Source organism: Lepisosteus platostomus, chromosome 14 (assembly GCF_059453375.1).
Source record: "Lepisosteus platostomus isolate fLepPlt1 chromosome 14, fLepPlt1.hap1, whole genome shotgun sequence".
NCBI lineage: Eukaryota > Metazoa > Chordata > Actinopteri > Semionotiformes > Lepisosteidae > Lepisosteus > Lepisosteus platostomus.
Window position 1 is genome coordinate 12,373,799 of NC_142624.1, and position 144,179 is coordinate 12,517,977.

At 39.4% G+C, this 144,179-nt stretch overlaps 2 protein-coding genes across 3 annotated transcripts; one reads left to right on the forward strand and one right to left on the reverse strand.

Annotated features, from left to right (window-relative positions):
• The first annotated feature begins 13,679 nt into the window (after positions 1-13,679).
• Positions 13,680-79,274, forward strand: gypc (glycophorin C (Gerbich blood group)). Of its 2 annotated transcripts, XM_088607192.1 has the most exons (5): positions 15,164-15,302; positions 48,805-48,870; positions 49,582-49,736; positions 75,376-75,447; positions 77,577-79,274. In XM_088607192.1, the coding sequence occupies exons 2-5, from the start codon at positions 48,830-48,832 to the stop codon at positions 77,771-77,773; spliced, it is 465 nt and encodes a 154-aa protein (XP_088463318.1). In that variant the 5' UTR covers positions 15,164-15,302; positions 48,805-48,829; the 3' UTR covers positions 77,774-79,274. The 2 variants fall into 2 exon arrangements, with proteins under 2 accessions (XP_088463319.1, XP_088463318.1); XM_088607193.1 differs by lacking the exons at positions 48,805-48,870; positions 49,582-49,736 and adding an exon at positions 13,680-13,954 and having other exon boundaries at positions 15,154-15,302.
• Positions 79,275-106,184: 26,910 nt separating this feature from the next.
• Positions 106,185-111,366, reverse strand: LOC148648872 (uncharacterized). Its single transcript, XM_088606649.1, has 2 exons — positions 110,725-111,366; positions 106,185-106,256 (listed from the first exon to the last, which is right to left on the reverse strand). Exons 1-2 carry the CDS (start codon positions 111,364-111,366, stop codon positions 106,185-106,187), a joined length of 714 nt encoding a protein of 237 aa, XP_088462775.1.
• Positions 111,367-144,179: the final 32,813 nt, after the last annotated feature.

The following is a 144,179-nucleotide window of genomic DNA, read 5'->3' on the forward strand; positions in this document are numbered from 1 at the left end:
GAGAACTTCTGCAGGTGGCATGACTTTGAGTTGTACTTAAAGTCAGAAGTATAGAGGGTGAAGAGGAATGGAGAAAGAACTGTCGCTTGAGGTGCCCCTGTGTTACTCACTACCTGTTCAGACACACAGTTCTGAAGTCTCACTTCAGTGTCGCAGTGAAATTATTTAAACTGCAGTGTCGCAGTTTAAATAATTTACGTAGTTAGAAATTATGAAACACTCTGTTAAAAGCAAGGGAGTTTTTATGTCCGTTGCAGTAAAAGAAAATGCCTGACAAAGTAGGGCTTTTTTGCAATTTACGTTGCATTGTCCATTGTGCTGCTGTAATACAGTTTAAAATAAGTCTAAACTGTATAAGCTTTATTTATGGGTTGCAATTTAGAAAAAGTAAAAAACCACACTCAAAATGCAATTTAGAGCTTTCTGGCAAGAGGAGACACCCAAATTAATAATGTAATATGCCACTGTTTGTGCATGAACAAAGTTATACTGCTATTTTCCTTAGATACGCGATAAAAAAAAAAATTTTGAATCCCCGGCGGAACACATTCCATAAGAATCAGCGCTTTTATATATCGCCTTTAAAGGTGGCTTCTCAAAACGCTTTACAGGATAAAAACAACAATAACAGCAACAACAACAATATTGTATTTCATTGCACTTTGAAAACCAAGTAATAACTTTTCTATATATGCCAACGTTTTATGATATGTCGCTGTTGTGAATGTCTGTGGAGTGTATCTTATTTGCCTGTCTGTCCTGGCTCTCTCGCTAGCCCTCCCCCCCTCTCTCCCTCAATTCAATTCAATTCAAGGTCCTTTATTAGCATGACAGATGGGTACAATCAGTGTTGGGTATTTACTTTGCTTTGAGATTCCACTTTTAAAGGTGATATATAAAATCAAGGCTTTAACATGCTTTAACTCCGCAAGTCTGAGTAATTGTGTCTGTCCTATCTGAACCCAAAAGTATTACAATATGTATCTTTATAGCAGGTGGTGTACAACTTTTTAGCATAGAATACACTTTTATAAAATGTATTTAAAAAATAAAAAACGATTACAAATCTTTCCACGTTTGATCCCAAGATCCCAAGAAAAATAAATCTAAACGTGAAAGTTATGCTGAAAGGTTATTAAGATACTTAGAAGACAAAGATATCAATTTATGTTGCATTTGTCTGATCATCATTTGTCTGAGAATCAAAAAACACATATTTAAACATGCATTTACGATTTAAATCAAAACGCGATTCAAATCAATATAAATGTTTATATTGTAACGCATAAGTGACTATTCATTGTTATTAAAATGACTTAAATTCGATCATGTTGTGAAATTTAGGAATATAAATTTGTTTGGTGCTATTTAATCTCTGACCAAGGGAAACATTTCATTTTTTCTAAGAAATGTTTGTTAAAAAAAGAAGTCATGGCTCCAGTAGGATTCGATCACAGACCGTGTGATGTGGAAGTCAGGAAACTAACCCACAGCTGAAAAAGCACTACAGAAACATTATCAACAGACAATGTACAGCTTGTACTATTCTTTTGTTGCGGTACATGAATATAATTATATCGTTATTAATTTCTTTAGATATGCAATTCCATATTATATTCCCTTTTAATCAAATTCTAAAAGTATGCTTGTTGACTCCAGTATCTCGTTAGTTAAAGACTTCTTTTTATGACTTTCTTTTAATGCTCAGCTACTAAGATTTCCCTTCAGTGGTAAAATTCCATATAAATATTCAATACTACAACGGGCACAGTAAAGACATTTACTGTAAATCTTTCTACGACAGACCAACAGACCACGTGTGCCCCTGTTGGTCAACCAATCACATACCGCGGTACCGCGCATCATCGTGCGTCACAATGCGCGACGCCGTAGCCAATTACCTCCGGTACGTTTCTGTACCGCGCACTTTGAATGGCTGCATCTGTACATATATGGTTAAAGGTCTATTATACATCAAAGATAGGTTTTATAGGTGTAGAAACTAGTAAATCAAGCCAATGATTTGGTTTAGAAATTTATTCTGAAAATATACACCTGAAAAATATCTAGTTCAAATTATACATTACATACAATATTGTAATCAACATATGGCTAATTAGTCATAAAAAACACAACTAGTAAACTTCAGCTACAAATTTAAGTAACATGGCAATATATATATAGTAATGACAAACACAAACTAATTGTGGTCACTCGGACTGTTTGATGTGCAGGAGAGCTATTAGTCCAGGAATGGCACATGTCGTTATTGGGTGTAACATTACGATCCTGTTTGCTCAGGTGGACCGATTCCTTGCAGTAGTTTATCCTTATACATAAAATCGTTATATAACTGGGGCTAGTTATAGCAGCCTGTGCTTTCTGATGGTTTTACAATAATTTTTTCTTAACGATTAGAACCTTATCGTATCGTCTTTTGTCACTCCAGGCAATATTTGCGAGAGTGCTGATGAATGTGAAACTAAACTTCATCGCAAATACCAGATTGCTCGTCATTATCTTCTATCAAGAAGCACTTATTAATGGAATAGTTGCGAGATTTCATTTAGGTATCTGCAACTTAATTCTCTGTTTCAACCGAAATATCACCACCCCCCTCAGAATTTCAAACGTCCCCCTAAAGACTGATGGGGGACGGGTGACCAGGAAATAGTATAAACTTTTCTTAAGAAAATAAAAGTAGAAAATCAAGACCCCCTCCGCAAAACCCCTGTATGCAAAGCTGTGTAAATAAATTACTGCGAAAATAATTTACTTCATACACAATGCAGATTGCGGCACACATGATATTGTAGCTTTTACAGGTTCTTCTCAGGACAAAAGACTGGTGGAGACGTGATAAACAAACCAAGCGATAGCTTTATTCTTTTATCAACCACACAACCAAACACAGGATATACACACACATGAGGAGACTGACGGAACACGTACAAATCTGTAGAGTGGTAATTACTTAACAACAAGCTATACATTTATAAGGCTACACAGGACACTAGAACTACTATGACATTATTTACACATGTAGGGTCAGCTGCTGGTCACCGTGCTGACTGTCAGACTCTCCCCGGCTACAACTCCCAGCCTGCCCAGCGGTACTACGAGTGCCTAGGGGCACTTCTTCCTCACTACCGGGCGGGAGCGTTACACTGCCCCCACCTGAAGCATCTGGAGTCCTGCCGACGTCGAACACCCGCCTCAGGCTGTACTCGTACTTGACTTAAGGCTGTGGAAAGGCCGCTGTGGTGGCTGGCGGCCCGCGGACGCACTATTGTCAGCTGACTCCGGCCCCGGCTGCTCCTCTGGGGCCTTCCCGCAAGGCTCCTCCTCCCAGACCTGGTAGGGGGCCAGGCGGTCTCGGTGCAGGACCACCACTCTCCCCCATGTTCGCAACCGGACCCGGTAGCAGACCCCGCCCACCACCCCGAGGACCTCAGCGGGCCCCTCCCACGACGGCACCAGCTTAGGGCTGAGGCCTTTGTGGCGGCATGGGCTGTACACCCAAACCAAGTCCCCGGGCTGGAAGGCAGGCCCCTGGCAGCGCAGGTCGTAGTGCCGCTTCTGCCGGACTCCCGCCTGAGTCAGGTGGGTCCGTGCAAAGCTGTGCACCCGCCACATCTGCTGCCGCAGGTCCCACTTGTAGTCCGGTCCAGCCGGCGGTGCCGACTCGTCTCCAGCGGGTTCGCATTTCCTGGCCCAGCATGAGCAAGGCCAGGGTGCACCCGTGGATTCCTGGACCGCGGTCCGATACGCCCAGAGCGCAAGGGGGAGGTAGCGTTCCCAGTCCTGTTGGTGCCTGGACACCAGGGTGGCCAGCTGGATGGCGAGCGTCCGGTTAAACCGCTCCACCAACCCATCGCTCTGGGGATGCAGCGGGGTGGTCCATGTCTTAGTGATCCCCAGGTGCTGGTACACTCTGGCGAAGACCTGGGACTCGAAGTTACGCCCCTGGTCAGTGTGTTACTCCTCCGGCACCCCCAGCCTGGTAAATATCCACTCCAGTAGTGCCATCGTGGGGGCACTCTGGTCCGGGAGGGCGTAGGCCTCCGGCTACTTCATAAAATAGTCCTTGGCCACCGGGACATAGCGGTTCCTGGCTTCTGTGCGCTGAAACGGCCCAAAACGTCCACCCCCAACCGCTCCATAGGAGCCACCACCTGGTGTTGTTGGAGGGGGGCCCGAGAGTGCTCAGTGGGACCCTTCTGCGCCACACACTGCACACGTTTGGCAATACCGCTCCTCGTCCCGGTGGCAAAGACCCCATTAAAAATGGCCTCGGAGAAGCAGCATGATTTTTTTACAGCCGAAGTGCCCCACGCCCAGCTCGGAGCACAGGCCCGCGGAGCGACTGTGGCACCACCAGCTGCCACCGTATCTCGCCACTGAAAGGGTGCCCGCCACCCCCGGCACAGCACCCCGTCCTTTACCTCCAAGGCCTCCCACAGGGCGCAGAGGGCCTTGACGGACTTTAGGTGCAGGGCTAAAGCTCCTCGCGCGTAGGTTGTGTTCCTGCTGCCTTCCAGCGGAGCACCTGCTCCACGTCAGGATTACCTGCCTGTCGCTGCGCCAGGTCTGACAGGCCCACCCCCAGCGGCCCCTCCAGGGCCGTGGCCACGGCGCTTGCCTCCGTCACGGTACGGACGGCCCCCTCACGCTGCTCCCGACGGTCACAGTAGGGGCAGTCCACAGCCTCACGGGGGCGCCGCGAGAGAGCATCGGCATTGAGATGGTGAGATCCCGCATGGTGCACGACAGTGAAGTCGTACTCCTGCAGGACCTCTATCCATCGCGCCATCTGCCCCTCCGGCTCCTTAAAGTGGAGCCAGGTGAGGGACGCATGGTCGATCCTCAACCGGAACTGGATCCCGAACAGGTACAGCCTGTAGTGGCGGACCACCGCCATCACCACCAGCAGCTCGCGACAGGTCAAGCAGTAGTTCCGTTCAGCCCTATTCAAAGCCTGATTATAGTAGGCAACTACACGCTCCCCATCTGGCCCCTCCTGCGCCAACCCCGCGCCCACCACCGAATCACTCGCGTCGGTATCTAGGACATACGGTAACTGCGGATCGGGGTAGGCCAGCATGGGGGCCCCCACCAGAGCCTCACGTAACCGGCCGAAAGCTTTCTCACAGCACGAGTCCCAGTTGAAACGGCGGCCCTTGTTGGTGAGGCGGGGCAGCGATGCTGGCAAAGTTCCGGACGAACCTCCGGTAGTACGAGGCCAACCCCAGAAAGCTGCGCAGCTCCGCGACGGTGCGGGGAGTTGGCCAGCCCCTTCTGCGGAGACCTTACGTGGGTCTGTAGCCACCCCTCCCGGTCCAACAACATGTCCCAGGAAGGTCACCTCCCGCCGCAGGAGCTCGCACTTGCGGGGATTGAGCTTCAGGCCAGCACCGCCTGGAGGTTCGTCAAGGCCTGGTCGAAATCCCGGGCATGAACCAGCAGATTGTCCAGATACAACACACACTGGTTCCGCGGGACCGATACCAGCACCCTCTCCATCAGCCTCTCGAACATCGCCAGGGCATTGCACAGGCCAAAAGGCATGACAGTAAACTGCCAGAGACCCTGGCCGATGGAAAAGGCCAGGCGAGCATCGGGAGCGAGCGGTACCTGCCAGTAGCCACAGCAGAGGTTCAGGGAGCTGAACCAGGTTGACCTGGTGATGTAGTCCAAGGCATCGTCTATCCTCTGCAGGGGGTAGGAATCTTTCCGGGTGACCTCGTTCAGCTTGGGATAGTTGATGCAGAATCTCCACGAGCCGTCTTTTTTTCAGACCAGTACAGCTGGCGCCGACCACGGGCACGCAGAGGGCTCAATCACCCCCGCTGCAGCCATCTCCCGGATCTTTTCCTCGGCGGCGGTCTGCTTGGCATGTGCCAGGTGTCCCGGTGGGATGCGGGTGGGCCGAGCGACTGGGAGGCGAGCGGATGGGAGGCGACTGCCACCTCCGCTGCCACTCCCTCTTTTTCCCCCGGCTCCGGCAAGCCCACATACCTCAACCTTCGCCGGGCCTGGCCCCCACTCGCTGCAGTAGGTCTAGCCCCAGGATGCAGTCCTCCTGGATGGGTGCGGGGTAGCAGGGGTGGCGCACCATCGCTGTACCTAGACGGAAGGCAAGCACCTGTTTCCCCCGGACTGCAGCGAGCTGTCCTGTCACAGTCCGTAGCCGCAGGCCAGAGGCCTCCCATCCTTGGGGGGTGGTGCCCTCGGTGTCGTGGAGGACCCCAGGCGGAGTAGGGTTACAGATGAACTGGTGTCGAGCAGGGCCAGGCAGGGTTGGTCCTCGATTCGGCAGTGGAGATACAGGCCCCGGCTACAGCCGACTCGCCCCACGGTGGCGTGAGGGGCGCCGGTCTTCACTGTGCTCTCCAGAGCGGGGATTGAGGTGTTCAAGGGTGGCCGTCCCCACGCTGAGCCACCCCGTTCCCGTTTCCCGACGCCGATCGAGGAGTGTGAGTTTCGGGTGCCCGGCAGTACTGGGCTCGGTGTCCCCTCTTCCCACAGCATTCGCAAAACAGCATGCGGGGCTGTTCCGCGGGGGTCGCTGCACGGGCTCATTCCTCTTCCCCTTCACTGGACTCACTGGTCGAATCCTCGGTCAGCCAGCAGGGCGCACTGCATCTGCAGGTGCTTCCAGCCACCCCACACACGGCCTCAGCCCGTGTAGCAAGGGTGCGGCCAGCTGTACGTGGAGCCGCAGCTCCTTGAGAGCCATCTCCCGCTGCGCCTCCCGGGGAAAAGCATCCCGCATCAGTTCCGGCGCCTCCTCCACACCGAAGCACAGCTGGAGAGCTGCTGCCAGCACCACGTATTCGCCTCGATCTTCCTCCGGGTCGTCCAGGAGCACCTGGCCGCCAGGTGGCCGGCCATCTCTGCCCGGCTCCAACCATTCGTCTGGGCCGCAAGCTGGAACTGCGCCTTATAAGTTTCCCAAGGCGCTTCCCCGTCGTAGTGACCAGGTCGCACCCGTGCCTGCGGGTATGGGAATAGCTGGCCGGCTCCGGCAGGGAGGGTATCTTCTCTCTGGGACATCCGCTGGGCTGGGCGGGAGTAGCGGGCAGTCGCCCCAATTCTACCGGCGGGACCTCCTCTAAGTAGCCCTGGTAAGGGCTCTGGGCACCTGTCGCACCCAGGAGTTCCTCAGGCTCTGTATGCGCACTTCCGGAGCTTGATAGAATCAGCTTATGTCTGCCACGATTTGTCCATCCATCCCACTCTGCCACCAATGTAACGCAATGGGGTTCAGGTGGGCGCCTTTGCCTGTAGCCTACACAGGTTGGCCCCGCACTGTCGGGGACGTGAACCCGGGCCTCCGGCGTCACTCAACAGGGACCCAGCCTGGTGAGGTAAAGAGAGATCTCCCTCCAGCCTAGCGGCTGTGGTCCTGCTATTACAGGGAAGGGCGGTGACATCACCACTCTGGTAAGCCGGCTCTTACACAGCCTCTGTCAGCCGTATACATTACACTCTCCCCCACTTAACTCGCCGTCTTCGGCGAGGGGCTATCCCACCCCGCTTCTAACACCAATGTATCGTTTACAGGTTTTCCTCAGGACAAAAGACTAGTGGAGACGCGATAAACAAACCAAGCGATAGCTTTATGCTTTTATCAACCACACAAAACCTTACACAGGATGAGTGACGCACACATGAGGAGACTGACGGAACACGTACACATCTTAAGGGTGGTAATTACTTAACAACAAGCTATACATTTATAAGGCTACACAGGACACTAGAACTACTATGACATTATTTACACATGTAGGGTCAGCTACTGTGTTAGATATGTTTTCGACTTTATATATATATATATGCGTTTATTAATGTTGTCAGAATTCCTGTTGCAATTCAACGTTGATTATACATCGCGGCAATGTACAGTAAATATACAGTACGTATTTCTGTTCTTTCGCTGTGATAAATACGTATATTGGACGAATCACTGCGCACTGGGTAATAGTAGGTTCTTTCTGAAATGAATTACGAAAGAAAGAGCCCAAAGAACTGTCCCATGTTTGAATATGTATTGCCAGTAAATAATGCAGCAGCACTACATAAAATATTTTCAGCAGGTATATTATTAAGCATTGGCTAAGATTCTCAATATGAGGTTTAATGCTTCTTTAAGCATAGACCTCTAATCCTCACAGAAATTATTACAAAATAAACAACTACATTGATTGTAAGACAAGATAGACAAGACAAAATTGCAAGACACTTGTGGTCTGTGTTGGTGCATCTATTAGCCAGTCCCCCTTGTATTGCATCCCTGTGTAGCTACCATTCTGCATTGTGTCATGTAGAAATCAACACAATCCAGAGACTTCCATTTGACTCATTTTATTCATTCTCACAAATGTGCACTCTGAAGAAAGGGAAATATACAATGCATTGAATACCACTTACTCTGTTCAGCTCCACTTGCACCCGCTTTATCCACCCCAAAAGCAAAAGGAAAGGAAAAAATAATACTTTAAAGTTCCAGTGTCACAGGCAGGCTCTGTAACAGTATGCCAACAGGGAGACTTTCACTCATTTTAAGTACTTATTCATAACAAAAATAAAATAAAATCTTCTCCTTAACCAGGCATACATGTTCTGCTAACATTATTTTATAATACTTAATGCTATACTTTTAACACTCACAATTATTTTTAATGTACCAATCCACAGAACTGGCACACACAGACTGAGAAGGAAAGGTGTGAAACTCTGTGTTTACATAACCAGCACAACAAAAACAAAACAAATGAAAGTTTCCAACAAAAGAAAAACTCTCCAAAACATTTTCCTTCAATTGTTAACATGACTTGCATGAGACATAAAAAAAAATCTAGGGGGTCCAGGTGAAATTAAAAGACTCACAATGTGATTGGAGTAAAGTGACTCCTCACCATCCAAAGACTCTCGACTCTCGTAACGTGTAGACCCATTCAACATCCACACACTTATTCTGTTCTCAGAGCTCTTTCCTCCAAGGAATGTATGAAACTTAGTGACTGTGAAATGCCTTCTGAATCCCCCACAAACTCAGACTCTCCAGCCATAAACTCACAGGGTTTCACAATTCTGACCTGACTGAACATGTAGGAAACTAACATTCAACAGAAGGTTATGATGCACCACTTTAGGACATCCTTTCCCAACCTTTAGCTTATAAGTGAGTTTGGGGGTTTCTGTCAATGACTGTGTACACTGTCTTTCCCACTTGTCTGCAAGTTTTCTCTTTCTTCTCTTGCTTTTATTTTTTAGGAGCACACTGTCACCAATATTGAGACACATAGGGGCAGTTAAGATAAGATGTTGAGGCAAGTTAGGGGTGGTGAGGTGGCACTGTGGCTAAGGATCTGTGCCTGTTGCTAGAAGGATGCCGGTTCATATCGTGTGGCCAGCAGAGGAATCCTACTTTGTTGGGCCCCTGAGCAAGACCCTTAACCTCAACTGCTCCAGTGGTGCTGTATAAATGCCTGACCCTGCACTCTAACCCCAAGCTTCTCTCCCTGTCTATGTGTCTCATGGAGAGCAAGTTTGGGTATGCGAAAAGACAAATTGCTAATACAAGAAATTGTATATGGCCAATAAAGTGATCTTATTTATTTAATCTTATCTTAAAGTACCTTTCACTTTCTGAATGTGCCTATCTGCTTGTTTCTGTTGTTCTTTATCAGTATGCTGCAGGGCTATGCTTCCTGCTTTATGGAGGCTGCACGTGAATGGTTTCACATAACTGCTGTAATCAACTACCACAGGATCGCTAAGTACTTGCTGAAACATCAGATCAAAAGGGAGCCTTGGTACACAGCTAAGATGGAACGGTGCATAATCTAACCTGTTGTTTAATATATACCCATGGAAAAAATAAACACAACATTTTCAAGAAAGAGAATACTATAGTTATAGCTTATGTACTTTAACAAAAAGTTGTCAATTTTTTAAGCCCTTTGACCTGCAACACAGCTTGTGCAGTGAGGCATTGCAACTTCCCAATCACACAAAAGCTCGTGAGGTGCACTTTAACCCAATGAGGTCCAGATGGAACAATGCCTGATCAGGTCACCTTTAAAAAGGCCTTAATTTAAACCTTAGGTCACTGCAAGAAAAAGGCCACACTTATTCAGTTTTCTGTCTATTCCATAAAGCCTCAGATGTCACCAGAAGCAAATGAGAGGGCCATTGGCATGCTTTAGGCAGGCATGTCATGTGCCAGTGTTGCCAGACACTATGTCGTAAGTTGCTCCACTGTGTCCCGACTGCAGAGAAGGTTTCATAAAACTGGCAGGACAGATGAACGTCCAAGATCTGGTCACCCTCGAGTGACCACAGCAGAGCAGGACCGACACATCAGACTGGTCCATCTCAGAGGTCGTTTCAGATCTGCCACAATTGGAGAGTGGAGAGTTTAAGGTTGAAGACGTTAGAAAACATCTCTGTTCCTGGCTGGTGGTTGATGAAAATGATAAAGGTATGTAAAACACATCTGTCTCAGAGGACACTGAAATGCAGAGTGCTAGAAAAGATGTGCACAGTACCATAAACATGCTAGTGAGCATTCATGTGAAAATGTTCTTTGTAAGCATTTAAACATATTTGTTTCTACATAAGAACTTGAGATTTGTCTGACCTTCCTTCTGTAAATGCAAACTGACAAATGAAAACTCATGAAATTTGACAGGATTGGCCTATGGCAAGCTGTGTCAGAGAGAAAATTGCATCAGCATGCATTCTTTTGAAAACTGTTTTTCTCTGAAACCAAACATCATAGAGATCTGTAACTTAGTGGGGTTTTTTATGTAATAAAATTGCTAAATTTGTATGACAAGATGATTTATCATATACTTTGGCTACCTTCTTAGATTTGAAAAATATTTGAACACCACACATACAGTATAAGGAACATTAGAATCTTATAACAAAATCATGCAAATCAAAAGCTTCACTACATGTGGTTTCATTTCCATTTTCCATTAATATTAATTACAGCTCCTTTGCATACCTGTAGTTTAACAGTGGAATATTAGGCCTAATAATGTAAAGTCCTTATTTCTCACACAGCGAAGTCCTTTTTCTTAGTACAGCGATTCCATTCAACACCACTCTCACACTTACAGCATCACTTTTAATTCTTGTTTTTCTTGTTGACATGCTCTTCTTGACCTCCAAGAGATAGTGCTGCACTCGACAAAACTTCTGAATCCAAATCAAGGGACACTATGTGTTTATACCCTGTAAATACTCATCTTGTTCTCCAGTCAAAGTCTGTAATCCACCACCATGCATTCCTTGAAAGTTCCAAAGCGTTCTCTGTATTATTTCACTTCATTACCTCCTCTTTACTCAAAAGATTAGTATATTTCCTCCTGCCAATCCACTCATGATTCTCAGTCGCACTCTGCTTCCATCATCCTAGTTTCCACTCTTATAACTCCTTCTAGATATGATTAATATAGTCGCTGACATCACTCACCTGCGACTCATTAGTTAAATTGTGGGTAGTTTCCTTTTATGGGCCACCTGGTGTAATCTGTTGATCATCTTATCAGGGTCTAGCCATATATCGAGAGATTTAAAGATGATATTTTAGAAATACAGGCTATTATGAATAATTATTTTTTAAACTATTTTTAGATTTATTTGAATGTTCATCCTTTGTAAATAACATTACTTTATGTAAAATATTTAGTATTAATATTGTCTTGAGTTTTCCTGACAAGAATTTGCTGGAATGATTATGTAAATCACTCGATGTGGACATGTCACATGAGGTGTCTAGAATTTTCTAGAAATTATTCTAGATAAAACGGTGGGAAACGACTGAGTGAGAAGAAAGAGAGAGAGAGAGATTCAGCACTCTTTAAGATCACCTCACTTACAGTTAAGATTTATATTTGGATTTACCATTCGTTGAGGGACTTTGGATATTGAACTTTGCCACTTTTTTTCTTTGTTTTGGTGGACACATAAATTGAAAGGAAAATCCAAGGAAAAACATAATCTACAGAACAGTGACGGAAGTGCAACTTTGTGGATAAGGACTTTTAGATAAGTGAACTTTTGTTTTGTTTTTCTTTACACATTACAGGTAATTGTTATAATTATTTATTTTTTGTTACTGTAAATAAATTTGTAAATACAAGAAAGAAATCGCTGGCTACCTTTACCTTTCTGTACCGTAACAATGCCATTAATAACCTGGCCCTGGATGATTTTACAATAGTAATTAAAATCAAACAATGATGTTGTATATTCTGGTTATACAGTATGTGCTTTATTATTGATCTCCCCATCTTCCCTGCTCAAGGTATATGAAAGTCTACTACCCAATTCCACCATTGATATACCTGATCAAAACAGTATGACAAAATGCCTAGCTGAAACAACCATCATCACTAGTGTTTTTAAATTTCTGCCTCATGATCCTAAATTTCAGGTAACTTGTAGTGAGCTCCATTGAAGTATTATTTCACAGTCAATCTTGTTTCTGACTGCCCGAAGATGTTGACACTTTCAGAAACTCTCTGCTGGATCATTCCTCATTTACAAGATCCCATACTGTACATCCTTCATTTCTCTCATTTTCTAGACCTCTTTCATGCTTCACTCACATTTTTCAGATGTCCAAATCCTCTTCGAGTACAGAGAAAGCTTTCCCTCTTTCAGGTCTCTAGGGATTGTCCTTGACCTTTACATTTTTGTGCCTCCTTCAAACAAGTCAGGCCTGGCCACATTAACAACATTTTCACCACTTCCTTCCACTGAAACAACACTATGCACATCATTCCTTGAGCTGAATTGTTTCTTAACATCTCAACCTTGTACCCTCTGTAACATAATGTAAATCACCATGTTATCCTGAATCCATGGTTTGAATTTATTGGAGGACTTAATCATTACTCTTGTTAGTTTTTTTTGTATTTTAGCATATCAAAAGGGAATTTTGGATGACACTGAATAACACTAGGAGTTTGCTTCAAAATAAAACAGAAGCAATATACATTAAGCACTTGCTAAATGCAGTATTGCATTTGAATATAATTAACATGGTAAGGTTTTAAATAGAATAATAGTAAAAAAAAGAATAAAATTTCACTGAATGTATAGCTTCCTTAGAAATACTGTTCAGTTTGATGGGATGAGGTAGAAGCTGTTTCACAGTGAGTGTATAATATTAAATGGGAAAGGAATACTTAACTCAAAGTTTACATTGTTTTCTCCAAATTAACAGATCTTCTTATATTAAATTCATAAACCGTTACCATATTTTTGTGTCTGTGTTTTTTGTGTCTTATCATTTAAAATTTTAATACATATAAAATACTGGTTTGGATTAGATTCAGCACATTATGACACAATTTCACAGAATGACTCCTTTACTGTTTTTGGTATTAAGCTTTACCATTAAAATCAAATAATTAATAACCTCATGTTTAGTTCTTCCAGTCAAAAAGTAGCAGAAGGGGGAGTCAAAACATGAAATAACGTCCATTTTTCACTGGCACCAGGAGTTCTGGAACTTGTGTTTGTGTAAGATGAGATCATTACTATTGGATGTGTTACTTGTACAAACAACTCTCCAAAGATTTTTTTTTGCTTGAGTTCCTAGGCCTGCTTACACCCCTCCTACTTCCAGTCCCTCCCTAGAGCTTCCTGAGACAGCAGCTGTGGCAGTTTTACATGGACAGGAGGGGCACACTGAGCTTTTGGTCAACAAGTACAAATAACTAACATGGGAATAAGCAAAAAATAGTTAATAGGGAAAAGACATGGCACCACCCACATTAAAACACAAAAAAAAGCCCTTAACAGGAGACAACACTCTCACCTAAATTAACAGATGAAGTACGTATTAGAAATGTATGTAAATTTCTAACGTGGACCAAAAGGCTCATAAACACAAGAACAAAATAATTATTTAAGTCTGGAAAATTTGGTAAGTAATTTTTCATATTTCATTGACTTCAGAAGATGTTAAGGGTATGGGAAGCATTCATGCAAATGACCTACCCTGGAAGGATAGCTAGAAAAGAAAATATACATATATATACAATATATACAATATACATAGTGTGGTTACCCTTAATTTCCAAATTACTGGCAAGTGGATTGATTGAGAATACCATAATACTTTAATCATGTATTTCACTATAATTGTATTAATTTTTTAAAAATCGCTATTAGTTTAAAATAGTAAGAAACGTTTTCTCAGTGCATGCATTTGAAAGACATTACTATTTGTTTTATTGACTTATGGAAGATAGTCAAAAATTTATGGAAGAGAATTAAATAGTAACAGGTATACTGCTTGCACTGGATAGATATAATAAGACATTAGTCTTCATGTATTATATATACATCAATTTTGAAACTACACATCAATTTTATGTTTTGCTGCCAGATTTTGAGCTTGCAATTTTTCTCAGTGAGAGTTGCATCACTCCTTCTACTGTCACAGCATGAAAATTGTCAAATAGCCTTAAGTATCACATTGTAAAGAAATTGTTTATGGTCTTTTATAAAAAATGTGATTCAAAATCTTTTTACTGTAGTGATAGAAGGATCGTAGAGGTCAGATACATAAATTGCTAATGAGGAATTTGAAACTGAGGGGGTGAATAAGTGAATAATTGGAAGTTCCAAACAAACATACAAAAGTAGCTAATTTTTTGCTTGTTAACTTTTGCTTCTGAACTGATTATGGTTTCCATGTTATATTATTGATTTAAATTAAGGGAGCATCTTGAAATAAATGTAACTACAATATATTTGAATTCTCTGAAATTAAAACCCACAAATGAAGATAAACAAACCAGATTTGGAATCCTGTATCTGAAAGAAGGCTAGCAATTTAATTACTATTATTTAAAACAGTATTTCATGCTGTTTGTCAATCATTAATATAATATAAAATATAATAATAATAATTATATTTAATAATATAGAAAAGAGTTAAAGATATATAGAGTTAACAATGGTTTGTGAAAGGTTAGACACTCCTTTTATTTGAACTTCTATGATCTTGGTGTGTGCAAGACCAAAGAAGAAAATGACATGTGCTGCTTCCTTTTCCACTTGCAGATATTTGAAACCAGAGTATAGCACAGTGTTCTCATTGCAAATATCTCTCCTTAGAGTCTCTCTGCAGCAGTCACAGACCAGCTGTCCATCTCAATCTGCACACACCCAGCTACACACTATGGCTGACAATACTAGCACACCAACCCTGTTAGACTCCACCATAACTTTCTCAGAGCCAACTTCTCCTTCTTCGAAGTTCTTTGGTGAGTACAGTTTATAATTGTATATGTATTGTATGTGTGTATTATATGTCTGTATCTACTCTCTATATTATCCTTTCTGGAGCTTTTAATATATTTGCAGACGTTTGTCTGTTTACCTGCATTTTTCAATATTGAGGATTTCTTTTTATATTCAACAAAGTTAGTGCAGAGCTGATTTCCTGCAGGAAATATCCAAATAGCATATGGCAGAATTAGCTGTTAATGCTAAAAGAACAAAATGTGATAAGTTCACATAAATACTGTGCATTATAATAAATGAAATAATATTTTTAAAAAGCTAATTAAAGAGTTACTACTACTTACAAAATATTGACTTTAAAATCTACAACTAATGTGAGGTATTTTTTTCATACAATGCTTTATTTATCCAGTTCACTATGGGAGAAATATGAAGACTTGCCTGTAGTATTATTCTATTTTTATTAGCATTTACAAATATCATGGATGTCTTTCACAAAAATGGTGCAAACTGAAACATGGAGAATATGATGTTAGATTTGAAATGTGAACATCATTAATTATACTGAATTGAACAACATGAAGTGTAGTGTAAACGTTTTTTAATTTACTAAAAGATATTAAACTTCCTAACGTGTAGAAAATATTGCCTTTCTCAATCTGTTGAAGAAGTTTTGAAACTTTTAAAGAAGTGTTTTGTATTTGTTTATAGAGACAAACAGTGTATTAGTTTCTACCAGCTGTTAAAACAAAGCAGGGCCAAAAACTGCATCCTGTTCTCTAAAATCTAGGCCAAACTAAAACAATTGTTCCTGGAACAACTTATCGTTTACTTAACACATAGTTCACTAACTAAAGTAAGCTGGATTGACAGGACAAAAAAAAAGTTATTATTTTTAGAAATATTTTAATAGGCAAATAACTTTGTTTTGTTTTATACAAAGGCTGTACTAGAAAGGCAGCTGCACCTTTTTAAAATGATTTCTTAATGAGAAAAGGTATTGTCAAATAAATTGTCTTCATGGTTTCTGCAAATAACTTGCCTTCCAAATTCATGAAAAATGTATGACATATGCTTAAAAAAAAGATTACGAAACCCCCTGTGTTAGCCAAAATGTCAATTTATGAAGTGCTGCAGAAAAAGAGCAACAACCCCCCCTGACAGCTGTAAGTGTCTCCATTGTCAGTTCTGGCAGCTAAATGTGACCGTCATTGGGGTGTCAGCTGAGGGAATGAACAGTGGAAATCTGCAGATGTTTGCATTGAGTAACTGGAATTTACTTAAAAGGCTACAACTATTTGTGAAAGAAAGGTCACAAGCAGCTTTACTTGTTTCTCTCAAAGCATTATGAGACCCTTTTCCAAAACAAAATCCCAAAGACTAGATTTCTTGACATTTCAAGTCTAAAACACTAAGCACTAATGCTTGTTCATCCTTTCATTAATAATAACTGCACATCATTGCTTCACAAGCATGAATATTGTGCCATGGTATAATACTGAATTATAACAGAATTTAGATCTGTACAATGCCTGGCCGCAGTCGCTGCATTTTGATCTTTTTTATTTGTGAAACACTTTTACATATTCAGTAAATGACAATATTATATATATATATATTTCACATTTTTATATAGAATAAATGTGCTTTAAATGACACAATTAACATTTTGGAACGTCAGAAAGTATTATGATTGAGAAAAGAAAAGTCTTTCATGTAAATGTGCAGGCAGTTAATTTCATTTATTTAATAATTATTAGGAAAAAAATACATTTTTATGAACTGGGGTCTGGGTGTCTCATTAACGCAGTTTGTATCGCACCTGCTCTTTATGTCAATACAGCTGATTAATTGCTCAGAAGTTTATGTTTCCCTAAAGCATTATTTGTCTTTAACTTTGCAGATTATTTATATACGGATACATCATTGAATCCTTTTATACCTCAAGTAGTATTGTTGCACTCTACTACAGCTTTTGGTACATAGTGCGTTCATTTCCTCAGCACTGCTAAAGTAACCTACTGTACAACCTGTGCTTAAATGTAAGACACATCCTTGCTCTGCCGTGGGACTACAGTTTATCTAACATACACTGAATTTCTGAAGTTCTAGAACAGTTAAAGAGAAAACAATCTACAGTATGTCAGGGATGAAACCTAGATCACCACTGCTGTTTATTACTGAAAACTCTAGTAACATGTTACTATACGTAATTTTGAAATTAAACCAGAACGTCTGTGAATTTCACTGCCCTACTCTTGTATGTATTCCTCAATGAGCAACACACAGATGGCTAAACATGAACCTCCTTGTCTCTCTCTGACACAGTGAAATCAAGTTCAAGTGAAAGTTTATTTGTCAATCCAGCCATATACAAATATACAGAGGATCGAGATATCGTTCGCTGGTGTGAATACAGACAAAACAATGACAAGACAATGTTATAGACAATGTAGACATAGACATTTCTGTCAGGGTATAGGTTACATAAAGTGCAATGTGCATAGTGCAATTTACTTTACAGGATTGTGCAAAGAATTGAGCAAATAATACATCAGAAAGTATGCCTGACATTAGGCAAAAAAGAACAAGGTTTCCAGATTTGGAGTAGGTGCAGTAGGTACCAGGATGTTGAGGAGCCTGACAGCCTGTGACAAAAAGCTGTTAGGTAGTTTGGTGGAGCTGGCCTGTACACTGCGATACCATTTACCAGATGGTAGGAGGGCAAAGAGGTTGCAGGAAAGGTGGGAGGGATCATCCACAATACTGGAGGCTTTGTGTGTGCAGCATTTGTGGTATATGTCCTGAATGGACAGAAGGGAGGTTCCATTGATGTTTCCTGCTGTATTGACAATTCATTGCAGGGACTTGCGGTCTGAGACCTTACAATTCCCAAACCAAACAATGATACAGTTTGTCAAGATGCTCTTGATGGTACCTCCATAGAATGTGGATAGTATGGGGGGGAAGGTTTGCCCTTCTCAGTCGCCACAGGAAGTGGAGACATTATTGTGCTTTTTTAGCTAGGGAGGTGTTGATGGTCCGAGTGAGGTCATATGTGATATGCACAACAAGAAACGTAGTACTTCTAGCTGTCTCCACACCGAAGCATTTGATGTGCAGTGGGGAGTGATCAGTGCGGGCCCTCCTGAAGTCAATTATCATCTGTTTTGTCTTATCAACATTGTTGTTTAAGCACCAGTCCACTAGTTTCTCCACCTCCTCTCAGTATGGTGCCTCATCGTTGTTATTAATGAGGCCCACCACTGTTGAGTCATCAGCAAACTTGATTATGTAATTTGCACTGTGCTTAGCAGTGCAGTCATGAGTCATCAGCGTGAACAGAAGTGGGCTGAGTACACAGCCCTGGGGGATTCTGGTGTTCAGTATCGTGGTACTAGAGACTTTGTTTCCAATCCAGACTGTCTGAGGTCTCTCGGTCAGAAAGTCCAGGATCTAGTTACAGAGTGAGGTTTTAAGGTCCAGCAGTTTCTGGGGGATGATTGTGTTGAATACAGAAACTGAAGTTAATGAACAGCATTCTTACATAAGTGTCCCTCATATCCAGAGGGGACAGGGAAAGGTGAAGGGCGAGAGATACAGCATCATCGGTAGGACGTTTGGGACGATACGTAAACTGGAAGGGGTACAGAGAGGTGGGGAGTCTGGACTTAATGTGACCCATGACTAGCCTTTCGAAGCACTACATGACAATTGGTGTGAATGCCACGGGGCGATAGTCATTGAGACAGGACACAATAGACTTCTTCAGCACTGGTATAATCATGGTGGTCTTGAAACATACAGGGATGACCACCTGGCACAGGGAGATATTAAAAATGTCTGTAAGAACATCAGCTAACTGTGCTGCACATTCCTTGAGCACGCGACCAGGTATATTGTCAGGTCCAGCAGGCTTACATGGGTTAACTTTTGCTAGTGTCTTCCTCACATCAGCTGCGAACAGGCAAAGCACCTGATCATTGGGAGGAGGCATGGTCTTTCTCGCAGGCAGTGTATTTAGTGCTTCTAATTGCGCATAAAAGTCAATCAGCACATCCAGAAGGGAGGCATCTCCGTCACTGGCACGTGGAGTAGTTAGAGGAAATGTTAGAAGAAAGTTATTTTATCCATTCATGGTAAGAGAGGGAACCTAGATAAAGACTGTAGGCCACCACTTCACTAATAGGAAAAGATATCCTGTGAAAGTGGTTATTGATTACTATTGAAAAATGAGCTGCAGGGAAAACAATAAAAATTGTGTTTTTGTCAAGGACAAGATCTATACAGATAAATCAATTAATTAATTTACACATTAAGTTCAACAGGCATTACAGAATTTGTCAATTCAGCAGCTTCCTGATGCTCCAGAAAAATCGTTGTACTTTTAAGAGCACACTAATTAACAGCGTCAACGTACGTGGACTACCACCAACCCTGTACTAGATGAAGTGGTTAGAAAATGGATGGATGTAATTCACATTTTCTGAGATCCAAAACAATATGATTTTTTACCCTGTGTTTTGTTTTAAGTACAGGATGTTCACCTTCTCACATTTTTAGTTAATTTAGCACAAACTCACCATTTACATATAAATATAAATAGTTTAAATCAAAATATACAGTACCATGTTCAAATATAGGCAAGTTAAAATGTAATAGGGCTTGAATAAACAAGCCAGCTTCATTGACCGTGTTCCCTGTAACACTTGTAAGTTGAAGCTTGGCAGCTAAATGTTGATAATAAATGCTGGGTTGTTTATTAATTCAGAAAAAAGTATTGGTGTGATTAATCCTTTTATGGTGGTATGTTTCAAAACAACTTTTATTTGAATGTGAATAGAGAACAAAATAAATGTCAGTGACAAAACAGGACAAGCATTAAAACCAAAATAAATAGAAATAGTAAAATAAATGCAAGTTAATATCTAGTTCCACTCTATTTTTTAATTTAGTTTAAATTCTGTGGTCAATGTTTTGTGGACAAATGTGTTTCCTTCCACGTTTTCTTTCTTTTAATACAGTGCAGAAAGACCAAACACTGAAAATAAATTAGGATATAGACACCCATCCTGTAGAGCAGAGTAAGAAGAATGTCTGTTTATCAGACGTTTACAGATTAAGCTGGAAGTAACCCTCAGCGGCCTTATCCTTTTGTATTAAACAAGATAAAATTCCATTTCACCAATCTCTTCACATTGCTAAAGAACCTAATTTTTTAAACAACATTCAACTTTTTCAGATGAACTCTGGATTTTACTTGGCAATTGCGCTTTGCTGTTTTTCCATTCCTCCTTTTTTGTGCTTTTATACCAGTGTTCTAATACTACAGTATTTCAACTCATACATATTAAGTTGTGGTTGATAAGGCCTGATAAGTTATTTTGCTAAAATACACAGACTTTTTGTTAACAAATGAAATATTTCCTTAAAAGTCAGACATATTCTTGAACATATTTTTATGTGGTTAATATCTTGTTATAAAAATAAAACAAAACTCTGTTAAATGTTATATTGCTTTGCACGTTCTTTGAGGTCTAATCTGTTGTAGAAAATGCTGGAATAATGTATTAAACATGCTACGTACTTGAACCATTTTTTTAAAGATCTGATCATTTTCTTGATGGTTATTTGGAAAATTGTACTCATGGAAATATTTTCAAATATCATTTAGAATTCAGGTCAGATTTGTTATTTCAACAATATTCTTTTATTGGAAAACTAAGATAAAGTGATGGTTATTAATTTACGATGGTACTAAAATGTATCCATTATATGTAAATAAAACTTACTGTGAGAGAATAAATATACTGTAATAGCATGTTTTAATAAATAATTCCTATATAGAAAAGAAAGAATGAACCATATTAATAAACTAATGATTTATAAATAAATGAAATTGGTCCTGCTATGACTGTGTGCATGTTTGTGTCTGCATTTGTCCTGCGATGGACTGGCATCCTGTCCAGGGTATATCCTGTCTTGTGCCGTTTGATTGCTGGGATAAGTTCCAGTTCCCCTGTGACCCTGTATTGGATAAAGCAAATAGAAAATGGATGAATAGGATTCCAACATGATCAGTAGCTGTGTATTTTACCCTTTAAAAGAAGGAAATTAAAGCAGATATTTGATCTATGAAATATAAATAACATTTTTATATCTATATTTATAAATAAAATATTTATATAATTTAATATTAAATGCCTATCTTGATCCAGTACTGCAGTGGCAGCTCAAGGGCAATATCTGCAAGGCCAGGAGAGGTCTGTTTTTGCAGAGAATTAGCTAGATGCTTTTATAGCAGTATCTAAAAGCCCTACCTATTCAGCAGTCAATTTAGATAATTGCAGTGGTCTTAATATTGTTTTTAATATTATCCATTCCTATCAAGGCTTCAGCATTATAAAGATGTGAATAAAAGTATTTTCAAAAAACCTTGTTGCTTGTTCAAAAGTACAGAGCACGACATTATTATCATCTTTAGTTGGATCAGTAAAGGCTATGTTTCAGTCTGAGTTCAACATTCAACATGCTTATAAAACCTCTGCCTTGTCTTATACAGGGATTTTAAAACAACAGTTTTAAAATTATGCTTGAAAACAATTAAAACGTATTCTTTAAAAAAGTTTAAAACTCAGTCTTTTAAAAGTTTAATTTTAATTTGCTTTTCCATCTTTTGAATTGCATTTTCTACTGTAATTGAGAGATCTGTCCATTGTCTATTTTCCTCAACTTAGGAACAAAAGCAGTAGAAGAGACCCTATTAACGCACAGTAGTAAAATATGAGGATCATTCCATTTCTGAGAGTCAAATGGATACAAATCACCCTGTCTGAGATAAATTATTAATTACCCCCGATAACCATTGCTCTTTTCCCAAAATAACAGAAAGGTAATTCTATGGTTCAGAAGTATACAAATCCCATTTTTCAGGAAGAAACAAATTTGTGGACCTTACTTCTATGTTATAAAACGATCAAGGTCTGGATGACCTGTTACATACATGTGACCTACCATGTGAAATTAAATACTTTTACATATTTGTAAATCTGTGTATGTAATAAACAAAATGTCTTAAGTGGAAAAGTTTTTTGTATCTATGATTTTCTGTTTGGCATTGTTACATCACAGATTTTATCATCTGCTCAATTATCATATTTGGACAGTTTCAGTTACATATTGACTTTTATTGATTAATATTGATTAACAGTTGCCAGTAATTTTCCATCATTTGTAACATGACAGTACAATATGAATATTATGCTGTTTAATATGATTTGGTTTTCTCAGTGTTTGAATGGGACAGTCTATTTTCATGATTAACTCTCTTTATGATTCACAAGTCCTCATATTGTGGTTTTTAATTACGATATTTATCATTTTTTGTACTTTTCCTAAAATAATGAGAATTATCATAGTTATCATAAAAATAAACCTATTATTATTATTATTATTATTATTATTATTATTATTATTATTTGTTGTCACCCAAAAGAGGCAGCAAAGAGGTGCATGTTTTCTGTCTGATCTGTGCAGGTATCCAAGAGACCGTAGCCTTAAGCCTGTGTCTATGTCTGTGAACCAGCAACCAGCACTATAAATAATGCTGCTAATACAGTAACATGGTCTTCAGCCCAGAGGCTTGTGAAAGAGCTGGAGTGGCTGGAGTCTGCAAACCCATAGTTTATTTGAAGATAAACAGCTTTTGCTGTGTTAGTGTTACTGTTTTGGTATTGGCACAGCACAGCATGCAGGAATGTAATGCAGCAATGATACTGGGAAACTGCAGCTTCTGTTGCTGTATTTGAAAAAATACAACCCGTGCTGTGTTAAAATGGCTGTTGCAGTATAAGGCTGTAATTGTAGCTGGTAAAGCTGGAATCTTTGGCCTGGAGGCTGGTTCAACTTCAGCCTGTGCAGAGGCAGAAGCTGATATTAAGGTCTTGTATCGCTCATGCTCTGATAACTTCTTTATGTTCATCTCTCTCATTTTTTAGTTTGCCATTCTATTTATGTGGGCTGGAGCAGGGTGCACAGCTTGGTTGATGGAATCCAGTCTCTTGTTAGCTGGGTGTCTGGTCTGCCATCTTAGGTAGAGGGAAAGCTTTAACAAAATCTCCTCAGGGACAGTAATGACCCTTGAGGACGTGGCTACTTTCAGTATCACAGGCGCTTCTCGGACATAAAAATTCTGCCTTTTTTATGACATTATTATTTAATATAGAACTTGCATGAGGCATATTGTTGATTTCTTCCTTAGTGTAAACCGGGGTAAAATATAAATCTAATACAGCAGCCATTTTCCGGTCATGATTTAAAACAGAGCATTTTAAACTCACTTGATATTGTGGGCCAGATTTGACCTATATGTGGGTCATACCTATCAGACCATAAATGCACCACAATAATCTAGTATTATTTATTTGCATGGTTTCATGTTTTGTGCTTTATTTTGTGTTTATTTTATAATGACATACTACAGATGCAGCCATTCAAAATGCGCAGGCGATACCGCATTATTTTGCGGTCTACCGCGAGTTACCGTAAATTCTCCTATAATACCGCAATTAAAATAATAGTATCCAGAATTCCCGCAAGGAGGTGCTAGTAAACCTCAACCTCTCATGTTTGAGATGTCGCCATCAAAGTCTTTAACGAAGATATTACTAATAGTATTAATAATGAATGACCTTGGACAAGCTGTAAACAAAGTATTCCCTTTGTCCACGTTCTTTTTTTCATTGACCGTCTTTGTAAAAGTAACACCATAGCATTTCGCAATCACGCATTTGTTTCCAATCATGCAAAGTACAGTAATTTTTGAGAATTGATTCACAATGCCTTTCACATGCTCATAAAAGAGATTGATTTAGGAACATAAACATATTACCGTATGCAAACTGTACTGTATACAGTATGTATATGTATATTTAATGTCTTAACTGTGCCCGTTTAAGTATTGAATATTTATATGGAATTTTACCACTGAAGGGAAATCTTAGTACCTGAGCAGAAAAAGAATAGGAGCATGTGAAGGCCATAAACGATATTAATTTTGGAACTTAAACATACAGTACAGTATATGGCTGGTCTCGGTACTTTATGTAAAGAAAACATACACACCAGTATTCCATTTCTCCCTAAACATTAAGCATCGAAGTCTTTAACTAACGTGATACCGGAGTCAACAAGCATACTTTTAGAATTTGATTAAAAGGGAATATAATATGGAATCGTGTATCTAAAGAAATTAATAATGATATAATTATATTCATGTACCGCAACACAAGAATAGTACACGCTGTACATTGTCTGTCGATAATGTTTCTGTAGTGCTTTTTCAGCACTCTACAGGTGACTTTGCCGGTGGCGCTGCGGGTTAGGTTCCTGACTCCCACGTCACACGGTCTGTGATTGAATCCCACTGGATTTTTTTTAACAAACATTTCTTTGAAAAAATGAAAAGTTTCCTTAGTCAGAGATTAATTAAAACCTCACTCGCACCAAACAAATTTATATTTCTAAATATCACAACATGATCGAATTTAAGTCATTTTAATAACAATGAATAGTCACCTAGGCATTACAATATTAACATTTATATTGATTTAAATCGCGTTTAAATCGCCTTTATTTAAAACCCATAAATAAAGCTGATACTGTTTTGACTTTTAATTATTTAAAACTGTATTACAGCAGCACACTGGACAATGCAACGTAAATCACTATCTTTGTCTTCTGTGTAATAATCTTCACCTCTCTGTCCAGCAAATTAACAATAGTAATAATAATGAACTTTATTGTATATGGCGCCTTTAAAGGTGGCTCCTCAAAGCGCTTTACAGGTTAAAAACAATAACAACAATACTGTTAGGCTGGGCAAACGATTTTTTTTTTTAGAAATACAAAATGAGATATAATGATGTGTTCCGGCTTAGACATTAACGAAGAGCATAACACGTGGGCGGCGTAGAGGTCGGCTCTGGCTTTCCCGTCTACTGTATACACTGCAAGTACAACCCCCTCTCTGCAGGAGTGCTGGCTGTGACGAATTAAACCGGTTTCACAGGTATTTTCAAAGTAGAAGGAGGCGAGATTTCCAGCGAAAGACACCTCCCCCCCTCAAAAACCCAGTAAGTACAGTACTTACTAGTTAAAGGCTAGGCTCCTCAATGAAATCGCTTTAACATGCTAATGCGTTGGTGTAACAGTCCGGGCGTGGCAAGCTTCTAATTTCAACCCGACTACGGCGAAAAGAACCCTTCTTTCATTAGAAGACAATGAACATATTTTAGTCCTGAATGAATTAATAGCAAACATGGTTTACATAAAAGACATTTTTCCAAGAAAGTTTAGGCTTTGTCACTAATGAAACCACTAAATAAAGACATAAATATAAAAATCTTAAGATTTTTAAAATACATGACTTTGCTAAAATTTATTTGAAAATAAAAACGATTAAAAACGCCAGGGGAGAGAGAGAACAGGGGAGGGATGTTGGTTTTGCATAAGGGGCGGGGCTATGGAAATTAGGTCTGTTTGGGAATGTGGAGTTACATGTTCTGGCTGTTTGTGAATTATCGTTGTTGAGTATGGAGTGTTGAGGTATTGATTTTGTGTAATGCTTTATGTTGAAAATTGAGGTGGATTTTGTTTATGATAAAGAGGATAAACTGGGATGGGAGGAGGGTTTGGTTTTGCGTAAGGGGCGGGATTATGATAATTGGAGGAATTTGCGAGAGTATAATGGTTTGATATATTTGATTTTGTATTGTGGTTGTTATCTATGTTTTTGGTTGGTATTATGTTTATATGGTTGTTTTTGTTGGTTGGTTGTTATTATGGTTATTAATAATACGATCTATATTTGAAATCTGAGCCTAAATAAAAAGAAAAAGCAAGTGATTAGGTTTATGAGCAATCTAATTACTTATTCGTTTAAAATGCTATATAAAATAAAGTTTATTATTAATTTGCTGGACAGAGCGGTGAACATTATTATGCATAAGACAAAGATAACGATCCTGATCAGTTTAGAAATTTGTGTACGCTGTAAGGTTTTTACTTCTTAAATTTTTAAAATACACGTTTCGAATAGAAAGAAATCCTCTTCCTGGTACAGTGCTGTATGTATAGCAAACCAGCACATCTTTTTTCTCCAATCAGAGGGGTGTCAGATGGTGTCAGCCAATCACCATTCTGAAGCCTTACCATAATCTCTGGTATGGGGAGACCCCAGAATTCTGTCCCATAGTTTAGACAGATGATAGATACTTTTATTGATCCCGTGAGGGAAATAAAGTAAATCATTTTCATTTTAGGAAATTATTAAACGCTTGGTTAAAAGCAAAGGAGAATGTCTGTTATAGTGGACATAAAAACAAGAGTTCACTGGCATTATATCCTAGAAGACACAGACCGGCGCCAGACCGGTAAAATGCCTGATGAACTAGGGATTGGACAGTTTCCAAGTGCTTGTACAATCAATGGAAATGTTCAAATAAATGTGCAAAAGACATAAACAAAATAATCATTTATTTCTTTATCATATTGGCTAGCTAATGTCCTCTCTTTGCTAGTTAGTGACTGTGTTTCTGCGTTGGGTAGCAACGGGTGACTGTTCTCAGGCGGATGATGTAAACAGCTTAATTTTCGTGTTAAATAATTTTTAAAAATTAAATTTCATTCTATACAGCAATCGCATATTTGGATACCGTTTCATAAAACTTTCATGCTTAAAATGTTTAGGGAGAAATGGAAGACTGGTGTGTATTTTTTCTTTAAACTATCAAGACCAGCCATACACAGTACAGTTTATGTACATACAGTAATGTTTATGTTCCTAAATTAATATCGTTTATGACCTTCAGATGCGTTATGCTCCTCTTCTTTTTATGCTGAGCTACTAAAATTTCCCTTTAGTGGTAAAATTCCATATAAATATTCAAAACTAAGCAGATTAAAATGTGCACAGTAAAGAGATTAAATTATTAAATCTTTTCACTACCAACCAATGCACCATGAGTGCCCCTGTCGGTCATTTTGGCCAGCCAATCACTTACCGCGGTGCCCTCCGGTGCCCTGCGGTGGCTTGTGGGTAGGTTACTGTACCGCGGGTTTTTACCGCGCATTTTGAATGGCTGCATCTGTATGTATTGTGGTGTCTCCGTGGGAATAGATAAATGTTATAAGTACGAAAGTACTCACACCACAAACTCCATTGTTCCATTGTTCTTAGCGAGAGTTCTTACCCAAATCGAGAGAAGGAAAGGAAAAAAAATAAGTCAACTTTTTATTTCCACAAATCATAGTCACGATCAGCGGGTGCCCACATCCTCCACCAATTGTGGTGTCTCCGGGGGAATAGATAAATGTAATAAGTACGAAAGTACTCACACCACAAACTCTTCTTTTATTTTCGTGAGGTTTCCTCCTTTTCTTTCATTCGTCCGTCTTCCAAACCAGTCCGTAATCCGTTTTCTCTGTCCTTGTTCAGTCCGTGTTCCAAAAGTTTGTATAATCCAACAAATCCACGCCAAGTCCTAATCATAAGCCGTATACCATTATCCTTCATTTATTCCGAAAATCCGTCGTCCTAAATTCTTTATTAATTCCAACCAAACTCCACTATCTTCTCCAAAATGCATTCACCTACTGGCTTCCGCGCCGGTTCACTGTTTCCGGGGCATATATATTTTGTTTCCTGATGCGACCCACCTGTGTCTCGTTGTCTTTCAGACTGAGCCCTTTCCATCTGCGGGTCATCTGGTTTCTCTTAGCTGCCATCTTGGTCAGGTCTAAGTCAAGTATAGTGAGCAGATCGTTCCTAAAATACCTGTCCTGGATGATCGTTCCTCTGGTCCTCTTACATACCCTCCCCCTGAGATCAGCCCCTTCCTCGGGCTGTCTGAAAAAGAAGCAATGCATTCGGGAGAGGGCATCGACATTACCTTGTTTTCTTCCAGGTCTATAAACCATTTGGAACTGAAACCTCTGGAGACTAAGGCCCCATCGCATAATCCAATCATTTTTGTCCATGTTCCTTAACAACCAGGTTATTGGCGCATGGTCAGTATACAAGATGAATCGTCTTCCCAAGAAATAATATTTTAAATAGTCCAGGGCCAATTTTATCGCAAGACATTCCTTTTCGATTGTGGAATAATGTTTCTCCGCGGGGCTTAATTTACGGCTAATATACAAAATGGGGTGCTCCAATCCTTCAATTTCCTGTGACAGTATGGCTCCAATACCAGTGTCAGATGCATCAGTTTGTACCATGAATGTTTTGTTAAAATTAGGTACCTGTAAAACCGGCTGAGATGACAAAGTCCTTTTTAGTTCTTGAAAGGCCCTCTCTTCCCTTTCTGTCCATTTTATTTTTTCAGGACAACTCGTCTTTGTTAAGTCGTGCAATGGGGCGGTAATGGAGGCAAATCCTGAAATGAATCGACAATAGTATCTTGCTAATCCCAAAAATGTTCTTATTTGCTTCTTTGTAGAAGGTTTAGGCCAGTTTCTAATTAACTGTACCTTCTGTTCTTGTGGCATGATCATTCCCCTCCCAATCGTATAACCGAGATAATTGGCTTCCTGGGTACCTAGACAACATTTTCTTGGATTAGCAGTTAATCCTGCTTTCCGCAAAGCTCCGGTTACTGCTCCCAAGTGTATTAGGTGTTGTTCCCAAGTCGTGCTATGAATTACGACGTCATCTAGGTAGGCAGCCGCAAAATCTCGATGAGGTCTGAGTATGCGGTCCGTTAATCGCTGAAACGTAGCAGGAGCGCCGTGTAAACCAAACGGAATGACCTGATACTGGTATAGCCCCTCCGGGGTGGCAAACGTGGTCTTGGCTTTAGCTTCTTCGGGTAGGGGTACTTGCCAATATCCCTTCGTAAGGTCTAGCGTACTGATATATCGGGCGTTACCTAATTGCTTGATTAGCTCATCTTTACGACGCATAGGGTATGCGTCAAACAACGAGATCTCATTTAATCTTTTGAAGTTATTACAGAACCTAATAGTTCCGTCTGGCTTTGGTATCAGTACTATGGGACTAGCCCACTCGCTATGGGATTCTTCTATTATCCCCATTCTTAAATTTTTTTCTACTTCTTCCTTAATTAGTTTCCTTTTTGCTTCAGGTACTCGATAGGGGGCCAACCTTACCCTTTTTCCTGGTTCTGTGATAATCTTATGTTGAATGAGGTGGGTTCGACCAGGACTTTGGGAAAAAACATCCTTGTTTTGTGACAGGAACTCTTGTAATTCTTGCTTCTGCGCCGGAGCCAGGTCCCCCACGGTGACGGCACCCATCTATTCTTCCAAAGGATCAGGGGAGAACTGGGTGAGCAAAACTTCTGCACCATGCCATCTCTTTAGTAAATTCAAATGGTATATTTGATGCTGTCGTCGTTTGTCAGGTTGCTTAACTTTATAAGTGTAGCGGTGAGGCTTATTAATAAGGCAGAATTAAGTGTTTCTGAGCTTTCCCAAATTAGGCCTAATTTCTCTGTTCATCTCTGTGGTGCAGCCACAGAGAAAGAATTCATGCAAGCTGATTTAAGATGTTTTCTTGTGATAAGAAACCAGCTCCCAAAGGGAGATGCACTTAGCTAAGCCTGGCTATCATGATCAATGGTCATCCATTGGCGCCTATCTGTCTAGGGAGTGCGAGTTGGACATCTGGATTGCATTCCTAAGTGTCAGGAGTAAGTGACTCATATCTCACCTTGATCAACCAATCAGGGACTGGTAGGGCCGAGTAACCCACGTGGGACTCTGATGCCCATGGAACTTTCAGCCAATCAATGAGCTGAAGTTCCTCCAGGTAAAAACGGGCAGCACAGAGATTCAACAAGATTCAGAAGGGATTCTGGAGAGGATTCTGTGGACTGTTCTAAAGGGAATTCAAAGGAGAATTCCAGGGCAGGACGGCCCAGGAGCAGAAGGCTCCCAAGGGCAGGACATCCTCGCAGCGCGCCTCCTGACCATCCTGAGACTCAGCCCGGACAACCATGGAACGGCCAGTGTGTCCGAGTGCCAGAACTTTCCTTTGTTCTAAGAGTCTAGAGTGGAGGTTGCCAGAGAGTAACCAGCAGCAGGCCTCGTGAACAGGTCGGAATTGTGGACAGCTGAATCACTATTCAGAACTAGCTCTTCATTAGGAACGAACCGGTCCTCTTCCTGACTTGCTGGGACCCACAGTCATCTTTTCTCCTGTGCACAAACTTTGCTAGTTAAAGCCAGCACTAACTAGCCGGTCAGTGAGCATCAGCAGCGCACCGTCGCAAGCCGCACAGCACAGCCTGGCACCGAGCCAGAGAGCGCGGATTGGACAGCAACAGCCTGCAACTGTTTCTTTGTGCCCGCAGGAGATCTGAATCCCCAAAGATTGGATGAGTATTCAACTTCAATGCATTACAGCTCAAGAATTCAATTGTTATCCCAACCAGTTGATATCAATTTAATTCCTAAGAGTTATGTACTTGTTTCGAGTATCTAATGTAGAAGTTATAACCAAGTTCATTTATGAAACGGTCTTAATGAATGATATACTGAACGTATGTCCTCTTGATATATGTAACACTTCGTAACTGATTGAATATATATCTTTTGTATTCAGATAACCCTCTCGATAAGATCTGTTAGTTTAAGGCATATTCTATGTATTAATAAATGTATCCTCGTGTATTAGTACCTGTGTGAGTGCGTTGTTTGAGTTATGTCGCATGGTTGGACTCTAAAGCCATCAAAAGAATCAACTTTGTGATTTACTGCTACAATTAATAATTGTCTCAGTAAATGCCCAAACCCTACAGAACTGGTGCCTTCAGAGAGCCACTAACATTACATATTTGGCGTCCCTGAAACGGCTATGAATCACTACATATTTGGCGTCCCTGGGTGGGCGTGGCAAGACTGAAATGAGTCAGCCAAGCGAATAATTCATATAAAACGCCGCGGGTTTCATACACGACAATACAGTGTGCTGAAAGCCGAAAGAAAAAAAAGTTCCCCTTGCTCTTTAAGCAGTGCTTGATTGTTTTGTGATCTTTTGCGATCTACCGGGTTGATTGCATACTTGATCTTGTGGTTTTCTGTGGTAAAACTGTAATTTCGTACTTAAAAGTAATACTCTTTAAGTTTAACGATGGTTGCAAAAAGGTCTGAATTCGAGTCGCTATTAAGCACTCTCTCTAGCAGCGACAGGTCTGACCACGATCTCTTCCATATCTCCGTCAGCGGAGAAGCTAGAAGGATAAATCTCCATTCTCTGAGAGAGCTAGCGAAGGACATAGAGAGATTTGACCCGGCAGTGTCAGAGAATAATATCGAGAGTTATATTCAGGACCTCAGGTATAACCTGCAGTACCTGCCAAACGCCACAGAACAGGAGAAAGTGTTTCTGGTCAGGAAAACTACCAGCAGAGCTGTACATGAGTGGATGGCTAGGCAGATGAAAGAAGTCTGTAATGATTTTGAGCAGCTGTGTCAAGCACTTATCGAAGAATACAGTGCGTTTATTGACCCGACTGCTGCGATAGCCGCCGCTCTTAACATTAAGCACGAGAGAGCAGAGTCCCCTCGCGAATATTACGAGAGACTTAGACGAACTTATTTTGCAGGGCGAAATGATGAGGGTTGCGAAGAGAACACACATTTCAAGGGTTTATTCATTGTGAATCTCCACCCATCAGTCAGAAAGATGATCTTAATGCATACAGATGCACAGACCATGAAAATGACTGATATTAAGAGATTCGTGCAGAAAGCCTGGGAGTATGATGTCCAAAGTCGCTCTGAGCAAAAAGCTGTTAAAGCGACTGTGTTCGCCGTCAGAGCCAGCAGGGTTAACTCCCTCCTGCTCGAAGGAGCACAGGTTCCTGAGCTGGCTAAGCCCCGTTCCAAAGCACTCACACAGGACCGCACCCAGCGTCCTAAGTGCCATGAGAACACCGGGGGAGGGAAAGGGCTAGATAAAGCTGAACAAAAGCATTCAGTAGCCGCCCGCCTGGCCAGGCTTGAACAAGCTTTATTAGGACAGGGACAACCGCTCCCCAAGGCTGCCGGAAGCGTGAATGAGCTGATACTCTCCACTGGAGGAGGCGGAGACCCGCCCCCTCTCCCTCCCTCAGTCTATCTGATTGAGCGGAAGGGTTCCTGCCTGGATGAATTCAGCCACTCCCAAGTGAGTGCTGACTCCACCCCTGAAGTCACAGAGCAGGCAGTAAAACGCAGAGGAAAAGCAAGAAGCTTTTACCTCAAGGCTGCCATGGGAGATGTCTTACCCAGTGAGACACTGATTGACACTGAGGTTGAAAGGTGTTTGATGTCACACGGCAAGCTCAAACGGGTAGAAAAAGAAAAGGGCATGCGACTCAGAGAGGAACCTTTGGTGGATCACCAGAAAGGCAAAGTGTGGAAACAGGTCAAGGCTCCTAAGTCTTCTGTACAGAAGGAAAGGGGGGCCAAGAGGCAGACTGTGCTCACACAGTGCCCACCGAACACAGAAGCCCATGCGGAGATTCCTTCTGTTCCCTCTGGACAAGAAATAAAAATATTTTCTTGTTCCCCGAATATACAGGGAAGTCGTGTCCCGGCCGAGGTCTCAACAGCCTCCCTGCCACAGGAGCGGTGCTCCAAGCAGCCGCCTGATCCACCAGGTAAAGCACACACCTTTTACATCCCTAAAGAGGAGCAGATCTCCCCACCTGGCGATGAAAAGGAGCTTTCCCTGTGCACCCTGGCACCCAAGAGGGGTCAGGACCACCACCCCGCAGTGGTGGAAAGGATCCAGATGGCAGGAGAGCAGGTTGGTGATGTAGCCCTCACCCTTAGCCCTGAGAGGTCCTCTATTAGTGAGGATCTGCTTGAGCAGCTGTCAAAGGGCCACCGCCAGGTGCCCCTGGTGCAACATTCACAGGTTAGACAGGAGGTCCAGCTGGACGCTGAGACTACTGCGCTGTGGACACACCTGATCCCAGATGCCGATTCCCTCTGCTTTGACCCAGGGAACCTGCAGTCAGGTAACATTATTTCTCACGACTACCAGGTAGTGAGTGAGACTGACCTGATTGTTCCTGCCTCAACGGCAGGGTTTCCAACACACCCAGTCCCCCAGAAGGGACAGGGAATGAAAGCCGAGCCGGTTTTCTTACAGCCACCAGCTCAGTCTGTCAGTCTGAGTCTGACCAACAGTGGTTCAGCCAGACTGGAGCTGGATGGTCAAGTCACCCGCCTGCCAGTGCAGGACATCACAAAGAGAGGTGTCAGAATCCCCGCCTGCACTGACATGGGCCTGGTGAGTGATAGTAAGTTCAAAGACAGTGAACTAGCTATCCCAGTGCTGGGGCAGCTCCCTGAACCCCTAGCGAGGGAAGGGGGGAGCGAGCAGGTGTCCTACACCTACCCCCAGCAAACGATTGGAAACATGCCGATAGAGGGATTCCTCAATCAGGAAGTGTGCAGGGTGGACCTGAACAGTGAGAATAGGATAACAATCCCAGATCACTCAGGTGCTCCAGATGACCACTCAGCCGAGGGTCAGGCATGCTCCACCACTGCACCACCCCCTGCAGGGTTCCTAGAGCACAGGCATGAACAAATCGAAAAAGCAAATGCCCTGGAAAAGGAGGAGCAGCATCAGCAGCTGCGTCAGATCTCCCCAGATTTCCAGGATGTTGGTGCCCAAGATGCCACATGGCATACTGAGAAAGACACCATGTACACGCTGCACCAGCTTAGAAAGGCAACAGTCACTCAGAAGGAGATGACTGGGATCAGCCACCCGAAAAGACTTTTGGGAGGACTGATTGCTGCCGCCACTGTTGCACGTTTGCTTTTTCTGGTAGGTTTGTGTGCTACTGGCACTCTCACCCTGACTGCCCCAAGAAGGCAGGTGTCAGAGAGGCCAGAGGGTAGTGACAGACTGTATCGACAGCAGCAAAAGTTGGAAAGCTTAGGGAAAACCCTACAGGCAACTTCCTATGCAACAGGGTTAAACCTTATTCCCCAAACAGTGGACATGATTGTTGGTGTTATACAGTGGGTTTATGCTTGTGTGCAACAGGCCAGAATGTTGAAACAAGACCTGTTAAGGGAGTTTAGTGCCACTGTGGCCAGTCTAGCCATGGCACAATTCCCAACCCACTTGATTCCACTCTTCTCAGTAGAGGAGTATGTGACATTAACCCCATCGCTCATAGCTCACCCAGAAGGCAATCCAAGATTGAATTCGGTTCCAAATCTTGAGATGGGTATGGCTACCAAAGCTATCCATTGGCTGTGTCTAAACGATTCACCAATGAAGGGTGTAAAGCTACTAACGGGCAGAGGGAGGTTAATGAACCCCATGAAGAGCAGGTGGGAAGTAAATGGCTGGTCAGCACACCACATTTAACTGACACTATGACTTGTGACAGGCATGATACAGCTACCGCAATGCAGCTACCTAATCAAACAGTTTTCCTGCAAGTTCCCGAGGAGGCCACAGTGTTCTTGAACTTAATACTGTACGGTCTGGAACCAGACAATTTAAGACCAAACTTGAGGTCGTGGATGCCTTCAGATGCCACACTAAGGATTTGGATAGAAATCCAAGAAACAGTAAGCCCTGAAGAGGTACAGGTAGTTAGTTTGCTTTAATGGAACAAACCTCCAAACCACCCTAGCAGATACCCAACACAGGTGTTGTGGTTTATCGGGGGGGCTGGGAACAGGAACTGTTGTTATTGTAACACTACTGCCGGGTAGCTGGATCATGACTGACAGTGTACTCTGAATGCTGTATTCTCGCATCAAGATGTACTCTGGGTAGCATGAATGAGTCAAAGGTAGCATGTCAAAAGAAAGGAAGTGACTTCTCCCCAAATATCTACTACAGAGGTATCAGATATTGACAGTGAGCTTCCTGATGTGTAATTCCTAGACTTAGATAATGTCTCCTACCGTGTTTATACATACTCCAGATGTTATTCATCCTGTTTGTATCCAATGCTGGTTCCGGTATGAATTCTCGAGGAGTAATGTAGACATTTAAGGTTAATGTTCTAATGACAAGGGACATCACTTAACTCTGTTTTGTTTTGAAGGCAACAACGCCTCAGGACCTCGTGGCCTTCAAAAAGGGGGGATATGTAGCGGTGAGGCTTATTAATAAGGCAGAATTAAGTGTTTCTGAGCTTTCCCAAATTAGGCCTAATTTCTCTGTTCATCTCTGTGGTGCAGCCACAGAGAAAGAATTCATGCAAGCTGATTTAAGATGTTTTCTTGTGATAAGAAACCAGCTCCCAAAGGGGGATGCACTTAGCTAAGCCTGGCTATCATGATCAATGGTCATCCATTGGCGCCTATCTGTCTAGGGAGTGCGAGTTGGACATCTGGATTGCATTCCTAAGTGTCAGGAGTAAGTGACTCATATCTCACCTTGATCAACCAATCAGGGACTGGTAGGGCCGAGTAACCCACGTGGGACTCTGATGCCCATGGAACTTTCAGCCAATCAATGAGCTGAAGTTCCTCCAGGTAAAAACGGGCAGCACAGAGATTCAACAAGATTCAGAAGGGATTCTGGAGAGGATTCTGTGGACTGTTCTAAAGGGAATTCAAAGGAGAATTCCAGGGCAGGACGGCCCAGGAGCAGAAGGCTCCCAAGGGCAGGACATCCTCGCAGCGCGCCTCCTGACCATCCTGAGACTCAGCCCGGACAACCACGGAACGGCCAGTGTGTCCGAGTGCCAGAACTTTCCTTTGTTCTAAGAGTCTAGAGTGGAGGTTGCCAGAGAGTAACCAGCAGCAGGCCTCGTGAACAGGTCGGAATTGTGGACAGCTGAATCACTATTCAGAACTAGCTCTTCATTAGGAACGAACCGGCCCTTTTCCTGACTTGCTGGGACCCACAGTCATCTTTTCTCCTGTGCACAAACTTTGCTAGTTAAAGCCAGCACTAACTAGCCGGTCAGTGAGCATCAGCAGCGCACCGTCGCAAGCCGCACAGCACAGCCTGGCACCGAGCCAGAGAGCGCGGATTGGACAGCAACAGCCTGCAACTGTTTCTTTGTGCCCGCAGGAGATCTGAATCCCCAAAGATTGGATGAGTATTCAACTTCAATGCATTACAGCTCAAGAATTCAATTGTTATCCCAACCAGTTGATATCAATTTAATTCCTAAGAGTTATGTACTTGTTTCGAGTATCTAATGTAGAAGTTATAACCAAGTTCATTTATGAAACGGTCTTAATGAATGATATACTGAACGTATGTCCTCTTGATATATTTAACACTTCGTAACTGATTGAATATATATCTTTTGTATTCTGATAACCCTCTCGATAAGATCTGTTAGTTTAAGGCATATTCTATGTATTAATAAATGTATCCTCGTGTATTAGTACCTGTGTGAGTGCGTTGTTTGAGTTATGTCGCATGGTTGGACTCTAAAGCCATCAAAAGAATCAACTTTGTGATTTACTGCTACAATTAATAATTGTCTCAGTAAATGCCCAAACCCTACAGAACTGGTGCCTTCAGAGAGCCACTAACATTACATATTTGGCGTCCCTGAAACGGCTATGAATCACTACATAAGTGACCGGACCCATTTTTTCCACCACCTCATAAGGCCCCTGCCAGGAGGCCAGGAATTTACATTCCGAGTCGGGACCAATAGCAATACTTTGTCCCCTGGCTGAAATTCTCGCACTATAGCTCCCCTATCATAAATCTGCTGTTGCTGCGCCTGGGCCTTCTCCAGATTTTCCCTCACAATGGGAACAACAATGTTTAATCTTTCCCTCATTTGTTCCACATGTTCAATGACAGTCTGTAATGGTGAAGGTTGATGCTCCCAGGACTCTTTGACCAGGTCTAATAATCCCTGTGGTCTCCGAGCGTATAATAACTCAAAAGGAGAGAACCCAGTCGAGGCCTGCGGTACTTCTCAGATAGCAAACATTAGATGAGGGAGCAATTGATCTCAATTTTTGCCATTCTTTTGCATGGCCTTCCTCAGCATGCTTTTCAGGGTTTTATTAAAGCACTCCACTAGTCCGTCTGTTTGCGGGTGATAAACAGAGGTTCTGATTTGATGAATACCCAAAAGCTTACTTAGGTCCTGCATGACCTTTGACATAAAAGGAGTCCCTTGATCGGTTAAGATCTCCTTAGGGATTCCCACTCTAGAGAAAATGTGCACTAACTCTCTAGCTATGTTTTTGGCCGTAGCTGCCCTTAGAGGAATGGCTTCGGGGTACCTAGTGGCATAGTCCACTATCACCAGTATATACTGATGTCCCTTTGTAGTTTTAATCAGGGGTCCATACCAATCCGCTCAAAAGGAGTATCTATTATTGGGAGGGGAATCAGAGAGTTTTTATAATAAGGTTGTGGGGCAGTTTTCTGATAGGCTGGGCATTCCCGACAATATCTTTCTATGGCCTTGTATATTCCGGGCCAGAAAAATCTAGAAAGTAGTCTTTCGGCCGTTTTCTTCACACCCAGGTAACCTCCCAAGAGGTGGCTATGGGCCAAGCTAAGGAGTTTCGACTGGTAGGCTCGGAGAATGAGGTTGCTCCACTTCTACTTGTCCTCTCTTCAGGACCTGATAGAGGAGATTGTTTTTTACCATAAAATAAGGGTAATTCAGGGGACTATTATTATAACACAACTCCCCCTCAATTTTTCTCATATGTCCCCATGCATGTCTTAAATTCCCATCTTCCAACTGGGCCGTTCCGAACCTACCTCGATATTCGGATGGCTCCCAGTCTGGTAAATCCATATTTAAGAACTCATCTCCAAGTTCCGAGCCTTCTCCTGGTTGGTCCGCCTCTCCAGGGGAATCTGTGTTATCATCTGAATCTCCTGGACAGGGGAGTGGTTCTTGCCTAGCCAACTGGACAGCATTCAAAATTTGAAGAAAGTGGGGACAGTCACGTCCCAACACCACAGGGTAAGGCAATCGTTCAACCACCCCTACAGTCGAACTATACATTCCCATTTCTGTAGTAATGGAAACTTTCACAGTTGGATACACCTTAGTTTCCCCATGAATGCAAGTAATAGGTATCCCCACCGCTTGCCTGACCTTGGTTCCTTCAGGTAGGGCTGAAGAGGTCACCAGGATCACCTTGACAGGCTTTTCCCCTGTCTTGATTTTAGCGATTTGGGGTGCCTCACAGGACGGGACGCTCGCCGTGAGGTAGTTGCACTTGGCTTCCTCTCTGGTGTCCACTTGCATAGGTTCACCCCAGTTGGGACAATTACTGGCCAAATCTCCCTCTTCGTGGCAGTTAAAACACCTACGGGACTCTTTCCATGGTCGGGGCTTTTGAACCGATCTTTCCTGAAAAGATGTTGTAAATTGAGGAGGATCTCGATGGTCCCGGTACTTCAATGACATTCCCTGAACTCTCAGGTTTCCTCCTCTCCTCTTCCTTAATCAAGGCTTCCGTGGCATGCTGTCACTCCACTAAATCAACGGCCTGGTCTAAGGTCTGGGGATCCCCATCACTCACTTTTCTTTTCAAGTGAACAGGCAGAATCCTCACATCCTCACAATACTACTCTTTCTACCACTTGCCCCGAGTTTGGTTTTTCTGGCTGAAGCCATTTCTTTGCCAGATGTACCAGGTCAAACATCTGAGATCTGGTGGGCTTGTCCATTTGATACTTCCAGTTATGGAACCGGACTGGTCGTATCGCCATGGTTACCCCTAATCTCGCCAAAATCTCTTTTTTTAGAGTTTCATAGTTCTCCACATCCTCTTCTTTTAAATCGTAATAAGCCTTCTGGGCTTCCCCAATTAAATAATGGGCTACTCTCCCTGCCCATTGCTCTCTGGGCCAGGCATTCCTGGCAGCTGTTCTCTCAAAGGTGGTTAAATACGCTTCTACATCATCGAGCTCCGACATCTTTTGAAGCCCAATTTTTTCCATCTTACAGGGTTCTCTCCCTGTTACCGAGTGCCGTCTAATTTCTTCTCCTAATCTTTGCAATTCCTCTCTCACCAAATTCTGCTGTTCTATAATTCGTTGATTCGTCTCCGTTTGAATCTTATTAGCCTCCTGCTGTGCCTGTATGGCTTCTTGTTGTCCCTTTTAAGCCTGGAACTGAGTTAGGGTGGCCTGGGACAATTGTTGTATCAATTGTTCCATTGTTCTTAGCGAGAGTTCTTACCCAAATCGAGAGAAGGAAAGGAAAAAATATAAGTCAACTTTTTATTTCCACAAATCATAGTCACGATCAGCGGGTGCCCACATCCTCCACCAATTGTGGTGTCTCCGGGGGAATAGATAAATGTAATAAGTACGAAAGTACTCACACCACAAACTCTTCTTTTATTTTCGTGAGGTTTCCTCCTTTTCTTTCATTCGTCCGTCTTCCAAACCAGTCCGTAATCCGTTTTCTCTGTCCTTGTTCAGTCCGTGTTCCAAAAGTTCGTATAATCCAACAAATCCGCGCCAAGTCCTAATCATAAGCCGTATACCATTATCCTTCATTTATTCGGAAAATCCGTTGTCCTAAATTCTTTATTAATTCCAACCAAACTCCACTATCTTCTCCAAAATGCATTCACCTACTGGCTTCCGCGCCGGTTCACTGTTTCCGGGGCATATATATTTTGTTTCCTGATGCGACCCACCTGCGTCTCGTTGTCTTTCAGACTGAGCCCTTTCCATCTGCGGGTCATCTGGTTTCTCTTAGCTGCCATCTTGGTCAGGTCTAAGTCAAGTATAGTGAGCAGATCGTTCCTAAAATACCTGTCCTGGATGACCCTTTCTCTGGTCCTCTTACAGTATCTATTAAAATGAAATTAGGACTTTTTCACTAGATTACTGTTATGATGCGACATTGACCTGGAGAAAACCGAGTCAGTTCAACAAGCTAAAGAATCCACTTGCTAGATCTAGTGAAGGTATGCTGGAGCAAGAAATTAACAGGTCTAACTAGCAGAGTTTTACATGCAAGCTGTTTACTGCACGCATTTTTTCATAGGCAAGTAGGAAGCTCAATGACAGAGCATCAGTTTGTGGACAGGGAAGGATTTAAGTAGCCTGGAGCTGATGAGATATTTATCCATTAGGTGAGGGGATATGGTATGGACAGCTGCCCAGTTGGTGTTCTTATGGCACCGGGAGGTGTTTGACTCCCCATGCAAGGCAAGTTGCCATTGTGAAAATCAGAGGCTGTGAGCTCTGGCTCACCCAGGCATAACAATTCCAATACAACAATATGGAACAAGTAATAGTTTTATTCCATGCTGAAAAGAGAACAGAGAAAACACAATGTTTCAGCTGTGAAGCCCTCTTCAGGTGTGAGCTGTACAACAATATAACTCACTCATTAACCTGCTGTCCCCATAGAATCCCCCTCCCTTCCTGGATGCTGACAATAACTGGATGATACAAGCCAGGACATTTACATTCAGTATTTCAACCCCAGAATTGTTATTAGTCCTATATGTCTTTTATTCTTGCTGTTTCATTTATTATTGTTATTTTCTTATTGTTGTTTACTGTGCTCTGTCAGCCATTTATAGCTGTTCACCAATGAGCATTAGTGAGTACTTTCCACCAGGTCTTGCACAATGCTCGCACCGTAATGACTAATGTAATGTGATGTACAAGTAAATAAGTACAGGTTGTGAAGCAGACATTTCACTGCAGAAATGTTCAAACATGCAGTTAACAAGTAGTATTTGTCCATCTCGAAATAGAGATCAATATCTCTATTGGACTAAAAGAGATGAATTCACAAGCATGTTTCTTTACAATGTAGTAAGGCCTGACACCGTCACTGGAAGCTTTCTTACCTTGTTCTGAATCATAGAACATGGTGCTCCACATACTGTTCTTGGACATTTGGTCTATTTTGTGATGTAAATTGGAGGTTTTAAAAGTTACTGTGTACATTTTACTTTTATTGTGGTTTGAAACACACTCATCAATCCTGATTCTTTCTAACCCTGAAATATAAAAATAGAATTGTAATTCCCCTTTAAGTGGTAAACAAAATTGTCAAAAAAAGGAAAAAAGGGCCATTGTATGATATAAAATAAATACTAAAAACGTGAAATACTATTTGCTTTTTATTAGTGATACAAAAATAGTAATTAATCCACTCTACAGAATTGCTATCGGCTATTTGACAATAGCTACCTGTTATGTACAAATCACACGTCATCTTTATTAAGAAATATTCTTTTGAGAAAAACTTTTTTAGCCTCCATTGTGATATTATTTAACTCTTGCTGACTTTCTTATACCTTTATTGTCTGCATATGCAAAAAGAAACAACAATACAATTGTATAAGAAAAGAAAGACAGAGACAACAGACAATGTGCAAAACAACAACAGGCAATGTGCAACACCACAACAGATAATGTGCAAAACAAAAACATGAAAAGGTAATGTGCAAAACAACATCAGTTGTGCAAGATTATACATCAACAGAACACAATAAAGGATAGAAAATTATGGGGAGCGAATGTGAGGTAGAAGTAGATTTTAATGTGTTTGAGTTTTGATAAAGAGAAGGCACTGTAAGGGTTCAGAATGTGGGTGAGGTCATTGCAGTGAATAGCAGTGAATCTATTAAAAAAAAAACCCAAACATATTAGTAACACAGGACACAATAATGGAGTAATACAATAAAGTCCCCAGCCCTATAAGTTGTTTTCAACAACTTTGAACAGCAAAAGCAAAACATATCACAACTATATTGGATAAGATACCAGACAAGGTCTTTTTTAAAATAGTGTATTTCAAATCCCAAATTGACCAATGCAATCATCTTATTGTCACAGTAAGGTGAGCCCTATGGCAAGGAATGTTCCTGCCTTGTGTACGACTACGCCACCTAGCAATACAAATGGGGTGCTAGGGCTCTTCTACATTACCACAGGTTTTGTTTATCTCCCAGAATCACCAATGCACACACAGACCAGCGACAAGCATTAATATTGTATAAGTGCCCTTTATATTTTCTAACTACATTCACATTCACTACCACCCAAAAACACAGCAGGAACTGGAGGAACAGCAGTCTTTCCTGTGAAGTACCGAAGAGAGGCCACTCGAACGTTTCTTCTTAGTACCTGTAGTCTCTGATGGCTCACTTGAAGGAGAAGGGTACCACACAGTCCTATTTCCCCAGTCTCCGTTCAGGTTACACTAGAAATCCTCTGCGGGTTGTATTACTTCTCAGATTGCATCAGCTAGCTGGACTGGTTCCTTTGTTGCTTGCCTTCGGGTATTAAAAGTCTCTGTACAGAACCTCTGTTCCAATGCCAATGTACCCTGTAGTCATCAGTTCCTGAACCAATATGTCCTCGCCTCCGTGGTCTTACACTTTGCAGCTTCCCTTGTGCTGCCTGTGTCGTTTCCAGGGTCCAGTGGGAATTGGGAGCGCACTCTGTTCCGTCTCAGGTGTTTTTATTCCTCCCTTTTGGCTACCCCTCTCGGGGTTTTCCACTGTCCCTGTCAGAATCAGGTTTGCCCAGTATTTTTCCAGGAGGAAGCATGTGTGGTTTGAGGGGTGTGGGAGTGCCGAGCTAGCTGTTATGGGCCCTTATCACTTCTTTGTTCACTCTGGAATTGTTCTGTGTGTTGCCTGTTTTTACCTAGAGGAACTGTAGGTTGTTCATTGGTTGAAAGTTTCATGGGCATCAGAGACCCACGTGGGGTTCACCTGCCCTACCAGTCCCTGATTAGTTGATCAAGGTGAGATATGAGTCACTTACTCCTGACACTTAGGAATGCAGTCCAGATGTCCATCTGGCACTCCCTAGACAGATAGACGCCAATGGATGACCATTGATCATGATAGCCAGGGTTAGCTAAGTGCATCCCCATTTGGGAGCTGTCCCTTATCAAAAGAAAACACCTTAAATCAGCCTGCATGAAAAGCTTCTCTGTGGCTGCACCACAAAGATGAAGAGAGAGATGGGGCCTCATTTGGGAAAGCACAGCAACGCTTAATTCTGTCTTATTAACAAGCATTGCGGCTACAACAGTATATGTAAACCTTTGTGATACAGTTTCTTCTGGTTTCATATCTATTGTAGTTCATTCTAAATCACTTGGTTTATGTAGTGCAAAAAGTTTTTAGGTTGCAAGTAGAAAAATCCTGGCCAGATATTTTTTGCAGATAAGAACAGAGATCCTTTGTTTTCAAAGAAAAAGCCAGCTAACTAGCCTGCCAAAATGGGCCAGAGAGCATCTTTAGTAGAATATAGGAAGCAAGAGAGTCCTTGAGAACTGTATCACTTGCCTTAATGGCAGCTTTATGATTTTTTATGTTTCTGCAGTTAACTATGAAACAAAGTAACAAAAAGAAATGCTTAGATTTGTACTGTATATTTGCAAAATATATTACAGGGCAACTTCAATAAATACGCAGCACTTAAAAGAATTTATGATTCTAGGAAAGCTCTAGACTGAACTACATTCCCCAGGAAACTGTAACCCTCAATCACCAGACTAATTAAGAGAAAACAATATAAAATGACTTTAAAAAAACAGGATGTGGGGGGGATCCATGTTCCTCAACATCAGCTAGCTAGAAACAGAGCACACATCAACTGCAGTGCATGACACCAGGTACTAGATAATTTTTAAATAAAAGCTGTGAAATTTTTCACAAATCGCGATCTTTACACCTGTAGGTTGCAGGCTCTGTGTCATTTGTTCACAAGGTTATTGACATCTGAAACATTGTGTCTCATAAATAAGTATTTTAATAAGCAAAGCTTATGAAAACAGAATAAAAAACTTTATCTGAAAAAGATACAAGAAGCTTGAAATTGTTATTATTAAATTAATACTGTTTACAATGACCAGACACATAATTATTGTTTCAGTGGCATTTTAATACTGCTTTGTTATTCTCGATTCTAATTACAATATATGATTTCGTTTTAAGGCTTGAGGCGTCTGTTAAATTGCCCCACTGAATAAAGTATTTTAAATTAATCCAGTTGAACAGTTGACAGTATTTGCATTTGCTCATTCACATTTTTATTTAATTATGAATATAACTTTACATTGACTATGTTATAATATATATATACAAAAAAACAAAAACATGCTAATTTAGTGTACACGAATAAGTCAAATTAAAAATAAAACGTGTTTACAAAGAAAGTGGATTACAGTAATACTACCAGCTATATAAATACATATATTTAGATTTAATATTGTTATTATTTTCTTTAGATAAGCGATTCCATATTATATTCCCTATTTAGTGGATTCTAAAAAGTATGAGGTTTTTTACTGCGATAAAAAGCACAAGTATTCGTAAAAAAGGTTCAATCATTATAGGTTTTTATGAAGTATATAAACTTAATATAGCCAGAAGGAGCACGTAAAAACGTTTTCAAAAGAACCACAGTATGTAACCGAATGAAAGACTTTGATGCTTAAAATGTTTAGGGAGAAATGGAATACTGGTCAGTAATTTTTATTTAAACTACCAATACCAGCCATATACAGTTTACATAATATGTTTATGTTCCTAAATTAATATTGTTTATTACCTTCAGACACGTTATGCTCCTCTTCTTATTATGGTCAGGTATTAAAATGTTCCTTAGGTTGTAAAATTCCATATTAATATTTAATATTAAGCAGATTAAAACATGCACAGTAAAGAGATTAAATGAAGCAATCGTTTCACTAACAACCAATGCACCACAAGTGCCGCCTTTCGGTCATTTTGGCCAGTGAATCACATACTGTGGTTAACTGTAGATAATTTTGCATGGTTGTACCGTGTATTTTAAATGGCTGCATCTGTACTGAGCAAAGCATTGCTATCAAATTAACATAGAACAGTCCTTAAATATTTTTCTGTTATCTATCACACTTCCTGTGCTTACAAGATTGACAAAATCACACACCACGGAGACACTCAATTGCAATTAATCAAATGAGAACTGCAGTTGCGTGTTGGAAACAGAATGCTACCATATTATTGCAGCTTTAATTTCCTTTGTTTAAAGACAAACAAGTGAACACATCGTTATTGCTAAATCGTTATAAAAGACACCAACTAATGTCCAGTAAATTTAACAGTTTTATTTTTAACAGAACAGGAATTTATACTTAAAAAATTACTTGAGCAAAAAAAAACATTTATTGTTCCTCTGAGCTTCTTAACATTTCTATTTTTGTAAAGGTAATACATTTCTTTAGCACGGTGTGCCTTTTGCTTATTTTTGAGGACTTTCATTTTCTCTTGAAATAACGTTTTCTCTTTCTATTCCTGTGTCAGTAGGAGCTTACGTTTCAAATTAAGTTCTTTTTTAGTCAGTTCCAACATTTTCCTTTCAAAGTGGGGAAGAGCTCGCTGGTATGTTGCTCTGCTAAGTAGTGTTGGCTGATATTCTCCCTTTGCCTGGTTGTCGGTATCTTCTGCACCACTCTCCTCCACATCAGCACTCTCCACTCCACTACACTGGCTTACATGAGTGTCCAGGACAGAGGGACCTTCGCTGTCAGAGTCAGTCTCGTCTTGTGGCTGCAGAGAATGTCCTGTCTGTTGGGATCTTATATCTAAATGTGTTCTATGTTTGAGACAGGACAATCAATGGTTTTGCAATATGTATTGTATGTGCATGTTTTGAAGTGGTGAGAAAATGTGACTGTTGTGATGTATCAGTCCACCTGCTTTTTCATAGCAGCACATCAGTCTGTGTGTGATGTGAAGGATGGACCTGCGGTGTGTGAAGGGAAGCTGACGTCATAGTGGAGGAGAGGGAGGCAGAGTTTCCCATAGAAGCTTGTTAGGCTCCAGCACTGGCTTCCCCACTCCACTGTGCCCCCTAATACAAAATAAAAGAGTAGTAAGAATGTGCACATGCTGAAATACAAAAATAACATTATATGACATACTTACTTGAGCTCCTTTGGAATGAGCTCCATCTTCACTTCCCAGGTCTCTTACAGCACCTGTTTAAAGTACCTAACAGTATTGTTTTAGCATTTTCAAGATAAGATCACTTTATTAGCCATATACAATTTCTTGCATTAGGAATTTGTCTTTTTCCATACCCCACATTGCTCTCCATGAGACACACAGGCACACAGGCAGAGAGAGAGAAGCTTGGGTTCAGAGCGCAGGGTCTGCCATCTCTCTACAGCACCCCTGGAGCAGCTGGGGTTAAGGGCCTTACTCAGGGGCCCAACAGAGTAGTATTTCTCTGCCAACCATAGGATTTGAACCAGCAACTAGCCACAGGCACAGATTCTCAGCCACAGTGCCACCACTCCACCCCAGTGTTTTCAGTCATATTAGAGTGAGCCTGCACAGATAGAAAAATCTGTTTAGTTTCAGTTTTCTAAATTGGTGTCCACATTGAACACAGGGTGGAGTGATCTTGACAACTGAGACATTAAAATTAAAACATCTTGCTTCTCCAAAGAAGCCACCCTAGTATTTAAAGAAATGCACAGTCTGACCTTGTGTATTTATTCCAGTGCTGTCACTGTTAATAGCACCTTCCACTTCTGCAAGAAGATTTGGTACTGTAGCGGCAATGCTTGTTTATAAGACAGAATTAAGCATTGCTGTGCTTTCTTAAATGAGGCCCCATCTCTCTCTTCAACTCTGTGGTGCAGCCACAAAGAAGCTATTCATGCAGGCTGATTTAAGGTGTTTTATTTTGATCAGGAGCAGCTCCCAAATGGGGATGCACGTAGCTAAGCCTGGCTGTCATGATCAATGGTCATCCCTGGCACCTATCTGTCTAGGGAGTGCCAGAAGGACATCTGGACTGCATTCTTTAGTGTCAGGAACAAGTGACTCATATCTCACCTTGATCAACCAATCAGGTACTGGCAGGGCGTGGTAACACCACGTGGGTCTCCAATGCCGGCCAAACTCTCAACCAATCAGCACACATCTGTGTCTTGGTCCAAAAGGTAGCACACGCACAGGTCGGGGCTCTCCTTGGCCATTTTCGCACACCCAGAGACAATCACGTGACAACCGCTGTTGTCTGCACTGGGACTTGGACTTTGTTCTAAGCGCGAGGCTGAGGATCCCGTACGTACTCAGAATTCTACCAACGTGAATCCCCTTGATCAAGGGGAGCCTACAGTTGGACCCTCGTCGACAACCTGAATAGCTTATTCAGAAGCAGCGCTGGACTGGGAACAAACCAGTTTTCTTCCTGTGCAAAAGAGTGACTTGCAAGGACCCGCGGTCACACTCTATACATAGAGACTTTCTAATAGTCAGCCGGACTACTGGTAGACCCCTGGGAGCAACGACTGCCCTGCGCAGCGCAGTTAGATTCCTCCACCCGTCCTACTCCGAGCTGCACCTCTATTGGTTGGCCAGTAGCCAGAGGACGCCGGGACAATGCCTATTGGCGACCGCTGGGACAGAGGTTGCAACAGAGCCTGTCAGCTGGTTTGGTGTTTGTGCCGGGAAATCCGAATCCATGCACAGTGGATAAGTAAACCCCATGTTCTACATTGCGTCTCGAGAATTTAATTGTTACCTCAATTGATATCAATTTAATTCATGAGAAATGTATTTACCTCCGAGTCTAGTGTAATAGTGGGTAATAACACTGATTAGCGATTTGGTATAGCCGAACAATATATATTGAAAAATATTCTCTGTTGTGTATCTCCTTGTGTTTGATTCTCTTCGAGATTATATACCTTGTATATTGATAACCCTCACAGTAAGGTCTGCCGCCTGTATCCAGGCAAACTGGTATATGTTTGGTGCACAATTTATGTTTAATAAATGTATCTCTTGTGTTGAATCCGTGTGTGTGCGTTGTTAGTTGTTCTGACGATTGATTTTCTAAAAGATATAACGAACCACCTTGTGATTACTGCTACAATTAATAATTGTCTCAGTAAAATCACAAAACCCCTACAGTACTATTGACCTTATTTCTGCATACAGCTTGGGCAGAGGTGGTACTGGCCTGTCTGACAACCAAAGGGCATTTTGCTGTGTCATGGCATTTCAGGCCTCGATTTTCAGCCTCTTCCAGAGGCTTTTTAAGTTGGTCATGGTGGACAGCCGTCTATCTGGGAAGCTGGCATTAAAGTTGCTAGTTACTGACTTCCACTCATTGCTTTACCTCAGTATTGTTGTGGGGTCCTTTTTAGTATCCTCCACTGTTTCTACAAAATTATTGATAAGCTCAATGAAATAAAGTTTTTGAGCCAATGTGTAGTTCTGAACTCGAAGAGCCATGGTTGCCGTTCTTTCTCATAAAGCAAAATGAAGCATTTCTAGGCTTTACATTAGTGATATGTTATAGTCAGCTGTGATCTTACACTTAATATTGTTTGCAAAGCTTTTGCACTATATTTGAAGTGTGAATTAATTATAAAACAAAAGTTGAATAGTTGCAGCAAATATTTTCTGATCAATGCAATATTTTAAAACCATTATTAAAGTGTTTCTAAATTACAGATGTAATACATGAACTAGTTTCAATACTCAATGATCTTGGTACCAGTCCTGACCTTCTGCCCTCCACAGTCTGCTGAGCCAGCAGCCAAAGGCAATGAGTGGACAGTTGGAACAATTTACAGTGCTCCACAACAGGTATTCTCGTTGCTTTCTTTTATAAAGTTATTACACCACATTGACAGAGTCACTCAAAATCTGCAAAGATGCTAAGCTACTATGATAGAGTTTTATGTGTACATAAGAGTACAGTACCCAAATTATATCCAGGCAATATCGCAATTTATATAATCTATTCATTGCATTTAGTGAACTGGAGTTTGGTACAGGCTTCCAAAGAACGGTGTCAGAAGACTAATTAAGATACTGCTTCAACTGTGATCCAAGGGAAGAGGAGGGAATCCCTTGGTCCCCACACACCAATGGATCTTTTTTTCGTTGTGTTTGCGTCCCTACATATGACCTACTTTGCTATCCCAAACGAAGAGGAGCAACGGGATATCTGCACAGCTTTTTACACTAAAACTGGATTCCCAGTAACTATGGGTATACTTTGATTAATTGTCAGATGGTATGTGACCATAACCTGAGATTTCTCAAGATGGGCTGGCAGTACACATGATGCTCGAATTTTTGACAGCAGTTATTTGAAATCAAATTTTGAGGAATGATTGTATTGTGATTAACCGTGGTTATCCTTTCCGAAGGTATCTTTTGACTTCTGTGCACAATCCTACAACATTACAAGAGCTGCGCTATAACAGGAGTCATAAAAAGAAGCCACATTGAATGAGGTTTTGAAATTTTAAAACAACTCTTTGCTTGTCTATCATTTGGTTTGTGTAAAAGACCATCAAAAGCCAGCACCATCATTGTCGCATGTGCAGTCCTACACAACCTTGCGATTGACTGGGATGGGCCACCTCTTCCGTCTCCAAGGCATTCAGTACACTCTGGCAGTTTCAACACAGTTATTATTGGACCACAGCCACAAGTAAGAGAAGGTACAGTGTTCCGAAGAACTATCATAAATAATCACCTTTAAGATGCTGAGTTTTTTTCTTTAACTTATGCTTGCATTTTCCTTCAGATATTGTACTATGTACCACCCATTTCCTCATTATCCCTGCTTTCCTCTGCTAGCAACAAATATGGAGACGCATCACAATCACAATAAAATATTTAACAATTCTATTCAGTTGACTCCCAGATTTTCTAGAAAACATTAAAGGCTCACACTCATTTATATAACTGTTTGCTTAAGTTCTGTTTTCTTCACTCCCTTGGATATCTTTAAATTCACAGCTACTAATAATGATTGATATTAAACATAATTATTAGTAAATTACACTTTTGTTAAAACACGCATATTAATTATTATTAACACTATATTAATATTAATAAATGTGGTATGAGTGTTAAGCAATTTTAGTTGAATATGACAATAATTTTCCAAGCGATGGATGCATAAATTCAGTATGTAGAGACGGTATTATTTCCACTATATTCGGGAGCCTTCTAATGAGATCCATTACCACTTTAGTCACCTCTAGAGGGCAGCAGCTATTACTTTGTGTTGCAATTGAGAAAAGGTTTAGTACGTTACTGTGGACTAAGCACAGAGGCAAAGTTCTTTGCAATTGGTCTTAAGATGGAGCACAATTTGGAGCACACGAGTTGAATTAAAATGTTAGTATGCTACTTTCAGTTCATTGCAATTCACCCTTAGAGACACCTCCATTGTCACTTACCTCAGCCTGTAACAATAACATAAATATATTGTTACAAATGTGGGGTTACAAAAATTGTGAAAATCGGGATTTGATTGAGTGGTTTAGTCAAAATGTGAAATAAATATTCATAACCCCCAACTTGTAAATGATTTCTCTAGATTATACCCCAGTGGCTGGTATAAATAGAGACACATAAATTATTTATTCTCTGGCACACCTTGGATGAGAACAGTAATTATCCAGACACTTGGTTAAACCAATATTTATTAATGATGACGAGGCACAAGATACACTACACATGACAACACATACAACACACAAGTTACTCTATGTACAGTATTTACAAACAAGCCGTTTCAGAGGTCTAACATTCTGGTCACCCAGAAAACCCCAGACTGCTACTAAGTATTAAACTCTTAATGCCTACAGAGGGCACAGAGAGATATACTAAGATGACTTTCTAAATAAATGTGATACAACCTGCAGTTAAATGTCTCTCTCTGCACCCGTGAAGCCACAAAATAAATGGGAGCCATTCTTCCTATTCTTAAAATGTACCATAAGCAGGAGTGACATTTCTAACCGAGGTATCTTTTACCCAGAAAGCCCAAGATCCCCCAAAACACAGAACAGCAAGCTCTCTAGTTAGGTTTTGTTTGGATGATCATGAAGTAGAGGCTCTTGCCTGTTGCAAACATCATGTCCCAACTCCTCCAGACTCTTGGCTCTCCTCTTTCTTCTTGTTGTTAATGTGGTCTTATATTATGTGTTTCTGTAGTGCAGTCATTGGCAATCATTAACTCACAATTGAACTAGGTATACCAAGGTAAACGTTACAATTGTTTTCGCTGAAGGGACTCACCAGACCTCAGTAAAGATCCTCTCTGCTTTCGAGCTAGGCGTGTCTACTCTTTCAAGTGTTACAAACTACCTAAAATCCAAGAGACAGTTCTCAGTCACCTAATGCTGTAATAATATAAGAACCATATTATATAATTATAAAATATAAAATATTTGGCTTTTTAATGCATGGATCTTAATGGTTATCTATATGGCCAGATGTGTCTAGTTAATAATTGTTCTTAAACGTAAAAAAATATTTTCATGTGGAGTGCCAATGGCTTGGTAAAACTATATACAGTACAGTATATACAGGATCTTTGTTTAGCCAAAAATCATTTCCCTGGTGAAAGCTTGTTTTGTGAAACACTGACAATTGTTAAATAAAATATGGGTTTGAGTATAGAGGGTGTGTCCAGCCAACTCCACTGTTTGCAATGTCAGAGCAGGGGTTTTAACTTGGGCAATATTATGCAAGTGGAAGAAACATAGCCTTGTGACATTCCTAGCATATTCTTCAAATGAAACACTTCAGTGATGTAATTTATTTATATTGTTTTTTTCTGTTACTATGTCCTGAGCAAGCTATAAGTTAATATTGTCTTAAAAATAAAAATGATGTATCCTAATTAGAGTCCTACATAAACACTTTTAATTTCTACACTAAGCTTTGTACCATTATAAAGCCTATAATGTTGAAAATATGTTTTTCATACTGTTTTGAATTTTCGATCAAAGGGTGTAAAGCTGCAGGCTGTGAAGAATAACTTAATTGCCATTATATTTAAGAAAATAAATTTAAAATAATATTTTCTTAAATATTAAATACAATTCAGGTACTAGCTGGAATATACATCTTGAAACGGTACCAAGGTTGGCTTTTTTCAAAATATTTTAAAAAGTAAATGGGTGTCAGTAAAATTGACTAATTATAAAATAAAATAATTAAAATAAATGTTAAAGATAAAACCGAGTGGTAGGTGTGATTTGAGGTACCTTATTTCTTAAGTCTCTTGCACAGCTCTAGCAAAAGAGTAATACATCAGAAGTTGGGCCAGACAAATATGTGTTAATATAACACAAAACATTAAATATAACACTATATACCAAAACAAGGTGTCTCTATAATCTGTAGACCCCAAAACCCCAGAATGATAACCTAGTAACCTAACTTTCTACACAATACTTTGACAGACCAACAAGAGAGATAAAGCCTATCTCCCAAATAAAAGAATACAACTCATCTAAAGATTAATCACCAAATTAGGAGATAATGTATATAGCCTGAGGATTCTGCAATAAAGGAAATAAGAATTTCCTAAAAAATAATAGAATAATAGGATAGCAAGCTCTCCAAAACAAGGTTGAAATTACTAAGCCAGGATCTGGTCTCCAAGACTAATCAGGAAAAGGTCCTAGTACAAATGTAGAGCAAGAGACGGGTGGTAGTGTTTCTTTGGTCTGTGTGTCTCTCTTCTCCCTTCCATTACTTCCCTGTCTTGTTGTCATCTTCTCTTTTCTACAGATGAAGGCTCTGTTGATATATCTAGAACTTAAATAACTAGAATAAACCAGAAAATTCCCTTTGATCCTCTGTTTACCTGTTTGAAATCTCAGCTGCATCTAGTTAAACAGCTGTTTCTACCCATTGTTTCAGACTATGAACTGCAAATGATTTTTTTGTGATTTATGAATATTCTAGATGTGAATGGTAAATGATAAATTTAACTTATTTAACAATATGAATAATATCTATTTTCTGATTCTGTCTCAATTGCTTAGCTAAAGGTTTTAAAGCCTGTGGTGTTTTTGCTGTCTAGTGAATTAATCGTGAACTTAGTTTAATAGTTTAAACTGTTTTGTTGCTTCCTAAATAATAAGTAAAAACATTGAAAAGTATATAAATAGAAAACTAACATTCCATTCTAACTTTAAAATGAAAGACAAGAATGAATAAGAGCAGAACAACATTATTAAATTAAGAAATGGGATTTTAAGTGAAAATTGAGGAGTTTTCTAAAGAAAAGGTCAATACATCACTTTTCTCTGCAATATGTCTACTTATCAACAATCTTTACAAGAACTCTATTGTTTGTTAATTAACCATAGACATGTTTGACATTACCATTTGTCATAATGCCAATGAAAAGCAAATTTTGGATAAATATTTCCCCCTTCCCCTTAAAAGACAGTCAGGAGTCATCTCAGAAGTTAAAATAAGTTTTTATTTCATGCACATAGGAGGAAAACAAACAGATATGCTCGGTGTATTTTTCTCAAAGTAATTAAAATAGAACAGTCCTTAAATAGTTTTCTATCTATCACGCTTCCCTGTGCTTACAAGATTGGCAGTGTTCCAAAATCACACAAACTTTCCTACCTCCCTATTTGCTAAAGATAACTTATTTTAATACAATTGGTTACTTAGGTTCGTAGCATGCATTCCTGTATAACAGTATAGAATTACATAGTAGCCCTTGTGTCCAGCATTCTCCCAATCCAGTTCAAACCAGTTCTGAATGTCCACCTTATAAAATATTGCACCTTCTGCAGGAAAAGTGTGTACATAGTTCACAGAGACCCTCTCAACACAAATTATATAGAAAGTGCATCTATCTATTGTAAAGAAGCAAATGTGAAGAAATGCACCTCCCTTGACTAGCTGGGATTGAATAGATGTGAAGCATTTTCCTTTACTACACTTACTAACTCCTGAGGGCTTGCTTATAAATTAACAACTGATTTCCTCTCTATGCGTTTTTGCCATTGAAATTCGTTGACAGCACCTCAAGTGACCTGCCAACTTGTCATCACATTTTGTACACTGTTACATTTTTAACTGTTTTTAACTGGTCTTAGTGACAAGCTTTAACACCTTCCAATCCATCAACCTGTTTCCTAAATTATCCATCATTATTATTTTGGGCTAGCGCTGCTGCTTGCCTGTCATAAAAAACAAGTATCAGTAGACCTTATATAACTTAACTTTCTTTGTGATCACAGAATCAGGTTTTTCACATATCAGCACTGTTAATGCCACCCATGTAATGGAGTTGGTAAAAAATTAGACCTACTAATTACCCTGAACCCGAATTCTTATGTCTCTATTCTATTTGCTAGTAACCTCATTAATGAGTTCCTGACATATTATGTTCTCCCAGCAGGCGTAAAGTATCTTGCTATCACACCTGTGTTAAAAAACCTGGTTAGGTCCTCCAAGCGTCCAAGTAATTGTTTTAAATTATTTACATTGCATTTTTTGTTTTTTATTTGCTGAACACTACAATACACGGTAATGTAAAATACAGTTTATTATAAATTCATTAATATAATTATCTTATGTATGTTGCTCTATACTTTTTAAGAGCATATTTGGTTATTATTATTATTTATTATTCAATACAGGGTTTTAAAGCTTTTTTTCATTAATTGTTATTTCATTTCTATGCCCCTATATAAATGGGAGACATTTCTTTTGCTCTTTACCTCATAAATTGCTTACTACTGCTACGTTTTCTTTCTTTCAATGCCCTCCATTATAAACACACAGGTGTTAACTATGTAGTGATTCATAGCCGTTCAGGGACGCCAAATATGTAGTGATTCATAGCCGTTCAGGGACGCCAAATATGTAAGAAAACTGGCTCAGGGACGCCAAATATGTAATCATAGTGGCTCTCTGAAGGCACCAGTTCTGTAGGGTTTGGGCATTTACTGAGACAATTATTAATTGTAGCAGTAAATCACAAAGTTGATTCTTTTGATGGCTTTAGAATCCAACCATGCGACATAACTCAAACAACGCGCACACACAGGTACTAATACACGAGGATACATTTATTAATACATAGAATATGCATGTAAATCTAACCAATCTTATCGTGAGGGTTATCAGAATACAAAAGATATATATTCAATCAGTTACGAAGTGTTACATATATAAAGAGGACATACGTTCAGTATATCATTCATTAAGACCGTTTCATAAATGAACTTGGTTATAACTTCTACATTAGATACTCAAACAAGTACATAACTCTTAGGAATTAAATTGATATCAACTGGTTTGGATAACAATTGAATTCTCGAGCTGTAATGCATTGAAGTTGAATACTCATCCAATCTTTGGGGATTCAGATCTCCTGCGGGCACAAAGAAACAGTTGCAGGCTGTTGCTGTCCAATCCACGCTCTCTGGCTCGGTGCCAGGTTGTGCTGTGCGGCTTGCAACGGTGCGCTGCTGATGCTCACTGTTGGCTTTAACTAGCAAAGTTTGTGCACAGGAGAAAAGATGACTGTGGGTCCCAGCAAGTCAGGAAGAGGACCGGTTCGTTCCTGATGAAGAGCTAGTTCTGAATAGTGATTCAGCTGTCCACAGTTCCGAACTGTTCACGAGGCCTGCTGCTGGTTACTCTCTGGCAACCTCCACTCTAGACTCTTAGAACAAAGGAAAGTTCTGGCACTCGGACACACTGGCCGTTCCGTGGTTGTCCGGGCTGAGTCTCAGGATGGTCAGGAGGCGCGCTGCGAGAATGTCCTGCCCTTGGGAGCCTTCTGCTCCTGGGCCGTCCTGCCCTGGAATTCTCCTTTGAATTCCCTTTAGAACAGTCCACTGAATTCTCCTGAATCCCCTCTGAATCTTACGAACCTGAATCTCACAGGCTCTCTGTGTTGCCTGTTTTTACCTGGAGGAACTTCAGCTCATTGATTGGCTGAAAGTTCCATGGGCATCAGAGTCCCACGTGGGTTACTCGGCCCTACCAGTCCCTGATTGGTTGATCAAGGTGAGATATGAGTCACTTACTCCTGACACTTAGTAATGCAGTCCAGATGTCCAACTGGCACTCCCTAGACAGATAGGCGCCAATGGATGACCATTGATCATGATAGCCAGGCTTAGCTAAGTGCATCCCCCTTTGGGAGCTGTCCTTATCAAAAGAAAACATATTGCATGAATAGTTTCTCTGTGGCTGCACCACAGAGATGAACAGAGAAATGGGGCCTCATTTGGGAAGGCTCAGAACACTTAATTCTGCCTTATTAATAAGCCTCGCCGCTACAACTATTAAAGGAGAATATTCCCTGGTGAGTGAATAGATGTGCTCTCCTATCCCTCTTTCCTCAGTCTCGGCTGCAGGGATGCCAGAGCCCTTTCCAACAAGCAATGGGTACATGGAAGGATACAGCCTGGATGGAATGCCAGTCTGTCACAGGACTCATAAAGACCTAGAAACAGACACACAGATTCACATCAGGTCCAATTTTCCCTTAAAGTACCACAGCTGTCTGTGGTTGTCAGAAAAATCTGTATAGTATTAAATGTTTATTAACACATTAGTGCTTTCCTACACTATGGTATCATATTGTAGTTAGAGTTGGTAGCTGCGTCAGCATGCACAGGCTGCAAAGGTACAAATAAAAGTTTATTCCATGCTGATAAAATAAGAAAAGAAATACATGTTTCGGTTGTGAGAGAGTGAGGAAAATCGGCATGAAGGTTGCGCTGATTACCTAACCTGCCAAACCGTCTTTTTCATAGCCCCTTTGACCTCCCTCAGCAATCATCCACACTAGGCACAGAACTTGCTGCATCACCTGTAAATATATATCCAATACCACACACACTCAGGGCCCATCTGGACAATTCTGGATCATTCAGATGACATCTTGTACCTCCAGCAACCTTTATTACTGCATCGCTTGTAGAAAATGCCTAGCCATCTACATTGGGGAAACAGGAAGGAGACTGGGAGACCGCTTCAGGGAACATGTCAGGGCTGTGAGGATCAAAAATCTCTCAAAGCCCATAGTTTCCCATTTCGTTTCTAACAGCCATGATCATACTGATGCCTCTGTCTGCGTTCTCAAAGAGAGGTTTTGGAACTCCTTTTGCAGAAAGACATTCAAAACCAAAATTATCCTGAAACTAGGATCACACCTTCCCCCTTCTTTCAACAGTAGACCCGTTTCCTTCTAATCCTCTCTATTCATTTGTAGGTTTTGACTTCATTTCTCGAATTCACACCACCTGAGTGCCCACTCTGTTTCCCTTCCACTTCTGTCTCCTCTCCACTCCTGGCTTTTGTTCTCCCATGCTTTATCAGCTGCTGACTTTTCTTTCACACCTGAAGAAGGCTCTACAGCCAAAACGTTGTTTCTTTTTTTTCTCTTTTCAGCATGGAATATACCTTCACGTATTCCTTATCATATTGTATGCATTATTGTAAGGACAATACAAGTGGTTGTAAAGTTCTCCAAAGCCTAATACAGATGCAGCCATTCAAAATGTGCGGGCGATACCGCATTATTTTCCGGTACGCTGTACGCAGTCTACCGCGAGTTACCGGTAAAAAACGCTAGTTACCGTAAATTCTCCTATAATACTGCAAGCAAAATAATAGTATCCGGAATTTCCGCAAGGTGGAGCTAATAAAGCTCAACCTCTCATGTTTGAGCTGTCGCCATCAAAGTCTTTAACAAAGATATTACTAATAGTATTAATAATGAATGACCTTGGACAAGCTGTAAGTGTAAACTCAAAGTATTGCTCTGGTCCACATTCTTTTTTTCATTGACCGTCTTTGTAAAAGTAACACCACAGCATTTCGCAATCACGCATTTGTTTTCAATCATGCAAAGTACAGTAATTTTTGAGAATCGATTCACCATGCCTTTCACATGCTCATAAAAGAGATTGATTTAGGAACATAAACATATTACCGTATGCAAACTGTACTGTATACAGTATGTATATTTAATGTCTTATCTGTGCCTGTTGTAGTATTGAATATTTATATGGAATTTTACCACTGAAGGGAAATCTTAGTGCCTGAGCATAAAATGAATAGGAGCATACTGCAACGCGTGTGAAGGCCATAAACGATATTAATTTTGGAACTTAAACATACAGTATATGGCTGGTCTCGGTACTTTAAAGAAAACATACACACCAGTATTCCATTTCTCCCTAAACATTTTAAGCATTGAAGTCTTTAACTAACGTGATACCGGAGTCAACAAGCATACTTTTAGAATTTGATTAAAAGGGAATGTAATATGGAATCGCGTATCTAAAGAAATTAATAACGATATAATTATATTCATGTACCGCAACACATTCATGTCTGTCGATAATGTTTCTGTAGTGCTTTTTCAGCACTCTGCATGTGACCTTGCCGGTGGCGCTGTGGGTTAGGTTCCTGACTCCCATGTCACACGGTCTGTGATCGAATCCCACTGGAACCATGACTTTTTTTTAACAAACATTTCTTTGAAAAAATGAAACATTTCCCTTGGTCAGAGATTAAATAAAACCTCACTCGCACCAAACAAATTTATATTTCTAAATATCACAACATGATCGAATTTAAGTCTTTTTAATAACAATGAAAAGTCACCTATGCGTTACAAAATAAACATTTATATTGATTTGAATCGCATTTTGATTTAATAGTATTATTTATTTAGTATTAATAAAGAATAGATTTATTAAAGTCGTGCGATGTGTAAGCGGGATATGTAAAATAATGTAAAATAAAGTTTTTTATTATTGTTATAGAGAAACATGATCAGATTTTCCCTGGTTTGTAACGCATAGGTGACTATTCATTGTTATTAAAAAGACTTAAATTCGATCATGTTGTGATATTTAGAAATATAAATTTGTTTGGTGCGCGACGCCGTAGCCAATTACTTCCGGTACATGTCTGTACCGCGCACTTTGAATGGCTGCATCTGTATTGCTCTGGTCCACATTCTTTTTTTCATTGACCGTCTTTGTAAAAGTAACACCACAGCATTTCGCAATCACGCATTTGTTTTCAATCATGCAAAGTACAGTAATTTTTGAGAATCGATTCACCATGCCTTTCACATGCTCATAAAAGAGATTGATTTAGGAACATAAACATATTACCGTATGCAAACTGTACTGTATACAGTATGTATATTTAATGTCTTATCTGTGCCTGTTGTAGTATTGAATATTTATATGGAATTTTACCACTGAAGGGAAATCTTAGTGCCTGAGCATAAAATGAATAGGAGCATACTGCAACGCGTGTGAAGGCCATAAACGATATTAATTTTGGAACTTAAACATACAGTATATGGCTGGTCTCGGTACTTTAAAGAAAACATACACACCAGTATTCCATTTCTCCCTAAACATTTTAAGCATTGAAGTCTTTAACTAACGTGATACCGGAGTCAACAAGCATACTTTTAGAATTTGATTAAAAGGGAATGTAATATGGAATCGCGTATCTAAAGAAATTAATAACGATATAATTATATTCATGTACCGCAACACATTCATGTCTGTCGATAATGTTTCTGTAGTGCTTTTTCAGCACTCTGCATGTGACCTTGCCGGTGGCGCTGTGGGTTAGGTTCCTGACTCCCATGTCACACGGTCTGTGATCGAATCCCACTGGAACCATGACTTTTTTTTAACAAACATTTCTTTGAAAAAATGAAACGTTTCCCTTGGTCAGAGATTAAATAAAACCTCACTCGCACCAAACAAATTTATATTTCTAAATATCACAACATGATCGAATTTAAGTCTTTTTAATAACAATGAATAGTCACCTATGCGTTACAAAATAAACATTTATATTGATTTGAATCGCATTTTGATTTAATAGTATTATTTATTTAGTATTAATAAAGAATAGATTTATTAAAGTCGTGCGATGTGTAAGCGGGATATGTAAAATAATGTAAAATAAAGTTTTTTATTATTGTTATAGAGAAACATGATCAGATTTTCCCTGGTTTGTAACGCATAGGTGACTATTCATTGTTATTAAAAAGACTTAAATTCGATCATGTTGTGATATTTAGAAATATAAATTTGTTTGGTGCGCGACGCCGTAGCCAATTACTTCCGGTACATGTCTGTACCGCGCACTTTGAATGGCTGCATCTGTAGCTCATCTTACAGAATAAATAGCTTTTGTTTGTGCTTCTCCTCCCTGTCCTGCACCCAAGCACAGATCCAGTGCTGTCTTCTCATAGCTGCTTGCTTTCAATTTCACAACGTCTTTCCTCTTTCTGCCATATTCCAGTCATAACTCCATTCCTGTTTGGCTGTCTTCGGAGAGCTCTGAGCTCTTTCCCCTTGGCTTTCTCCACCAGCTGCAGAGGATCTGCACTTGGATCTGTCAGTCAGAGAAGGTGGTAGTCTGCATCAACAAGCTGCTGTGTAATGCAAGACACTCCCATGTTACATCAGAAAAGTTACACTGAAATAGGCTCTGCAAGAGAAAGTACTTCAGCATCTTTGGTGAAGTTAAATGATTTTAAACACAACAATTATATAAACTACAAAGAAAAAAATAGCAGCTACAGGAAAAAAATGTTTGGCAATTTAAGTGATTTAAATTAAGATATATACGTAAATGAAAAAAATCATATTTAAAAGTAAATACATACATAAATAAAATAAAAACTAGGCCAGATTAAAAGTTTTGAGTAGTGATTTGAATGACTTTGTCACGGACAATAATTTGAATTGTAGCTGTTACAAGTCTGCACTGGTTTCTCTTTAAGGGTATCTATTTCCTTACTCTCTCTGATTAAGGGAGATTACTGGTGTTGTTTTCCAGTGACTGGTAAAACTGGTTTTCTTTACTCCTCCTATCGCAGGATGCACACATTTGCTGGCTTAAAGTATACTTCTTATATAAAACTGGTTAAAATCTGACGGTAGTCTAATTAATTAATGACATTTTATTCCCAATATATAAAATAAATAGTGATGTGGGGAAGTGTTTTTTAAACTGCTTGCTTTCATGTAAATTCATGTAAATCGAGGTTCATCCTTGCAAAAGTTTGTGAGCCCTGAGTTTCACTGTAACAACATAAACATGCTATTTGTCCTCACAGCTTGTATGTTGTGAAATTAAATTCTGGTAAATTGTATTCAATTATTCTAATTTATTACAATTCTGATTCAAATGGTGACTCCATTTTATAATTTAGTTATAACTACTGTTACAAATAGGAGAGGGGGTTACAAAAGTGGAGAATATCAGGAATTGACCAAGTGGATTTGTCAATAATAAAATAAATAATTATATCTCCCAGTTTGAAAGTGATTTCTCCAGCATATACCTGATATGCTACAGTAAGTAAACTGTTTGTTCTCTGACACAGCTTTGGTGAAAACGCAGACACACTTGGTTAAACAAATGTTTATTAACATTGACAATGACACCTATCACTCTACACACAACATAAACATACAACTCACAAGCTCCTGTACTCAAAGTACAGACAGGGTGTTTCAGAGGCCTAACATCCTTACTACTGTAGCATCACGGGGGGAGTAATAGGTCTAGTAATATAAAAAATCCCCAAATTTACGTGAAGCCCTCTCTCACACAGAAGTAAAATAAACAAGCACACATTACTTTTAATTCTTCTTGTCTTCCTGTGATTGTTGCCTTATCGACCTAGTAGTAGGAAGAAGCGCCACTTATTTCACTCCTATTTCCAGATCCAAAGATGCCATTTGGTTGTTAATCTTGTAGCATCTAGATTGTTCAGTCCTTTCTCCAATAAGAGTCCATAATCCACATATAAACCATATATCCCTTATGCGTTCCAAAGTTTCCTCGTTGTATATTTTCACTACGGTACCCTTTAAGGCTAAAGATCAGGTTCGTTCTTCCAGCTTCTACACTTGTAGCTCCCAGTTTCCTCTCTGTATATTTTCACTACGGTACTCTTTATGTCTAAAGGTCAGGTTTGTTCTTCCAGATACTATACTTGCAGCTCCCACTCCCACTGTGCTTCCGCCATTCCAGTGTCCACCCTGATGACTCCTTCCAAGGATTACTTATCCAGTCTCTGACATCCACCTACTTCTCATTATGTAATTGAGGAATGAGACATTTTCTTTGGCGGGCTATCTGATGAAGCTTGGCAGCCATCTTACCAGGGTCTAGGCTTATATAAAAAAACGAATGTTTTTTGAAAGATCAGTGTCCCGGCCACGGATGATCTTACACCACCCAGAAAACCTCAGACTGCTACCAAGTATTTGTTCTTAAATAATGTCTATAGAGGCCAAAATTAAATCTCCTTCTCTGCAAACCCAGATGCCACAAAATAAATGGGAGCCTATCATCTTGTTCTAAAAATACATAATTGAGTAGGAAAGACCATCTTCAATGTTGGTGAACAGCAATGTTTAACTCCTGACACAGATTATTCATTGGATTGAGGTCCTAGCTTTGACTGGTCCACTCAAGAACATTGATCTTTTTTCTTTTTAAACCACCCTGCATGGCTTTGGCTAGAAGTTTTGGTTCATTGTCCTACTCGAAGATGAAACTTCTCCCAAGTCGTATGTTTCTTGTAGACTGCAGCAGGTTGTCCTCCCTGATGGCACAACCATGCTTCACAGTAGGGATGGTGTTCTCAAAATGATGTTCACTGTTATGCTTTCGTCAAAAATAGCACTTAATGTTTAGGCCAAAAAAGTCAAATATTGACCATAAGATCTTCTTCCACTTGGTCTCAGAGTCTCCCATGTGCCTTTGGGAAAAGTGTAGAGGAGATTTGGTGTGAATTCTCATTGTTCGTGAAGCAGCACATTTCTGAGTCAGCAAGGCAATTATCTTATGTACAGTTTCTCCCATCTCAGCCATGAAACACTGTAATTCCTTTAGAGCTGTCACAGGCCTCTTGGTGGCCTCCCTGGCTAAAACATTGCTTGCCTGGAAACTCAGTTTTTGAGGACACTTTGTTCTTCACAGTTTCACAGTTGTGCCATTTTTTCTACATTTCCTTATAATGGACTTAATTGTGTTTTGGGGAATATGTAATGCTCTGGAAAGTTTCGTATAACCTTGCCTTGATAGGTGCATTTTACTAACCCTATCCCAGATTGAATTTGAATGTTTCTTTGTCTTCATGATGTAATTTTTTTAGGGAGCTATACGAAGCAACTGTGGGACCTTCCAGAGATAAATATGTTTATCTTGAACTCATGTGAAACCTAATTTAACCTAATTGCACTCAAGTGGGTTTTTAAAAAAAGTGATGTAACTTTTAACTTTTAAGACATTTGTTTGTAAAAGAGCCTATTTAGGTGTGTCAAAGTAAAGGGGGTGAATACGTTTGACTCCAATCACTTATTTTCTGTTTTATGTATATATTTAGGAGTCTCTGTAGAATTGTGTTTTTACTATGACATTATAGAGTGTTCCGTGTTGAACAATGTAAAAAAATCCCAAATATATTGTAACATTAAAATAATAATAATTCAGGTGGGTAGCTATGTCAGCATGTGTAGTCTGTAAAGGAAAAGAGAAGAGAGAAAACACAACGTTTCAGCTGTGAATACTTGTTCCTTTGCAAAGAATAATAATTACTTACACTTATGTAGTGCTCTTCTGGACACTCCACTCAAAGCACTTTACAGGTAAATGGGGACTTTCCTCCACCACCACCAATGTGCATCATCCACCTGGATGATGCAACGGTACCCATAATGCACCAGAACGTTCACCACACACCTGCTCTCATTGGGGAGAAGAACAGAATGATGAAGCTAATTCATAGAGGTGGATTATTAGGAGGCCGTGATTGGTAAAGGCCAATGGGAAATTTGGCCAGAATCCTAGGTTTACACCCCTACACTTTTCACCCGGGATTTTTAATGACCCCAGAGAGTCAGGACCTCAGTTTTACATCTCATCCGAAGGACGGCACCTTTTTTACAGTATTGTGTTCCCATCACTGTACTGAGGAATTAGGAGCCACAAGGACTGCAGGCCCCCTGCTGGCCCATCCAGGTACTGACCAGGCTCACACCTACTTAGCTTCAGTGGGTGCCAGATGTGATTTGCAGGGTGACATGGCTGCTTGCTATATGAAAACCTAGAAATCCAAGGGGGTGAATACTTTTGATAGCACTGGTCTGTCACTGTGTAAAAGATTAATTTGAAATTCTTATTAATTGTAATAATTTTGGAAATTATTACCAGAATCTTAAAAGCTTCCAAAGCTAGAGTCACTTTGAATCTCTGGCTCATGTTTTGCATGATACAACAAGGTACCCTGCAGGAAATCTTGATGCATAAAATACATTGTCAGAACAGCAAAAATAAACATGTTGTGTAACTTCATTGTAATGCAGGAATGCAATCTATTACAGTATATTGTGATTGTCTATAATGAGTCTTACCTTCAGTCAACTAAAACAGAATTAGTTTTAGTTACATTTTAGTCATGCAGTTTACTTGTATAATAAAATATATGAATGTTTTAGTTTTGTTCATTTTTAAGATGGATAAACAAATGGGTAACGAGAGGATAAATTAAGCAGTACTGAATAAAGATACAGAAATTCCAGCTAAGGAGAGAACTTTTTGAATACAATCTGGAGAGGAAAAAATAAAGGGAGGTCAGTTGGGGTATAATAATAATCGAATTCCCAATATGATTAACTAAGTGTTATTTTTGAACACTTTTACGTGTTTGTTTTTACTACAGTACATATTGCTGTCGATCCTGTTGCAGCAAACAAAGAAACACTCATAGTTTGAAATGTACGGTGCACTTTGGTATAGTACAACTACATTTATTTTACACAACCTGTCTTTAAAGCCATATGGCATCATGCTATATTTACTGTACAGTGTATATATAATATACCACAAGTTAATTGTGTGCTATCGGTTCAGGATATCTGTGGATATGACTTCATGTGATTCGCGCGTGTGGCACATCTTTTAAACAATAAAAACAGTGCAATACGCTGGGATAGGGGAGTGCCCCTCATGAGTAAATAGCTTTTTCACAACTACACCCAGGAGTTTCAAACTGAGAGTTTTACACAACATAACTCAATTGTCAGAATTGTAGCTGACAATTTATCCAACACACTAATACAGGATGTTCTGAAAGTCATCTTATTAGAGTTTAGGAGCAGTGCATGCCTTCATTATGATATGAAAATAACGAGTCAGTGTGACACAGACCATGTCCAGTGGCCTGAATATTCACCATGGTGAAAAATTAGTGTTATAAAGTGCAACAAACAATGAGGAAGCATACTGAACATATTCACGCATCACCCCCATCCACCATCTCGCATATCACAATTATCTATTCCACGTAAAATACATAGTGGGATGTAATACCCCTACCCTTTGCCAAAGAAGTTTGAGTTCCGAGCTGCGTTGCATAAAATGGCTTCAATTTTATAATAAAGGATAATTCCAAGCTGAAAGGAAAAGATCTAAAAAGCAAAGAGACAGGACACAACAAAAAGACAACTTTTCAGCTTACAGCTTACATTCATGGTCATTCATTATTAATATTATTTATAATATATTCTGTATTGCATTTAAACGTACAGGTCAAAATGTTTCCAAAGTAATCACAAGTGAATGAATCAAAGAAATTGATGCAGATGTTTACAAAGAAAGTGGAATATGGTAATGGTACCAGCTACAAATAATATATTATATTTAGATCCTTAAATTAATAAAGTTATTCATTTCTTTAGTTACGTGATTCCATATTATATTCCCTATTAAGCAGAATCTAAAATGTACACGTTTAATGCAATAATGACAGCAAGTATTAATAAAAAAGGTTAAAATATTATATTAAGTATATAATCTTATTATAGTCAGAACGAGCACGTCAAATCTTTTCCAAAATAACCACAGTAACCGACCGATTCAAAGACTTTGATGCATAAAATGTTGATAAAGAGAGTGGAATACTGTTGTTTACTTTTTATTTAAGCTACCACTACCGGCCATATACAGTTTGCATATGTTTATATTCCTAAATTAATATAATTTATGAGTACACTTTCTTTGTAAACATCTGCATTAATTTGACTCTTTCACCCGCGATTACTTGGAAACTTTTTGCCTGCCCTTTTCAGCTCTAGGTCAAGTTGTCAAGCGGCGTCTTGGTGTGATGGCTTTGGTGTGTGACTCACATGCTGGAGGTCAGGGGTTTGAACCCAGCTCTTGGCATGAGTTTTCTTTTATCAAATAAACATTTCTATGAAAAACTAAAATTGTGAATATTATCTACACTATATTGAATTCGTTGGTATTTCTAAATATCACAACATGTTCAAAGTAATTTATTAATAACAATAATTTCAAACAGCTTGTATTTTAAGATTGTATTTTGTTCTGGGTGATTTGTCACTGTTTTCACAAACTTATTTATTAAATAATTTTTTTCAATTTATTAAAGGTCTATTTTTGAGACAGGGTGTTCCAGACATCTGTTTAATTTCTGAAACTCCCTCTGTATTCCATGTTTTAACCATTTCTGAGAATACTTGCACTCATTATCACAGTAAATTTTAGAATCTGCTAAATAGGGAATGTAAGATGCAATCGCTTATATAAAGAAATTAATAATTATATTAATTTAAGAATCTAAATATATGTATTTATATAGATGGTAGTATTACTGTAATCCAATTTCCTTGTAAACACATTTCATTTTTAATTTGACTCATTCTCACATGACTACTTTAGAAACATTTGTGTTTCCGAGCAGACCGTTGGTACAGCAGGTTTGCCAATAGTTGAGGCGATCTGAGTTCAATGCCTGATTCAGGCACAAGTTTTCTTTCTAACAAAGACTTTTTAAAAAATAAAATAGTAAATATTATGTACAGTATGTTAACATTTTTTTGTGTTTTTTTATGTATTATAATATATTCAATCTTAAGTGATATTAATAATGAAGTAAAAAACGTGAATACTGTAAACTGTCAAGAGCGTATTCGCAGAAAAGGTTAAAACATTTTCACACTTTTCACAAAGTATATAGTATAGTATATAGTATAAAGTATATAAACTTAATATGGTCAAAAGGAGCACATAAAAACTTTTCCAAAATAACCACATGTAAGACTTTGATGTTTAAAATGTTAAGGAAGACTGGTGTGTATTTTTTCTTTAAAATAACAATACCAGCCATATACAGTTTACATAATATATTTATGTTCCTAAATTAATATCGTTTATGATCATTATGCTCCTCTTATTTTTATGCTCAGCTACTAAAATGCCATACTAAGAGGATTAAAAAGTGCACAGTAAAGAGATTAAATGATTAAATATTTTCTCTAGCAACCACTAGTGCCCCTGTCAGTCATTTTGGCCAGCCAATCACGTACAACGCAGTGGATTGTGGGTAGTTGCGTGCAGTACAGGTTTGTACCGAGCATTTTGAATGGCTGCATCTGTAGCTTTCTCACCATTTAGATTTATTTTGCACACCATCGTTAAACAAAGCAGGAGCATAATGTACTTCCTCATGGAAGTACATTACGAAAAGGTCAAACCTACTCCTGTCTACATCCATGGGAGTGGCGTGGAGATGGTGGACTCGTACAAGTACCTGGGAGTGCACATCGACGATAGACTGGAATGGTCTAAGAACATCGAGGCCATCTATAAGAACGGACAGAGCCGACTTTACTTCTTGAGGAGGCTCAGGTCCTTCAATGTGTGTAGTAAGATGCTACACATGTTTTATCAGTCGGTGGTAGCGAGTGCCATTTTCTACGCAGTGGTGTGCTGGGGCTCTGGGATTAGAGCAGTAGATTCCAAAAGGCTGAACAAGCTCATCAGGAGAGCGAGCTCTGTCATTGGGTCTGACCTGGACCCCTTGGAGGTAGTGGCTGAGAGGAGAATGATGTCCAAACTGGAGGCCATCATGGACAACTTCTCCCATCCCCTCTATGACAGGCTTGCAGGAATGAAGAGCACGTTCAGCAATAGACTGATTCACCCACGGTGCGACAGGGAGCGCTACAGGAGGTCATTCTTGCCGTCTGCCATAAGACTGTACAACGCATCCACCTTGCGTCTTGGCAGAGGCAACAGCGACAGTGACCTGTTTCTGGACTAAACGCATATACACATATACTGCTACATTTGTTCTCTTTCTTTTTCTTTTTCTTTTTCCCGTTTACAACCACTTTTGTGCAATATATGCCAGGGACCTGTGCAATACATTTATATTTATATTTATATCTATGGTTACATCTATATTTATATTCATACGTGTGATACAATTTTCTGTGTACTGTTCTGTTCTAGTTTCCTCTTGTGTGTCCGGACTGTGAGTAACTCTTGTATTGTATTGTATGTATTGTACTATTAGTATATAATTCGTTACACTGTGGCTGTGTTGTGTGTGTTAAGCTGCTGTTGCACTGCAATTTCCCTCACGGGATCAATAAAGTATCTATCTATCTATCTATCTATGGGATCACACATGGACAGATAAGATTGTAATTGGTTTTATAAATTTGAGATAAGTGTCATCTATACAAAAAAAGTTGTATTTATTTAATACCATTTGATAGTTATATTAATAGAGAGAAAAATTCACGTTGTATACTGTTTAGATTTTTAATCATTTAAATGATTTACAGTTCGAGGTGTATTTATATAGCTGGTAGTAGTACTGTATTAAAAAAAATTAACCCAAAGTGAGGCCTTGTGAGTGTTGTGGTTTAAATCCTATTGGCTCATGAACAGCATCCCCTTATCTCAGTGCATATAGCCACATTAAATAAAACCACGAGAAAAAGAGATTCACTGTGCAAAGCTGTGTCAGTTTTCTGTGTAAAAAATCGGTATGAACATCAAGGGCTCTGTTTTTAAAAAGCTGCTGAGTAAGGAATAGGAATTTTCCTGCTGTCAGCAGTATTGTGAATTTAGTTGACCCTTACCTGAATTAAAACAGGACATAAAGAAAGGTTTCAGAAATAAAACAAAGGTTTATTCCCGTGCTTTCAGTCTGGAAAATTGGAGTGAAGGCTGTGACAAAACAATTTGTTGAAAATAAAAATCCAAAGTTTGTTAAAGCCTTCTAAGTCAAGAGGTGACTCAATTTTAGGAATGAAGAATACAGGATCAGGTGTTTCACAAACATAGTGATAGTACGTAATTCTGGCTTGCTGGTCAGGTGACTGAGGGTGGAACATTATTTCCCACTGATAAGAAACCTCCATCTTGTCTCCATCTATCACTCTCTCACAATTCATCATGCTTGAATGAGTCAAATTAAAAATAAGATGCAGCCATTCAAAACAAGCGGGGTATGCTGCAGTATAACACGGTGGGCATGTGTGACAGAGGAGTCTGTCACGGTGTACAGATAGCACAGAAAATACAACATTCATACACCTTCCATTGAGCAGTTGCTAGATAAGTTCCTGAGGGTGCACACTCAGGGCTTGACTAGTAACTGCTATTACTTAATTTCATATACATTCACGTACATAAACATACCTAATTTCAAATACATTCAAATACTTAAACACAGGTATGAGTGAGCATTGTGGTGTGAATGGAGAGCGCTCTCAACATGGATGTTACTCAGTTTGTTTGGTGTCAGTACTTCTGGGGTGAGTCAGCCTATAGTGGCCTCAAAAGGCCAAACCTAACCCCAGTTCTCAAGGGTTATTTATGGATATGGGGAAAAACCACTTTGAAGTAGAGAAATGGTTTGTTCCAGAGGGGGAGGGGCTTACAAGCTATTTAAGATGGCACATCAGCCTAAGAGTTTGTTGTTGGTTGTTGGTTGTTGGTTGTTGGTTGTTGGTTGTTGGATAGAGAGATAGAGGACTTACCTTTATTTGAATAATTAGTTTTGTTTTCTGGTGTGGGGAACTGGGAGCACTATAAATAGACTGCACTTGTTGGCTTGGGTGCTTTTGCGGCGGAGCCAGTATGAGAAAAAACTGACCTACTTTGGCCTTGCTCAGGCCATTGTGTGACAGCATGTCACAGTACCAGTACACATAATCATACAGTATGCAAATTAGATTATGTTAATAGTATCTGGAATCACCTTCTAAAACCGGCAGGTGGAGCTAATAAAGCTTAAGCACTCCTGTACAGCATTTGAGCTGTCACCAGAAAACATCTGGTTTAGAATCCCGATCACTGCTGAGGGACAATCTTTATTCAATTAAGAATTTAAGTTGTATACTTTTTAGAAATTTAAACTGTGTATTACAGAATGTTAATCATTATACATTAAAAAGTTGGTATATTTTATGAAAGCAAGATTGCTCAGTTGGACAAAAGTACACAACCTACCACCTTTACCGAAGATATTACTAACAGTATTAGTAATGAATGACCTGGACAAGCTGTAAAGTCAAAGTATTACCCTGGTCCACATTCTTTGTAACTGTCTTTGTAAACGAAAAGACAATTTTTTCATTCACAAAAAGTAACACCACAGCATTTCATTGATCCGATCACGCATTCGTTTCCAATCACACAAAGTACAGATGCAGCCATTCAAAACAAGCGGGCGATACCGGTGCGCTTGTCGCGGTATAACTCAAGTTACCGTATAATACCATATTAATACCGTATATTCTCACATAATACCGCATGGTAAACACAAGTAAAATAATAGTATCCAGAATTTCCGCAAGGTGGAGCTAATAAAGCTCAACCTCTCATGTTTGAGCTGTCACCATCAAAGTCTTTATTGAAGATATTACTAATAGTATTAATAATGAATGACCTTGGACAAGCTGTAAACGAAAATATTTTATTTTTTCATTGACCGTCTTTGTAAAAGTAACACCACAGCATTTTGTTGATCCAATCACGCATTTGTTTCCAATCATGCAAAGTACAGTAATTTTTGAGAATCTCCGATTCACCATGCCTTTCACATGCTCATAAAATATATTGATTTAGGAACATAAACGTATTACTGTATGCAAACTGTAATTTTACCACTGAAGGGAAATTTTAGTAGCATAAAAAGAATAGGAGCATAACGCGTGTGAACGTCAAAAACGATATTAATTTTGGAACATAAACATACAGTATTATGTAAACTGTATATGGCTGGTCTCGGTACTTTAAAGAAAAAATACACACCAGTATTCCATTTCTCCCTAAACATTTTAAGCATCAAAGTCTTTAACTAACATGTGAAATAACATGAAAAGTGGTAGTTTTAAGCTTTTCTGCTAATACGCTCAATACCGGAGAAAACATACTTTTAGAATTTGAATAATAGGGAATATAATATTGAATCGCGTATCTAAAGAAATTAATAACGATAAAATTATATTCATGTACTGCAACACAAACTTGATACTGTATGTGATACATGTGATAAAGATCAACTAAACAGGGAAGATGTGACACCGAAGATATTATTAATAACCTTTTAAATCTGAAGGGAGATCTAAAGGACTCCCCACACGATAGAAGCAGGAAGCAGAAGCAGAAGCAGGAACCGTTGTCAGAGGGAAAGACATTCTCATTGTTATTAAAAAATGACTTAGATTTGAATATGTTGTGATATTTAGAAATATAAAAAGTCAATTAATTGTCCATAATATTGCTATTTTATTTTTTCAAAGAAATGTTTAAAGATGTTAAAAGAAAATCCGTGGCACTAGCTGGATTTGAACAGTTTAGAAGTCGGGCACTTAGACCACCACGCCACTCGCACGGTCACCTGATGAGTGGTGAAACAGCCCTACACATACAGTATCAACAGACATTGTACGGTATGTGTACACTGTATTGTACAAACTACTGTTTGTGTTGCAGTACATTAATATAATTATATCTTTATTAATTTCTTTAGATACGCGATTCCATATTATATTCCCTATTAATCAAATTCTAAAAGTATGCTTGTTTACTCTGGTATCGAGCGTATTCGCAGAAAAGCTTAAAACTACTACTCTCTATAAACATGTTATTTCACATGTTAGTTAAAGACTTTGATGCTTAAAATGTTTAGGGAGAAATGGAATACTGGCTTGTATTTTTTCTTTAAAGTACCAAGACCAGCCATCTACAGTTTATATAATACTGTATGTTTATGTTCCAAAATTAATATTGTTTATGGCCTTCACACGTGTTATGCTCCTATTCTTTTTATGCTCGGCTACTAAGATTTCCCTTCAGTGGTAAAATTCCATATAAATATTCAATACTAAAATGTGAATAGTAAAGACATTTAAATCTTTCCACAACCGACCAATGCACCACGAGTGCCCCTGTCGGTCATTTTGGCCAACCAATCATGTACCGCAGTATGACGCGTCATGAAGTGTTATGACGTAGCCAAATGCCAGCGCACTTTGAATAGCTGCATCTGTAAGTCTTGAGAATCTCCTATTCACCATGCCTTTCACATGCTCGGAAAATATATTAATTTAGGAACATAAACATATTACTGTATGTAAACTGTACTGTATATGGCTGGTATTGGTAATTTAAATAAAAAATACACACCAGTCTTCCATTTCTCCCTAAACATTTTAAGCATCAAAGTTTTATAAAACAGTCTCCAAATATGCGATTGCTGTATAGAATGAATTTTAATTTTAAAAATTTAACACAAAAATTAAGTTGTTTACGTTCCTCCACCTGAGAATATAGTCCCTCGTTGTTACGCAACGCAGAAACACAGCCACAGGTAACTAGCAAAGCACATTAGCTAGCCAATATGATAAAGGAATAAATGACTTTTTTTATTTCTTTAACACATTTATTTGAACATTTCCATCGATAGCACAAGCACTGAAAAACTGTCCAATTCCTAATTCGTCAGGCATTTTCTTTTACTATAACAGACATAAAAACTACCTTACTTTTAACAGAGCGTTTAATAATTTCTAAGAATGTAAATTATTTAAGCTATGCGACACTTATCATTCAACAAGACCTCAAAATATCACAAGGATCCTCAAGGGATTGGACAGTTTTTCCATAATGTTTGCTATTTTAGTTTTTCAAAGAAATGTTTATTTGTTGAAAGAAAACTCATGGCGATAGCTGTATTTGAACACCCAACCTCAGGTCTATTAGTTATAAGTAAGCCATCACACCACAGATGCAGTGTCAGAACAAGCAGTTCAACAGGTGTACATATATCAATAGAAAGTCTTATACTACTGTTTGTGCTACAGTACATGAATATAATTATATCGTTATTAATTTCTTTAGATACGCGATTCCATATTATATTTCCTATTAATCAAATTCTAAAAGTATGCTTTAGTTAACTCCGATAACGAACATATTTGCAGAAAAGCTTAAAACTATCACTTTTATCACAAAGTATATAAACGTACAGTGATATGATCGATCAGAAGGAGCACGTAAAAAAATTCCCTTTAGTTGTAAAATTCCATATAAATATTCAATACTAAGCAAATTAAAATTTGCACAGTAAAGAGATTAAATGATTAAATCTTTTCACTACTGACCAATGCACTATGAGTGCTCCTGTCGGTCATTTTTGCCAGCCAGGTACGCCGCGGTGGCTTGTGGGTAGCTGCGTGCGGTACAGGTGTGTACCGCAATGTTTGAATGGCTGCATCTGTAGCTTGAAAGATGGACTGAAATTTTAAATGTCTTTTGAGTTACATATTTATTTAAAAAGGATATGATGAGAAACTCCTTAGGTTTTGTACACCTACTGTAAAACACTTCGAGATGCTATTTTTAAAGGTGCTATATAAAACATAGGAATATATAAATATATAATATATATATTTAAATATATATATAATATATAAAATGACCATTATTTACAGGTTTACTTTCTAAAAAAATTAGAATAGATGGAGGGGTTTCCAGAGGTATTCAAGGGATGGGACAGAACAGGCGTATTGCAGGCAATAGAGGACAACAGTTTATTTAAACATTTAAACAAGATAACATTGCAATTAAATTAAATAATTATTGTGTTTAAGTGAGATAATATTGTGATTTACAAGATATGTCTGCAGAACACATTACAGAGCTCTCTTCATAATTACATACTCTATTGGCTACAGCTACAGTTTGTGTGTCATCCTGAAATTAATTTTTTGATTGTGAAGTTTGCTTTCCAATGTTTCATTACCTTCATGTGTGTTCCAACCAACAGAAATACTGTGAGTTTCTTCTCCCTTCACATGACACATTATTTGACATTTGTTTTCTAAATATAAATACAAATATATCCAATATAATCATAGGCTGAAAGTTTTTTTGTGTTTTTATGCTTAAATATAGAAGAACTGTAGACCAACCATAGATTTAAGCCTTACAGTTAAGTAATTATAAATGTATTTTGTTCAATATTTAAAGATTAGGCAACAACCTATCTACTGTTTATGTTTCAGCAGTTTCACTTCAAAAGTAAAATACATTTGTAAAGCCATGTCTTTTCTGCTTTTCACTAAAATGATTAAAATTACACACGTTTAACCCTACAATCTTCAATTGATGTAAAAAAACATTACATGTGGTCCTTTCTTTTGTATTTATTGCCTTTAAAACTTTTTTAAGTCTGTTTTCAAATTGTAATTATCATGGTGTCTGTTGTTTGGTCAATTTCTAATAACAAAACAAAGCAATGTATATAAAAAGATAACAGGTTTAGTAACTTAGCTTTAATTCACATCTCTCACCTAAGGGAATGACAGTATTGATTGAAGATCGGCACTCTCTCAGCTATCCTTACTTATATTACAAAAGTAAGAGGCAGGGAAAACTGCTGCACTGGTGATGTTGGGGAAGAAGAAGAAAAGATGCTAGAAAACATGCATGAAAGCCTTGTTTAGATAGGGAGATTTTATATGGAAGAGCAAGATTAGAATCTGACCACCATCCAAATTTCCATTCCATAACATCAAAACGGAATTAATAGAATTTATTGTGCTGAAAAAAAAAACAAAATTATATTTAATCTATGTCTATAAAGGAATTGTTTTTCATATGAATTCCTATGGGTGCATACCCATTCCTGAAAACAGCGTAAATAGCTGTGAACTACTGCTATTTTACCGTATGCACTATTGCTAGTAAACTTAAACTTAAACTAGTAGACATTGTGGCTCTTGAAATAAATGTACAGTAAGTGTTTCTTTTTATTTAGTCTTTGGTCTCTGTTTGAGAAAGCGATATAATTAAAATAAACTTAATGGTATCCTTTTGATACCTTTGTATCAAAGGAAATGTGACTTCTTGTACTGTCTGTGCTGAATGTCTTTGTTTGCGTTCTTGTATTTGCAGATGAGAAATTCTCACCTGAAGGTGAAAAGGTGGGTCCAAAAGATGGTGGAGCAGACACTGCTGTCATTGCAGGTAAATGAACTTACAGGACATGAACAAGAACCTGTTTTTGATTTCTCAAAAAAGAAAAAAGAGGACAGATGCAGTCATATGAAATCTTCTTAGGCTATAGATAAGTTTAGCTACTGAAAGGAATGCACAAATTAACATAGAAAGTAAGCAAACAAGCAAAGCATATCACAGTATTCAGATGCCCATATAAAGAATATAATTTATTTTTTGTATATATATACAGTTTGTGAACCCTTTGGAATTATCTGGATTTCTGCATGAATGGCTCCTAATATGTGATCTGATCTTCATCTAAGTCATAATAATAAAGGCAGTCTTATTTAACAAACAACACACACAACATTTTACATTGTTGAACAACAATTTTACTTTGTTGAACAAATGGGTTGAATGGTCAAGGTCATTGATGGAAAAAGTATGTGAACCTCTAGGATTAGGACATCTTGAAAAAAAGGGTAATTGGAGACAGGTATTCCAATCAATGAGTCAGGTGTTCCAATCAATTCAGGTGTGGGTTTGACCTGCATTGACGTAAAATAACACAATTTTGGTTACCTGCTCTTCATAACAGAATTCTGTTGAAGTGCAATATAGCCCGATCAGAAGAGATTTCAGAAGGACCTCAGAAGAAGAGTTGTTTAAGCTCATAAGAGTGGAAAGGGTTACAAAAGGATTTCTAAAGACTTGTGCTTCCACCAGTCCATGATCAGGCAGATAGGTACATACAGTACAAATGGAAGAAATTCAGCACCATTGCTACCCTCCCTAGGAGTGGCCATCCTACAAAGATCAGTGCAAGGGCACGCTATACAATCCTCAAACAGGTGACAAAGAACTTTAGGGTGACAGCTAAGAATTTGCAGGCATCTCTTGCACTTGATAATGTCTGTGTTCATGAGTCTACCATAAGAAAAACACTGAATAAGAGTGGTGTTCATGAGAGGTTACCACGGAGGAAACCATTTCTTTAAAAAAAAAAAATTGCTGCCCATCTCAAGTTTGCTAAAGACCTCCTGTTTCACAGCACTACTAGAACAATGTTCTGTGGACAGATGAGACAAAAGTTGAACTTTTTGGTAAATGTACACAGCGTTATGTTTTGAGAAAACAAAATACTGCATACCAACATCAAAACCTCATCCCAGCTGTGAAACATGGTGGAGGGAGTATAATTGTGTGGGGCTGCTTTGCTGCCTCAGGGCCTGGACAGCTTGCAATCATTGAGGGACCAATGAATTCCAAGTTGTATCAGGAGATTCTTCAGCGGAATGTCAGGGTGTCTGTCTGTGATCTAAAACTCAAAAAGAACTTGGGTCATGCAACATGACAATGATCCAAAACACAGGAGTAAATAAATAACAGGGTAGCTCAAACAGAAGAAATTCTTTATTTTAGAATGGCCAAGTCAGAATCCTGACCTCAATCCCATTGAAATGCTATGGTGTGATCTGAAGTAGGCCGTTCAAGCAAGACATCCCAAAAATATACATGAACTGAAACAGTTTTGTATAGAGGAATGGGACAAAATACCTCCTAACTTCTGCGCAGGTCTGATCAGCATCTACAGAAAGTGCTTGGCTGAGGTTATTGTCAATAAAGGAGGTTCCACTAGTTACTAAATATAAAAGTTCACATACTTTTTCCATCAATAATCAATAATTATAAGATATGGCAATGTAAAATGTTGTGTGTGATTTTTGTTAAATAAGACTGTCTTTATTTATTATTTTGACTTAGATGAAGATCAGATCACATTTTATGAGCCATTCATGCAGAAATCCATATAATTCCTAAGGGTTCACAAACTTTTTCTCTCACAATTGTATGTTTTTTGTGATTTTAGAAAAGCACTCAAATTAAATTGTGTTGTTCTTCTTAAGCATTAATGTTGTTCAAAGAGGTTTCTTAGAGGTTGCCTTTAGTGTTCAGTAGTTTTGATAGTTTAGACAGATTCCATTGTCTTGAAAAAGTAATAGACTTGTAGTGACATTATTTTAATTAAATCTAAATTATCAGGTTAAAGGATGCCAGATAATACCTGAACAGTTCTATACAAATTTCTAAATATTTTGTTTAGGTGGTGAGATTCTCTTTTATTCATGAACTCTTTGATTGTTCCTCCCTTGCAGGTGTCACTGTTGCTTTACTTTTGGTTCTTCTTTGTCTGCTTGGGGTTTTGATCCATTATATGTACCGGCACAAGGGTACCTACCGCACAAATGAGGCGAAGGGCACAGAGTTTGCAGAGACTGCTGATGTTGCATTGAAGAGTGATCCCTCACTGCAGGACACTGTGGATGAAACCAAGAAAGAGTACTTCATCTAAGTCAACGTCTTCTTAAAGAATTTTGTTCTCTTGCTTGGAATTATGGGGCCATCTTAATCCCTTGCACAGCAAGAATGAAAAATAGAAAGAAAAAATATTTACTAATATACTAAGAGTAACTAGCCAGTCAGTCAATATAACTGACATTGGTTTGCACTTTTTATTCTAACAATATATACTGATGGAAAAAAGAGACAACACCTCCTACTCCACACCCTGGCCCTCCCATCTGCTTGGAACAGGTTGAAGATTGACTCAGATGTGAAGAGGACCTGCCACTGCTGAGGAGTCCATCGCAGGCTCTGTCTGGCCCAAGCTAGTCGGGTGTGATGTCTAGAAGGTGTGAGCAGAGGGCCTCACTGTCCTGTCACTGATGTGGGCATTGTCACTAATGTGTCTGCTGGGAGTGTCAGCAGCAGTATGGGTGGCAGATCTAAAACGATCTCTCAGATGGACCAGTCTGATGTGTCGGTCCTGCTCTGGTGTGGTCACTCGAGGGCATCTGGATCTTGGACGGTCATCTGTCCTGCTGGTCTGCTGAAACCTTCTCTGCAGTCAGGACACAGTGGAGTGGCTTACTCCATAGTGTCTGGCAACGCTGGCACATGACATGCCTGCCTGCAGCATGCTAATGGCCTTCTCCCTTGCTTCTGGTGACATTAAGGCCTTTTTAAAGGTGACCTGTTCCTGCATTGTTTCACCTCGACCTCGTTGGGTAAAAGTGCACCTAACAAGCTTTCGAGTAATTGGCAAGTTGCAATGCCTTACTACACAAGCTGTATTGCTGGTCAGAGGACTTAAAACAAATTGACAACTTTTTGTGAAAATAAATAAGCTGTAACTATAGTGTTCTCATTCCAGAAAATGCTGTGTTTCTTTTTTTCCATAAGTATATATGTTTTAAGAAATTAAAAAAATTAATAAACAACGAAAGCCTGCTGTCAAAATCAGCAGTTACTTTATTTTATAATCATTTGAATATCTGAAGCTTATCTAAAGACATAGTTTTGGTGAGTGCTTTTTGCACCTGTATACTTTGAAAGGAAGTTTTTAAGCAATGTTTTTTTTCCCATTTTGTTTTCAATCATGATAGAAAAATATAGGAGTTATCACATACTGTACTATAACTTCTGTCTGTCCTTAAGTAAGTGCTTTTCCTCAAAGTGCTTTTGAAGAAATCTCATAGAGTTACTGGAACACGAGGCAAATTTACTAGAATGAAAGTTAACATTTTCCATAACACTTTCAAATAAGGTGATTTAAAATAAACACACAATATTTGTTGTGTATTTTCATTTTATAGCAAAATAAGCATAACTGTGTAGAAATAATTCATTTATCACTTATCTGTTATTTCTATTGGTTTTTCCAATTTCCTCCCAGACAACAGGCCAAATGTTAAAGCTGGCATAGCACATATCTTTACTAAGTATTTTCTTTACAGTGTATAAACTGATAAAATATGAAAATCACATTTATATTAAAATATTTTTCAATCAAACCATCTCTGTTTTTATATCTAAAATTGCATATATTATCTGAATCATATCTTAATATGGTTATGATTGTAAGAGGATGGCAGTTTCAGAACGAGACTCATGCTTGAATTATATTCCCCAGATGGCAGTGGGTAGTACCTACAATTTTCAATTTGGTCAGGTGACTTTTAAAAACCAGGAAATCTAAGCTAAAAACTAGCTGTTGTCTGCATCTCTGTGAAGTTTCCCTCCTCTACAAACAGCACAACCAATGAAACCCACTGCATTTCTTAGTGCTCACTTTAGAGTGGCATTTGTGCTTCTTTTGCTTATCAAGATGTAGTGCCTTTTTTTCCGGGATGTGATGTCACTCAGGGGAACAAGTTCACTGAGCTGTTGTGTCCTTCTATTCTCCCTAAAGCCTCTGATACAAACACAGAACATGGAGGACCAACAGAGTTTGATGGCCCCTTGGCATCATCTTTGCAATGTGAATGATTTTGGCATGATATCAACAATATTATCATAAAGCTACTCAATGTTATATTTATTTTTAACATACCTCTGCTTCTTCAACAGTTTCCTTATGTGTTGCACAGTTAACTCATTATCTTTCAAAGAGGCTTTAGTATTTTTTTGGTGCTACACTGTTTGCTGATCATTTGGTAGATCTGGTAACTTTAAATGGAAACTTGTTTATAATAAATACATGAAAAACAAGGACATTTTTAAAGTGTACCAATATTATAGTGTGATTTGCCAAAGATCACAATTTCTAAAACATAAAAACATTTTCAAAATGAAACAAAATAAGTTGTTGAGAATAATCTAGAAGAACCAGCACAATTTCTAGTTTAGTCCAATTGTGTGCTTACACATATCATACAAAATCACACTCAGGGTAGGATAAAAAATAGTGAAAACAGACTTCTCCAACCTGCTGTCCTTTTAACCATTCTTCTTTTAATACGTCAATCACAGGCACGACAGGCCATACTAGAGATTCAGCACTGATTTGAATAGAGGCTCATCCATCCCTGACAGCACTGTATGCCTGCAAGCATATAGGAAGAAGCAGGAGCCACAATATCACTGAGATACAACAGAGACTTGCAGAATAATCTCAACCCTCAGCAGTGCTCAGCCTATTGACCCAATACTAGAAGTATTCTATTCAAAGTCACCTAGTGACATGACCCAGACTCTAAACCAGGCGTCTCAAACACGTGGCCCGCAACAACTCACTTGGGCTAACAAAAAGCTACCAATAAAGTTCCACAACCTGTTCTAAATCTCAGTCCGTAACTGATATCCGTTTATGTTGCAGTGCCGTTATTCCTTAAATCCGAACTCAATACAAATTCCGCTGTCCACCCAATACTTTCGCCTTCTCGTATCTACCTACTAGCTTCTGCGCCACCGAGTCCTTCCGGGTCACTTATACAGATGCAGCCATTCAAAACAAGTGGGGTATGCTGCAGTATAACACAGTGGACGTGTCACAGTACACCGCATCATACCGTATGCAAATTAGATTATGTTAATAGTATCCGGAATCACCTTGTAAAACCGCCAGGTGGAGCTAATAAAGGTTAACCTCTCCTGTACAGCATTTGAGCTGTCACCAGAAAATGTCGGTTTCGAATCCCGATCACTGCTGAGGGACAATCTTTATTCAATTAAGAATTTAAGTTGTATACTCTTTAGACTTTAAAATTTAAACAGTGTATTACAACATGTTAATCATTAAACATTAAAAGGCGGTATATTTTCTAAATGCCAGATTGTTCTGTTGGACAAATGTACACATCCTACCACCTTTATCATAAATATTTTAATTATGCAGGAATATTTTATGCATCAAAGTCTTTACCGAAGATATTACTAATAGTATTAATAAAGAATGACCTTGGACAAGCTGTAAGCTCAAAGTATTACCCTGGTCCACATTCTTTGTAACCGTCTTTGTAAACGAAAATAGTTTATTTTTTCATTGACAAAAAGTAACACCACAGCATTTAGTTGATCCGATCACGCATTCGTTTCCAATCATACAAAGTAATTCTTGAGAATCTCAGATTCACCATGCCTTTCACATGCTCATAAACGATATTAATTTAGGAACATAAACATATTACTGTATGTAAACTGTACTGTACATTGCTGGGCTTGGTAGTTTAAAGAAAAAATACACACCAGTATTCCATTTCTCCCTAAACATTTTAAGCATCAAAGTCTTATATGTTTTTATTTGGGAAACGTTTTTACGTGCTCCTTCTGACCATATTAGGATTATATACTTTGTGAAAAGTTATAGCCTTTTCTGTGAATTCGCTTGTTATCTAACAAATACATACTTTTAGAATTTGATTAACAGGGAATATAATATGGAATTGCGTATCAAAAGAAATTAATAACAAGTAGTTCAGGTGGGTAGCTGCGTCAGCATGCGTAGGCTGCAAAGGAACAAGTAATAGGTTTATTCCATGCTGAAAAGAAGAAGAAAGAGAACGCAACGTTTCGGCCGTGGAGCCTTCTTCAGGTGTGAGAGAGACAGGGCAGTAGGCAAAGGTAAAGTAGCGGGAGAACAAAGGTTGGGAGGGAGGAGGAGTGAGAGGCGGGAGCAGGGGACAGAAAGAGAGGCCAATCAAGAGGTGTGAAGTCAGAATGGGTGCAGAGAGGTGTGAAATGAAACTTCCAATGAATGGAGAAAATTTAAAAGAACAGTAGTCTGTCGTTAAGGGAAGGGAGAATGTGTGATCCTAGCTGCAGAATAATTTTAGTTTTAGGTGGTCTTTCTGATGTATGAGTTCGGAAAACCGTCTTTGAGAACACAGACGGAGAGATTAGAGTGGTCGTGGCCGTCAGAGGTGAAATGAGAAACAATGGGCTTGGAGAGATCTTTAATCTTCACAGCCCTGACGTGTTCTCTGAAGCGGTCTCCGAGTCTCCTTCCTGTTTCTCCAATGTAGATGGCTGGGCATTTACTGCAAGAGATACAGTAAATAAGGTTGCTGGAGGTACAAGATGCTGTCTGGGTGATCCGGAATTGTCCTGAGGGGCCTTGAATGAGCGTGGTGGTGGCTGTGTACTTGCAGGTGATACAGCGAGCTCTGTTGCAAGGGAAAGTGCCTGGTGTGGATGGTTGTTGAGGGCGGTCAAGGGAGCTGTGAACAAGGAGGTTACGCAGATTAGGTGGTCGGCGATATGAGATGATAGGGTGATCAGAAAAGAGGGCCCCAATGGAGGGATCATCCTGTAGGATGGAAAAGTTGTGGTTAATGGTCCTGGTGATAGGAAGTGTGTTAGGGTGGTAAGGAAGCACCAAAGGAATGCGGTTGTTACGGCAAGAGTTCCTGATCGGCTTGATGGTCCGGGGGGTGTTTTTGGCTCGGGCAAGGGCCCTGTCAATCACACTGCTGGGGTATCCTCTGTTGATGAAAAATGAGTACATTTCGAGGGCTTGGTTCTCGAAGTCGATGTCGTCGCTGCATAATCGTCGTAACCTAAGGAACTGTGAAAAAGGAAGAGAGTTTTTAGTGTGGTTGGGGTGAAATGAGCTGTACAGGAGGTAGCTGTGTGAATCCGTGGGTTTGTAATAAACTGAAGTGGACAGTCGGGGGTAGTTGATAGACAAGTGGATGTCTAGAAACGGAAGAGTGGTGGAAGATATGTTAACCGTATATTTGAGGGACGGGTGGAAGTTGGTGAAATGGTGCAGGAAGAATTCAAGCTGATCGTTGGAGCATGTGGAGGCACCGACGCAGTCATCAATATATCGTTTGTAGAGGTCAGGGACATAGCCAGTGTAGGAAGCGAAGAAGCGTTCTTCTACCCAGCCGACAAAAATGTTGGCATACCTGGGTCCCATTCTGGTGCCCATGGCAACTCCACTGACCTGTTGGTAAAAATGATTATTGAAAGAGAATGCGTTCAGTGTGAGGACCAATTCTGCAAGGCGCACCAGGGTGTGGGTGGGTGGATCAAGCACTCTGCGTCTGTCCAGCATGTGCTTGAGGGCTGTAAGGCCGTCATTATGGGGAATGACTGTGTACAGAGATGTGATGTCCATGGTAAAAATGTAGCATTCGGTACCCTGAAATTGGAAATCATTAAAAAGTTGGAGCGTGTGGTTGGTGTCTTTGATGTATGAGGGAAGATCTTCAACCAGCGGTCTCATGAGGCTGTCGAGAAAGGCTGAGATGTAAGTAGTTGGACAGTTACATGCTGATACGATGGGGCGTCCAGGGGTGTCTGGTTTGTGGATTTTGGGGAGGAGGTAAAATTGAGATACCTGTGGATGTTCCATGATGAGCCGGTTTGCCTCCTGGGGGAGCTCATTACTGTTGATAAGAAGAGAAATGGTGGATACCACTTCCTTTTGGTAGTCAGTTATTAAAATTATTATGTTTGTTTGGGGTTTTGCTTGTTCACATATCTCTCCTTTTTATAAAACGACATGGTTGAAAACTGTTCCAGAGCCACTGTTGTTTCATCAGTGAAAAGTACATCATGAAATGCCTCTCCCTGTTCAATCCACTGGAAAAAAGAAAAGGAGCATAAAGCGTCTGATGGTCATAAACGATATTCATTTAGGAACAGCATCAGAGATATGTTTTTAACTGCACTGCATCGGAGAGAATACCATAATGTGTTTTTTTTTTACTCCCTGGCGGAAACTGGCTTCCATAAGAATCAGTATGGCTCAGAGATTAAATAAAACTTCACTCGCACCAAACAAATATCAAATATCTAAATATCACAACATGATAGAATTTAAGTCATTTTAATAACAATGAATAGTCACCTATGCGTTACAATATAAACATTTATATTGATTTAAATCGCGTTTAAATCGCCTTTATTTAAAACCCATTAATAAAGCTGATACTGTTTAGACTTTTAATTATTTAAAACTGTATTACAGCAGCATAATGCACAATGCAACGTAAATCGCTATCTTTGTCTTCTGTGTAATAATGTTCACCTCTCTGTCCAGCAAAAAAACAATAGTAATAATAATGAACTTTATTGTATATGGCGCCTTTAAAGGTGGCTCCTCAAAGCGCTTTACAGGTTAAAAACAATAACAACAATACTGTTAGGCTGGGCAAACGATTTTTTTTTAGAAATACAAAATGAGATATAATGATGTGTTCCGGCTTAGACATTAACGAAGAGCATAACACGTGTACTGTATACACTGCAAGTACAACCCATCTCTCTGCGGGAGTGCTGGCTGTGACGAATTAAACCGGTTTCACAGGTATTTTCAAAGTAGAAGGGGGCGAGATTTCCAGCGAAAGACACCTCCCCCCCTCAAAAACCCAGTAAGTACAGTACTTACTAGTTAAGAAAGCTAAGCTCCTCAATGAAATTGCTTTATCATGCTAATGCGTTGGTGTAACAGTCCGGGCGTGGCAAGCTTCTAATGTCAACTCGACTACGGCGAAAGGAACCCTTCTTTCATTGGAAGACAATGAACATATTCTAGCCCTAAATGAATTAATAGCAAACATGGTTTACATAAAAGACATTTTTCCAAGAAAGTTTAGCCTTTGTCACTAATGAAACCACTAAATAAAGACAAATATAGAAATCTTAAGATTTTTAAAATACATGACTTTGCTAAAATTTATTTAAAAATAAAAACGATTACAAACGCCAGCGGAGAGAGAGAACAGGGGAGGGATGTTGGTTTTGCGTAAGGGGCTATGGAAATAAGGTCTATTTGGAAATGTGGAGTTACATGTTCTGGCTGTTTGTGAATTATCGTTGTTGGGTATGGAGTGTTGAGGTATTGATTTTGTGTAATGCTTTATGTTGAAAATTGAGGTGGATTTTGTTTATAATAAAGAGACTAAACTGGGATCGGAGGAGGGTTTGGTTTTGCATAAGGGGCGGGATTATGATACTTGGAGGAATTTGAGAGAGTTTAATGGTTTGATATATTTGATTTTGTATCGTGGTTGTTATCTATGTTTTTGGTTGGTATTATGTTTATATGGTTGTTTTTGTTCGTTGGTCGTTATTATGGCTATTAATAATACGGTCTATAGTTGAAATCTGAGCCTAAATAAAAAGAAAAAGCATTTTCAGAGAGCAATTACGCTGTGTTTATGTAGAATAAGTGATTAGGTTTATGAGCAATCTAATTACTTATTCGTTTAAAACGCTATATAAAATAAAGTTTATTATTAATTTGCTGGACAGAGTGGTGAACATTATTATGCATAAGACAAAGATAATGATCCTGATTAGTTTAGAAATCTGTGTACGCTGTAAGGTTTTTACTTCTTAATTAATCTTTTAACATACATGTTTCGAATAGAAAGAAATCCTTTTTATTGGTATAGCAAACCAGCACGTCTTTTTTCTCCAATCAGAGGGGTGTCAGATGGTGTCAGCCAATCACCATTCTGAAGCCCTACCATAATCTCTGGTATGGGGAGACCCCAGAATTCTGTCCCATAGTTTAGATAGATGATAGATACTTTTATTGATCCCGTGAGGGAAATAAAGTAAATCATTTTCATTTTAGGAAATTATTAAACGCTCGGTTAAAAGCAAAGGAGATTGTCTGTTATAGTGGACATAAAGAGTTCGCTGGCATTATATCCTAGAAGACACGGACCGGTGCCAGACCGGGAGAATGCCCGCAACGTAAAAGAAAATGCCTGATGAACTAGGGATTGGACAGTTTCCAAGTGCTTGTACAATCGATGGAAATGTTCAAATAAATGTGCAAAAGAAATTAACAAAATAATCATTTATTTCTTTATCATATTGGCTAGCTAATGTCCTCTCTTTGCTAGTTAGTGGCTGTGTTTCTGCGTTGGGTAGCAACGGGTGACTGTTCTCAGGCGGAAGATGTAAACAGCTTAATTTTCGTGTTAAATAATTTTTTAAAATTAAAATTCATTCTATACAGCAATCGCATATTTAGGTACCGTTTCATAAAACTTTCATGCTTAAAATGTTTAGGGAGAAATGGAAGACTGGTGTGTATTTTTTCTTTAAACTTGCAAGACCAGCCATACACAGTACAGTTTACGTACATACAGTAATGTTTATGTTCCTAAATTAATATCGTTTATGACCTTCAGATGCATTATGCTCCTCTTCTTTTTATGCTCAGCTACTAAAATTTCCCTTTAGTGGTAAAATTCCATATAAATATTCAAAACTAAGTGGATTAAAATGTGCACAATAAAGAGATTAAATGATTAAATCTTTTCACTACCAACCAATGCACCACGAGTGCCCCTGTCGGTCATTTTGGCCAGCTAATCACTTACCGCGGTGGCTTGTGGGTAGTTTACCGTACCGCGGGTTTGTACCGTGCATTTTGAATGGCTGCATCTGTATATTTTGCTTCCTAATGAAGCTCACCTCTTTTCTATATTGTTGGTTAGGGCCCTTCCTTTGATAGGTCAGCTGACTTTCCCTCATGGTCATCTTGCTCAGGTCCATTTCTTGTATTTTAAGAATATCATCACCTATCATTGATGATCCTCCAACAGGTGATTTTACAACTCATTTTTTGTTCAGCGGTGCAGGCTCGGCAGGGGTCAAACGATCGGCTTTAGCGGTACTCTCCAACACCGGTGAGTAATTACGATAATGTTTTGAATAACCCTTTACGGTCTGAGTAAGTCTTAAAGTTAACCGATGGCTGTAGCGTTAATTCACTTTCTCCTTATAATCACGGGTTATCTGTTCGCAAATGCTGGTGAAGGGCCAAGTTGGTACAAGTTTAAAAACCACGCTTGGGATTTTCAATACCTCCTCAAAATCTTGTAGAAACTCATGCTGTTGTCCACAAGAAACCTGGGGAGAAAGGGCGTACTTCCAAAACGTCTGTGAGAAAGGGTTGGTATTGTTTAAGAGTTGTCTGTGATGTATTATAAAACATACTTTTATCATTCAAAATTAAAGGTGCATATAATTAATTTAAAAAAATTCCGACAGTTTTCTATTTTTGGTCATTTGTGGTATTCGGTATTGCGTTCTTTCGCTGATGCCATTTTTCCCAACCGCACAGATGCAAAACCGTAAAAAAATAAAGTAGGTAAGCAAGAAAGGCGGCCAGAGACTTTAAAGACCGCAAACGAAGCACGGAACACAAGACGCAGCAAAGCCACGACAAATGGTTAATATAATTTAAGCGTTGTCAAGATGTAACGTGAACCACTTCTTTAAGCAGTTACAGCAGTTACAGTTGTGAACTTAGCATCATATCTCTTAAACAGTTACTTCTTTAGGTGGAATGTTAATTCATTATACAAAAAAGTCTTTTTGTATTCTCACAGACGCTGTATCATCGAGCGGAGAAAAAAAATGTGGAAGAAACAGTAGGGCCGACAGTAGTTCCAGTGTAGAGTGTGACAGCATGGAAGGTTGCAGTTAAAACACTGTCCAGATCAAAACATGTCAAACCTTTAGAAAGAACTAATAATGCAATTAGAGACTTGTAGATTGGTAATACTAATTAAACTAGCAAAAGCATGTTTGTTGATATGCAAAAGTTTCAGAGAGAGACATCAGATTTCCCAAGGTCAACCCGAGCCACACAATGAGAATGCTGAAGTAGGAAATAATGTAATGCTTGGGGTTGTGGCTGTAGAACCCAAGAACGATAACTTTGAAAACAGAGAGCCTGTTGTGAAGAACGATGAGAATCAGGTTGGTGGTGGTGGCGATGCCTTAGTTTTCCTGGGACGTGTGCGCAGTTATGATAGACTGTATAATAATTTTAGAGCAGCAGAGCATTATGAAGAATTTAGTTTTGTTAATCTTGACTGAATAGACCTGTATGTACAGGCTATAGATGCTGTGGATGGTGCAGTCCATAGAATATTGGATGAACTTTCGCCAGGCTTAACCACACAGAAGTTCTCACAGACGGCAGCCTCAGATGAGTAGTTACGATAGGAATATGCAGAGTGGTGCCCGCAGAAAATTTAAATCCGTTCTGTACAGTAGGGTAATTGAACAGAAAAAAAGCGCACCTTATCGACTTGCGTTACCTGGACAGTAATTTGTGTTCCGCCGGTTGTGTGTATAGTTTGATGAATGCTGATTGTAGTGATAAGGAAATGTTGCAGGGCGCTAAATGAATGCACAAAGAGTTGGTTTTTTCAGAGAATCAGAAAATTAGCTTGTCAGATGTTGCAGCTAAAATAACATTTAAAGGTAGTCATTGAAATTTTGTACCACGATCAGGGCGAGTAGAAATATTTTACATTGTGTCCCACCCCACCAGAATCTAAAATACTTTTTGTTCTACTGCATGAAGATAATTTCTACGGGGTTTTAAATATCAAAGCTTTTGTGGGCTCAGCGTATTTTTGCAGTCACTGCCATGCCGCGTATAGTCACAAAAACGCTCATGCGTGTTTTAAATCTTGTAAAACATGTTAAGATCCCCAGTGTTGTAAAATTGATGCAGAAATTCAGAATTGCCCTGTCTGTAAGGTCTTTTGTCTTAGCTCTCAGTGTTTGACGAGACACTTACAGAATGTGGTGACGGGTGTCGGTAAGTGTGAGAGCAGATCCTTTTGTGAGACATGTGGGGTTTATAACCTTGCAAATCACAAATTTAAAGAGAAACTGTGCTCATGGTGTAACAACGTAATCAACACCCCTAACACGCATTTGTGCTACATACAGCCTTTGGACAACCCCAAAATTTCAAACAAGTACATTTTTTTCAACTTTGAATGCATGCAAAAAACAGGGACATACATTCCAAATTATGGAATTATGGAATTTTATGGTGAAACTTGTTTAAAGGATTTTGTGTATAAAAAATTATTGACGGCTGTTTCAAAAACTATATTTTCATATTGCACAATGGCAAGGGTTATGACAATTAAGACCTTTTTTGTGAAAAAGTGTGAAAATAAGCTAGACACTTTGTGGTTGCAATATTAACGTCAAAAAGTCAATATGCTTGAATTATCCTTTTATACTGTTGCTAAGCAAAAAACATATTATCAAAGGCAAATAGTCTCTATATTATATACTTCATAAAAAGGCAAATGCTAAAATTCTTCGTCAATGGCCATGTTCCGACGTATGTCGGAGATGAGACGATCGCATTACTACCCCAATTACCACCATCAGCAAAAACAATTTTCTACGCCCAGAATTCAGTGGCTTATGTACATCGAACACACAGAGCACATTAAAATCCAATACGCATTAACCACACCTGGCGAGTTTAAGGCCGCACCATATTTTCTGGATGGGTATGACATAATTGACCGAGTGCAAACCGCATTTGAGATCAACAGTTGCTTTTTTCATGGTTGTAGTATTTGCTACTGTGAAAACGATTTTAATCCGCTGACAAATACTACTTCTGGCTAGTTGTACAGAAAGAGATGGTAAAAAGTAATTTTCTCAAAATAAGAGGTTTTAACGTGCGTGTTTTGTGGGAGCACGAGTTCAGAGACATGCTTGTTGAAAATGGAGACTTGAGGAAATTTCTCACAGCTGCTCAGTTACCAGATCCCCTACAACCTACAATGATTCGCTTTTAGAGGGGAGAACGAACGCAATTTGTTTGCATTACACAGTGCAGCCCAGTGAAAAAAATCATTACTATGATTTCACCAGTGTATCCATTTGTGAACAAAACTAAAAAATACCCAGTGGGTCACCCCAGAATAATTTCAAACAACTTTGAAGATTTGACACGATATGTCGGTTTAGGGAAGGTGAAAGTTTACCCACCCAGACGGTTGTACTTTCCTGTTCTTCCAACCAAAATTGACAAAAAAAAGTTTTTCATGTTGTGTCATACGTGTGATGAAACAAAACAGACCAGCACTTGTGAGCACTGTGATTAAGATCGCTTTTTAACGGGCGTGGGGTGCACTCTGGAATTACAGACGGCCTTAGATCTGGGGTATAGGGTGGGTGACATTTATGAGATTAGGCATTTTGAGAAGTTCTCACAAGATCGTTTTTCTGACTACATCTAACTGCATCTGAAAGGAAAACAAAACGCTTCAGGGTTTCCAGAGTGGTGTACCGATGCAAACAGCAAAGGTATATCAGTGAATGTAATGAAAAAGAGGATGTCCGCTTTGACCCCGGCAACATTAAAAAGAATCCGGCCAAAAGACAACTATCAAAAATTGCCTTGAACAGTTTATGGGGCAAGTATGGGCAAAGACCCAATTTACCACAGACCACCATTGTGAGAAAACCCGATTCATTGTTCAGGTACTTATTTGCACCTTATTATGAGGTTTCAACCTGCGTGTTTATTGATGAAAACAGCCTGTGTCATCTGGAAACACACTAAAGACCACTATACAGGCCTATCCAACACCAACATTTTCATAGCTAGCTTTACCACCGCCTATGCCCGATTGGAGTTATACATGTTATTAAATGCTTTGCAGGATCACTGTCTGTACCACGACACAGACTTGGTCATATTTGTGAGCTGTGAGGGGGAGTGGAATCCATAACTGGGTGCCTACTTTGGGGAGTTGACCAATGAAATCAATGCTGGCCAACACATCACCAAGTTTGTATCAACAGGACCCAAGTTGTACGGATACAAGCTATCTGGAGGGAAAGCCTGTTTAAAGGTGAAAGGTATTACACTCTATGTGAGCAATTGCGAAAAAATTAACTTTGAGAGTCTGTCGGACTTGGTTTTTGACTTTGGCATTAAGCTTTATGATGATTGCCGGTTATTTAAACAAATTTCTATTCAACAGCTGATGATCGTGCGTGTTTAAAAGGACTGGCGAATGACATTAAAGAAAACTCAGAAAGTGGTTTACGACAAGCGGGTGCTGCAGGAAAATTTGACATCGCTGCCATACGAATATAAATACGATGGATGTCAGGTTAAAGCACCCATTTTCATGCATTTGGTCCAGATCTTTTTGTGGTAAAAGTTATTTTATAAAACAGCTCTTGGAGAGCAGTGATGTCATTATGCCTTGTGTAAGAAAACCGGCTCAGGGACGCCAAATATGTAATCATAGTGGCTCTCTGAAGGCACCAGTTCTGTAGGGTTTGGGCATTTACTGAGACAATTATTAATTGTAGCAGTAAATCACAAAGTTGATTCTTTTGATGGCTTTAGAATCCAACCATGTGACATAACTCAAACAACGCACACACACAGGTACTAATACACGAGGATACATTTTTTAATACATAAAATATGCATATAAACCTAACAGATCTTATCGAGAGGGTTATCAGAATACAAAAGGTATATTCGGTCAGTTACAAAGTGTTACACATATCAAGAGGACATACGTTCAGTATATCATTCATTTATACCGTTTCGTAAATGAACTTGGTTATAACTTCTACATTAGATACTCAAAACAAGTACATAACTCTTAGGAATTAAATTGATATCAACTGGTTGGGATAACAATTGAATTCTCGAGCTGTAATGCATTGAAGTTGAATACTCATCCAATTTCTGGGGATTCAGATCTCCTGCGGGCACAAAGAAACAGTTGCAGGCTTGTTGCTGTCCAATCCGCGCTCTCTGGCTCGGTGCCAGGCTGTGCTGTGCGGCTTGCGACGGTGCGCTGCTGATGCTCACTGACCGGCTAGTTAGTGTTGGCTTTAACTAGCAAAGTTTGTGCACAGGAGAAAAGATGACTGTGGGTCCCAGCAAGTCAGGAAGAGGACCGGTTCGTTCCTGATGAAGAGCTAGTTCTGAATAGTGATTCAGCTGTCCACAGTTCTGACCTGTTCACGAGGCCTGCTGCTGGTGCTAACCTCGGGTGCTAACCACTGGCCGTTCCGTGGTTGTCTGGGCTGAGTCTCAGGATGGTCAGGAGGCGCGCTGTGAGAATGTCCTGCCCTTGGGAGCCTTCTGCTCCTGGGCCGTCCTGCCCTGGAATTCTCCTTTGAATTCCCTTTAGAACAGTCCACAGAATCCTCTTCAGAATCTCTTCTGAATCTTACTGAATCTCTCAGGCTCTCTGTGTTGCCTGTTTTTACCTGGAGGAACTTCAGCTCGTTGATTGGCTGAAAGTTCCATGGGCATCAGAGTCCCACGTGGGTTACTCGGCCCTACCAGTCCCTGATTGGTTGATCAAGGTGAGATATGAGTCACTTACTCCTGACACTTAGTAATGCAGTCCAGATGTCCAACTGGCACTCCCTAGACAGATAGGCGCCAATGGATGACCATTGATCATGATAGCCAGGCTTAGCTAAGTGCATCCCCCTTTGGGAGCTGTCCTTATCAAACCTTAAATCAGCCTGCATGCATGAATAGTTTCTCTGTGGCTGCACCACAGAGATGAACAGAGAAATGGGGCCTCATTTGGGAAAGCCCAGAACACTTAATTCTTTCTTATTATTAAGCCTCGCCGCTACACTTGTAAACCTGAAAACGTCGTCTGCTGTTACGGCTGCTGGCAACCTCTTTATTGCTTGTGAAATTTCCATACATTCATTTTATAGAAGGTCTACTGGCATTGATTTCTGACGATCAGTTACTGATAGAGTAAATTTGATTATAGTTGATGATTTGTTGGAGTCTCGTTTGAAAATAATGAGATAGAAAAAGCTTTTACCAAATACAAACACCACAGAAACCCCAGCATTATGTATATTGTCCAAAATGTGTCAGGGATGGAAAAGCAGAACATCACATTAAATACAAAGTACATGGTGTTGTTTGAAAAACCCTAGAGATAAACTACAGATTACAACTCTGTCCCGTCAGATGTACCTCAGTAAGACCAAATTTTTTTGGGAAGCATTCGAGGATCCTACTAAAAAACCTTTCGGTTAATTGCTGGTGGATTTCAATGCAGACACCTCAGATGACTATCGCTTGAGAACAGGTCCTCCACCCCCAGATGTACCCGTGGCTCATGTATTCAAAAAATTTTAAAGTCATGATTTTGCAACCATAGACAGTCGAAAAAACACATTTGGTCCAACGACATGTCTTCACACGTTTGGAGAAACCTGACTCTCTTACATTTTCTGATAAAAGCTGGCCCCAGTCAGCAGAAAGCTATTCTCTGTGGGGCCTCCGATGACCTTGTTCAGAAAATCACTGAAATTGCCTTGAACACTTTGGAAGGGAACATACCACTATCTGCTAAACAGTTTGGGACCCTGAAGAGAAAGTGTAAGCTTATAAAGACTTTGAGTAGAAAGGGTGCTTCTCTTAAAAGAAAGAGACTCTTAGTGAACCAGTCCTGCAGCTTTATCGGGACACTGCTGAGTATTGCCGTGCCGTTGATTACAGGGCTTCTACAAAACTGATAATGGAGCACGTTGAAAAAACAGCTTGATCAGCTCCAAGAGCAGAGCGGCAATAAGAGCGATGTGAGAAAAATAAAACCCCGCAGTCTGGATGATGAAATGAGAGACATTCTTCAAAACTCACATCTGACCGAATATGAAAAAGTGAAATTGTATAGTCAGCTGTTACAGCGGTATTTGACCTGAGTACGACAGGAGGCTTCTGAAAAGGGGTCTTTAACTGTTGTACTACCCGAAAATGCATGCATCGATCTGTCACCCTCGTTGCCACAACCACAGTCATCGACTGACGCTGACTTTGGGTATATTTTAAACAGTGTGTCTCAGAGGTTCTGGAGAAATGCTGAGATATTGTTAAAGACTATGGCTCGCAATAAGCTGTTAATAGTCTGGAATGAAAAAGGAGAATTTGTGTACAAGGGTTCACCCGTTGAGGGCTCCCACATGATTGATCTGGTCAGAGCTCTCACACAGCAGCAGCCGGTGGCAGCCAGTAAGAAGTCAAATAGTTGGGAAGTGTTCATAGGGGCTATGGCTGAACTCAACGTATCGGGCAACTTACTAGTCAATGCTGGTAACAGAGAGCTACTGGAAAAACTCAAGTCTGTCCCCTTGGGGCGCACAGCATCTGTCAAAACTTAAAAACCCCCACCTAGGAGATGAACATTAATGCCGAGACCCGCCTGATTGTCTTTGTTTTCTTTTGATAGGGACAGCTCCCAAATGGGGATGCACTTAGCTAAGCCTGGCTATCATGATCAATGGTCATCCATTGGCGCCTAGCTGTCTAGGGAGTGCCAGATGGATATCTGGACTGCATTCCTAAGTGTCAGGAGTAAGTGACTCATATCTCACCTTGATCAACCAATCAGGGACTGGTAGGGCTGAGTAACCCACGTGGGTCTCTGATGCCCATGATACTTTCAGCCAATGAACGAGGTGAAGTTCCTCCAGATAAAAACAGGTAACACAGAGAGCCTGTAGGACTAGACGAAGGAGAATCTCAAAGGTGAATTCCAGGGCTGCGAGACAATTCCAGGGCAGGACGGCCCAGGAGCAGAAAGGCTCCCAAGGGCAGGATATTCTCGCAGCGTGCCTCCTGACCATCCTGAGACTCAGCTCTAAATTCCCTTTAGTACAGTCCACAGAATCCTCTTCAGAATCTCTTCTGAATTCTCCTGGAGCTCTGTGTTGCCTGTTTTTACCTGGAGGAACTTCAGCTCATTTATTGGCTGAAAGTTCCATGGGCATCAGAGTCCCACGTGGGTTACTCGGCCCTACCAGTCCCTGATTGGTTGATCAAGGTGAGATATGAGTCACTTACTCCTGACACTTAGGAATGCAGTCCAGATGTCCATCTGGCACTCCCTAGACAGATAGGCGCCAATGGATGACCATTGATCATGATAGCCAGGCTTAGCTAAGTACATCCCCATTTGGGAGCTGTCCCTTATCAAAAGAAAACATCTTTAAATCAGCCTGCATGAATAGTTTCTCTGTGGCTGCACCACAGAGATGAACAGAGAAATGAGGCCTCATTTGGGAAAGCACAGCAACACTCAATTCTGTCTTATTAACAAGCATTGCCGCTACAGTTATATTAGCTGAACTCGTAAATTACTTGGTGTCTCATATCAAGTTCTATCACGTTGTCGGACAGAGCATACACGATCATGTTAACTGTAGCGGGTAGTGGTTCTGCGAAGTTTATTTCAGCTCTCAGATTGCCTGTTTTAAATATGAATAATGAGCTGTGCACTTATTTCATCGGAGATGAGCAGAAAATCTTCATCTCGTGTGCAGAAAGTGCAACTCTACCAGGCCCACTTCCCAGCTCCCGTACAGGTCAATCGCCTTTGCTAGATACTCCGTGAAGCATGTGCTGGTGTTCTTTCGGCACATCTTTGACGATGAATTAACATAGAAGTAACATAGAAGCTGTTGGGGTTCTTTTTTTTTCAGCAACTATATATATCTCTCACCTTGGAAGCCTTTACCCAACTATTACATTTATCATTACAGCCGCACCACTTTACCAAAAGCTGTTTGTTTTTATCATGCCCTCTGGATGCTAAAATCTTTTGGATGCTGTAGATGCTCTCTGCATTAGGATTTATCTTCTGTAGCTCTTCTGCGTAGAAGGAGCCCTTTATGTCATCACCTGCATAGTCCTGCAGTTTGTAATAAGGTCTCAGAGCCGAGGTCAGCTCTTTGACAATGAAAATGTCATCTGTGAAGGTCTGTTCATACCCCTTTTCAAACACTTTCTCACACCTTAAGGGAGCTGTCGGGCGTAACAGAAGCCAGGGATCAGTTAATAGTCGTGTGGTAACTATGATTATAAGAGTAGATAAGATCAGGTAAGACATCAATATATTGAAAGGTGTTTTTGTGTGTCAAGTACCTCCACATTTTTGTTTTAATAGTTCTGTTAAACCTCTCTACCACAGTAGCCTTCACATCGCTGGCTGTAATGAAATGTTCAATATTCTGATGTTTGAAAACATTTTGGAAGGTCCTGTTAAGAAATTCTTTCCCCTCATCCGTTTGTAGCTTTTTAAGAGAACAACCCTCTTGGAGTACAGATGCAGCCATTCAATACCGCGACATGCCCACCGGGGTATCACGCAGTTCACGTGTGTCACGTGACTAACTATCCGGCGTCGCCTTGTAAAACCGCCAGGGGGAGCTTAACCTCTCATGTACAGCATTTGAGCCTTTAATTTTGAACTGTGTATTACAGCATGTTAATCATCAGTCATTCAAATGTTGGTATATTTTATGAAAGCAAGATTGCTCAGTTGGACAAAAGTACACAACCTACCTTTATCAGAAATATTTATGCATCAAAGCCTTTACTGAAGATATTACTAATAGTATTAATAATGGATGACTTTGGACAAGCTGTATACTCAAAGTATAATTTCTTTAGCACATTTGTACAAGCACTTGGAATCTGTCCAAGCCATACTTTGTCAGGCATTTTGCTTTACTTCAACGGGCATAAAAACTTCCTTGCTTTTAACAGGGCGTTTCATAATTTCTAACTACGAAAATGATTTCTCCCTAACGATTTTAAGCATCGAAGTATTTAACTAGCATGTGAAATAGCGTGTGAAAAAGTGGTAGTTTTAAGCTTTTCTGCTAATATAATATGGAATCGCGTATCTAAAGAATTCGTGTGGGGCTGTTTCGCCTGCCTGTTCATGCGAGCTGTCTTGTAGCCTTGTGGTCTAGGTGCGTGACTACCAACTGGCAGGTTGTGTGTTCGAATCCAGCTGGTGCTGGACTTTTCATTTTTATTTATTTATTTTTTAATCGCGTAACATAAACATATTACCGTATGCAAACTGTACTGTATACAGTCTGTATATGTATATTTAATGTCTTAACTCTGCCCGTTTAAGTATTGAATATTCATATCTAATTTTACCACTGAAGGGAAATCTTAGTAGCTGAGCATAAAAAGAAGAGGAGCATACTGTAACGCGTGTGAAGGCCATAAACGATATTAATTTTGGAACATAAACATACAGTATATGGCTGGTCTCGGTACTTTAAAGAAAAAAATACACACCAGTATTCCATTTCTCCCTAAACATTGTAAGCTTCGAAGTCTTTAACTAACGTGATACCGGAGTCAACAAGCATACTTTTAGAATTTGATGAAAAGGGAATATAATATGGAATCGGGTATCTCAAGAAATTAATAACGATATAATTATATTCATGTTGCAAAAGAACTGCAACGGACATAAAAACTCCCTTGCTTTTAACAGAGCGTTCCATAATTTCTAACTACGAAAATGCCAGGTGAAAGGATTTGTAAACATATTTTGTTAAAGCAAGTCAGTTTTTTCCGCAACACATAAAATACATTTTTCCAAGAAAGTTTAGCCTTTGTCACTAATGAAACCACTAAATAAAGACATAAATATAGAAATCTTAAGATTTGTTTTATTTAATGTTGGTAGCAGGATGAACTGTCAGAGTGTATATTTTGTTGCAGAGTTGCTGCAAGATGTTAACAGTGAAAAAGGTATTTAGAAATGAGTTATTTCAAGATGAAAAAGAAAACATACACGAAACATGGTTTCATTATGACCAGAATCGGTCTTGAGATATTTTTAACCTGATTTACAGTATTTGAGAGGTATGTCTTAACACCAATACTACAGTGCTTAAGTACTGCTCACGTATATGTTTCTAGGTTTATATTATGCATTTCATATGGTCAAATTACTTTTGAGCAACTAATAAGAAGCGTGAAACGGTATGCGTTTTAGTTTCGTTTTGTGCTGGGACCCGTGGATTGATTAGAGATATCAAGTACATACAAGTCATTTTTTAAATGTTGTAGTTCGTCTTGAAAAAATGTTACGAGTACATCATCTATCAACAATTACACAGGTTCTGTTTCCATATTGCGGATTTTGGTTACGTAATATTATTTTCTAGATTTCACGTTGTGAATATATGATTTGGGCAAACAGAGCCGCAATGAAGTACATTATTGGTTGTTGTTTTTTTTTTGCAGTTTTATCTAGAACAAGCGATACTTAAACCTTTGTCCGATTCTTGTGAAACTATCCACACGACAGTTACAGTACCTAGGAGTTGACTTCAGTGATGTCACTGATGGGATGTTTCTAAAAATCCATCCTCTGTAAAACGTCTTCTCTAGTTGTCCTGCATATGTATTCGCTAATGAAGCTGTGTGTTCTGAGCCTGGATCTCTACATTTCTGTATGAACCAGCTTAGAGGGCTAAAGACAGCTTGTGTTTAAATTGAGTGTAAGGCAATTTATGCTTCTAAAGTCATGGTCAGCATTTATTTTTGTACTGTGCTGTAAACTTGTTCTGTGCCAAGTCACATTATTTTATAGCGTTTTTATAGCGTTATCAAATCCGGTGGCGCCGTGTGTTAGTTTACTGACTCCCATGTCACATGGTCTGTGATTGAAACCTGTAAAACCGGTTTAATTCGTCACAGCCAGCACTCTTCAGGTGTGAGGGTCTTCTGCTCAGAATGAAACGCTAAAATGTTTGTGTATATTCTAATGGTAGTGGGGGCAGGGTGTGTGGGAACAGGTTTGGTTGAAATTGCATTAGAGATCTATGTTCTTCACACCTGAAACATTTTCTCTGAAAGCATTTTCTTCGCAGTTTAACCGATCTTGTTACAGCATGTTACAGTTTACTATTATTAACCATATTAATTTTAAGTGCTTAATGTAAAATCTTGGAAAAATATATTTTCATTGTTCAAATATACATTAAGTCTGACTATCATATGTAGCGGTGAGGCTTATTAATAAGGCAGAATTAAGTGTTTCTGAGCTTCCCAAATGAGGCCCCATTTCTCTGTTCATCTCTGTGGTGCAGCCACAGAGAAACCATTCATGCAAGATGTTTTCTTTTGATAAGGACAGCTCCCAAAGGGGGATGCACTTAGCTAAGCCTGGCTATCATGATCAATGGTCACCCATTGGCGCCTATTTGTCTAGGGAGTGCCAGTTGGACATCTGGACTGCATTACTAAGTGTCAGGAGTAAGTGACTCATATCTCACCTTGATCAACCAATCAGGGACTGGTAGGGCCGAGTAACCCACGTGGGACTCTGATGCCCATGGAACTTTCAGCCAATCAATGAGCTGAAGTTCCTCCAGGTAAAACAGGCAACACAGAGAGCCTGGGAGATTCAGATTCAACAAGATTCAGAAGGGATTCTGGAGAGGATTCTGTGGACTGTTCTAAAGGGAATTCAAAGGAGAATTCCAGGGCAGGACGGCCCAGGAGCAGAAGGCTCCCAAGGGCAGGACATCCTCGCAGCGCGCCTCCTGACCATCCTGAGACTCAGCCCGGACAACCACGGAACGGCCAGTGTGTCCGAGTGCCAGAACTTTCCTTTGTTCTAAGAGTCTAGAGTGGAGGTTGCCAGAGAGTAACCAGCAGCAGGCCTCGTGAACAGGTCGGAACTGTGGACAGCTGAATCACTATTCAGAACTAGCTCTTCATTAGGAACGAACCGGTCCTCTTCCTGACTTGCTGGGACCCACAGTCATCTTTTCTCCTGTGCACAAACTTTGCTAGTTAAAGCCAACACTAACTAGCCGGTCAGTGAGCATCAGCAGCGCACCGTCGCAAGCCGCACAGCACAGCCTGGCACCGAGCCAGAGAGCGCGGATTGGACAGCAACAGCCTGCAACTGTTTCTTTGTGCCCGCAGGAGATCTGAATCCCCAAAGATTGGATGAGTATTCAACTTCAATGCATTACAGCTCAAGAATTCAATTGTTATCCCAACCAGTTGATATCAATTTAATTCCTAAGAGTTATGTACTTGTTTCGAGTATCTAATGTAGAAGTTATAACCAAGTTCATTTACGAAACGGTCTAAATGAATGATATACTGAACGTATGTCCTCTTGATATGTGTAACTCTTTGTAACTGACTGAATATATATCTTTTGTATTCTGATAACCCTCTCGATAAGATCTGTTAGGTTTAATGCATATTCTATGTATTAATAAATGTATCCTCGTGTATTAGTACCTGTGTGTGTGCGTTGTTTGAGTTATGTCGCATGGTTGGACTCTAAAGCCATCAAAAGAATCAACTTTGTGATTTACTGCTACAATTAATAATTGTCTCAGTAAATGCCCAAACCCTACAGAACTGGTGCCTTCAGAGAGCCACTAACATTACATATTTGGCGTCCCTGAACGAATATGAATCACTACACATATAATAAGTTAAATACAAAACTAAAGAAAAAATAGGGTTAAATATAATTCAAAATATTTTGCTAACAATGTTAACTGTTTATGAATAATAAAATGTATTAACTAAGGAGTAGGATGGCACAGTTGTTAGTATGTTTTTTGTTTTGTTTCTTTTTCATAAATACAACAGTAGTACCTGATGTCTCAGTGGCTTTCAAAATTAAATTATGCATGCAAACCTGTGAACTAGAAAGATAACTAAGATATCCATCCATTATATTCCATAATATCCATGAAATATATGGCGCTGAAATATGTGTGACGCAGTGGTGGCCTGACAGGGTGAGGTGCCCTGGCAGCTGTATGATGCAGTGGTGGCCTGGCACGGTGAGGTGCGCTTGCAGCTATGTGACGCAGTGGTGGCCTGGCACGGTGAGGTGCGCTGGCAGCTGTGTGATGCAGTGGTGGTCGGGTACTGTATGTAGAGGTGTACTGGCAGCTGTGTGTTGTGACGCAGTGGTGGCCTGGCACGGTGAGGTGCGCTGGCAGCTGTGTGATGCAGTGGTGGCCGGGCACGGTGAGGTGCGCTGACAGCTGTGTGGTGTGACGCAGTGGTGGCCTGGTACGGTGAGGTGCGCTGGCAGCTGTGTGGTGTGACGCTGTGGTGGCCTGGCACGGTGAGGTGCGCTGGCAGCTGTGTGATGCAGTGGTGGCCGGGCACGGTGAGGTGCGCTGGCAGCTGGGTGATGCAGTGGTGACCTGGCACGGTGAGGTGCGCTGGCAGCTGTGTGGTGTGAGGCAGTGGTGGCCTGGCACGGTGAAGTGCATTGGCAGCTGTGTGGTGTGTCGCAGTGGTGGCCTGGCACGGTGAAGTGCGTTGGCAGCTGTGTGGTGTGTCGCAGTGGTGGCCTGGCATGGTTACATGCGCTGGCAGCTGTGTGGTGTGACGCAGTGATGGCCTGGCATGGTGAGGTGCGCTGGCAGCTATGTGGTGTTACGCAGTGGTGGCCTGACACGGTGAGGTGCCCTGGCAGCTGTATGATGCAGTGGTGGCCTGGCACGGTGAGGTGCGCTTGCAGCTATGTGACGCAGTGGTGGCCTGGCACGGTGAGGTGCGCTGGCAGCTGTGTGATGCAGTGGTGGTCGGGTATGTAGAGGTGCACTGGCAGCTGTGTGTTGTGACGCAGTGGTGGCCTGGCACGGTGAGGTTCGCTGGCATATAATGAATATATTTCCATGGATATAATACAACTGTTATTATTGATCACCGAATTATTGTACTTGACATGACTTCATTCAGCCTTTCCTGAACGTCTATGACAGGCAGAGAGAGTGCTGTTTCTGGTGCGATCTTTTGCAGCTGACATTTCACTGTTTTAAACGAACAAGAATTAGATTGCTCATAAATCACTTATTCTATATAAACACAGCGTAATTGCCCTCCGAAAATCCTCTTTTTCTTGTTCGTTTTAGAGACCTTGATCAAAACTGATTTTAGATGTCAGAAAGGATTTATTTTCTCTGTATTTCCTACATTGCTTTGTCGAGATTTTAACTTTATATCTAACTTTATATCTAGGCTCAGATTTCAACTATAAATCGTACAGTGATTAATAGCAGTAAATACTGATGTTTTGCGCCCTCCTACCACAAAAATATATGTTTAAAAAAATGTCATGTTCCCATAAAAAAGTCATGCCGTGGAGTATAGACCCCCAAGGGAATGCCATAGACTCAAACTGCAAAATAAACACATACAGAAAGAAAGTATTTGTATTGTAATTGCAAATCCTGGTACTGTATGAGTGATTGGTATGACTTTCCTCATTACAAATCTCTTATTAGAATTTAAATTTCTCTGTAACTCCAGGTCAGAACAGAGAAAATGTAACTGCCTTAAGGAGTTTACGATTATGAAAAATAGAAGGATAAGCGTGATACGTATGTCTTCTGTCATTTTCTAAGTCATGTTACTGAGCACCAAATATTATTGAGAATATGAATCCATTTAAGGTTTATACCATTAAAGTAACGGTTTATTCCATGCTGAAAATGTTTGTACCAGACTTTTTTGAGGCCTGTTTAATTGTGTCTGAAGTCTGATGTTGTAAATTTTATTGTTAAAAAGATCCATGAAAATGTCACTACTAAAGTTAGCTGGTACTGTTGGTATTGTAAGTGGCAAGTAGAGCTCATATTTTAGATTTTGTGTAGTTGCTAGCGTTGAACTGTGTGTTGGATGCACATGAATTGAAGGAATGGGCAAACATAGCTGATGCGGATCCACAGAGCCAGCATATTAAGATGTTTATAATTAGAGGCAATTTGTTTAAATAACTAGGTATGGATACTGATGTGCAAGAGAGGTGGAAAGGCTGTTTCCTTAAGCCAGCACTATAAAATATTTTATTCTCAGTGAGATGCTGCCATTTCATAGTGGGTTTCTAACACCGTGTATAGTTCCATCCGCACAGTGCCTTTACTTCCATTTCTAATCTCTTTATCCAGTACAGAGGATTTGGAGCCTATCCCAGTAAGCAACGGACACAAGGCAGAATACACCCTGGACATAGCACCAGTCCATCACAGGACAGACAGACACAAACACACACACCAGGGCCAGTTTTCCCATAAACCAATTAACTTACCAGTATGTTTTGGAGTGCGAGAGGGAGTCATATCACACATATGGAGAAAAACCATATAACCCAGAGAGAACATGTAAACCCCACACACACAGGATGGCAGGAATTGAACCTAGGACCCCAGTGCTGCAAGATAGCAATGCTAACCACTTTGCCACCATTATAAATGGATGGATATCTTAGTTATCTTTCTAGTTCACAGGTTTGCATGCATAATTTAATTTTGAAAGCCACTGAGACATCAGGTACTACTGTTGTATTTATGAAAAAGAAACAAAACAAAAAACATACTAACAACTGTGCCATCCTACTCCTTAGTTAATACATTTTATTATTCATAAACAGTTAACATTGTAAGCAAAATATTTTGAATTATATTTAACCCTATTTTTTCTTTAGTTTTGTATTTAACTTATTATATGATAGTCAGACTTAATGTATATTTGAACAATGAAAATATATTTTTACAAGATTTTACATTAAGCACTTAAAATGAATATGGTTAATAATAGTAAACTGTAACATGCTGTAACAAGATCGGTTAAACTGCGAAGAAAATGCTTTCAGAGAAAATGTTTCAGGTGTGAAGAACATAGATCTCCAATGCAATTTCAACCAAACCTGTTCCCACACACCCTGCCCCCACTACCATTAGAATATACACAAACATTTTAGCGTTTCATTCTGAGCAGAAGACCCTCACACCTGAAGAGTGCTGGCTGTGACGAATTAAACCGGTTTTACAGGTTTCAATCACAGACCATGTGACATGGGAGTCAGTAAACTAACACACAGCGCCACCGGATTTGATAACGCTATAAAAACGCTATAAAATAATGTGACTTGGCACAGAACAAGTTTACAGCACAGTACAAAAATAAATGCTGACCATGACTTTAGAAGCATAAATTGCCTTACACTCAATTTAAACACAAGCTGTCTTTAGCCCCCTAAGCTGGTTCATACAGAAATGTAGAGATCCAGGCTCAGAACACACAGCTTCATTAGCGAATACATATGCAGGACAACTAGAGAAGACGTTTTACAGAGGATGGATTTTTAGAAACATCCCATCAGTGACTTCACTGAAGTCAACTCCTAGGTACTGTAACTGTCGTGTGGATAGTTTCACAAGAATCGGACAAAGGTTTAAGCATCGCTTGTTCTAGATAAAACTGCAAAAAAAAACAACAACCAATAATGTACTTCATTGCGGCTCTGTTCGCCCAAATCATATATTCACAATGTGAAATCTAGAAAATAATATTACGTAACCAAAATCCGCAATATGGAAACAGAACCTGTGTAATTGTTGATAGATGATGTACTCGTAACATTTTTTCAAGACGAACTACAACATTTAAAAAATGACTTGTATGTACTTGATATCTCTAATCAATCCACGGGTCCCAGCACAAAACGAAACTAAAACGCATACCGTTTCGCGCTTCTTATTAGTTGCTCAAAAGTAATTTGACCGTATGAAATGCATAATATAAACCTAGAAACATATACGTGAGCAGTACTTAAGCACTGTAGTATCGGTGTTAAGACATACCTCTCAAATACTGTAAATCAAGTTAAAAATATCTCAAGACCGATTCTGGTCGTAATGAAACCATGTTTCGTGTATGTTTTCTTTAAAGTACCGAGACCAGCCATATACTGTATGTTCCAAAATTAATATCGTTTATGGCCTTCACACGCGTTACAGTGTGCTCCTCTTCTTTTTATGCTCAGCTACTAAGATTTCCCTTCAGTGGTAAAATTAGATATGAATATTCAATACTTAAACGGGCAGAGTTAAGACATTAAATATACATATACATACTGTATACAGTACAGTTTGCATACGGTAATATGTTTATGTTACGCAATTAAAAAATAAATAAATAAAAATGAAAAGTCCAGCACCAGCTGGATTCGAACACACAACCTGCCAGTTGGTAGTCACGCACCTAGACCAGTAGGCTACAAGACAGCTCGCATGAACAGGCAGGCGAAACAGCCCTACACAGCCCTGTTGCAGTACACGGATATAATCATACCGTTATTAAATTCTTGAGATACGCGATTCCATATTATATTCCCTTTTAATCAAATTCTAAAAGTATGCTTGTTGACTCCGGTATCACGTTAGTTAAAGACTTCGAAGCTTACAGTGTTTAGGGAGAAATGGAATATTGGTGTGTATTTTTTTCTTTAAAGTACCGAGACCAGCTATATACTGTGTGTTTATGTTCCAAAATTAATATCGTTTATGGCCTTCACACGCGTTACAGTATGCTCCTATTCTTTTTATGCTCAGCTACTAAGATTTCCCTTCAGTGGTAAAATTCAATATCTACAACGGGCACAGTAAAGATGTTTACAGTAAGTCTTTCTACGACAGACCAACGGACCACGAGTGCCCCTGTCGGTCAACCAATCACGCACCGCGGTATTTTGCGTCATCGCGCGTCACGATGCACGACGCCGTAGCCAATTAACTCCGGTACGTGTCTGTACCGCGCACTTTGAATGGCTGCATCTGTATGTTTCGGAAAGCACCTGTCACAGCCCCTCCAGACTTGTTTTTCAGCAGCACGGCCCAGGCGTATTTAGACAACAATATTTTAAGATGTAACAGAAACTGTCGTTGAACTTGCTGTACTCTCTTATGTCCACCAAGTCGTCCTGCCACTTCTAGTCCATATCAGGCAGCAGCGTCCTGTTTCTATTAAATCTCACACGAGCTTGTGTAGTGTATAAGCCAGCTGACCGGACAGCCAGTCTGACACCCGGCCACGGCTGGCACTTACACCCCAGGAACTCGCGGCCCTCACCAGTCTCCCCACACCGCTTAACTCCCTGATTCCCTAGGGGTATAATAGAGCGTGCTCAAACCCACAGCAGTCATGATCGCATACCGCAATCACTGCATGGGCGGAGCGCAGAGTGGCTGGAAGGCTGCAGATTCAAATCCCGCGGCCGGCAGAGAAATCCTTCTCCGTTGGGCCCTTGAGCAAGGCCCTTAACCCCCACTGCTCCAGGGGTGCTGTACAATGGCTGACCCTGTGCTCTTCCTGTCTGTGTGTCTGTGTCTCATGGAGACCAAGCTGGGGTGTGAGGAAAGATGAATTCCTAATGCAAGAAATTGTATATGACTAATAAAGTGATCTCTCTCATGAAGAGACCTTGTCGCTAATACGCGCTTTTACACACTTATTTATAAGCAAGGGAGACCGCGAGGGTGGACATTTGGACCCAGAGGCTCAGGAACGCTCGGGGGAAGGTCGAACATCACCACTCGTAACGACACACCATTGGCTTGGGAGGGGGCAGGACATCCCACACATAATGGCCTCCCATTGGCTGAAAAAGGGGGCGTGGTACCTGTCAAAAAGTCCCAGGGGAGATATTCCTCATTTTTTAAATTCTCTGCTCTGAACCCTGCAATGCTTAACATTTTTAATTACTAACTGTGAAATAAGCAGGGCCTAACTCTCTGCTTAGGCACAGTTTTTTTTAGTATTTCGTGTGATTTTGACCAACTTTTTCCACAGCTCTGTAGCTCACTCCCTGTCAATGTGAGAACTATAAACTCTTTTTGAAGTCTTACTTCTTAAAGGAAGTCTTAATCTTACTTTTCATCTGTTCTTTTTTACTGCTTTACTGCTTTATCTATCTCAGGTTATTCCTATCCAACATCCTGAATGAGGCACCAGTCCACCACAAGGCAAACACAGACACAGCGCCGTATACACTCACACCAAGGTCAATTTATTTCCAGAAATCATTTAACTCATCAGAAAGCAGTTAGAGGAATCCAGAGCATCTGTAGGAAACCCACACAAATACTGAAAGAAGATATAAACTCAATGCACAGAGCACCCCATTAATTGATTCCAAGGCTATGCAGTATGAAACACAGATCCTAATCACTGTGAGATCGTGCTGTCCTCAAATATTTCAGCTTTTGTTTAAACTAAATTTATATACTGTAGTTAATTTTATACAAATGCTATCTGGCTCATTTATGTACCTGACTCATTTAGGTCTACCTGTACTCTGGTGGTATTTGTATTTATACATTCTAGATGCTCTTATATTTTCTATTCACGTAATTTGCTTCTTGATTTACTTTAGTAAAGACGCTAATATCTAGCCAGTCCAGCTGGCTACACACACTCACATAGTCATCTTTTGAAACCCACAGTCACACACTGAGCTATTTCACCTACACACGCACAAATACACAGGACAGCACACAAATTCATGAAACACACATACACATCTATAGTGTTTTTGCATTACATTTGGAAACTGTTGGATTATGTGTTGTATTTCATGAATTTTTAAGTTATAATTTTTAATTATAGTTTTAGCGTAAACACGATATACTTTTTACATTTACATGTACATCTATTTTAACAGCTGTGTAACTTTTAATAAACTTATTCCATTTAGTTCAGGTAGGTAGCTGGAACTAAACTTCCATTTAGTTTCTTTTCAATTGCTATCTTTGTTATTTCCAATAAGGTTGCAATCCATTTTTATTATTTATCATACTTTTGAGCACACATTCTGTGCAATTGTGTGCTGTATTATTCTTTCTCGCCTCACCAGGTTTATGCGGTGGAAGGCAGAAGGTTATTCTTCACGTTTATACTCCAATTCTTTCTTATATCACTTCTTATATCACCAAACTTATACTTATGTCCTCTCCACACCTCACATTCTTCTCCATCATCGCTACCCCTTGCAGCCCGTCACTACCTTTTTTAACCCTTTTTGTTAGTTGCACAACCCCTTCTTTTAACTTTGCTTTTTTTAACTTCTTTTCTTGAATTCCCTTTCCATATTCTCATAACTTAACAATGCTACTATTGCCATTCTGTTTTATTTCAATCTTAATACACAACTTTTGTTTCCATGTTCCCTTTACCATCTTTTCTTTAGTCCTTATAATACTCCCGCTTAAGTGGTCTAGAACCGACCGTTTTATCTGAACTAAATACCATCTCCAGATCTATCAGTGCTGCCAGTGCAGCTGCAGGTAGACTTACAAGTGCTCTTGTGAAGCAGTCAATCAGTGAATATGAGTCTGGTGTTAGCATACAGGGCCAACTCCTCACTTAACACTCAGCTCAGCAGTCACTGGTGATTCAACTGCTAGCACAACTGGTCTATACTCATATTATTAATAATATAATCCTAATAATATTATTAACCTTAGCTTCCTTAGGGGTTATCACCTGGACTCAGAGGGAATCTTGCTGGCAGAATACCGTTGCTCAGCTCACCTTGCTCCGTTTAGGGACTTTGCCTCGCCTCAGGGGGAAAGCGCCCTGGTTTAGAGACCCGCCCGAGCTCAGAGTAACCACGTCTTGTCTTGGTTTCTAAATCAAGCTTAGAGCCAGCAGCCATATCACCCTGCAACTCACAACTGGCAACCCACTGAAGCTAAGCATGTGTGAGCCTGGTCACTACCTAGATGGGAGACTTCCTGGGAAAAACTAAGGTTGATGCTGGAAGAGGTGTAAGTGGGGCCAGCAGGGGGTGCCTACCCTGCGACCCATGTGGGTCCTAATGCCCCAGTATAGTGTGGGACACTATACTGTAAATAAGCGCCGTCCTTCGGATGAGACATAAAACCGAGGTCCTGACTTTCTGTGGTCATTAAAAATCCCAGGGTGTTTCTCGAAGAGAGTAGGGGTGTAATCCCGGTGTCCTGGACAAATTTCCCATTGGTCTGTATCAATCTTGGCCTTAATAATCCCCATCTATGAATTGGCTTCATTACTCTGCTCTCCTCCCCACTAATAGCTGATGTGTGGTGAGCGTTCTGGTGCACTATGGCTGCCGTCGCATCATCCAGGTGGAGGCTGCACATTGGTGGTGGTGGAGGGGAGTCCCCATTACCTGTAAAGCGCTTTGAGTGGAGTGTCCAGAAAAGCGCTATATAAGTGTAAGCAATTATTATTAGTATTATTCTCAGTTTAGAGATTTTGCCCTGAATCTCCCAGAGATGTGTCCTTACTCTTTTCCCGATAAATGATTATGTTTCCAGTCCTTCTTTTATGGCAACCTAATTGGGTGGTAACATAAAAAATATTAATGTTGCTGTCTGGAAATGTGTGCCGTCTGGAAATTACCGGAGACCTGGAGAATCCTGAAGACTACGCCAACTGCTGTGGGAAATTATTCATCAGAGAAGCAGGACAGTCTTTGTGCAGATTCAGTTTTGTTGAGCTTAATAAGTACACAACACGCACTAGGTCTGCCCCAAAGAACAGACAAACTGCAAGGTTTTCCCAGCTCTTACAGATGCAGCCATTCAAAGTGCGGGCATTTGGCTACGTCATTGCGCGGTACGTGATTGGTTGACCGACGGGCACTCGTAGTGCATTGGTCGGTCGTAGAAAGATTTAAATGTCTTTACTTTGCCCGTTTTAGTATTGAATATTTATATGGAATTTTACCACTGAAGGGAAATCTTAGCAGCTGAGCATAAAAAGAATAGGAGCATAACGCGTGTGAAGGCCATAAACAATATTCATTTTGGAACATAAACATACAGTATTACAGTACGTAACTGTATATGGTTGGTCTCGGTACTTTAAAGAAAAAATACACATCAGTATTTCATTTCTCCCTAAACATTTTAAGCATTGAAGTCTTTAACTAAAGAGATACCGGAGTCAACAAGCATACTTTTAGAATTTGATTAAAAGGGAATATAATATGGAATCGCGTATCTAAAGAAATTAATAACGATATAATTATATTCATGTACCGCAACACAAGAATAGTACACGCTGTACATTGTCTGTCAATAATGTTTCTGTAGTGCTTTTTCAGCACTCCCCATGTGACCTTGCCGGTGGCGCTGTGGGTTAGGTTCCTGACTCCCATGTCACACGGTCTGTGATTGAATCCCACTGGAACCATGACTTTTTTTAACAAACATTTCTTTGAAAAAATGAAACGTTTCCCTTGGTCAGAGATTAAATAAAACCTCACTCGCACCAAACAAATTTATATTTCTAAATATCACAACATGATCGAATTTAAGTCTTTTTAATAACAATGAATAGTCACCTATGCGTTACAAAATAAACATTTATATTGATTTGAATTGCGTTTTGATTTAAATCGTAAACGCGTGTTTAAATATATGTGTTTAAAGGCGATATATAAAAGCGCTGATTCTTATGGAATGTGTTCCGCAGGGGATTCAAAAAAATTATTTTTTTAATCACGTATCTAAGGAAAATAGCAGTATAACTTTGTTCATGCACAAACAGTGGCATGTTACATTATTAATTGGGTGTCTCCCATTATTAATTGCAGTATGCTCCTATTCATTTTATGCTCAGGCACTAAGATTTCCCTTCAGTGGTAAAATTCCATATAAATATTCAATACTACAACAGGCACAGATAAGACATTAAATATACATACTGTATACAGTACAGTTTGCATATGGTAATATGTTTATGTTCCTAAATCAATCTCTTTTATGAGGGAAACAAATGCGTGATTGCGAAATGCTGTGGTGTTACTTTTACAAAGACGGTCAATGAAAAAAAGAATGTGGACCAGAGCAATACTTTGAGTTTACACTTACAGCTTGTCCAAGGTCATTCATTATTAATACTATTAGTAATATCATCGTTAAAGACTTTGATGGCGACAGCTCAAACATGAGAGGTTGAGCTTTATTAGCTCCACCTTGCGGAAATTCCGGATACTATTATTTTGCTTGCCGTATTATAGGAGAATTTACGGTAACTAGCGGTTTTTACCGGTAACTCGCGGTAGACTGCGTACAGCGTACCGGAAAATAATACGGTATCGCCCGCGTATTTTGAAAGGCTGCATCTGTAAGTGTTGAGAATCTCCAATTCACTGTGCTACTAATGGTTTCTCGGAGATTGCAAGGCAAGGCACTTTTGCCTCTGGACCCATCGAAATTTACAGATGTGGTCCACCCCCAGTAAATTTCAAAAGTCACAAGGTTTCGAAACAAGAGGGCGGCGTATCGGTTGGCTCTCGCTTTCCCATCTATACCGATGCACTGCAAGTACAACCCCCCCTCTTTCTCTTGAGTGATGGGCAAAAGTTGGATATCTGGGAGAACTGTTCGTCCCACTGGCGTCTGTGAATTCCGCTGTGTAAACGGTGCTTCCTGAGGGGAGATAGACGGCAGGGACAGCATCAGCCAAGTCCTGGGCGGTGGTGAGCAGAGAGGCAGGGATGGAGTGTCCTGAGGCGGTGTGTGCTCTGTGGGGAGCAGAGCTGCCGCCAGGCATTGCAACCTGCGCAGCGGGGAGAGGCACTTATCGGGAGACAGCTGCTCTAGCGTTTGACTGCCGGAACATACTGTCTTCTTCTTCTGCATCTTCAGGAGTGTTTCTGACCTCCCAATCCTCCCCAGTAATACGTCGTACTGCTCCCGCTGCTGCCGAAAAGTCTCCATACAGGTGCTGCTTCTACAGGTTGGCACCCTGGCCAGTGGCCGAGAGCAGTAACCCACAGCCTGTGGCAAAGTAACATAATTCATGTAAGAAATAAAGTCACACAGTAGTATTCATCAGTTGCGGAACAGACGTCAAAATAAACTTTTCTTTTCATTTGTCTTACCCCTTTTTTACTGTCCTGGTAGTTTTTGAAGATCATTTCGCCCATGCGGTGTTTTCCAGAAGAACAGGCTGCGAAGAAATATTTATAATTGAATGTATAATTCAAAGCGGCAATAATACCTTGTAATATGCGCTATAATTGGGTATTTCAGATGAAGCCTGCTGTATTTGCTTACCCTTCGCTCTTTGGAAGCTGGGGCGGCAGAAGCACCTCGTCTCTTCCCGTAAAAGCTCTCCATACTGTACTATGGTCGCTGTAGTGCAGGCTCGCTGATTTTTTTGTAATGGGAACTTAACCCAATCCCTTAGTGTATTTATACTATATTCTCATGTACGGGTAGAATGTGTTCATTGTCTTCCAATGAAAGACGGGTTTCTTTCGCCGGAGTCGGGAGACATTAGAAGCTTGCCACACCCGGACTATTAAAGTGATTCCATTGAGCTGGGCGCGGTAATTGCTTCGTTCCTTGATATTCTGATCTGCAAGGCCCTTTCGCTACAAAACTAAAAATAAGACACACTCTACAGACATTCACAACAGCGACATATCATAAAACATTTACATATATTGTAAAATTATTACTTGTTTTTCAGGAAGTAAAAAAACACTTGAATTACTTATCCAGTCTCTCGAAATAAAATAATTTTTCAAGCAATGTAATGCAAGATGCTTTCTAACGTTGGGCAATGTGTTTTTTTTTTATCTAAGATTGATAGTTAAAAAAATCATTCCTAATACCAATTATTTACCTGCATAAACTTAGATGTTTTAGTTATACTGTAGTTGTGCAAGCTCTGGTGAGTGTGTCTTGATTGATTAGTTTCAAAGGGAAATAGGTTCGTATTCGTCCTCCCTGATGCAAAACAGGGTCAGGGGGCAGGGTGTGTGGGTAAACTTTCATACCTGACTGAGAAAGCTTTAGGGAACTTAAGAGGTTTTAAGGCTTTCTGTGTTTCCCTTCCAAAGTTCAAAAAGGACATTGAGTGTTTCCTGGATTTCACTGGTTATTAAAGATTTATTAATTACATCACCACCACTGGCCGTGGGGCCGTGGGGTGAGACAGGGATATTAAACACTGTTTAATATCTATATCAACGAATTAGCAGGAATGTTGGAACAGTCTGTGGTTACTGGTCTCACACTACATGACACAGAAATCAAATTCCTGCTCTATGCAGATGATCTGGTCCTGCTGTCGCCCACAGAACAGGGGCTGCGGCAGAACCTGGCACTGCTGGAGCAGAATTGTCAGATCTGGGTGCTGACAGTCAATCTGGACAAGACCAGAGTTATGATTTTCCAGAAAAAGCCAGACCTCAAGGAAACAGGTACAAATTCACACTTAACAACAACACATTGGAGCACTCATCCAACTACACATATCTCGGCATATCACATATACCATCAGCCTATCTGGAAGTTTTGACCTGGCAGTGAAGGCACTGAGGGAGAAGGCACCCAGGGCTTTCTACACAATAAAAAGGAGGCTCTTCAACATCAATCCACCAACAAGAATCTGGCTCCAAATACTTGAATGTGTAATCGAACCCATTGCCCTATACGGCAGTGAAGTGTGGGGTCCCTTCATAGACTCAATGGGACAAACACCCCACAGAAACTCTGCACATGGAGATCTGTAGAAACATCCTCCGTGTGCAGAGAAAAACAACGGGTGCAGGGCCGAATTAGGCCAGTACTATTGCTAAACATACAGAAAAGAATATTAAAACATTGGCTTTAATATTAGCCATACAGAACATTAAAGTGCCCCTTTCCATTCAACGGGTGTCTGAGTTGCTGTGTCCTATCTTCTGACAGTCGCTGTCGTGAATGTCTGTAGAGTGCATCTTATTTTTAGTACTATATTTTTATATGATATTCCCTATTAATCAAACTCTAAAAGTATGTATCGGCTTGTTCCCCCCTCCCACCCCTCTCTGTGTACAGTAGAGCCTCCTGTCATGACTGGAGGAGCTCACCCAGCTGTGTCTGGAGAGAAGCCAGGGTATCAGCTTGTCCCCCCCCCCGCCCCTCTCTTTCTTCAGTAGAGCCACCTTTCCTGACTGGAGGAGGTTATCCAGCTGTGTCTGGAGAAAAGCCAGAGTATCGGCTTGTTCCCCCTCCCGCCCCTCTCTGTGTACAGTAGAGCCACCTTTCCTGACTGGAGGACCTCATATATCTTATACTAAAAATAAAATACACTCTACAGACATTCACAACAATGACTGTCAAAAGATGGGACACAGCGACTCAGACACCCATTGAATGGAAAGGGGCATTATTTTTTTCTGTACAGCTGGTACACGCCAGCAGAGAGAGACACACACACAGTTTTTCATTGTCAAAAAGTAATTGTTTTTTACTTTGTCAGCACCCAGACAAACGCAAATGCAGGAAGAATACAGCCACATCTTAAATCTTGTCAGTCAGCTCTTTTATCTCTATTTGAATTGTGGTGATTCAAATAACTTGGGATAATAAGTGGTCTCAAAGTCACCGAGCTCACAGAGCTTCAACAGCAGATGACATCTTCCTTAGTCCTTCCTTAGTCTTCCTAAAATTGTTAAACGGGGTGGGGGGCATTCGGGAATTTGAGTTATGTGAGTTAGATTATGAATGAATAAAAGCTTTTTATTAAAAACACGTTTGCATTTGTTTGGGTGCTATATTATGTATTTTTCATATATAAGATATAATGATGTGTTCTTGTTTAGACATTGCACGACTTTAAAAGCTATAAAAACAGGTTTCGATTCAGGCTTGATGAACTCTAACAATTAATAACCCTAATTAATCGAAGTTCATAAAGCCCAAATTACGTACTATGCCTACGTCTGCGAAACACCTGATCATCTACTCAAAAGATTTCAGTGCTTTGTGTACAGTATATTCTAGTCACAGTGGGGGCAGGACATTTGAGGTGGCCGCCTGCGTGGTGACCACTCGACAGCTGGCTGGCTGTGCCGAAAAATAAATAAAAACCGGTTTGAAAACTCTTAAGCATACTTAAGCATAATGTGTTTTTTGTTGACACAAGTTTGTCAATGAAAAGACAACAGGCATTCTCATAGTAGAATAGTCGTGCTTTCCAATCAAAGACAGCCCCCTTCCCCCCACGGAAAGACAGACAAATGTTTTCACTGCTTATTAGTCGCTATTCAGAGGGTTACCAAAGACTTCAAATGTCTAAACAGCGTAAAATGTTAAAAAACGTGTAACAGTGTAATAATGTAAAAACCTGAGTGCATTTTGTTTCAGAAATCTAGAAGATACCAGAACAGGTAAAGAATGATTTCCTGGGAACCTGACACTCTGTCTGCAGAGGCTGTACTTGTAATCTTCTGTACTTATGTCCAAAATTCAGCAGCCAGAATCCTGACCAGGTCTAGTGCAAGTGTTCACATCACTCCTGTCCTGGAGTCCCTGCACTGGCTTCCAGTCAAATTTCGTGTAGACCTTAAAATCCTCATGCTCACCTATAAGGCTCTGCATGGCTTGGCACCTCAGTACCTGTCTGAACTATTATCACCCTACTCCCCACCTTGCGACATCCGCTCTTCAAATTCTGCCCTCCTTACTGTCTCCCAAGCCCGTCTGCATTGCATGGGTGACAGGGCCTTCTCCTGTTATGCCCCCAAGCTCTGGAACTCTTTGCCCAAGGATAGCAGAGAGTCACCTTCTCTAAACTCCTTCAAATCCAGACTCAAAACCCTCTTCTTTAGAAAAGCCTTTACTTAACTGGTTCCATTCTTCACCCCTCTGCTCTTCTTAGTACCACCATCCATGGTCTCCTCTATATATTGTAATTGTGTCTTATCTTGTGTATTCTCCTTATTTATTGTTATACTCTTCTTATTTATTGTTATTGTCATCCTGTAAAGCACTTTGAGAAGCAACCTTTAAAGGCGCTATATAAAATGAAGTTTATTATTATTATTATTATTATTATTATTATTATTATAAAATGAAGAGAACTGTCCAGCCAGGTGTGATGCATGAATTTATGTGTTTGTAAATATATAAAGACAGGCAGTATTCCATACTTCAATTCACCAGGACCAGCCATTAAAAATGTGCAGTAAAACCCTGTACTGCTCAAAATTATCTGCAGTTTAGCACGTTATACCACAGTACATGATTGGCTGGCCAAAATGACCGACAGGCAGCACTTAGTTAGTGGTAGTGAAATGATTGCTTTATTTAATCTCTTTACTGTGCATGTTTTAATCCGCTTGAATATTGAATATTAATATGGAATTTTACAACTAAAGGGAAATTGTAGTAGTTGAGCAGAAAAAGAAGAGGAGCATACCACGTATGAAGGTCAAAAACAATATTAATTTAGGAACATAAACATATTATGTAAACTGTATATGGCTGGTATTGGTATTCCACTTTCTTCATAAACATTTTAAGTCTTTCATTCGGTTACATACTGTGATTATTTTAGATAAGTTTTACGTGCTCCTTCTGACTATATTAAGTTTTTATACTTCATAAAAAGTTATAATGTTTTTAACTTTTCTATGAATATTTGCGCTCGTTATCGCAGTAAAAAAACACATTATTTTTAGAATTAGAATAATTGGGAATATAATACAGAATAGCACCTACAGAAATGAATAACAATATAATTATATTCAGTTAGATTAAATTATTGCACTTTCTTTGAAAACATCTGCATCAATTTGTCTCATTCACTCGCGATAAAGTGGAAACTTTTTGCCTGCCCTTTTCAGCTCTAGTTCGAGTTGTCAAGCGGCATGATGGTGTGATGGCAAAAAGCGGCATGATGGTGTGATTTCTTTTAACAAATAAACATTTCTTTGAAAAACTAAAATAGTAAATATTATTGACACTATATTGAATTTGTTGCTATTTCTAAATATCACAACACATTCAACGTTAAGTGATTTATTAATAACAACTAATAATATCAAACTGCTTGTATTTTAAAATTGTATTTTGTTTGGGGTGATTTGTCACTGTTTTCACAAACTTAAATTTATTAAATGTCTACTTTTGAAACAGGGTGTTCCAGACATCTTTTTAATTTCTGAAACTCCCTCTGTATTCCATGTTTTAACCTTTTCTATGAATACCTACACTCGTTATCGCAGTAAAACACCTCATACTTTTTAGAATCTGCTAAATAGGGAATATAATATGGAATCACTTACGTAAAGAAATTAATAACGATATTAATTTAAGGATCTAAATATATATATTTACATAACTGGTAGCATTACTGTAATCCACTTTCTTAGTAAACATTTTTTATTTCTAATTTGACTCATACACGCATGATCCCATTAGAAAAATTTTTAAGCTGTTCGTCTCAGCTGTGTTTTCCAGCAGCCCGTTGGAACAGCAGGTTTGCCAATAGGGGTTCTGTTCAGGTGATCCCAGTTCAATACCTGGTTCGGGCACAAGCTTTCTTCTAACAAACCCTGTTTAAAAAATAAAATAGTAACTATTATGTACACTATATTAACATTTTTAGTTTTTTATATTATAGCATATTCAATGGTAAGGGATATTAATAATTAAATAACAACATGAATGACACAGAGCCTGCAACCTACAGATTTAAAGATAGAGATCTGTGAAAAATTTCACAGCTTTATTTAAACAATATTGGTACCTTGTTGCATTTTTAGAAACCTTAGTTTGAATAAAGCGGATCCCATGTGCATGTGACTTCATAAAGCGAGAAGGCAATATGCTATATTTTTAGTCATCAGTTGAAGCCTTCTGAAGTCTCTCAAAAATATACAAATGTAACATAATATTGTGTGGCACGATGGACAACCAATTCTTTTAATTTGAAAGAAAATCAAAAATAGGAAACAATAACGTGTGTGCCTAAAATAGACATTGCATGGTTTTAAAACCCATAAAAACTGGTTTAGTTAAAAACATGAAATGCACAAAAAACGGGTGATTTTTGTTCGTTGAGACCAGCTTAGAATCTTTGTGTAAGCTGTAAGTTTTTGTTTACTTTTGAATTAAACATTTTAAACACATTAATTTTGTGAACGCAACACGCATTTTGTATAGATACAGTTCAGTCACATTCTCCTGTCTTCCCATGGTGTGGAGCAAATTAGCAGGGGGTGGAGAAAATAGCGCACCGCCCACTGAGCTCAGTCAGGGAAGAGGCGGCTCTGTTAAAACTTAATCATGGAATGTAAATAATTTCTTTTAACCTGAAATCTTTTAATTAACGTTAAACATAGCTTACTAGTTAGTTTTATATTTGAAACCATTGTTAAGTAAAACAGAGCCTTACTGTACTTTCTAATGACATTACACATGGAAAGATTATACATTTTAATCGTTTTTAATTTAAAAAAATAAATTTTAGAAAAGTTTAATTCATAAATGTCACAGACTACAGATCCAGCCATTCAAAATGTACAGGGTACGCTGCGTTAAAACGTGGTGGGCAGGGCCCATCATATCCCATGTTAACTGAAATATGATAATAGTATCCGGAAGCTTCTGTACTTCATAAAAAGTTATAACGTTTTATCCTTTTCTAAGAACACGTACTGTAGTAAGAACACCACTTGCTGTTACTGTAAAAAAGTAAAAGTTGTACTGATTTAATACCACTTGATAGTAATATTAATATGGAGTCTTGTAACTAAGCGGCTAAAATATTTTGGAGACATATTTTTTTTAACATTTTGACATTCGTTGTTTTTTTTAAAGCTTGTATTGTTCTTTTAGTGGTAATGGAGAAATTACTGTACAGTATGTTGAAACCATACCATGACAGTGAAGACGTGTTACACCTTCAAGTAAGCCAGTGACAATGTTGAGACGAGGTTGTGTAACTCTGCAGAAATTATTCTGTACACTGAAGAGATACAGAGCACGCACATTGTATATCGCCTCATACACTTTCAGTTTCCAATTTTAATGTGTATAAAAAGCGCTGAGCAACATCTTTCGGAGAGATGAGGTTTTGCACGTTGATCTCCCGTATGCATACGAAAAAACAGCTCTTCTTTTACCAACACCCAGACTCTGACATTTTAATGTTTCTTCAGTACTGTAGTTTTAAAACTTGATTAAAGACGTGTCTATACGTGTTGTATAGTTTTAAAGCCACTGGAGTACAGCTTGTGGGAAATACATTTATTTGTCCTGCATCAAAGTGTAACTCCTTCAGAGCGCCCTACATTACAAACTCCAAGCGTTTCATTTCTATTGCTACAATATCGACAGCAATGTAGTTAAAAGGAACATGTCAAAATGTTTCCAAAATAACCACAAGTGAAGGAGTTGAGGGATTGGATAATAAGAGAGAAATCATAACAATGACCCTGGGTTGCTAATCATGCATACCCAACTGAAAGAAGGACACTTAAATCGACACGTGATGGCTTTGTGTTGAAGAATTTCCTAATGGAAATCTTTGTTAAACAAGAGAGGGGGGAATGGTTATTTTTTTTTACAAGTGCAGTAATCAGAGAACGGCCTATCAACACGATGGGAAAACAATTTTTTTTATTTTAAAAAAACAAAAAATAAGATACAATGACGTGTTCCTGCCTAACTCAAAAAGTGTGTTTTAGACAGTTAAAAAACACTTTTTATTTAAACGTTTAAAAGACTTGAATTTCATAAAAGTTGTACTGATTTAATCCTTATAGAGGTAAAAGGCAATAGAGTGTCATGTAGTACGCTGCACCCAGGCGGTTCAAACCCTGATCATAGAATTACTTTGTTTCTTACATAACGGAATATATCAAAATAATCCACTATTATAGCTTGCTGAATTGGCTATGGCATGCATTTCTGTATCTGGATAAATTAAGTGATGGTACTGTGATTAAGGATTTCGTCACAAAATTCTTTAATTTAAACAAAGGAGGGAAACGAGTTATTTTTACAACTGGCACTCCGAGATTCTGACTGATTTAATTCCCCTCGTTTAGCAGAAACAGATTAAAAAATCATGCAATAGTTATATGTATTTAAAGCCGCTCTGTTTTATTTACAGACACTTCAACTCAAATCAGTGTTGTACAGTGATACAGACGAGGGTAATATAATCCCCATTAAACAATGTGCTTATCACACAAATCCTGCTAAACTAGAAATTAGACACAAGAAGAGTATTATTGGACAATGTTATGTGGCTCTGGTGGAATGTCTCTGTAAACTGAAGAGTTATAGAGGAGACATGTTGTGTATCGCCTCTTTTTACACTTGTAAGAACGTTCCAATGTTAATGCGACACGGAAGATATTATTAATAACCTTTTAAATCTGAATCTGTTAACTCTACTTCACACCTGCATGTCAAGATCATGGTTTAGAAAAAAAATCAAAGCTTTGATTGGATGAGAATGTCATGATTGTTTCACAAGGATGTGAAACGTGACAATTTGTTACAGTTACCAACAGGAGAAAAAAAGTTTCTGTTTTATTTATTTGTGGCTGCTGCAGTGGCTTGCAATGGCTGAATAGTTAATATTTCAAAATTGCTTCATCAGTCTGTCCGTGGGGGGAAGGGGGGAGCTCTCCTTGACAGCTGACATTCCTCCACATGCTGAAAAATTCATAAAAACGCCAATGTAAACGTCATCTTTACAATTTGTTGAAAATAAATATGTAAAGTTCTCTAAAGCTTTCTCAGTCAAGAACGAGAATTCACGTAGGGAGCTGTGTAAGCATGTGTAGGCAGCAAAAGATCAGCTAAAGAGGGAAGAAAACGCTTTCAGAGAAAACAATGTTTCAGGTGTGAAAAATGAAAAACCCATTCAATTGCAGCCTAAACCTTTCCCCACACACCCTGCCCCTGCTGCGATTGGAATATACACAAACACAGCACCGAAAGCTTTACAGTAGATGATCAGGTGTTTCACAGATGTAGATATAATATGTAATTCAGGCTTTATGAACTCACACCTGGGATTCGATTAATTCAAATTACGTTTTTTTTTTTTTTATTGCACCAGGTACTAGACCATGTTAATATTAAATATATATCACTGGGCAGTTGCGAATAGTTAATGGACAGTGTGCTATTTTGACTGTAGCCTGCTAATCTGCTTCAAACCTATAGAAAACATTATTTTATTTCTGTACGGAAGGTATGATGCGTTTACAAAATTAAAGTGTTTCAAATGTTTAATTAAGAAGTAAAAAGAACTTACAGCTTACACAAAGGCTCAAAGTCTCTATATGCATAAAACTGTTTTAAACTGATTTATTTACAGTCTTTCATGTTGATTTAAGTGTCGTTCTTTCAGCTGGATTGCATGATTATTGTTATGATTTCTCTATTATTATTGAATCCGTTAACTTGTTCACTTGTGATTATTTTGGAAATATTTTGACAGATTCCTTTTAACTCAGAGTTTGTAATGCTGGGCGCTCTTAATGAGTTACACTTTAATGCACTACAAATAAATGTATTTCCCACAACCTATACTGTAGTGGCTTTAAAACTACACAACATCGCGCTGTTTGCATGTGACACGTCTTTGTCCAAGGTTTAAAACTACAGAATGGAAAAAACGAGTGTTAAGAAAAAACAGGACATTTGATTGCTGGCTGCCTTATGTTAAACAGCAACAATGACAACACTGCCTGCTACTGAAAATTCCCTCCCATCCCCCAGAACTGTCTATTCTACATGACATTACACAGAGGGGTGCTGACAGTCCCAGCCTTTGTGAGAAATACGGAGCTGCGTTACATAAAGTGGCTGCAATGGAATATACTAGTAGGAAAAAGTTAACTCCAAGCTGGAAAGAAAAGACAACATGTCTCCTCAATAAATCTTCAGTTTACAGACTGTCCAATGTCATTTATTATGAATAATATCTTCCATATCACATTAAAATTGGAACGTTTTTTACAAGTGTAAATCCACCTTTTTTCAAACCGCTTTATCCGGGACAGGTAACAGTTTCACCCTCCCCCTTCCCTCTGCCTGTCTGACCTGTTCCCATTTTTAACCATTCTGTGTCCGAATCACAGCGTGTGAGAGAGTAGGAAGAGACAGAAAAAAACTGAACCCTGCTTTTCTGATAGTCAGAAAGCTTCAACTGATGCCTAAAAAATATACCATAATGCCTTCTCGCATTATGAAGTCACTTGCACCTAGGATCCGCTTTATTCGAACTAAGGTTTCTAAAAATTCAACCAGGTACAGATGCAGCCATTCAAAATGGGTGAGGTATTTCGCGGCATACCGCGACACGCCCACTGGAGTATCACGCGGTATCACGTGTGTCACGTGACTAACTATCCGGCGTCGCCTTGTAAATCCGCCAGGGGGAGCTTAACCTCTCATGTACAGCATTTGAGCCTTTAATTTTGAACTGTGTATTACAGCATGTTAATCATCAGTCATTCAAATGTTGGTATATTTTATGAAAGCAAGATTGCTCAGTTGGACAAAAGTACGCAACCTACCTTTATCAGAAATATTTATGCATCAAAGCCTTTACTGAAGATATTACTAATAGTATTAATAATGGATGACTTTGGACAAGCTGTATACTCAAAGTATAATTTCTTTAGCACATTTGTACAAGCACTTGGAATCTGTCCAAGCCATACTTTGTCAGGCATTTTGTTTTACTTCAACGGGCATAAAAACTTCCTTGCTTTCAACAGGGCGTTTCATAATTTCTAACTACGAAAATGATTTAAAATGCGACACCTATCATGAAAAGAAAAAAATACACACCAGTATTCCATTTCTCCCTAAACATTGTAAGCTTCGAAGTCTTTAACTAACGTGATACCAGAGTCAACAAGCATACTTTTAGAATTTGATTAAAAGGGAATATAATATGGAATCGCGTATCTCAAGAATTTAATAACGGTATGATTATATCCGTGTACTGCGGCAGGGCTGTGTAGGGCTGTTTCGCCTGCCTGCTTACGCGAGCTGTCTTGTAGCCTACTGGTCTAGGTGCGTGACTACCAACTGGCAGGTTGTGTGTTTGAATCCAGCTGGTGCTGGACCTTTCAGTTTTATTTATTTATTTTTTAATCGCGTAACATAAACATATTACCGTATGCAAACTGTACTGTATACAATATGTATATGTATATTTAATGTCTTAACTGTGCCCGTTTAAGTATTGAATATTCATATCTAATTTTACCACTGAAGGGAAATCTTAACATAAACATACAGTATATGGCTGGTCTCGGTACTTTAAAGAAAAAAATACACACCAGTATTCCATTTCTCCCTAAACATTGTAAGCTTCGAATGAAACCACTAAATAAAGACATAAATATAGAAATCTTAAGATTTGTTTTATTTAATGTTGGTAGCAGGATGAACTGTCAGAGTGTATATTTTGTCGCAAAGTTGCTACAAGATGTTAACAGTGAAAAAGGTATTTAGAAATGAGTTATTTCAAGATGAAAAAGAAAACATACACAAAACATGGTTTCATTACGACCAGAATCAGTCTTGAGATATTTTTAACTTGATTTACAGTATTTGAGAGGTATGTCTTAACACCGATACTACAGTGCTTAAGTACTGCTCACGTATATGTTTCTAGGTTTATATTATGCATTTCATACGGTCAAATTACTTTTGAGCAACTAATAAGAAGCGCGAAACGGTATGCGTTTTATTTTCGTTTTGTGCTGGAACCCGTGGATTGATTAGAGATATCAAGTACATACAAGTCATTTTTTAAATGTTGTAGTTCGTCTTGAAAAAATGTTACGAGTACATCATCTATCAACAATTACACAGGTTCTGTTTCCATATTGCGGATTTTGGTTAGGTACAGTATTATCAAATCCAGTGGCGCTGTGTGTTACTTTACTGAGTCCCAATCTGTGATTGAAACCTGTAAAACCGGTTTAATTCGTCACAGCCAGCACTCTTCAGGTGTGAGGGTCTTCTGCTCAGAATGAAACGCTAAAATGTTTGTGTATATTCTAATGGTAGTGGGGGCAGGGTGTGTGGGAACAGGTTTGTTCTTCACACCTGAAACATTTTCTCTGAAAGGATTTTCTTCGCAGTTTAACTGATCTTGTTACAGCATGTTACAGTTTACTATTATTAACCATATTAATTTTAAGTGCTTAATGTAAAATCTTGTAAAAATATATTTTCATTGTTCAAATATACATTAATATACATTAAGTCTGACTATCATATAATAAGTTAAATACAAAACTAAAGAAAAAATAGGGTTAAATATAATTCAAAATATTTTGCTAACAATGTTGACTGTTTATGAATAATAAAATGTATTAACTAAGGAGTAGGATGGCACAGTTGTTAGTATGTTTTTTGTTTTGTTTCTTTTTCATAAATACAACAGTAGTACCTGATGTCTCAGTGGCTTTCAAAATTAAATTATGCATGCAAACCTGTGAACTATAAAAGATAACTAAGATTTTAATACTAATTAAATGACCGCGGGCACTTTCCACCCCCTCTACATTCTCAGAGTAGAACAGACTAACCTTCTAATGAAAGACGGTCCACCCCCCACGGACAGGAAAAGTGCCCACAGGCACCTAAACTTAATATGGTCAGTAACAGTAAACAGTAACATGGTAAGAAGGAGCACGTACAAACGTTTTCGAAATAACCACATGTAAGACTCTGATGCTTAAAATGTTTAGGGAGAAAGTGGAATACTGGTGTGTATTTTTTCTTTAAACTACCAATACCAGCCATATACAGTCTGTAACGTAGGGATTTCTATATGTCTTTATTTAGTGTTTACATTAGTGACAAAGGCTAAACTTTTAGCTTCAGTAACGTGTACAGATCTCCCCTTTTTATAAAACGACTTGGTTGAAAACTGTTCCAGAGCCACTGTTGTTTCATCAGTGAAAAGTACATCATGAAATGCCTCTCCCTGTTCAATCCACTGGAAAAAAGAAAAGGAGCATAAAGCTTCTGATGGTCATAAACGATATTCATTTAGGAGCAGCATCAGAGGTATGTTTTTAACTGCACTGCATTGGAGAGAATACCATAGTGTGTTTTTTTTTTACTCCCTGGCGGAAACTGGCTTCCAGAAGAATCAGTAAGGCTCAGAGATTAAATAAAACTTCACAGACATTAACGAAGAGCATAACGCGTGTACTGTATACACTGCAAGTACAACCCAACTCTCTGCAGGAGTGCTGGCTGTGATGAATTGAACCGGTTTCACGGGTATTTTCAAAGTAGGAGGCGAGATTTCCAGCGAAAGACACCCCCCCCCCCCCCCCTCAAAAACCCAGTAAATACAGTACTTACTAGTTAAAGGCTAGGCTCCCGACTACGGCGAAAGGAACCCTTATTTCATTAGAATACAATGAACATATTTTAGCCCTGAATGAATTAATAGCAAACATGGTTTACATAAAAGACATTTTTCCAAGAAAGTTTAGCCTTTGTCACTAATGAAACCACTAAATAAAAACATAAATATAAAAATCTTAAGATTTTAAAAATACATGACTTTGCTAAAATTTATTTGAAAATAAAAACAATTACAACCGCCAGGGGAGAGAGAGAACAGGGGAGGGATGTTGGTTTTGCATAAGGGGCGGGGCTATGGAAATTAGGTATGTTTGGGAATGTGTAGTTACATATTCTGGCTGTTTGTGAATTATCGTTGTTGAGTATGGAGTGTTGAGGTATTGATTTTGTGTAATGCTTTATGTTGAAAATTGAGGTGGATTTTGTTTATGATAAACAGGATAAACTGGGATGGGAGGAAGGTTTGGTTTTGCATAAGGGGCGGGATTATGATAATTGGATGACTTTGCGAGTGTAAAATGGTTTGATTATTTGATTTTGTATTGTGGTTGTTATCTATGTTTTTGGTAGGTATTATGTTTATATGGTTGTTTTTGTTGGTTGGTTGTTATTATGGTTATTAATAATACGATCTATAGTTGAAATCTGAGCCTAAATAAAAAAAAAAAGCAAGTGATTAGGTTTATGAGCAATCTAATTACTTATTCGTTTAAAAAGCTAAGCTATATAAAATAAAGTTTATTATTAATTTGCTGGACAGAGCGGTGAACATTATTATGCATAAGACAAAGATAACGATCCTGATCAGTTTAGAAATCTGTGTACGCTGTAAGGTTTTTACTTCTTAAACTTTTAAAATACACGTTTTGAATAGAAAGAAATCCTCTTCCTGGTATAGCAAACCAGCACGTCTTTTTTCTCCAATCAGAGGGGTGTCAGATGGTGTCAGCCAATCACCATTCTGCGTTGGGTAGCAACGGGTGACTGTTCTCAGGCGGAAGATGTAAACAGCTTAATGTTCGTGTTAAATAATTTTTTTAAATTAAAATTCATTCTATACAGCAATCGCATATTTGGGTACCGTTTCATAAAACTTTCATGCTTAAAATGTTTAGGGAGAAATGGAAGACTGGTGTGTATTTTTTCTTTAAACTACCAAGACCAGCCATACACAGTACAGTTTACATACATACAGTAATGTTTATGTTCCTAAATTAATATCGTTTATGACCTTTAGATGCGTTATGCTCCTCTTCTTTTTATGCTCAGCTACTAAAATTTCCCTTTAGTGGTAAAATCCATATAAATATTCAAAACTAAGCGGATTAAAATGTGCACAGTAAAGACATTAAATGATTAAATCTTTGCACTACCAACCAATGCACCACGAGTGCCCCTGTCGGTCATTTTGGCCAGCCAATCACTTGCCCTGCGGTACCCTCCGGTGCCCCGCGGTGGCTTGTGGGTAGGTTACCGTACCGCGGGTTTTTACCGCGCATTTTGAATGGCTGCATCTGTACTAGATACTGTTTAAATAAAAGCTGTGAAATGTTTCACATATCGTGATCTTTAAATTTGTAGGTTGCAGGCTCTGTGTCATTCATGTATTTATTTCATTATTAATATCACTTAACATTGAATATGAAAAAAACTAAAAACGTTAATATACTGTACATAATATTTACTATTTTACTTTTTAAAAAGTCTTTGTTAGAAGAAAAACTTGTGCCCGAACAGGGTACTGAACTGGGATCGCTTACATAGAAGCCCTATCGGCAAGCAGGCTGCTCAGAAACACAGATGAGATGAACAGATTAAAAGCGTTTCGAAAGTAATCATGCGTGAATGAGTCAAATTAAAAATAAAACATGTTTACAAAGAAAGTGGATTACAGTAACACTACCAGCTATATAAATACATATATTTAAATCCTTAAATTAATATTGTCTTTAATTTTTTTAGATAAGCTATTCCATATTACATTCCCTATTAAGCAGATTCTAAAAAGTATGAGGTTTTTTACTGCGATAACAAGCACAAGTACTCATAGAAAAGGTTAATCACTTAACGCACTTAACTTTGAACGTTTTGTGATATAAACAAATACCAACAAATTCTATAATGGCGAAAATATTTACTATTTTAGTTTTTCAAAGAAATGTTTATTTGTTAAAAGAAAACTCATGCTGAGAGGTGGGTTCAAACCCCCAACCTCCAGCATGCAAGACAGACACCCAACCCATTAAACCAACACACTGCTTAACAACTTAAGATGTACCTGAGAACAGCAGGAAAGAGTTTCCATGTAATTGCGGGTGAATGAGTCAAACTGATGCATATGTTTACAGAGAAAGTGTACTACTGTGATCATTTGAGCTATATGAACATAATTATATTGTTATTAGTTTCTTTAGAAATGCGATTCCATATTATATTCCCTCGTAATCAAATTCTAAAAAGTATGCGTTTTTTTTACTGCGATAACGAGCGCAAGTATTCATAGAAAAGTTTAAAATATTATAACTTTTCTATGAAGTATATAAACTTAATATACTCATAAAGAGCACGTAAAACTCTTCCAAAATAATCACAGTATGACACCAAATGAAAGATCTTGATGCTTACAATGTTTATGAAGAAAGTGGAATATTGGTGCGTATTTTTATTGAAACTACTAATGCAGATGCAGCCATTAAAAACGAGCGGGGTATGCTGCAGTACAATGCGTGTTGCATCAAAACGTGTCAGAATGTGTCATTTCTCGTCATACCACACTGTCCCGTATGCAAATTAGATTATGTTAATAGTATCCGGGATCAGCTCGTAAAACTGGCAGGTGGAGCTAATAAAGTTTAACCTCTCCTGCACAGCATTTGAGTTGTCACCAGAAAACACTCTGTTTCGAATCCCGATCACTGCTGAGGGACAATCTTTATTCAATTAAGTATTTAAGTTGTATACTCTTCAGACTTTTAAATTTAAACTGTGTATTACAGCACTTTAATAATTATACATTAAAAAGTTGGTATATTTTATGAAAGCAAGATTGCTCAGTTGGCCAAAAGTACACAACCTACCACCTTTATCATAAATATTTTAATTATGCAGAAATATTTTATGCATCAAAGTCTTTACCAAAGATATTACTAACAGTATTAATAATGAATGACCTTGGACAAGCTGTAAACTCAAAGTATAACCCTGGTCCACATTCTTTGTATCCGTCTTTGTAAACGAAATACTTTATTTTTTCATTGACAAAAAGTAACACCACAGCATTGCGTTGATCTGATCACATATTCATTTCGAATCATACAAAGTAAGTCTTGAGAATCTCCGATTCACCATGCCTTTCACATGCTCATAAAAGATATTAATGGTTTTAAGATGCTGCTGAATAAAGGAATTTTCCTGCTGTCAGCAGTATTGTGTATATAGTTGACCCTTATCTGAATGAAAACAGGAAGGGTTTTAGAACCTTACCTGAATGAAAAAAGGAAGGGTTTCAGAACTCAAACAAAGCTTTATTCCCGTGCTTACAGTCTGGGTAATTGGAGACTGCACTGTTCTGCTTCCTATGGTCATATACGGGTTTTTCACGAAGCCGTATTGAGCAGTATTTCTTGCATTGTGAACGTGTGTACACAGCGGTTCCCCGGGTTCCAGTTAGTACGTAATTACGCATCGATGAAAAACCGGAGGTTTAAAAAAAGAGAATTAGCTCACTGATAGTTTTATGTGGAGGCTGTGAACATTTTCACATGTTGTGGTCTTTAAAATGCATTTGGTTTGAAGGCTTGCTGTGTTTCCCTTCCAAAGATATGGACAGAAGAATATTCGAGCGTGGTAAAAAACAAATTGCTTAAAAACGACATCGTGAAGGCTGTGAAAACAGCCACATGTATTTTTTCGGAACTCTAGAAGTTATCATAAAAAAGCTACAGTCGTGCCAATTGTAATCGTTTTAGAAGACATTTTAGAAAAGTGTCATCTATACAAAAAAGTTGCATTTAATACCACTCGATATTAATATATTTACAGAGATAAGCTCTCTATTAAAGCTCAGATCAAAGATCAAGCACAGGTCAAACAGCAAGATCTCACACAATGGGACTGATCTGTGATCTGTGATGTGAGTGGGAATTGTGGTGTTCTAGCTGTGCTGAAAAAAACGGTTGAACAACTCTTAAGCATACTGTAGTTTTTGTTAACACAAGTTTATCAGTGAAAAGACCACGGGCATTTTTCCTCCTCCTTACATTCTCAGAGTAGAATAGAATTTATTATTAGCACAATTTATTACAGTGCTAAATTTAATATTATTGATTACTAATAGCTTATGCTAACACCTAACTTTCTTCACGGGAGAAATACTGCTCAATACTGCTTCGTGCGAAAAACCTGTACAGTATATCACCATAGGAAGCATAACAGCGTAGCCTCCAATGACCCAGACCACAAAGCAAACGAATACATATTAAATGAAACGTTAAAAGAAAACTGAGGACATAAAGAAAGGGTTTCAGAAATCAAACAAAGCTTTATTCCTTTCGCCCAAGTCAGAACACATTAGAAGCTTGCCACACCCGGACTGTTACAGTAACGCATTAGCAAGTTAAAGCTATCCCATTGAGGAGCCGGGCACAATAATTGTTTAAAATGTTCTGATCTGCAAGGCAGTTTGGATGAGGTGAATGTGGATTCTGTCTGGCATTGCCAGATTGTGAAAAATAAAAGTATTTAATGAAACACACGTTTGCGATTTTAATCAAGATGGGGGTAAGGGATACTTCTCTATTACACTCTCCCTTATAAAATTAACATAAAACAAAACAAAAACTAAAAATAAGGTACAATCTACAGACATTCACAACATAGACATATCATAAAACATTTACATGTTGTGAATGTCTGTCACACAGCTGCCAGATTGTATCTTATTTTTTGTTTTTGGTCAGACCACAGCCAGGACTCACCAGGACCCGCTGGGCCCCACAGCCCCATCTGCACACACCCCCACAAACCCAACTGCACACACCCCTACTCCCACACCTCACCGTGCCCGGCCACCACTGTGTCACACAGCTGCCAGCACACCTCACCATTCCAGGCCACCTCTGCATCACACAGCTGCCAGCGCACCTCCCCATGCCCGGCCACCACTGCGTCACACAGCTGCCAGCGCACCTCACCGTGCCTAACCACCACTGCATCACACAGCTGCCAGCGCACCTCACCGTGCCAGGCCACCACTGCATCACACAGCTGCCAGCGCACCTGACCGTACCCTGCCACCACTGCGTCACACCACACAGCTGCCAGCACACTGCACCGTGCATGGCCACCACTGCGTCACACAGCTGCCAGCCAGCTCAACGTGCCTGGCCACCAATGTGTTACACGACACAGCTGCCAGCACACTGCACCATGCCCGGCCACCACTGCGTCACACCACACAGCTGCCAGCACACTGCACCATGACTGGCAGCAGTAGCTATTGCTACTGTCTGAGTCTCTGTGTCTACAGTACATTGTTGGTAACCGGTTTCACAGGTATTTTCAACCCCCAGCCACTGTAGTTTCATCAGTTGTTATCCTGTAAAGCGCTTCGAGAAGCCACCTTCAAAGGCGTTATATAAAATAACATTTAATATTATTATTATTATTGATAATATTCTTCCTCCCAGAACTTGTAAATTGTTGCTGTTATTGTTGTTATCCTATAAAGCGCTTTGAGAAGCATACTGTCCAGCATATTGTATTTCATTGCACCTTGACAGATTGTCTTGTTAATCACTTGTTGTCAGAATTTCCCCCCCTCCAAAAATCCTTTTTTTTTGTTTTGCTTGCAGTAGTACTTCTCGCGTTAAGAAAGTTAGGTGTTAGCATAAACTATTAGTGATCAATAATATTAAATTTAGCACTGTAATAAATTGTGCTAATAATAAATTCTATTCTACTCTGAGAATGTAGGGGGGAGGAAAAATGCCCGTGGTCTTTTCACTGATAAACTTGTGTTAACAAAAACTACAGTATGCTTAAAAGTTGTTCAACCGTTTTTTTCAGCACAGCTAGAACACCACAATTCGCACTCACATCACAGATCACAGATCAGTCCCAGTTTGTGAGATCTTGCTCTTTGATCTGTGCTTGATCTTTGATCTGAGCTTTAATAGAGAGCTTATCTCTGTAAATATATTAATATCGAGTGGTATTAAATGCAACTTATTTGTATAAAGCTGTATTTATTTAATACCACTTGATAGTTATGTTAATAGAGATAAGAATTCAAGTTGATACTGTTTAGACTTTTAATTATTTTAAACTGTATTACAGCATCGTCCACATGCTTAAAAGAGAAGAGAGAAAACGCAACGTTTCGGATGTGAAGTCTTCTTCAGGTGTGAGGGTGTTCTGCTGAAAATGAAACGCTAAAATGTAATGTAGGCTCTGAACGGGTTCAACTATGATTTGGGCTCACTTGCCCTCACACCTGAAGAAGGATTCACAGTAGAAACATTGCAGTATTGTATTGCAGTAAATTTTTATATTGTAATGCATACGGCCTCCACTGCTTGTTTTTTTTGCCTCCATTGCTTGTGAGAGCCGGCTTACCAGCACGGTGACGTCACCACCCTTCCCTGTGTCTAGCAGGGACCGCAGCCACTGGGCTGATGGGAGATTCCCCTTTGGCTCAAGAGGCTGGGTCCCTGTTGAGTGATGCCGGAGGCATCAGGTTTGAGGGGCCGACCTGATGTGGCAGTGGTGAGATTGCCCATGTGAACCCTGTAGTGTTCCAATATCATTATATCTAATTTTTTATTTCTTTTTAAAAAATTAAAAAAATCATTTGCCCAGCCTAAGTGGGGGGTTCTGCTCTCATTGACAGCTGACACTCCTCCATACACTCAAGTGAAAAATTAATAATGCCAATGTTAAAGTCATATTTACAATTTGTTGATAATAAAAAAGTTCTCTAAAGCTTTCTCAGTCAAGTATGATAATTTACCCAGAGAGCTGTGTAAGAATGCGAGGGCAGCAAAAGATCAGCTAAACTGGGAAAATGCGACACTGAAGATATTATTAATAACCTTTTAAATCTGAAGGGAGATCTAACGGGATCCACACAATAGAGGTTCCTGCTACGGGAGCGATTCAGAGGGAAAGACAGTGACTATTCGTTGTTATTAAAAAATGACTTAGATTCAAACATGTTGTAATATTTAGAAATATAAAAAAGTCAATTAATTGTCCATAATATTGCTATTTTAGTTTTGCAAAGAAATGTATGTTAAAAGAGAACTTGTGGCGCTAGCTGGATATAAGTCTTAGAAGTCAGGCACTTAAACCATCACGCCACTAACACAATCACATCACAAGTGATGAAGCAGCCATTAACATATCAATAGATACTGTATGTGTATATACTACTGTTTGTGTTACAGTACATGAATATAATTATATAATTATTAATTTCTTTAGATACGCGATTCCATGTAATATTCCCTTTTAATCAAATTCTAAAAGTATGCTTGTTTACTCCGGTATCGAGCTTATTCACAGAAAAGCTTAAAACTAACTTTTCTCACAAAGTACTGTATATATACGTACAGTAACATGGTCAGAAGGAGCACGTAAAAACATTTCCGAAATAACCACATGTAAAACTTTGAAATGTTTAGGGAGAAATAGAATACTGGTGTGTATTTTTTCTTTAATCTACCAACCATATGCAGTACAGTTTACATACAGTACAGTAATATGTTTATGTTCCTAAATTAATATATTTTATGAGCATGTGAAAGGGATGGTGAATCGGAGATTCTCAAGACTTACTTTGTATGATTGGAAACGAATACGTGATCGGATCAACAAAATGCTGTGGTGTTACTTTTTGTCAATTAAAAAATAAAGTCTTTTCGTTTACAAAGACGGTTACAAAGAATGTGGACCAAGGTAATACTTTGACTTTACAGCTTGTCCAAGGTCATTCATGATTAACACTATTAGTAATATCTTCGGTAAAGACTTTGATGGCGACAGCTGAAATGCTGTATCTGAGAGGTTGAGCTTTATTAGCTCCACCTGGCGGTAATTCCAGATACTATTATCTTACTTGCAGTATTATGCAGTATTATACGGTAACCCTTGTTATACTGGGACACTCCCACTGCGTTTTAACGTGGTATAACCCGCTCATTTTGAATGCCTGCATCTTTAGGTTTAATACAGGTGGGTAGCCGTGGACAGCATGCGTAGGCTGCAAAGGAACAAGTAATAGGTTTATTCCATGCTGAAAAGAGAAGAAAGACAACACAACATTTTGGCAGTTTCAGGCTGGGCTGTTCTGCTTCCTATGGTGATGTACGGGTTCTTCACACAAAGACAAACATGCGGTATGATGTGATATTGCGCCACGCCCACCACGTTTTAAAACAGCAGACCACGCTCATTTTGAATGGCTGGATTTTTCCTAATGGAATTGCACTCTTCTAGGACAAACACATTTCTCCATTAAGTTATTTATAATATGCTTAGTTAATTATAAAGGAAATTATTGCCATTACCTCCCAACCTTATAACCATACGTTATGGTTTGGTTTCACCAATACCCCTCAACAGGTTTTTGGACTCCAATTAACAGCGAATTAGAAATATTACAGCCCTACAATAAGTGAAATGATACAATAAGAACAATCACTGAACCTGATGAACGTCACATCAATACTTTTTTAATGTGATAGAAATTTCATAAATGTGCTCCAGAGAATGTTCCTTCTAATCAACCTGAATTTAAAACAGAAAACACACAAGATTTATTAAAGGTTTCAGCATTTTCCCTCATTTAATGTTCATGAAATGGTTAGAAAATAAAGAGAGTTCATCCTTTACAATACCTTGGATCCTACATGCTGACAACAGCTGAGTCTGCAAGGAAAGAATAAACTTGCAAACAAACTAAAACAACTCAATGCAATAATCTGAATGGACTTAGACATCACACATCACGATGAAGCCGCTGGCTTACCTGTCCAAGAACAAACACTGCCTGAAGACTGACGCTCTCAGGCTGGGTGAAAAGCAGAAGAGTTTGCGCTCCCTGTAAGGAGAAAAATAAATCAGCCGCTTTACTGAGAAAAAGGTTCAAAAGATTCCTGGAAACTGAATGCGTTTTGACATATAAATGCATTCTGTATGTGTGTGGCACACTGACATTAGATAAGAGCAGAGAGAAAACAGTAGGGAGCCCAGGACAGAGGCCTAAGGGACTCCAGTGGAGAGAGAGTAAGGAGACCTCTTTCCAGGAGACCTGGTGTGTGTATGAAGTGAGGGAAGAGGAGAACTGGGCGAGAGCAGTACCACAACTACCAAGATCTAAAGTACTGTATATAAATTACAAAAAGTCACCAAAGGCATACTTATGTCAATATATTATGCAATTTAGAAAAAACTTTCAGATCAAAGGCTTCCTATATACAGTCAGAATTACAGCACTGTCAGATTTATTGCCAAATAATATCTCCATCTCCACAATACCGAACTACTGGACAGAATATAATACCACCACTACAGAAACATACACATGTTCTAAAATGTAAAGAAATGTGTTTACATAAAGGAAAAGGTGGAAAAACTCAAATAAGTCATAAGGGAAAGTGTGAAAAAATCATTACTATCTCTCTATTAACTGTTGGATCAAGATTTCTAAGCATGTGACATCATAGAAGCCCCTGTTAGAAGACTGTGTTACCATGGCGCCGATGATGTCACTCAAAGAGTCTTGAAGACGACCGTTGTATTATTCTGCTTCTCAGTCTGGACGTGGAGCTTCAATGGGAAACACACTGAACTGTTTGCAGTGTTCCCCTTGTCAATGTACAACATGGGAGTGTCAGAGAAAAACAAACAAGGAGGCTGACCTCCTGCATGACATCAGACAGAGGAGCAAGCCTGAGAGGAGGAGGAGAGAAAGAGAAGAAAGGAGAGGAAGGGCGAAAGCCACCAAAAGCCTGAGACAGAACAGAAACAGGAGGGCAAGAGGAGCCTGGGTCAAGAGGACTCCTGAAACAACACAGGGGGACAAAAGAGACTCTGCTGCTAACAGCCCAGCTTGGCTGAGTCACTGCCGAGCCTCAGAAATTAAGCCCGCCTGTGGTGGAACATATAACACAAATAAGATACAGCAACAGGAGAAAGACAAAAACAATGACCAAGAACATTCACCAACTAAGGAACTAAGAGATGGCGAACCTCACTGTGCCTCCAGAATCTCTGACGGAACTAAAGGACAGGCCTGGGCCTCTACAGGAACCTGGGCTAGAGGAGAACTCCACCCCCTCTCAACTCTCACTGCACAGACTGCTCGGAGAAGGACAGCCCAGGAATCAAACTGAGGACACAAAAGACAATCAGCAGAGAAATGAGCAACAAGTCATGGCTAACAATGACAGTAAATTAAAAGAAGAACGCACGATGAAGACTGAGGATAGGGATGAGGAACAAACTCCTGAAGAAAATCTGGACAAGGGAAACAAAGCAATAAAGAAGGCAAAAGAGAAAGAACTGGAAACTACGCATAACAATGAAACACAAAAAGAACAAGATAGGCTACAACCTGAAAATGCTTCCAGGGATGAGGATGATATCAAAAAGGACATAGTAACACCTTGTCCAGCCAAGGACAATTCAAAGCCTGAAGCTGAAGACAAGTTCAGCCTAATTCCTGTGCTAGACTACAATCTTGAAAGCAGAAGACAAATGAATGACTGGACACTTGAGTGCTTTTACCTATTGCCCACACAAACACATGGTACAGGGACAACAGTGGACAACATGAGAGGGGACTGTGAAAAGACAACACAAGGACTGCCAGAGCAAAACACAGAACACCCTAGAGTCAGCTCTGAGGATGACATGAAGAGACACAAGACAGGAATGGAGAAGGAGGTGGAAAGAAGTGAGGCAGAACTCACTGTCATCAACCAAGAAAAAAAAGTAATAGACTCTGGAAAAATAATTGCAATGCCAAACACAGAAGAGGACATAATTCAGGACAGGATTCAACAAGAAACGTGTGCAGAATACACAAATTCAGCTTTGTGTGGAACAGACACTGAAAGGACAACATCAAGTCCATCTGAAGCCCACCAAGTAGATGAAAAACTGTGGATGGAAGATGCACTAGACACTCAACATGAAAACATTAAAGAGTTCAAAGACATAGAAAACCAAAACGAAGAACACGTCAAGTTTAAGATACAAGAGAAATCATTAGCGACACAACAGAAGAGTCTACACATTATTGCACCTTATCCCCCAAAGATACAATCAAAGTCTCCTGCAGAAGGCAAATTCAGCCAACTTGCTGTCTCAGACTACAGTCTTGGAAGGAGAAGCCTCATCTGTTGCAGAAGGCAAAAGAATGACTGGAGAGCTGAGGGCTTTTTCCTACTGCCTACAGAGACAGAAGGCAGAGGACTGACAGTGGAGCACACAACACAGGACTCTAAAGTAAAAGACAGGTCCGAGGATGACAAGAGGAGACATAACACAGAAATGGAGAAGGAGGTGGGGAGAAGTGATGCAGAACCAAGAGAAAGAAGTAATACACTCTGAAAAAACAATGATGCAAAACACAGAAGAGGACATAATACAGGACAGGATTCAACAAGATAAGTGTGCAGTACACACAAATTAAGCTTTGTGTACTAGAGACACTGAAAGAACAACATCAAGTCCATCTGAAGCCCCACCTGTACAGCAGCAATTCCTGACCACTGCAGAACCTCACAGCTCTGCACCTGACACAGAGGACCAAGCTCACCTGAGAGGACAGGAGGGCCACACAAGTGGAGCCCCCAGCACAGCTCCCACAGCCATGAGAGACGAAGGGCTAAGAAATACAGAAACACAAAACAGACACAAGCCTGAAAAGGAAGAGGAGAAAAAGGAGATAGAGGAGGAAGAAGTGGAAGCCATACGTAACACTAAAACAGAAAGGGAAGAAAATAAGCAACATGATGGAAATGGTACCAGTGGAGTGGAGGAGACAGAAAAAACAAAGAGCCAGTCAACAGGAAAATATGATGGCTGTGACAAAAATGACAACGGTGAGGAGAGTGTGTTAGCAGAATGTAAGGAAGTGACACTCAACAGAACTGAGCCCATGATGTTGCCTGGAACACAGATACAGGGAACAGTCTGCACTCCTGGAACTTCACAGAGCCCCGTTCCTGCCAACCTGCACCTTCACCCACAAGAAATACAGAGCGGGAAGAAAACTGAGGATGACAGGATGTTCCAAACGCACCAAGTAGACAAAAAACTGTGGATTGAAGATGCAAAAAGTCCACCAGATACGCAACATGAAGACATTAAAGAGGACAAAGACACAGAAAAACAAAACGAAGAACACGTCAAGTTTAAGATACAAGAGAAATCACTAGTTATAACAATCTGAAGGAGAAATCACAGCACGGAGAGAAGAGAGATTTAATGGCAGAAAAGCCAACTAATTTCCCCCCTGTCAAAACACCTCATGATGCAGCACAGGAGTCCGGCTTAAACACAGTTGAGATTAACTTTCCTCCTTCCCCTGAGCCCATTAAGCACCACAGGAGGAGAAGAATCAGGGGCAGAAAGAAAAAGAAAAATATGGAGGCAGAAGGGGATGAATCTCCCCCAGCAGAGACAACGCAAAATAACTCCAAGGAGATGCAGTTCGATTACCGTGCCAAGACAGAGGGAGAAAGGAAAAGACAGACAACCCAGACTGTCAAGGAGGAGAAAGTGTCACCTGAGCCCCTCATACAGGCGTCCACACTAGGGCCCGACAGGTCCAGCCTCATATCTCACAGTCAGGTCCACAGCCTGGCATGAGGAACAGGTGTAACACAGAGCACATGTCTTCCTCCTCAGAAAGCCACTCCAATGGATCAGCTCACGGGGTAATATCAATAAACAGGAACACAGTCACATTCAGAAACAAGAGAGAGCTCACATCCAGTGCCAGGCAGGGGTGTGGACCTCCACAACAATTCTAAACTCGGGGTCGGCTGCAAAGTTCAGACACAAAGTTGGGTCCCCTGGCTTCTACCGGACTTTAGTTTTCTGGAACAGTCAGATGAAGGACAGACGAGTGGAGAGATGATCCATGTGCCCTGAAAGGATCACACCCTGCCCCCAGGCACGCCCCTCCACCCACACTGTGAACAAACAAAAAGACAATCAGACAGTGACAGTGCGCCATGGAAACTCAGACGAGCTGAACGGAGCTCTAGTGCTACATTTGCACGTACACAAGGAGGAAAATGTAGAGCTCAAAACATACAGAACCAGACAAGCGGACCCAACACCTCTCGAGTCTTTAAACACAAGAGGACCGAAACCCACCTGACCTACTCTGAGGTAGTGAGAAGACAGTCTGGGCCTGGTGGGAAGAGCACTTCCGAGTCAAACCCCCCCACAGATCACAACGGAGGGAATCACTAAGGACCAGACAACAGCATGTGACCAAGAACACTGATTAAGCACCTAAATAAATCTTCACTTAATTTCTTCAAAAATAAATTAACAATATGCAATCATAGCTGTGTTTCTCTTCTTTCTACACTAAAAACCTGATTGCATTTTGTTTTAGAAATGTAGAAGATTCCAGCACAGGGAAGGAATGATGGAGAGACATGTCCAGTCTGGTGCGACACATGAATTTTGTGTCTGTAAATAAATAAAGACAGACTTTATTTATTCAATGTTTCAACAAGCTTTTGAAATAACGTATTTGTAATATATTAAGAAAGCTATAAAGAAAATTATTGACATTACTTTCCTACGTATAACCACCTGTTATGGTTTGGTTTCTCCAATACCCCTCAACAGCTTTTTGGACTCTAATTTACAGTCTATAAGTAATATTACAGCCCTACAATAAGTGAAATGATACAATAAGAACAATCACTCAACCTGATGAACGTCACATCGATACTTTTTTAATGTGATAGAAATTTCATGGATGTGCTCCAGAGAATGTTCCTTCTCTTGTAATATAAAACATATTACTAATCAACGTGAATTTAAAACAGAAAACACACAAGATTTATTAAAGGTGTAAAACTCTCAACATTTTCCCTCATTCAATGTTCATGCAATGGATAGAAAATAAAGAGATTTCATCCTTAACAATCCCTTGGATCCTACATGCTGACAAGCTTCCTCTGCAAGGAAACAAACTTGAAAACAAACTAAGACAACTCTAGGCAATAATTCAAATGGACTTAGACATCATACATCACGATGAAGCCGCTGGCTTACCTGTCCAAGAACAAAGACTGCCTGAAGACTGACGCTCTCATGCTGGGTGAAAAGCAGAAGAGTTTGCGCCCCCTGTAGGGAGAAAAATAAATCAGACTCTTTACTGAGAAAAAGGTTCAAAAGGTTCAACAGACTCCTGGAAACAGAATGCTTTTTGAAATAAAAATTGACTTTGCACACCAACATAAGACAATGAGCTCTCTCAGCTGTATCCTTCTGCATTCATTGTAAAGTATTCTTGTACTCATACTCTTCATTTTTAGCTTTTTTCCAAACATTTTAACATTTTCAAATTATACTCCCCATTTAAGTCCTGTTGTAACAGAAAGAATAAGGTTCTTGATCCCGAGATGAAGTAAAACAGATGAGTTTATTGCATGCAAGGAACAATAAAGCCAAAGTCTTGTTTCCCGGAAGAAACAACAAAACCGAAGTATTGTTCCATGTGCCGGTACAAACTTTTAGGTTATATAGTCCTTCCTTACTGCTTCGGACGTCATTCGGTGTTATGGTAAGGGGGGGGGGTCATGGTATTTGGCCAGTTAAGAGGCCCTGGCCAAATGGTCAGTTTAAGATTATGCCCCCAGGGGGTTCCTTGCTCGCATCTGAAATCCTTATCAGTTAACCCCCTTTCCTGCCATAAACCCCTGTTGCTTAGAAGTCTAATTTTCAGGCAGAACTGACTTAAGTTAACCCTTTTTACATCTTGTCTCTTACTTCAGTCCTAAAACTGATAAGGTAAAAAATTAAACTTTGATAACATCTTGTTTCCAAAGAAACATGCTAATGGGTCACATGCAACGGCATTCAGATGAAGAATAGTCCACAAACCTGCCTACAACATAATCCAACATTCACAGCTCTAATGACCAAGAGGTTGACTGATATTCATCCAGAACAATAGAAAAAGACAAAAGTTAAGACTAAACTCTTTGAGGGCGACCATGAGCTACTCTGTAGGGCCCTGACAAGACAAATATCTAGTATGTGTTGACAGAAATGGATTCTATGCAAAATATACTTGAGACTTTACTATATACAGATGCAGCCATTCAAAGTGCGCGGTAAAGACACCGCAGTACAGATACCGCAGGTAAGATGACACGCGATACCGCGGTGCGTGATTGGTTGACCGACAGGGGCACTCGTGGTCCGTTGGTCTGTCGTAGAAAGACTTACTGTACTGTAAACGTCTTTACTGTGCCCGTTGTAGATATTGAATTTTACCACTGAAGGGAAATCTTAGTAGCTGAGCATAAAAAGAATAGGAGCATACTGTAACGCGTGTGAAGGCCATAAACGATATTAATTTTGGAACGTAAACATACAGTATATGGCTGGTCTTGGTACTTTAAAGAAAAAAATACGCACCAGTATTCCATTTCTCCCTAAACATTGTAAGCTTCGAAGTCTTTAACTAACGTGATACCGGAGTCAACAAGCATACTTTTAGAATTTGATTAAAAGGGAATATAATATGGAATCGCGTATCTCAATAATTTAATAACGGTATGATTATATCCGTGTACTGCGGCAGAGCTATGTAGGGCTGTTTCGCCTGCCTGATCATGTGAGCTCCCTTGTAGCCTACTGGTCTAGGTGCGTGACCACCAGCTGGTAGGTTGGGTGTTCGAATCCAGCTGGTACTGGACTTCTCATTTTTATTTATTTATTTTTTAATCGCGTAACATAAACATATTACCGTATGCAAACTGTACTGTATACAGTATGTATATGTATATTTAATGTCTTAACTGTGCCCGTTTAATTGAATTTAAAAAACATATTTAACACGAACATTAAGCTGCTTACATCTTCCGCCTGAGAACAGTCACCCGTTGCTACCCAACGCAGAATGGTGATTGGCTGACACCATCTGACACCCCTCTGATTGGAGAAAAAAGACGTGCTGGTGTGCTATACCAGGAAGAGGATTCTTTCCATTCAAAACGTGTATTTTAAAAGTTTAAGAAGTAAAAACCTTACAGCGTACACAGATTTCTAAACTGATCAGGATCGTTATCTTTGTCTCATGCATAATAATGTTCACCGCTCTGTCCAGCAAATTAATAATAAACTTTATTTTATATAGCTTTTTAAACGAATAAGTAATTAGATTGCTCATAAACCTAATCACTTGCTTTTTCTTTTTATTTAGGCTCAGATTTCAACTATAGATCGTATTATTAATAACCATAATAACAACCAACCAACAAAAACAACCATATAAACATAATACCAACCAAAAACATAGATAACAACCACAATACAAAATCAAATAATCAAACCATTTTACACTCGCAAAGTCATCCAATTATCATAATCCCGCCCCTTATGCAAAACCAAACCTTCCTCCCATCCCAGTTTATCCTGTTTATCATAAACAAAATCCACCTCAATTTTCAACATAAAGCATTACACAAAATCAATACCTCAACACTCCATACTCAACAACGATAATTCACAAACAGCCAGAACATGTAACTACACATTCCCAAACATACCTACTTTCCATAGCCCCGCCCCTTATGCAAAACCAACATCCCTCCCCTGTTCTCTCTCTCCCCTGGCGGTTGTAATTGTTTTTATTTTCAAATAAATTTTAGCAAAGTCATGTATTTTAAAAATCTTAAGATTTTTCTATTTATGTCTTTATTTAGTGGTTTCATTAGTGACAAAGGCTAAACTTTCTTGGAAAAATGTCTTTTATGTAAACCATGTTTGCTATTAATTCATTCAGGGCTAAAATATGTTCATTGTCTTCTAATGAAAGAAGGGTTCCTTTCGCCGTAGTCGAGAGCCTAGCCTTTAACTAGTAAGTACTGTATTTACTGGGTTTTTGAGGGGGGGGGGGTGTCTTTCGCTGGAAATCTCGCCTCCTACTTTGAAAATACCCGTGAAACCGGTTCAATTCGTCACAGCCAGCACTCCTGCAGAGAGTTGGGTTGTACTTGCAGTGTATACAGTACACGCGTTATGCTCTTCGTTAATGTCTGTGAAGTTTTATTTAATCTCTGAGCCATACTGATTCTTCTGGAAGCACACCAGTATTCCACTTTCTCCCTAAACATTTTTAGGATCAGAGTCTTACATGTGGTTATTTCGAAAACGTTTGTACGTGCTCCTTCTTACCATGTTACTGTTTACCGTTACTGACCATATTAAGTTTAAGTGCCTGTGGGCACTTTTACTGTCCGTGGGGGGTGGACCGTCTTTCATTAGAAGGTTAGTCTGTTCTACTTTGAGAATGTAGGGGGGGGGGTGGGAAGTGCCCGCGGTCATTTAATTAGTATTAAAATCTTAGTTATCTTTCTAGTTCACAGGTTTGCATGCATAATTTAATTTTGAAAGCCACTGAGACATCAGGTACTACTGTTGTATTTATGAAAAAGAAACAAAACAAAAAACATACTAACAACTGTGCCATCCTACTCCTTAGTTAATACATTTTATTATTCATAAACAGTTAACATTGTTAGCAAAATATTTTGAATTATATTTAACCCTATTTTTTCTTTAGTTTTGTATTTAACTTATTATATGATAGTCAGACTTAATGTATATTAATGTATATTTGAACAATGAAAATATATTTTTACAAGATTTTACATTAAGCACTTAAAATGAATATGGTTAATAATAGTAAACTGTAACATGCTGTAACAAGATCGGTTAAACTTCGAAGAAAATCCTTTCAGAGAAAATGTTTCAGGTGTGAAGAACAAACCTGTTCCCACACACCCTGCCCCCACTACCATTAGAATATACACAAACATTTTAGCATTTCATTCAGAAGACCCTCACACCTGAAGAGTGCTGGCTGTGACGAATTAAACCGGTTTTACAGGTTTCAATCACAGATTGGGACTCAGTAAAGTAACACACAGCGCCAGTGGATTTGATAATACTGTACCTAACCAAAATCCGCAATATGGAAACAGAACCTGTGTAATTGTTGATAGATGATGTACTCGTAACATTTTTTCAAGACGAACTACAACATTTAAAAAATGACTTGTATGTACTTGATATCTCTAATCAATCCACGGGTCCCAGCACAAAACGAAAGTAAAACGCATACCGTTTCGCGCTTCTTATTAGTTGCTCAAAAGTAATTTGACCGTATGAAATGCATAATATAAACCTAGAAACATATACGTGAGCAGTACTTAAGCACTGTAGTATCGGTGTTAAGACATACCTCTCAAATACTGTAAATCAAGTTAAAAATATCTCAAGAACGATTCTGGTCGTAATGAAACCATGTTTCGTGTATGTTTTCTTTTTCATCTTGAAATAACTCATTTCTAAATACCTTTTTCACTGTTAACATCTTGTAGCAACTTTGCGACAAAATATACACTCTGACAGTTCATCCTGCTACCAACATTAAATAAAACAAATCTTAAGATTTCTATATTTATGTCTTTATTTAGTGGTTTCATTCGAAGCTTACAATGTTTAGGGAGAAATGGAATACTGGTGCGTATTTTTTTCTTTAAAGTACCGAGACCAGCCATATACTGTATGTTTATGTTAAGATTTCCCTTCAGTGGTAAAATTAGATATGAATATTCAATACTTAAACGGGCACAGTTAAGATTGTATACAGTACAGTTTGCATACGGTAATATGTTTATGTTACGCGATTAAAAAATAAATAAATAAAACTGGAAGGTCCAGCACCACCATTATGTTTATATGGTTGTTTTTGTTGGTTGGTTGTTATTATGGTTATTAATAATACGATCTATAGTTGAAATCTGAGCCTAAATAAAAAGAAAAAGCAAGTGATTAGGTTTATGAGCAATCTAATTTCTTATTCGTTTAAAACGCTATATAAAATAAAGTTTATTATTAATTTGCTGGACAGAGCGGTGAACATTATTATGCATAAGACAAAGATAACGATCCTGATCAGTTTAGAAATCTGTGTACGCTGTAAGGTTTTTACTTCTTAAACTTTTAAAATACACGTTTTGAATGGAAAGAAATCCTCTTCCTGGTATAGCACACCAGCACGTCTTTTTTCTCCAATCAGAGGGGTGTCAGATGGTGTCAGCCAATCACCA

Bases quoted from the DNA above. Each gene is read 5' to 3' on its own strand.
- gypc (XM_088607192.1), top strand. From the start codon at position 48,830: ATGAGTGGACAGTTGGAACAATTTACAGTGCTCCACAACAG. The intron at 48,871-49,581 runs GTATTCTCGTTG...TTTGTGTAAAAG, and splicing joins TTTACAGTGCTCCACAACAG to ACCATCAAAAGCCAGCACCA. The intron at 75,448-77,576 runs GTAAATGAACTT...CCTCCCTTGCAG, and splicing joins AGACACTGCTGTCATTGCAG to GTGTCACTGTTGCTTTACTT.
- LOC148648872 (XM_088606649.1), bottom strand. From the start codon at position 111,366: ATGGAGACTTTTCGGCAGCAGCGGGAGCAGTACGACGTATTACTGGGG. The intron at 106,257-110,724 runs GTACGCTGTACG...CCCCTTTTTCAG, and splicing joins CGATACCGTATTATTTTCCG to CCAATGGGAGGCCATTATGT.